This window comes from Cibotium barometz, chromosome 18 (assembly GCF_041138505.1).
Source record: "Cibotium barometz isolate CiBa-2024 chromosome 18, ASM4113850v1, whole genome shotgun sequence".
NCBI lineage: Eukaryota > Viridiplantae > Streptophyta > Polypodiopsida > Cyatheales > Cibotiaceae > Cibotium > Cibotium barometz.
The window spans coordinates 1244708-1388886 of NC_141063.1; the positions used below are offsets into that span (position 1 = coordinate 1244708).

A 144179-nucleotide genomic window follows, 5' to 3' on the forward strand; every position below is an offset into this window, starting at 1 on the left:
CTTTATATAGGTGATGGCTCCTTCATATACATGAAATTCACCTTTTTTGGCAGGTATGAGTCCCAGTCACCATGCACGTCATATTAGATGAGTTAACTCAAGGAAAAAGAGGCTAGTCTAAGGCTTACTATAGCAAGATCCCACCATGCACTAATGCAACTGGAGTTGGAGAGTCTATATGAATTTGACCCATTATTTTACCAGTACTTCTTAAAGGTTTCAAAAAGGAAGACCTAATTTTTAACATATGCTAAAATTCAAGGGGTATATTCTCAGGTAAAATCCCAATCACAAAGTGCTAAGTATTCTCAAATAAAACCTAAGGGTGACTCTTTGTTTAATTATAGGAAAGGTCAATTTATAGCTATGGATATCAAAAGGTCATCTAAAGTTAAAGTACAAGAACTATTACCTAAATACAATTTCTAGTTTTGGAAATTAAAAAACACAGAGAACTGGAAAAATACAAATGTAAGGGTTTATTGGCATCAAGGTTATCTTTCATTTATTGAAGATTATTTTTTTACTATAGTGAAGAGATATATTCAATTTTAGCAATATCTAGGCTAAAGAGTGTATGGGTCTTAATTAAAAAGTCATTTCCCTATGTTTTGATATTCTTAATCAACCAAGGATTTAAATAAATATCAATTCACAAACACAATGATTTAAAACACTAAGAAAGGGGCATGTAGTTTGCTAATTTGAAATATGAGAGGCATACCTATTTGTATAATAGTTTTGGCTTGATGTTGTTTCACTAACGAATGAAGAAAACCACTCCCAAATCCTTCAAAAATCCATAGGTACTTCAAGCATAGAATTCAGTGCCCTACACTCTCCAAAGTTGGCTTAAATATCCTATTTGACTAGCTTACTATACAAGGTGTAAGTGTGTCATATAAGTATTGCTGGGGTATAAAGGAAATATTTCAAAGCAAATGATGAGCTTCCACGAGGCATGTAGAAAAAATGAGGGAGGGGATCCCTTTATATAGGTGATGGCTCCTTCATATACATGAAATTCACCTTTTTTGGCATGTATGAGCCCCAGTCGCCATGCACTTCATATTGGATGAGTTAACTCAAGGAAAAAGGGGCTAGACTAAGGCTTACTATAGCAAGATCCCACCATGCACTAATGCAACTAGAGTTGGAGAGCCTATATGAATTTGACCCATTATTTTACCAGTACTTCTTAATGGTTTCAAAAAGGAAGACCTAATTTTTAACATGTGCTAAACTTCAAGGGGTATATTCTGAGGTAAAATCCCACTCACAAAGTGCTAAGTATTCTCAAATAAAACCTAAGTGTGACTATTTATTTAATTATAGGAAAGGTCAATTTATAGCTATGGATATCAAAAGGTCATCTAAAGTTAGAGTACAAGAACTATTACCTAAATACAATTTCTATTTTTGGAAATTAAAAAAATAGATAACTAGAAAAATACAAATGTAAGGGTTTATTGGCATCAAGGTCATCTTTTATTTATTAAAGATTATTTTTTTACTATAGTGAAGAGATATATTCAAGTTCAGCAATATCTAGGCTAAGGAGTGTATCGGTGTTAATTAAAAATTCATTTCCCTATGTTTTGATATTCTTAGTCAAACAAAGATTTAAATAAATATCAATTCACAGACACAATGATTTAAAACACTAAGAAAGGGGCATGTAGTTTGCTAATTTCAAATATAGGAGGCATACCTATTTGTATAATAGTTTTGGCTTACTGTTGTTTCACTAAAACAAATGAAGAAAACCATTTCCAAATCCTTCAAAAATCCACAGCTACTTCAAGCATAGAATTCAATGCCCTACACTCTCCAAAGTTGGCTTAAATATCCTATTTGACTAGCTTACTATACAAGGTGTAAGTGTGTCATATAAGTATTGCAGGGGTATAAAGGAAATATTTCAAAGCAAATGATGAGCTTCCACTAGGCGTGTAGAAAAAATGAGGGAGGGGATCCCTTTATATAGGTGATGGCTCCTTCATATACATAAAATTCACCTTTTTTGGCATGTATGAGTCCCAGTCACCATGCACTTGATATTAGATGAGTTAACTCAAGGAAAAAGGGGCTAGACTAAGGCTTACTATAGCAAGATCCCACCATGCACTAATGCAACTAGAGTTGGAGAGTCTATATGAATTTGACCATTATTTTACTAGTACTTCTTAAAGGTTTCAAAAAGGAAGACCTAATTTTTAACATATGCTAAACTTCAAGGGGTATATTCTAAGGTAAAATCCCACTCACAAATTGGTAAGTATTCTCAAATAAAACCTAAGGGTGACTATTTATTTAATTATAGGAAAGGTCAATTTATAGCTATGGATATCAAAAGGTCATCTAAAGTTAAAGTACAAGAACTATTACCTAAATGCAATTTCTATTTTTGGAAATTAAAAAAACAGAGAGCTAGAAAAATACAAATGTAAGGGTTTATTGGCATCAAGGTCATCTTTCATTTATTAAAGATTATTTTTTTACTATAGTGAAGAGATATATTCAATTTTAGCAATATCTAGGCTAAAGAGTGTATAGGTCTTAATTAAAAATTCATTTCCCTATGTTTTGATATTCTTAGTCAACCAAAGATTTAAATAAATATCAATTCACAAATACAATGATTTAAAACACTAGGAAAGGGGCATGTAGTTTGCTAATTTGAAATATGAGAGGCATACCTATTTGTATAATAGTTTTGGCTTGATGTTGTTTCACTAACGAATGAAGAAAACCACTCCCAAATCCTTCAAAAATCCACAGGTACTTCAAGCATAGAATTCAGTGCCCTACACTCTCCAAAGTTGGCTTAAATATCCTATTTCACTAGCTCACTATATACAAGGTGTAAGTGTGTCATATAAGTATTGCAGGGGTATAAAGGAAATATTTCAAAGCAAATGATGAGCTTCCACTAGGCGTGTAGAAAAAATGAGGGAGGGGATCCCTTTATATAGGTTATGGCTCCTTTATATACATGAAATTCACCTTTTTTGGCATGTATGAGTCCCAGTCACCATGCACTTCATATTAGATGAGTTTACTCAAGGAAAAAGGGGCTAGACTAAGGCTTACTATAGCAAGATCCCACCATGCACTAATGCAACTAGAGTTGAGGGAGCCCGACACCACTCATACAAGAAACCACTAGCCAACCCATGGTTTACCAAAACCATCTAGAAAAAAACCATGTGCACAATTCCACTTACCACCTCCTTCGTTCCACTCGGTTTCCTCAAACCATGGTATTCATCGAAACCTTAGAACCTTAGATTATTTAATTTATTTTTGCCAAGGATACACACACTTAGGCTAAGCCTATTTAATGTGTTCTCTCTAATGTGCTAATATTATTTTTGTCCATGATCCTAGTCATATGGTAAACCCCACATTCTAGATTAATTAGAGACTTAGATTTTTCAAATTCTTCTAAGTGCTTTCACATAGAGATACACACATGCACACATGTGTCCATATATGCACAAGTGCACCTTCTTTATAATTTTTCTAAGCATATAAGCCTTAGAAATTTTCAAGGTTCCGTCCTAAATTTTAATTTCTCAAGGGCTTTTACTCATCTTTGAGTAATTCTTCCATTCGCACATGCTATTGCATATTTTTTCTTCCTCCAACAATATACCATTTTATTATTTTTAGACCAAATTTTCTTTTATTTAGCATTTTCTCTTTGCACGAGTAGGATAAATCTTACATCTCTTCCACTTAAGCATTGAGATATCCTCATCTCGTGAAATGGGGATAATATTTGGCTAGATCCTTCTCTTTTTCTCAAGTTGCATCTTCAATAGGAAAAAACTTCTTTATATAACCAAGCATTCTCTGGTAATCTTATTTCATAGAGGTTTTTCATGAACATCTAAGATCCCTTCAAGTTCCAACTCCATATGTCCTTGTGTTGGCATGATGACGTGATCATCCTCTAAAATGTGCTCAGGGTCGAATGATACTTCTTCAGTAGGCCTACGCAAAAGACATTCTTGTGAAGCTTAAGATGTGGAGGAAGAAGCAACTCATGAGCTTGATCTCCGATCTTCCTTGAAGGCCCACAATATCTTAGCGACAAATTCTTGTACTTCCCCAAGGATAAAGAACTCCTCTTGGGTCATGACTCAATCTCTTTGGATCTGCATAATGTTTGTGTTTGCCTTGAGCAGCTTTGATATATCTTCTTATCGATTGTATCTAGTTGTCGATTTCATCAAGCATTTGCCTCAGAATATCTACTTAATTAGAAAGGTATAAGGCAATCTTGACCATACAAAGCCCTGAAAGGACTTACAACAATATTTTGATGATAAGAGGAATTATAACCGAATTCAACCAGATGTAGGTAGTTCAACAATCTTTTTAGCTCACATCCACATAGAGCTCTAAGGGTGTCTTCGTCGATAACTTGATTAAACATTTCATTTTGACCATCAAACTCAGGATGATAAGCTATGCTAAGATCAAAAGAAGTCCCAACTGCTTCAAAGAGCAATATCCAGAATCAAGAAGTAAATTTCACGTCTCTATTGCGTATAATCCTACGAGGTAGCCCATGTAAATGGAAGAATATCTTGGCTATATATCTAAGGCAATAAAGGTCTTCTTAATTGGTATAAAGATGTGCAATCTTGATAAGCCTATCAACCACTACGAATATGGAGTCATATCTAGAACCAGAAGGCAACCTGGTGATGAAATCGATACTATTACACTGCCATTTCATTGTTGGAATACCAGAAGGATGCAATTTTCCAGGTAATTTCACTTTTTTGGCTTTAATCTTTTGATAAATAAGGTTTTGAGATGAACAAGATTTAGTACATCCTTTTTCATTCTTGGTCAAAAGAAGCTTTTCTTAATTGATGTACAAGTCTTTACATAACCAACATGTCCTACAATAGGGCTCTCATGATCCTCAACTAGGATTCTATTCTTGAAATTTTCATTGTTTGGAATAAATAAGCGATTATTGAAATACAAGCACCCGTCTTCAAGTTTGTATCCTTGAACCTTGTTCATTTCTTGAACACTTTTGCTTTCTTGTATCAACAAAGTGATAATTGGAATTCTAATCTTCTCCTTAATTTATATAGGGAGGGGATCTGATATATAACCATTATTGCAATCATGGATACTTTCTGACTTAAGGAATCTGTGGTTAAATTTTCTTTTCCATATTTGTACTTGATTTCCTTAATTTTTGCAAGGAGGGAAGTTGATATAACCTTTATTGCAAGCATGCATACTTTCTGACTTAAAGCAGCAGTGTTTTCTTTTCTATATTTATACTTGATTTCAAAATCAAACTCTTACAATATCTGCATCCATCTCCTTTGACACATATTGAGATCACTTTGCGTAAATATCCATTTCAAACTTTTGTTGTCTATTATACCAGAGTAAATCTTTGTCTGAGAAGATAATGCCTCCAATGCATGAGTGACCGCTAAAAGTTTTAAGACATGGACTGTATAATTTCGCTTATGGGGTCTCCTCTTATGTGACTCATAAGCTACTAGCCTTCCTTCTTGCATGAGGATTCTGCCAGCTGCTTATGTGAGTGCTAAAAGTTTGAAGTCATGGACTGTATAATTTTGCTCGTAGGTCCAGGCTACTAGCCTTCCTTCTTTCATAAGGAGTTTGTCAATTGCTACAAAGCCACTTGCATCAGTGATCACCTCAAAAGGCTTGTCAAATTCTTGCAATTTTAGCAAGGGATTGGTCACCAAGGCAATTTTGAGTTTATCAAATGGTGCACTTTGGCACATTGGTGTCTAGTTGAAGGGTAAATCCTTCTTTAGAAGAGCCGTCAAGGGCGAAGCAATCTTGGCATATCTTTGAATAAATATGCAATACCATCCTGTCAACCCGAGAAAGCCTTGAACTTCTTTTATAGTCTTTGGTTCAGGCCACTCTTTCTAACAACCTATACCTTGGCAAGGTTAGCTGAGATACCATCCTTGGACGCAAGTATTCTATGCGATCGGTGAAAAAGGTGCATTTACTCTTCCTAGTAAAGAGTTTATGCCTCCTTAAGATGTATAGAGCTCTTTGAACGTGCTTTTCTTGATCAGCTGCATTCTTGGAGTAAACCAAGATATCGTCAAAGAACACCATAATAAAATCACCTAGATGTCTGTTGCATTAGCCGATTGAAAGTCGCACAGGTGCATTTGTCAACCCAAAAGGCATAACATCAATTTTGATGAACATCTATGCATCGTGCAATCGATCCAAAAGTTCATATGGGTATCGGTTATTTATTCTTACCAATGAACTGATTTAACCCCCTGAAGTCAATACACAACCTTAGAGTCCCATGCTTCTTCCTTTGAAGGAGAACTCATGGGGATACACTAGGGTTGATGAAATTATGTTCCAAGAGTTGATTTAGCTGTTCCTTAAGCTCAATTGTATCAAGTACAATCCTTTTATAAGCCCTTCTTGCAACTAGTTCAGGTTTAGCTTTGGGTACAAGTTCTATACAAATAAAAGAAAAATCATTGGGAACTAAGGAGCCTTCATAGAGTAGGCATTGGGCCACCATGCTAGCGTGCCATAATGCCAGCATTCCATTTTGGGGACTGCAAGATTTGTGAACAAGTTTTCATCTCATAACCCTACTACCAAATATCATTACCAAGATACAAAATAGGACCCCGAAGTGTGTTAAAAAAATGATAAATCAATATATTAGTTGGGTTTCTTTTAAGTACCCTTTGATTATAATGTTTTTAGCAAACCTTGTGAAAAATAAAATGTAATATTAAATCTTTATAGTTGTAACGTTTTGATCGCTCCATCGAATCTCTTTCGCTAACGAATGCAAATCTATCTCATATATCGCAGATGTTTCTCTCTCTTGTGTGCAAACGTCACTTTTCATTTTCGAGAAGAAGACATGGCTTTTCATTTTTTGCGCACACTTCAAAACACGATGAATGGAAAAGATTGCTCCAGTTGTACAGGTTGATGCAAAGGATTTGATATGAAAGCCAGTTTTTCTTTCAACATACGGCCCCCACAAGCTACAAGACTGTAATCTACAATCTCTCTACAGAGCGAATTTTTCAACCATTTATAAAAAATATTTGTGGGGACAGATTTCTCTATTTTGTAATCGCCCGATTTTAAGAGCAAATTAGAGAGGTATTTCGTAGAGTTGAAATTTAATCAGAATATCGTTTTCGATCACACTACCATCAATACATTGAGAGTATCCTTAGAGATGTGTAAGGTTAATCAAAACAATTACACTCTTAACAGATATACTTGAATATGCTCGATCGCCACTAGTACTCACCTATATTCACTCTACTATTTCACTCTACTATTCGGAAAAAATTACAGCTCCATAGAGACAAGGCCTATCAAAATTCTGTCACCACAGATATTTTTTAAATATACCAAAGAAAATTCCTATGGAGTTAGAATTTTCATACTTGGTGTCACACCCACAAACTCTCTAGCAGCCCCATCGTGAGCAAACATTAAATATCAGAATCCCGTAACCTACGTAGTATTACATGCAAATTCAATCTGGGTCAATAAGATCCCCAAGCAAAAAAAAAAAACAGAACCATCAATGTACGCAAAAATTACAAAAACAGAACCCTAATTTTGCTTCAATTTATTGCAATTAGGGTGTTGAAAGCATCATCGCCCCCTCCCACGGTCTTATCACTCGGCATCTGGCCATCGGGCTGCAAACAAAATTACAAAAACAGAAGGATTATGCATCAAGCTAATATAATCAAAACAGCTTACTAAAAATAAATTACCTTAGAGCATTTATCGCTCATTGTGTGCCCCTATTGGGATGGATGCTTTAGAACCTCGGTGAAGGCTTTCTCAGAGTCGAAGAAGGTGATGTGAACATCCTTAGTATTATTATTATTATTATTAATACCGTCATCATGATTATCATTATTGTGACTTAGATCCTCCACAAGCTGTGTCAAGAGCTTGTTATGCAGCTCGCTGAGATTGTTGATCTCTTCCACGCACCCATACTCGTCTTTGCTTGAGTTGGTGAACACCTTCGTGTATATTGGAATGCAGCCCATGGGAAATTCGCCTTGCACCACCAAGCTCTTGGCACCTCTTACTCTGATCGCTCTTCTTAAATTTTAACTCACGTAATCATGATTAATGCATATCAATACTGAACATTTTAGTGGGACTCGAGCACCAATTCAATCTCCCATACTAAGCTTGCGAGAGCGCTTGGGAGGTCATTTCTGATGCCATTTCTAGCAGAATCAGGAGGAGATTAATGGAGCTTTTGCATAGATTGGAGGCTTGAATATTAGTGAATTAATGGAAGTATTGTGCAGGCAGCTTAATTAATACTTACCATCAACCACCAGTGCAGGATGTGCTGCGTTTGCTTGGAGCAGTAGGACGGCGACAAGCCAACTGATAAAACGAATAGCTCTTCAACCACTACACGAATCACATAACTGCCTCCATAGGTATTTTCTGAAAAACACGAAAAAAAATTATATGGAGAAAATTGTGAGTCGCATCTACTGCATCCATCTCTATCACAAGCAAGAAGACCCTGTTCTAATCGTCGAACTCCATTCTCAGAGAGAGAGAGAGAGCGTCAAAAGGATTGCCTGGCATGCTCCGCCCCACAAAATCTCGGAATTGCATTCTTAAAGAGAGAGAGAGAGAGAGAGAGAGAGAGAGAGAGAGAGAGAGAGAGAGAGAGAGAGAGCGAGCGAAGGATCACCTCTGTAATCTTACTTGCGGCGAGCGGTTGCCTTTTTCCTATAGGACGTCTCTACAATCTTACCCACGATATAAATGATGCCTTTTAAATAAATTATTGTTTGACTGAGTATAATGTTTCCTCTCAAGGTTTAAAAAAGCCATCAAAACTAATTAATTGAATTTCTTTTTCCAGTCATTGTAGGCCCCTATTCATATCGATTCCTAACATGCATTCTAAATCCAACTACTAGGACGTATGGGAACTCACATTGCACATTCTTTTTAGAGCGCTCCATAGATGAGATACAAAATAGACTTCACACAATGCGCGCGTGCACGTGTGTGTGTGTGTGTGTGTGTGTGTGTGTGTGTGCGCGCGCATTCTTTTTAGAGCGCTCCATAAATGAGATACAAAATAGACTTCACACAATGTGCGCGTGCACGTGTGTGTGTGTGTGTGAGAGAGAGAGAGAGAGAGAGAGAGAGAGAAGGGGCAGGGAGGGCCATCCACATCTTTCAAAATGTTGGCGTTAAAGAGCCATGCACCAAAGAGGAGACAAGACAGACTCTCATCGTGAACAACTCAATCAATTGCCTCTGGGAAACCCATGGATAGAAATAAGTTCACAAAACTAGAATAATTTGAAAGACCGCATTCACCATTGCCAAAAGAGAATCGACGACATGTTACTTAAACATAGGAAGGGATCGGAACAACTTCTCAGCAAAACGAGTTTCTCAACGCATCATTCAAAGCCCAGAGGAGTCCACAACACAACCCTCACAAAGAAACATTTAGCCGATACTCATTGAGGCCTAGCACCCCACTATATGACAATTAGAGAGTAGGGAAAGGCCATCGGGAGGGTCAACGCTAGCTACAGTCCCATCTTCCTCCTGGGAAAGGCCGACCGATGGCCTTTCCCAACCGTCGTGGCCAGAGGCAGCAGCGGGGGATGGACACATTAGCAACCAGAAATGACGACAACGACAATCTGGCTTTTCATGCAGTTACATGTCAGCATTCCCTTGGAATGCGTTTCTAAGGCTTAGGTGGCATCATCTCGTACAGATTCCCTTGAATCAATGCCTCCTGATTGTATGGTGGAGATGATCTTTCTTGCAACCGGCGGCCATGACATTTTCATCAAATAGCTCTTGGGGATGCAATATGCATCTTCGCTAGTGTATCGCTCTTTGCAGGAGTCCAGTCAAGGGTCCAATGGTTGAAGAGAAAGCTTAACCGGAGAAAATAAATCCAAGCAAGATGTCCGAAGAGAAGGAATCGACACCTTGAGAAACCACATGAGAAATAGCAGTGTGTGCTTCCAGTCCCCTCTGACATTATATTAAAAAACATTCATGCCTGCTACAGGCTTTCTCTGCTACTCGAGTCAGTATACAAAATGTCCTATATACAGAGAGAAGGGAAGAGTGAAAAAGAGGAGAGAGAGAGAGAGGTGACTGTCTGAAGCAATCTGCTACTTTATGTCCATATTGATAAAAGGTCCTGAGAAACTAGGGGTGAACAGTAGCAACAGAGAAGTCCTACAAGCCAGTGTGGCTAAACAATCTGTTCATCAGCACCACTACCCACAATGAGCATGCCTAACCCTGTGATACCCACTTTTCAAAAATCAAAGGTCTCACATCTGTGTCAAAACTCTTTAAAGCTAGGTTGAGAATAAAATACTACCTTTAACAGGATATAGGTCTTTGCTCTTCAACACTGCAACTTCCAGTGGATCTTAAGGTTACTTGTACTGCCATGCAAGGGTTTGCTGACGCACCTATTTCTTCTTGGAACATGCTACATCAACCATGGATAGTTGGATTTCTGTGGTTTTACAATACGGATGTATCACATGGGGAAAAATTTGACAAGTTTCATTCTCCATCTTAGCACTCCTCGTACCCCCAAAAATTGAAAACATAGATATTCAAACCGTGGAAGACATCTACTAAGAGAATTCCGAGACAGAGCTAGTATAATAATGGAAAAGTATTGAGTGCAAGAGAAGGGAAAAAGGCATCATGAAAGGAGCTATGAATGGTCGACCAAAGCTATGTTCACATGTTTGACAAAATCTGAGATACCTGTTGTGCTTCCTCAGCACTACCACATCTCTCGTACATATCGACTAAGGCCTTTCCTACAACTGAATTTAACTGGAGGCCACAATCAGTAATGTAGGCATGAATCTGTTTGCCCAGTTCTAAATCTGTATTACCAGAACATGCTTCTAGCATGCAAACAAATATTTCTTCAGTTGGCTTGATACCCTCCTGAAGCATCTGTTTGAGAAGTATTAAGGCATCGTGGCCAAGTCTCTGCTGAACATATCCGCCAATCATACGATTCCACATCATTAAGGGCTTGCTTGTCCATTTGTCAAACACTCCACGTGCCTCGTTAATTTTGTTTGACTTACAATACACATCAATAAGGGTGCTTCCCACGAGGGGATCCAACTTCACACTCCCCATAACACGGGCATGTATACGTTTGGCCTCGTCTAATGTTGACACGCTACAGCATGCTTTAAGAAGTGGCACAAATGCCTCACTCAGCCCTGCAGCTCCGTGTTGCATTTCTGGAATTAGTTGAACAGCATGCAAACCATACCCAAGTTGTGTGTATCCATTGATAACAGCGTTCCATGTTTCTCCATCTCGATGTTGCAGTTTGTGAAACACTGAACGCATGCCCTCCAGACTTCCACATCTGGTATACATGTCCATGAGTGCCTTCGCAACAACCAAATTGGTGTCATATCGACTTTGGCTTATCTGAGCATGAACCAACTTGCCATGTTCTAGGTCCCCTGTACCAGTACACGCTTTCAAGATAGTTACAAATGTTGCATCATTTGGCTTCAATCTATCCTGCTGGAGCACCTGGACAAGTCTTAACGCCTCCGGAATGCGCTTGAAATGAGCATACGAGGCAATCATCGAATTCCATACCACTAGTTCTCGCTTGGGCAATCTTTCAAACAGCTTGCGAGCTTCCTCAAAGCTCCCACATTTAGTATACATGTCAATTAGGGCACACCCAATATTCACATTAGTGGCAAGCCCATGATCCATGATGCATTTATGTACTCCCTTTCCCTCATCCAGAGATGGAATAGCAGCACATGCTTCAAGAGTAGCTACAAAGATATTTTCTTCTGGTTTCAAAGATGACTGCTGCAACATTTGCTGGTAAACTTTCAAACCATCTTCGCCTTTTCCAAGCTTGGCATGTGCTGCAATCATTGCACTCCATGTGTAGACGCTTGGGTTAGGCACCTTGCCAAAGGCTTCAATTGCTTCTCCCAACAACCCACACGTGGAGTACAGCCGGATCAAAAAGGTCCCCAAAAAGGTATCTGACTCCAGGTTATGATTCCTCGTCAAGCGATGTAATTCCCTTCCTTGTTTCAAGTCTTTCCTCTTGATAGCCTCCTGCAGGAGGCACAGGATAACATTGCTGGTTATTTCCATTCCTTGCCTGTCCATTTTGTCCACTATCTCAACTGCCTCATCAAACCACCCCTCCTCACGGAGTTTAGTCATAACTCCGATATTTCCAGAAGAGCCGCTGTTGTTAATTCTGAACAGTGTCACAGAAATATAAGTTGCTATAAAAATGTGACAAAACAAATGAATGAATAGAAATCTTTGGAATAACCCATACTGGATACACAACTAGGAAAAACACCTGGGACGAGGGGTTCTTCTTGGAGCCACACAATTGATAACATTGAAATCTTGCATCAAAGATGCTGGCTGTGGTGGTTGAGGGTAGGCTCCAGCATGATGCAAAGCAACTAGTTGTTCTCCCATTGAGAATCCATTGCCCCATGAAGCATCCTCCTTTTCTCCACCCTGATTTTTGTAACGAGACTGGATATGGGCATTAAAACTTCGCTATTAAGCTATGGATAGACTAAGTCAATTACACAGTCCGTTGAGTGGACGACATATACAACATCTTGTCTGCATTAAATGTGGTTACAAGGCAAGCCAAAAAAAACTTGTGTAAATGTTCCTTGAGGAGACCATGATATATATTCACAACAGTCCCAACACATGGGATATGCATTCAAATGTCGATTGTGGTGACAAGGCACGCAGAAAAACTCCCCATGATGACACCACGATATATCACACATAGAAACTCGATCAACAGGAGATACAAGAAGAGAGGGCTTACCTTCTGCGACAAGTTGTCCCACCATTGCAGAGGGTTTGTGATGAGCTCCAGCCATGATGATGAGTCTTCACATGCGGAATTCCTTTCGGCTGTATGTAAAATAAAGCTTTTAAACACACACATTCACTCTGTTAGATTCCCTTTAAAATCCACAAGAGAGAACAGAAATGCGCTGACCTTCATCTCTGTTAGAGACGAAGCTGCTGAGCTGCCGGCTCTGCCCGCTCACAACAGCAGAGCCCACATCGTGTTTGTGGGCACAATGAAGGCGTGTTCGAAACCTCGCTCCGCCTCCTGCTGCGTACATGTTGCCTTAGTTGGGGTTTTAGGTTCAAAACACAAACGAAGCTGAGGTTTGAAGCGATACTTAGACCCTTACAAATTACAAAATCAACCCTCATTTTTCCTTAGCATCCCAACACAACATTAGTAAGGGGAATTGGGCGGTGGGGGCTATGATGATTAAGGGCATGGTACATGAAAGATGAAAGAGCAGGTTGTTTCCCCATGTATGCAACATCAGAATTCACATCAAGAAAACTAATGGAGTGTTTTGGACGTGATGAAAATAATAGGATTCTTGAATCTCCAAATAAGATACAACAAGTGTGCAATATCAACACATGTCTGAAGATGTGGAGGTGGCCATCTCTATCAAGATTGTCCATTGTGGGCATCTTATCCACTTACTTCACAACCACAGGTTTCTTAGGGCCATCCACACAACTTAATTTACTAATGCCAAATGTACAGCATAACAACAAGAAGAGGCAAGAATAAAGACGAGAAGGGCCTTGGTTAACCCTTGGCCAAGGACACACCCACCACAAAGTTACAAGGGAAACACAAGGAGAAGAAAAGATGTGGAAGGAAAACAAGCTAATCTCAAGTTGAAGAAACACAAGGAGAAGAAAAGATGTGGGAGGAAAGCAAGGTAATCTCAAGTTGAAGAAACAAGCACATGAATTCACTTAAATGATTCAAAGGGGGCAACAAGCTTGGATTTAAGTGAAGGAGCATACCCCAAGCCAATTATCAAGGACTTGGAGATTCTAGAGAAGGAGGCCATCCTTTTCTTTTTGTAGTACTCCCATTTCTGCTTGTAAACCTGTCGTGTGATGACTGAGTGGCCATCCATGATCTGCTCATTGAGGTTAGAGATGACTTGTTAGAGGCTAGCCAACATAGTCACCCATTCAATTTGCAGATGTAGTGTTGCCTTAAGGAATTTAACCTATATCTCATAATTTTTATAACTAATCTCATAGATGTCCTTGTTGCTTTGCACCAGTAGTAGCTGCACTTCCAATGTGTCCATGTGTGCTTTCAACCTAGCTTCCATGGCCTTGAGCTCTCTATCTTTCTCTTCTAGCCAGTGCTCTATACATTATGATTAATTCATTTAATTATTTGTAGGAAATGATATATCTATTTTATTATAAATTTCAACAAAAAACAAACAAAATTGTAGCCTTGAGCTTTTATTGGGCACCTAGCATTGTTTACTTTTCTTTGTATTGCACCTCTTTAGCTTAACAGTTTGATTGAAAGGGTTTTTTCTCAATACAATAAGGGATGTAGTTTATTTCGGGAAATTTTGATGAATATATTAAAACGAACCCCTTTGAAAAATGGAGTACAGAGAGCTTTTATTGTGCTTTTTTGCAAGCCCAAATCTAGATACCAAAGCAAAGAGGAGAACATGGTAAAAGTAGTTTTAAGGCTCCCTAAAGCAACAACCTAACTAAGGAAGGGGGAAAAAGCTATCTAGAAGAGAAGAAGAGTGTTGGGCCACAAGAACCTTAGAAAATACGAAGAAGGAAGCCACAAGAACCTTCTTGCCACAACACTAAATAAGAATTAAAGGGCTCGATTAAAACAGGTAAATGCCAACACCAAAGGTAAATGAAAAATAGCAAATGCACAAGAATTCATTATAAAAAAAGGAAGGGAACCACAAGAACCTAACACAATATCAATGAACATCCTAATAAATTGGATGTAAGAGGATTTACAATGTTTAAGCCAAGTGCTAGAGAAAGAGAAGTCCAGGTATGATTGGGAACAAACACTCACAACACAATCATCAACCCTCTAAACATAGTCAAAGGTTTTTTCGCGCCATGAGGAGGAACATGCAAAACTTATTCTAATCCCTTCCTTAGCCTCGACATCAACTCTGAATCACAAGCTAACATAAAATAAAGCTGATGGATCTCACAACTGTGAAAAATCAAAAACTCTGGTTTTTTCGCACCTTCAAAGCTAAGAGGACAAAGGTGTTTAGTACATACATCACTAACATGACAAAGGTGTTTAGTACACACATCACTAACAATGACAAAGGTGCTTAGTACACACATCACTAAGATGACGTAAGGTGTTTAGCACACACATCACTAACATGTCATAAACCCTTCATACAAGAATCTTTATTTTTCACGACGTGAAAAGCAACCCTTCATTTTCATGTCTCTATGCATTCTTGTGTTTGACTTGTTTTTTTTTTTTGGCTAAATGCACTTTTTGTGAATCAAATATAAAACCAAGAGGCAAAGAATCAAACAATTTCACAACCGTGAAAATGCACAGTTACTAATACAACTAACATGTGTTAGTGAAGTTCAAAAAGATGGGTGCCTATCATCATCATAAAATCTCCACCCTAATTGTGTCATCATGTCTAAAAGATGGGTGCCTATCATCATCATAAAATCTCCACCCTAATTGTGCCATCATGTCTAAAATAAGAGAGATTTGATTCTTCTTCTCTTTCTTTGCTTCTTGGCTTCCTCTTTTTATTTTTATTTTTATTTTTATTTTTATTGTGGCTATCTTCATTTGCTTTGCTACTTTTGCTGATCTTCATTAAAAGCCCTCATGCTTGAAAGCAGTAAGTTATTTATCATTATTACACACTAGCCAAGGGTCTAAGGTATTTACACTCAATCATCTCCAGCACAACACGTCATGCGATATACATCCAAATAGGATCTTGAAAGCAGTAAGTTATTTATCATTATTACACACTAGCCAAGGGTCTAAGGTATTTACACTTGATCATCTCCAGCACAACACATCATGCAATATACATCCAAATAGGATCTTGGTTCTTGTTACTTTCTTTGTTTTTTGATTTTTATGCAATTATTAGGCCATTTAAATGTGTTCTATTCGCTTCTCTCCTTTGTTTGATTGTCTTTTTCTATATTTCATAACTCAAAAACCCTAAAAAATAAAACATTCATGTTGGAAAAAATGCTAACATGCATTCATGGGATTTGTAGTTTTATGTGTATAATAACTAAGCTAGCCTTGAAATCCATATCAGCCGAAGAAATTAGAAAAAATCACTAACATGCTTTACCATAAAAAAACTAGTAAACTTTTTCACAATTGTGAAAAACTTGACTAGTTTTTCACACCCAGCATTTCTCTCTCAAAATTGTCTAATACACAAATTGATTGCACAATACTCAATTAACCAATCAAAACTAAAAATCTGAACATAAAAAACTCCAAGTTTTTCATGCCCAAGGCATTTCTTTGGTATTTCATGCTAGATCCATTTTGATGAGGTGTAGCGAAAGACATTATTTTTTAGCATATAATATTATATTGACTGCACAATTGAAAAATTCATGTTCACTCTCAACTATGAAAAACCAGTGGTTTTTTACACTGCAGTGAAAAACTTGAGTTTTTTGTGTCCACAACTTACTTTTAAAAACCTAACATTGCTTCATTATATTTATTAACTTTTAACAACCTAACATTGCTTCATTATATTTTCTAATATTAGCTAACCAATTAGCCACCAAAAAATGAAAAAAAATGTAACCATGAAAAATTGGGTAGTTTCTCATGCCAGTGAAAAACATTCTAGTTTTTCACGTTAAGAAAACTTCACCAAAAACAACTTTCACAAAGATGCTTAATACTCCCCACTTGTTATATATATGTATTCAAGGTGAAGAAATACATCATTCAAGGTCTTGAGATATGCTCTTAACACTTTTAGGGTTGTAGTATACTCATCCAACTCTAACTCCTCTAACCTTAAATGTTAATTGAGCCCATTGATTGGCACCCCTCCGTGTGGCTTCATGTTATATGTACATTATGTGTGCTATGTTATATACACATTATGTGTGCATATACTAGGAGGCTAACCCACATTAGGCTTGTGAGCATGGGAGCATGGGAACAAGCTCTAGTGGAGCATGGGTTAGGACTAACCTTAAGGTTTAAGGTTAGGGTCAGGCATCCAAGGGTCACACATGAGGAATGGAAAGTCAAGAGTCACTTGAGGGCCCTCCTATATAATAGGGGCATGGGGCACACTCAAGGGGGCTTGGTGGCTAGGAAGCTTGAGGCTTATGCTATGGTCTCTTGTGTAGAGATCCATATCTACTCATCTACCATTTCACACTTTAGCTACATGCTATTGGATTGTGTTATACCTCTTGATGGTATGGGACATCAAGGTAGAGGTATGATATATTTCATTTATTATTCATGTGTGCATCCCTTGGGCTCGGGGGTGGTTGGGTGGTTGAGTTTATGCCTGATTTATGCATGTTTATGCATAACAATTATCTAGAGAGATCTTAGGGTTTTAACAGTGGTATCAGAGCAATCTCTATTTAATTGTTGATTTTTTTTAGTAAATTTTAATATTTACTAATAAAATGTTATTTTTTGTTGATTTGTGTTGATGAATTGCATGTGGATCATCGATTTGGTGATTGGAACGTGTGTAACTACAATTCAATGGACGAATCGACGTTACGGGGAAATTCCGTGAGTTAATGCTATTTTTCTCTATTTTTTATGGTTAAAATTGAGCATTAATGGAATTTTTTACAAAAATACCATAAAGTTTATGGTGGATATTTTTGTAGAATGAATTCCCTGAATTTCTAGAATTTTTAGAAATTTTTTCCTGATTTTTTAGGAATTTTTTGAGCATTTTTTGATTTAAAATGTATTTTTATACATTTTTTGCGGGTTTTTCCGCGGAAATGCGATCAAATTTCTGTCAATTTCTACTGAAATTCAGTAGGGGACAGCATGTTGATGCATGAGATGCTCTCCCGTGTGCGTGGGACTCTCTCCGCCTCTTAAATCTGATTTTTCTTTCTCTTTTCCGGGTGAAAAATCTCTTTAAAATGATTTTTTAACATTAATCATAATTAATGATAATTATGATTAAGTTATGTTAATTAAAAAGTTAATCAAAAGATTAAGTTAATCTTTGATTAACAGAGAAGGGAGGAGGAAAAAGATTGGAAGGAAGAAGAGGGAGAGGAAAGTAGGGAGAAGGAGGAGAGGAGGGAGTTTCTCTCCCTCCCTCCACGATTCTGCGCACAGGCGGGGGGGGGGGGCTGCGCTGCAGCCGGGCGAAAAAAAACGCCCCCCCCCCCTCTCAAAGATCAAAAAAGCTGATTAACCTTAAAAAGCTTATTTGTATTTTTTTATTTTTTTAAAAAAATGAGTTTATTATTATTTAAAAAAAGCTTTTGAATATATTTCAGAAAAAAGCTTGGAAAAAGCCTGAAAATTACTGAAAAATTTGGGATTTGAGGAAAAAAATCCATGAAAATTCCTCGAAATTTTTTATTGACAAATTTTGGCTTTTCATCTTCCGGAAAACCTTTGGCTTTCCGTTTTCCCGAAACCTTTTGGCTTTCCGAATTCCGGAAAAACTTTTGACCTTCCGTATTCCGGAAACCTTTGACCTTTCACATTCCGATTTTTTTTGTCTTTTCATTTTCCCAAAACTTTTGGCTTTCCGTATTCCGGGAAAACCGTTGGAATTCCGAAATTTTTTGACCGTTCGTATTCTAAATGCGTTCGGGGTAATTTAAAAATTTCAAAAAATTCCTAAAAATTAGTGGAAAATTAGACAAAGGTTATTTTAAATTTTGAGAAAATGTGGGGTTGGTGTTTGGCATGTGGTGTGTCCATTCGGGCGCCCGTGACCATTCAAATTCTTTTAAAATTATATTTTTTGACCCAGAAAATTAAAAAAGCCATTAAAATTAAAAATTTTCATTGGATTTGAGAATTGTCGGGCGAAATTGGAAATTTCGTGAACGATGGGATTCTCAGGGAAAATTAAAAAATTTCTAGAAATTATTTTTAGAAATCTTAAAAATTGGTATTTTTTAAATATCAATGGTATTTTGGTAAATTTAATTGCTAAAAATTTTCTGGAAAAATATAGGTTTGGAATGCCATAGGATAGGTTTGGTGGAATTCAAAATTATTATATTTTGAGGCCCTGTAAAATTTGGAAAAATTAGAAAAAAATCACTTATACACTGTGTGCACACATGTTTCATTTGTGTACGCACGTTTCCATGTTTAATCTACGCATGCACATTCATATCTGCACATGCACGTTCATATCTATATACCCACATTCATATTTACACAAGCATGTTCCACATTTTGCCTATGAATGCACTACGCCATTTTGCATATGCATCTTCCCAAGAATGGTTTGTGAATGTGCATACCCATTTGCAAACATACGTATGCATCTTCCCAATAATGGTATGCAAATTTGCATACCCATTTTGCGTATGCATCTTCCCAAGAATGGTCTACGAATGTGCATACCCATTTGCGAACATACGTCCCCATAAGAAAAAGCTATATAAACAAAAGGCCCCCTCTCATTTCCCAATATTCGCTCTCCAGCTAGCCAAACTCTTGCAAATTTTATCGAGAATCCTCCCAACCTCTTAGCTCTTTGTCTCCCTCACTGTCATTATAGTAGTTATAACAAGGGTATCGAAGACCTCCTCAGACACAGCACTACTCACACCCACCCAAGAAGAAGAAGGCTACAAAGGTCACCAAGCTCTTGGAGTACCAAATATCACTGACTTCTCCCCATTGGGAGTGGATTTGCTTTAAGAAGTCGGAGACCACATGATCCACAATAGAATCTAGTCTGAGAAGAAGGTGGAGCACAAGCTCACCTATCACACACATGAGTGCTATCAAGTTTCCGAAAGATCAAAAGTCATAGAGCACCTGGATAGACTTGGACTTAGCAAGCTAATAGCTCTTCCTACTTGGGAACTAGAGCTCACCACATGCTTCATATTGATTTCCTCTATGACACGCATCTCAATATTGACATAGTCGAGATTCTATAGGAGCCGATTTGACATGGGCCCTCACTCTGGAAAGCCTTGCACCTGCCTAGAGCTATAGAGCCCTATCAGAAACTGAGTGGAGCCTAAGGGATGGTCTAAGACATCATCAGAGGCCCAATCAATAACGATGGGATCAAATGGGAAGATATCTCTCGACCTAACCTGCTCACATCATCACCATGCTAATAGAGAGGTACAGTAGGTACAACCTCATCTCAAATAGGGTCTACTAGTGAACCAAGCTGGCCATTTCCATCATGGTCTCCACAGCATCTATGCAAACTTGAATGGCTAGTTTAGAGCTACACGGTCCTCATGAAGGTTATTTGCTATGCTATGGGGTGGGAAGAGCTCCCCGAACTATACAGTTACCGGGGTTTGGCCACCCCAAGCAAGCTTCAACTCCCTCCTCCTATGAAGACTCTCCTAGACCCAAGAAGAAAAGGCTAGATCAGGAGACTCCACCAAGGTCTTTGAGGAATTTTTGAAGATAAACTTGATGTGGACACACTAGCACGGTAGGTGGCACACATGATTAGCTAGGCCTCCAAAGGCAAGCATAGTTTGGCCCATCCCATAGATTGTTCCCTATGGGGGCTGAGGAAGTGCCAGAAAGTGCTAGCATGCATTCCATTTCAAGGGCAGCACATTCTCTAGTGTACAAGAGGCACATAATATTACTGAGACACATGGGTGGATCTAGGAGGCCATCTCACTTCTGCTGAAAGCTTTGCTTAGGCCATCGTCAACTCTTAAGGCCATCTTTTGGACTTCCGCTCAACCTTTACTTGTATAATCCACAACCTAGCAAGGCACATGATAGAGTTTATGGGCTGGCAAGGTCCTTGGGCATGGTGGTATCTATCTATATGCTACTATGAGTGGCAATGGTAGGGCTACTTCAGGCTACTCCTCCTAGAGATGGCGGGGTGATGATGGCAGATTGTAGAGATTAAGTTAATAGCCTTTTAAAAAGCATCCTTATGTTGCTAATGTTAAAGGGTTTCCTTTAACCCTTAGTCTCATGCTCTCTAAACCAAGAAAAATAACACCCATTTCACCTAAAGAGCCTAGTTTAGGTTTTAATAATAGAAATCCTTTGCCTTTTTTAATCAAAACCCACATATATGCTAATGTTTCGATGAGAAAAGTCCTTCATGCCACATTATTTGTGATGGTGTTCTAAAATGCTTAATCTTTTATAGGTATTTACCCATGGATTATTCCATGTATAGTGGTGCTTCATGTTGGTGGGCATCTTTGCTCTTTTTATCAAAGACTGTGGGCACTCTTATTGGCATTTGGGGAGGTTCTTTTGCCTTCATCTTTCAAAGTGCAAAGTTGTAGATTTTTAAAGTGTTGATGTTGATGATAAAGTTGAATATGGACTGTGTAGTTTGAGTTTGAGTGTGAAGAAGTTTATGGAGGATTTAGGGTGGGTATCAGTTGAGGTGGTCCTCCCAAGAAGGTGAGAAGAAGAGAAGAAATGGAGTGAAGTCATGCAGTTCTTCATCAACATGATTTGGTGATCTTAAAGCAAAGAGTTATCTTCTCAATTCTCACAAGGGCATTCTTAATCTATGTGAAGGAAGAATGATAACCTTTTATTTTGTGCATTTTTAGCACATTTTTATAGTCTTTATGGATAAATTTTGTGCATTTTGGCTAGTAAAAATATTTATTTTATATGCTTTCATTGTGAATATCCTTTGTAATTGGCATGACACATTAGTGGGTATGCATCTATTTAAAGCCATGTTCAATATGTAAGTGTGGGTTCTCAAAATCTGAAAGGGAAAAGGAGTTTGTTCTATTTCCTTAGTCAAAATAAGGCTCAATAACCTTAGGATTTTAAAATATGTAAAAGAAAATTTCAAATTAATAAAATAAATGGTGACTTGAAGAGACATGTGATTTGGGGAAGATGGTTGTAACTATTTGGCAACCTTTTCTTCTTCCCTCTTTGCACATGTTTCTCTCTCTCCAAATTTTTGGCATAACTCTTGTTCTTCCTGCTCTTAATGTTTCTTGTTCATGCAGTATGGAAAAAAAAAGAGTGAGAGTGAGGATGGTGATGATGATGGCATCTTTTGTGTGCCATGGTTCTTTTGAGGATGGGCTTTTTTTTAAGGTTGTAAGGGATCAAGTTACATGTTTCATGGTGATGAGGGGCTAAGCCCTAAGCATATATTTTGTTACCTAATACCTTGGTTGTGTGTAAATTTTGAGTATTGTGGGAGGGTGATCAGTGGTACAATATGGGAATAGATTAAATCTTAAGATAGTGTGTCCTAGATCATGAGAAATGTGAGACCCCTACCCCTCCATATACAAGAATAATATGGTAGTGGAAACTAAACTAAGGGTAGCGTGACGACTCACTTGGGGCCTCATATCATAATGTCCTAATGCTTGGCTTCTATCCTAGCAGATTTCTAATGTCTAACTAAGACATTCCTTATGCAAGGAAATGTGTATGATTCCACTGGGTGTTTGCCTTTATAATTCTCACAAGCAGGCCCCATCATGCAACTCCCTTAGGCTCAACACGATGTCTTGACTCCTCAATTATGAAGACAACTTCTCTATCCTTTTCGTCTAGAGTAATTACTAGCGTTAGGGGAAAAGAGGCTTCAGAGTAGCAAGATTGATGATGTCATCTAGAAGCATCGAAAGCTCTTTGTGGATTGGAACACCAAGTTTAAGATTTTTAATGTGGGTGATGCAACTCTTCCATTCAACTCCATAATGGGTCCATATCTGTGGTGGAATGGACCTTACCAAATTTCTATAAAATTTGGTACCAGTACATTCGAGTTGACATCATTAGATGGTGTGAAGTTACCAAAGCTAGTGAATGGGTTTAGATTGAATCTTTATTTTGGTAAACTCCTAGAGATAGCACCAGCATATACCATTTTTGTGACACCTCCACTTAACAACAATGTGAATCTAAGTGGTGTGCATGCATCGAGTAATGTGCAATATGCCTCATGCATAAATGGTTAATTATGGGATGGGATTCATTTTGATTACTTCATCTACCCTGTCATCTCAACCTATAATCAACACTTAATTAAGGGATGAGATTTGGTTTGATTACTTTAGTTTCTCTATTGTCTTAGTAAGCATATCTCTTAATTTAAGTAATCATAATTTGGCATGTAACCTTTTTGCATGTTACCCTAGTTTTTCTTAGTGTTAATGGTTTTTTCACAACCTCATTTTGCATTCTCATTAGAGCCCGCTGACCCTTGTTCATGATGTGAATGAGAAGATTGTTGAGTTGTACAAGAATGGTGTAGTGAGGATAGCCACATATGGCTCATACATCTTCACTCCAAAATATATAGCAAAAGTATTCCATCTACCTCTTATGGCTCGTCTACAACAAAAGAGGACATGTAATTCTACAACAAAAGAGGACATGTAATTCTATTATGGCTCCAAAGGGTTTGGCGAGGATTATAAGATAAACAACCACAAAGAAACTCACAATCATTTTTATTTTAGATTCATGATTGGGGCTATATTTGTATGCATCTGTACAGGAAATCCTACTGCATCTTATTCTATTAGCATGTAGGGGGAGCTTAAAAGTAGTCATCCCAATTCAAAGATAAATATTGGGTAGTACTTATATCTATTGCATCAAGGCATGCTAAATGTAGTTTTAACACCATTATATCAGCTTTAGCCCTACAACAAAAAAGCTAAAATTTCAAAAGGAATTGAAGAAGACACAAGACAAGGATGAGGTGTCTGACAAAGAGCAAAGTAAGGAAAAGACAAATGAAGGGGATGTTTGAATGAGAGCTTATATGTAACTATGTTTAATGTTTAACTCGTAATCTCGCTTGTATGCAATTATGTTTAATGTTTAACTCGTAATCTCGCTTGTATGCAATTATGTTTAATGTTTAACTCATAATCTCTATGTTGGTTTATTCACCACCAACATCATGATGTATAAGCTTTCCTGGAAGAATAGATATCTATCATGGTGTGAATAATCACTATAAGGAATCCATTATTGGCTTGAAACCTGATCCAAATGTCAAAACAATTCGGATCTTTCTCATATGATTCCTTTACAACTTCAAAGGGTGTTTTCTTCATATATGGACGAGATACGATTATATGGCCAAGATATAATTATATGGCCGAGATATCAATATGGTCGAGATACAATTATATTGTCGAGATATCATTGTGCTAGGTCTTCTACTTTAGAGCAACAATGACTACATTTTTCTTTACCAAGTTGGTATATTGAGTGTAGGCTAAAAACATTGAGTAGAAGATGTCGATTTAATATGCTTTGTTTGAAATCAACGGTTGAGAAAGCAAGTCTTTATGCTTTGTTGATGACCAATCTTTATAAGAAATTTTGATCCCATGAGATAATGTTTCCATGTCCTTAAAGCATGAACCATAACAAGTAATTCCTTGTCATACGGACTCTCTACCCATTTCAACTTATGCCTCTAATGTTATCCTAATATGTGATTGATCATGGTGGTAGAAAAAATATTAAACATAAGATCAAGTGGGTTGAACCAGACCAAGAACTCCATGGCTAGAGAGAGAGAGAGAGAGAGAGAGAGAGAGAGAGAGAGAGTAGCACACTCAACAATAATCTATTGCATATACACGTCCATACAAATGAGGCTCAACTCCATCTCCAAGATTCCAAGCATAGTGCAGAAATTGTGAAGCTTCTCTTCTCCTAAGGCCTTGGTGAAAATGTCAGCCACTTGCTCCTCATGTTGGCATACACGAGATCAACATCTCTTGACAAGACCTTCTCTTTAATGAAGTGTAATAATGGACCTCTATGTGTTTAGGCTATGCATGAAACACTGGGTTCCTAGCAACCTGTATGCTACTAAGGTTATCATAATAGATGATAACCTACCTATCCACATGCAACCCCAAATCCCAAGTAGCTTACGCAGCTAAGCTACCTCACATGCTGCCATTGCAGCACCCCTGTACTCTACTACTGCACTTGACAAGGCAATTGTTTCTTCTTATTGCTCCATGTAACAGCACCACTCCCAAAGGAAAACATAAACCCTCTAGTAGATCTTCTGTCCAAGATGCTACCATCCCAATCTACATCATAGAAGAGACTATAATCCACAGTGGAACTCACATAGCATAGTGTACACCTCACAGTATCTAAACGTGGCTTTTAAGGAGCCTGCATAAACTTGTTCTCCAACCCAACTATGTAGTTCAAGTCTAGTGATTGTCATGTAGAACAAGCTGCCCACTATCTTCCTGTACATAGTGGCATTCTCCAAAATCTCACATGTGTTTGCACTGAGCTTGCTATTCTGATCCAATGGTACAGAAATGGGCTTACAGCCAGCCATATCATATTTGGACAACATGTCCAATGCATACTGTCTTTGTGACAGCTATATGCCCTCAAGGCTCAGGGGTCCTCTTGATGACCTTAATGCCAAGAAAGCTTAGCTCACCTAAATCCTTCATGTTAGACTTCACCTTGAGGAGACTCTTTACATTCTCAACTTTCTCTTCATTGTCACCGCCAACAATCAAGTTATCCACATAGATGGTGATGACCACAATTCCCTTATCATTCTTTCACACATAGAGTAAATGATTAGCATCAGCCATATGAAAGCCAATGGTGATAAGATATTGTGCAATCTTATCATGCCATGCTCTCAGTGCTTGCTTAACCTTCTTCTTAGATTGCCCATAAGCACCTTTCTTCTCTTACAGTGCTTGCAACTTTGCTGCTCTACCGGTTCGTTCTCTTTGATCCTATACTTGAGCATGTTGCCTAAGGTTCATTTGCCTTTGCTTGCTGCCCTCAATATACAGCTGTTCACCATGGTTTTTAGCATGACCAAAATCTTCATTTTCTTGGTACTTTGTCAAGCTCCATATAAAAAAACTTCTTTGACATGAACTTGGCAATGTTGGCTCTTTGCCAGCTCTACACCCAAGCTATCTATTCTACCTTGATATAGACTTTCTTGTGAGGTTTCCAATGATGATGACCATTAACATGGCCATTGAGCTCTTCATGAGCGATGCTATTGTTATGCATACTATTAAGGGTGCTTTTTTGCAAGGTTTCTCTCAAGAATTCTAGGTGCCATATGTTGTGGAAGTTGTTGAGACTTTCATCCAAACTTGCTCACCTTCAATGAGAAAATCCACAAGTGAATCCTCTTCTTAATGAACACACCATAGCGACTCCCAATTGAGCCCACAAACTTGCTTGCTTACTTGTAGCCAAGTAACCTTGCACCTTAACATGTTTCTTTGCCAATGCAAAGAGCCATGAGATCCACAAATCTCATTCCCATAGGAATCCATCATACATTAAGCACTCTCCTATGCCCATATCAAATTTTATGAGGCAAAATCCATAACCAACCAACCTTTTCTTGAGGGAAAAAAATTTATTGGCAGCTCTTTTGTTTTTGAGATTGGCTATGCCAAATTGTTGAGGTTGGAGGTGAGTTGGTCAAATTGGTTGGAGAGATGGTTAGTTCACATATCTAATTTTACATTGAGGAGGGGTGTTGAAATGTGCAATATAAAATAAATCTTGGGTTATTTGGTTGAGTGTGTAAACACACCCTAGAGGTACAAAATACTATCTTATGGTGGAAAGATAAGAATGCCACATGAAATATGGTATAAATGGTGAGAGCCACATAAAAGAATGTGGAAGAGGGATTGCCACATGGCATGATGATGTGTAAAGGAGATTGGGCTAGAGGCTATCTGTATTAGAAACATTTCATTGTATGGTTCATAACATATTAAAAATACAAGGTGTTAAGTGTGTCTATCTTGTTTACCTCTCATTAGTATGCAAGTAGCATTATGGAGTTTCTTGGTGTGGTTCAGCCCTCTTTAATGTTATGCTTAATCTTTTGTCTATCATCATGATCAATCCAGACAACCTTATGGACTCTGGAGTGAGGAGATACCGGCTAGTATTATCTCACCTAGATTATGAGGGTCCCTTGCTCGAGCCTGTGGTGGGTGCTCAAAATGGTTTGTAATGTGGTATGCGATGCATGGGCAATAGTGTGGGTTAGTTCCTTCTCCTAGATACATGGATGTCCAAAAAGCACTTGGGTGGCTCCGCTCGAGCAAAATGTTGCTTATTACGGAATTAGGTATCTAGGTTGGCAAGACACATGCAAACACACTTGTTGAACACTCTAAATTGCATTGACTAAGAGTGTTGAGATTGGCAATGCCAAATTGTTGAGGTTGAGAGGTTAATTGGTCAAATTAGTTGGAGATATGGTTAGTTCATACGTCTACTTTTACATTGAGAAGGGGTGTTGAAATGTGCAATGTAAAATAAGTCTTGAGTTATTTGGTTGAGTGTGTGAATACACCCTAGAGGTGCAAAATATTATCTTAGTGTAGAAAGATAAGAGTGCCACATAAGATGTGTGAATGGCGAGAGCCACATAAAAGAATGTGGAAAGGTAAGAATGCCACATGAGATATTGTGTGAATGGTGAGAGCCACATAAAAGAATGCGGAAAAGGGACTACCACATGGCATCATGATGTGTAAAGGAGATTGGGCTAGAGGCTATCTATATTAGAAGCCTTTCATTGTAAGGTTCATAACATATTGCAAATACAAGAAGGTTTTGAGTGTGCCTATCTTGTCTACCTCTAATTAGTGTGCAATTAGCATTATGGAGTTTCTTGATTACTATGAGCCTCCTTAAGCATATGTTTAGTATGTGCAATTAGCATTATGGATTTTCTTGATTACTATGAGTCTCCTTAAGCATATGTTTAATATGTGATTAGCACTAGGCTTAGGGATGTCCTTCTTACATAAGAAAAATAACTACTCCAATTGCATATCCACGAGCATCAGTTAAAACTATAAAGAATAGCCTAGCAAAATCGAGTAGTTGCAACATTGGTGCACGTGTAAAAGCTTCTTTTAAAGCTTCAAAAGATTTATCTTTTTTATATAGTCTCTTGGTCTAATGAAAATGCATAGAATTCTTTAGAGGTTCTATAAAATGATGTTCTATATACACAAAATTCTTGATAAATTTCCTATAGGAGCTACTTAAACCCAAGAATGATCATAAATGATGAATATCCCAAGGTCTAGGGTAAGTGAAAATGCTCTTAATCTTCTTTGAATATCAACTTGAATGACTTCACAATTGAAACAATGTGGCCTAAGTACTTAATCCTATCTTGGAAGAAGCTGGTTTTCTTAGGGTTAAGACAGAGTTGATTTTCTTTTAATAATGAAAATACTAATTCGATATGTTTCTTATGATCTTCAATGCTCTCACTTAAAAACTAGTGTACCATCAAAGAATACAACCATAAAATCTTGACGCTTGAAAAATATTTGGATCATCATACAACTAAAAGTTGTTGAAGCATTAGTTAGAAGGGCATTATCAATACTCATCATGACTAGATTGAGTTACATAGTCTTATAAACATCCTCTTTATCCATTCTCACTTGATGATAGCTAGATTTAAGTTCAATTTTGCTAAATACCTTGGTCCCTTTCAATTTGTCTAATAGCTCATCAACTTTATGGATAGAATATCTATTTTCTCCTTGAAATTGACCTAGGCTCTGATGCCACTACCAAGATTTCGGACAAGGAGAAAATATCTCACCACATGCATACCATAAAATCACAAATGGAATAGAGTAATCAATTAAATCAACTTGAGAGAAAAAAGCAAGAGAAAAATAACACAAGATAAAAAAGGTTGGGTGCAATCTTCCCCCTTAACATGAATGACGATGGCTCTGACTCCCTCATGTTGGGTATTTTAATCATATTGCAAAATTCAGTCCAAGGAAACAAAAATAGCATATCTTTCCAAAATTGGGCTTTTACATTTTAAAAAAAACCATGTATCCATGTAACTTATTTTTTGCAACAAAATAAATTGCTTAAGCATGTGAGCATGTAAATCAATGCCCCAACTATACAAAATGGGAATAAATAACAAATAACCAAAATCATGGCTCATGACCAATGTAAGTGATACTCCATACAACATCACAAATGTTGGTCACATGATATATGTACAACACCTTAATTGATACCATCATATTGCTCATTACTTATTACTCATGAATGGCAACCACACTAGTTTTAGAATACTTCGTTGGACTCCTCATAGTTAGTCCTAATATGATTATGTTTAATAGGTGTAAACATATGAATCAATAACATTAGCTCACTAGTTAGAATACTTCGTTGGACTCCTCATAGTTAGTCCTAATATGATTATGTTTAATAGGTATAAACATATGAATCAATAACATTAGCTCACTATTTAACACAGAAGATAATATGCAATACCAATAACACTAGCATGGCCCCAAATGCATAAATGAATAACACTAGGTTGTTAATATTAATGGTATCACCCATGATACCAACTACCAGCATGGTATACTGGTGTGCACCATGGTATATCCTTTAACCATCTCCCACCATAGAGTGAAATATCTAACATTTTGGAATGAGTCCAAGGCCTTTTAAAAATCTGTAATCATGGCCCCAACGGTGAAGATGTGATCTAATGTCAAGTAGCTCCTTTTCAAGCCCACCTAGGCTGGTGCACTTTATCTTTATCTCTTTGCTAAGGTGCTTATCTTTGCCTCCACCAATACTAAACCATAGATATTTGCTAAGGTATAGTCAATCATTACAATTTTATAGTTATTTGGGTCCATGGGGTCACCTTCTTTATGGATGGTAACATTGTTGTTTATGGTCCAAGTGGGCCTTGTTGAAGATCTATGCAAGGATAGGGGCCATGCTTGTGGATCCATGTATGAAGTATTTTATGCAAATATCCTTGTGTGAAGTACTTCATGTAGAGATCCTTGTGGTCCTTGGCTCTACCTGTGCACTTTTTCTTTAGGGCTTTGGTGACATTGATTGTGGTCCTTGGCTCTACCTGTGCACTTTTTCTTTAGGGATTTGGTGACATTGATTGTGGTAAATAGGCTCATAAATGTAGGGTGAGGGATGTGAGAGAAGTCATGTGGAGATGTGATTGGGGATGTCATCTATATGGAATGCATAGATCTCCCATGTGTGAGAGGGTCTATGATGTGTCTTTTCCTCCAAGATGTGTCACATGTCCGACTTATATACACTAAAAAAGGTTTGGTATAATTTTAACCCTTGCTTTGCAATGCTCAATTACTTTGGTGGATGAGGTGATGGAATTCTCTCTGCATTTCTCATGTAGATATTTATTTAACATCCTTTTCTTGAAAAACTTAAAGTTGCATGACTCTACACTCATCATCATATCATCTATTTTGAGGTTGTGAACCCTTTAAAGGTTTAGCACTGGAAAACATGATGTGTTGTATAAAGATCACTTGGGTAGATTTATGCATAAAGGATGTGAGAGGTTAACTACGTGATAATGATCAATGTCAACTAAGTTAATGTCATGACAGAAGTGGATGTGGGGGGGTGGGTGGCAAGGAAGATTAAGAAATAATAAAGGTGAGGTATGTATGAACCTCCCTGATGGGTGTGGCAGTGGGGATGGGATGGTGAATTCTTGGATATGTTACATACCCCATTAAGTAATCCATGATTCTCATGCTGCCACTAACATGGGCCATTGGGACATCCCATTATAGATAAGCACCTTATATGTGTGGCCTCCTTGTCCAAAAAACTCTTAAAATAGGTTGTGAGCATCATGTGAAGAAATTTGTAGCTCCAACTCCATAGAGTCTCTCTCCATCCTCATCAGGATATTGCGCCCAAAAAACTCTTGAAATAGCTTGTGATGTGCCTAATATCATGTGTGATGTGAGTTGTAGCTCCAACTCCATAGATTCTCTCTCCATCCTTATCATGATTGATTGTGTGGGGTAGGATTGGCTAGCTCTACATCCTTTATGCGAAGAAGCTTTATTGTGTCATAGAGTATGTGTCATAGAGTAGCACATATTTTGGACACCAAGGTGAGGCCATATGTGGTTAGATGGTTAAGAGATAACTTAGCTAAGCTTGACATCATGCCAAGTAGTATTAAGTGTGAGATAATGTATCCATATTACTCTTTTTCATGTCAAAGAACCTTCTGCACTCATGCAAGGAATCAAGATAAGTGGAAAACCATTTATCTTAGATCATGGTAGGAGAGGTGAAAGAGGCCAAGAGGAGTGCTGATCCGTCTTGTTTGAAATCTTCCTCTACTCTCAATCCTCTATGGTAAAGCTTCCAATGTCAATGGTTAAGCTAACAAGCGTGAACCGCCCTCCACTCTACTCTAGCTCTCCACTCTACTCTAGCTTAATCACTCTCTCATTCAAGCTATTTAGCATGCACACTCAACACACCACAAGCACTCAACACAAGCAAGAAAGAGGGTAATAAAGCTTTACACAAGCAAAAATAGTTATTCTCCCTTCACATTACCAAAAGTTACGTATCTACATGGAAAAATTCCCACTCAAGTGGGTGCCCATAGCCTATTTCTACTAGTACATATAAGGCTTATGTGGCTAGGCATTTGTTACATCACTAGGGCCCATGACCATACATATAGTTTAAATTGTTACTAAGCTAGAGGCAGGGATTTCAAGTGTACAAAAAGTTTAAACAACCCTCCTTGCCTAGTCCTACTTCCATCCTCAGAAGATGTGAGGAATGGTCTGCATCGATCATCTTTATCTTTGTGATGATCTCTACATGTGTGAGGTCAAGGAAATATATTGACCTCTTACATGTGGTTTATACACATCTCATGTAATTGGAATAATTTTGGTCCTACTTAGCGTAGTTAGAGGACCATTTAACATCGTTTAGTTAGTAGGCTCTGTGTGTGTGTGTATTTTACACCACCTTCAAGCATTAAAATGGCTTACCATTGTTATGTAGGTGAAAAAAATATTGTAGTCAAAAAGGATAAAATCAAAGAACTTCTCTTCAAAGGCCTACATCCTATAGGCTTCAAGCATATTCTTTGAAATCTTGGAGGAAGATCTAAATGGTATCTATGAATTTGGTGGAAGCTTGGATTACAATGTTAGGAACCTCTTAAACAGGAGTTGATAAATTGAGTGATCAGCCCACACATCAAATCCTTAGTTGGCATCATGCAAAAGGGCGGTGATTTGAAGTCTAAATAGTCGAGGAGTACTGGGTTGTGTTCTTTTTGGCTTCATACTCGTTCTAATGCATATACTTGCATAAGGGCACATACTGGGTTGTGTTCTTTTTGGCTTCATACTCCTTCTAATGCATACACTTGCATAAGGGCACATACATGGGATTCACCCTCAGATTGTTGATATGGTTCTTGATCTGTCATCAACATGCCTCATGTATCCTCCTCTTTCTTTGATTGGAGTCCACTCTACCACCTTAAAGGGCTTTTCTACGTAGAGCCACATTAATGGGACCTCGAGCCTATGAATGTTGTGGATGGGCTTTGCAAGGTAGGGACTTTACCCAGCTTAAATAATGCGACTCATTTGAAGAGAGTATCGAAGTCACTGCAACTTGAAAATTGGGAATAATAAATTCCATTGGCACTACTATTTCCAGGCCATACACTAATGACCTATTAGCGACCTTGTCAGGTGTCTGGAATGCCCATAATGTTGAATATAACTTGTGATCCCAATCTATCCGATTCTGATTAATAATATATTTCAAGATTTTTTGTAATACTTGATTTGTGGATTCAACCTATCCATTCACCACAACGGATAATAAACTATTGATTTTTTATGGATTATCAAATGATATTCTCTTAGACTTTGGATAACCTCATTTATGAAGTGTATACCTTGATCACTACCTAATTTAATTGGAAAATCACATCTAGTCATTATCATCTCATATAAAATTTTTGCTCTCTTGAGGTAGCCTTGTTATTTCTAAGGGCTTTGTCTTCCACCCACTTTGTGCAATAATCACTAGCCCCACTACTACAAAAGCCCACTAATTGGAAAATCACATCTAGTCATTATCATCTCATATAAAAATTTTGCTCTCTTGAGGCAGCCTTGTTATTTCTAAGGGCTTTGTCTTCCACCCACTTTGTGCAATAATCACTAGCCCCACTACTACAAAAGCCCACTAGCCCCACTACTCTCACTGCAAAGGCATGCTTTTATGGATTCATACGCTCAATTTGGTTTCTTGGCACTTTTCTAGACATAGTGTCAAGTGTTGGAGATGCTTAGAGTGCTTCCTAAACACATTGAAATTAAACATAAAAGATTTCATGAACCATTCTCTGGAAATTAGCCGGATCATTCTTCAATTCGAATGTCTCTTCTCTTTGTCCTAACCACTGAAGCCATCCAAGAATGAATACATTTCATGGCCACTAACTACATCCAAGAGAGAACTTGTGAAAGGTCATGGAAATGGATTTGTAACTGTGGTTGCATTTAATTTTCTATAATCCACACACACTCTCAACTTCCCATTATTCTTGGGGAATATGACAATTAGTGAGACCCAATAAACTCTATCAACTAGGTAGATAAAACCCACTTTTAAAACAACTTGTCAATTTCTTCTTTGACTTATCAAGCATAATTTAGATTTATCCAATACCTCTACCGTCGAAATTGGTATTACATCCTCCTTGAGATCGATCTTGTGTTGATAAAAACTAGGGTCAATGTCCTCCGTATCTGTATAACTCTAAGTGAATATATCCTTATATGCACACAACAATTCTTGCAATTTCTGCTGCCATTCATCTATAAGTTTAGCACTTACCCGAACCATTCGAGGGTTCTGTTCATCCCCCAAGTTCATTTTGGAAAGTTCATCATCTTGAGCTTGATCATTGTTTTGCATGTCCTTCTCATGTATTTCTTCCACACCACAATCAGTGCTTTAATCTCTATTGGAACCTCAAATTCCTCTTTTTCTTAGAGAGCCTACTTAAACATGTCTCCTAAATTTGCCAATGCTACCCGGCTAGGATGAGATTGGTACTTTAATAACTGGCTACACTGAATAACATCCATACCATATTAGAGCACTGTCCGATCAACATTTACATTAAACATGGAAACTATATCCAGATTCTCCCTCATGATACATCTGAGGTAAAATATATATCCCTTTCCTTTCTTGATAAAGCTCTACTCCTGGATGCCATTATCTTTCCACACCATTACCTCCTTGTTTCTTTTGGAAATCAATAGTTTTGTTGAGTTAGAGATCTCTTTATAGCTTTACTGATTCGTATGGCACTTTCTAGCACTGCTTGCACCTTGGGCCTTTTCTTTACAGCTTTACTGATTCGTATGGCACTTTCTAGCACTGCTTGCACCTTGGGCCTTTTCTTTCCCTAGATCTTTACTAACTCTACTACTTGATCTAGGTGTTTCTGGCATTGCTCTACACCTTGGTCTTTTTTGGTTCCTTTTATTTAAGAATAGCAGATGATGTACACATCTTATTGGTTTCCTCTTGTGGTCAGATGGCCTCTAGACTGACTTCTACCACCTTCCTTGGCTGCTAAGGAATTTCTTGAGCATTACAAACCATGCCTTGTGCTTCCTACACCATCTTGGCTACTTGGTCCTGGACATGCCATTGCTCCTCCCAACTTTGGGGTTTTTCCTTTGTTCTTGCTCCATTCGGATGCTCTAGGTAAGCCACTAGGCCTTGCACCATCGCCACCATAAATGCCTTGGTGGCTCTGACACAACTTAATATGGCTCAATTTTCACTAAATTAATTGTTGGAGGCTTGACCAAAATTGTCACCTCTAATTGTATTGTCTGAAGTTCCTATTGATAATGCTGCCATACCGAACACTCCGTCTTATGATAACCAAATTGCTTTGCAATAGTAACACTAAAATGGTACACATGCTGTACCACCATGACCTCGACCATAAAAGGGTACACTTGCTACACCACCATGACCTTGACCATAAGGGTGAGCCAATGATATGCCTATGTTTACATGTCTAACTAGTGCCATCTACTAAACTAGGACTACAGCCTAGGTTTGCTTCATTTGTCACTATGGATGTTAAACTCTGCCATTATTAACGATAAGCCATGTGGCATAGTTGGGTGTGAGCTTACATTCCTCCTTGGTATGACCTTGATTTAAACACTTCATGCGGTGCCAGACATCCGGTCATAGTCCAAATCATCTAACTCCTCTTGAACTTCTACCTTAAAGCTTAGCCCATGTTGCCACCAGTCGTTCTTCAACCATCTCTGGCTTCTAGCTCTTCTTCTTTTAGTTCTTGTGCTTGGATTCTAAATCTAGCTTTGCATCCGAGTCATGGTTTGAAGTGTCTTTCTCTTGCTCATCTTCTGAGGGACCTTCATCCCGCTTTTTCCTCCCCTTCTTGGAAATTAAAGTTTCCCCTAAATTGCACTTCAATCTTCGAACAGCTTTCATCAACCCATCAAATCCACTAATTGTGAGATTAACGTCGGCGGTTAATATTGCAAGATTCATTTTCTTTTGCAAACCAAGGATAAACCAATCTCCCATGAGTGCCTCAATTGGCCTCTCAACCTTTTGAAAGTAGTGTAAAAATGCATGACGTAGGGCTGTATAAGTGAGGAAGTGATTAGAGCCATACTATGCATGCCAATTGGTCACCTACCCATCAAAAGCACCACTAAAATGCATTTCACTTTTAAACTATCAGAATTGTAAGTTGCATGCCATTTTCTAGCCAGATATTCACAAAATTTTCTACATGTTTATCTAGATCCTCCTACTTCTTACTATGACACTTTGGGTACTTGAGGGATACACATTTAGCCATAATTGATAGTTGAGGTAATAACACACCCACAAGATCAACTAGACGTAAAGACCCCGATAGACTAGCTAGCTACTTTTGAGGTAATTAAAGGTGGCTTTGGCTTCAAGTAACCATTGTAATAAGCAATCGTCCGTATGCTTGCTAACTATATCTTTTGGGATGTCAGCTTCTGCAAGCTCATCCTCCTCTTCTTTTGGCTTATAGTCTTCTTTGGCACCTAGATATTCCTTTTCCTTGGGCTCATCCTACCAGAGATTCTTCAAACCTAGCTCTCAACGTGAGTTGTTTTTGCCAGTGTGGAATGATGTCGTCGCTCTTAGTAGGCAAGTTTCATAACAACATTCTCGTTCCACTATAAATAAAGTTTAAAATAGCAGTCGACAGCTTAGTAAGAGTCATTGCTATGCTTTAGCTCTACAAAAGAAGTGAATCAAACACATAAGAATGAGCACTGACTTAAAATGCCATAGCATACCTGCACATGAGTGAGATAATAGGCTTGAACACAGAAAAAGGAAGTTGTTCCAGAAGACCCAAAGAGGAACCACTTCAACTCGATCATCAACAAGACACCACAAATAGGCTAACAAGATAGAAACGTGTAGAATAGGCAAAATGTTACACAAGGAGGATACAAGGATAACACATTGACGATAAAACGATAAATGCCATCAAGGTCCAAATGATAGGAAAGACGAATTGAAGGATGACCTAGGAGACACTAGATAATCTGCCACCATAACTTAACTGGCAAAAGGAAGATGATCCACCCAAGCCATATCCATGTAGAAAATTACATGATGCTTAGAACAATGACCAGAGCATGTTCGAGTGATCGATCACATAGTAGGATTACCAAAAGTGCCAGTGGATAAACCAACATAGAGAGATTATGAGTCAAACATTTAACATAATTACATAAAAGTTATTATTCATACATAAAAGTTATTAAACATAATTACATAAAAGTTATTATTCATACATTCAAGATTAATCAATACACACTTTGCTAGACATCACATCACTCACAAGATTACACATAATTATATATGAATTACACATAACTATATGTTGCTTTCTATGGACATCTGATGATAATTATACTGATAATGACAACAATCTTCAATGCCAAGCACAATACATAATGGCATGAATTGAGGCAAATAGCGTCACCTATGATTCGTCTCATGAATATTCGAGTCCCGTTCCTAAGCTAAGGATAGTACTAAGGGTTATTTCATAAGCTAACACATAAGACTATATAGACAACTAGTGATGGAAGAGATGCATCAACCCTCCATACGTGGGACATAGAGGGGTATCTTTTACTCTTGGCTAGAGAATTTTATTAGCTTATGATAAAAAATGATATCACACTAAATGTATGACATGCCAAAAAATAAAAAGCTATGAAGGTAAGATTCAAGGCCTATTGATGCCTTTCACCATACCAGATGAGCCGTGGGAGTAGATTTTAGTGGACTTCATTTACTAGCTTTTCAAGTACAACGAGTAGTAATGACTATAGTGGATTGCTCTAGTAAGCAAGCCTACTTTACTCCTTGAAAAAAGACATTGACATCTTAGCAAGACACACATCTATTCAAAAAGAAAATCTTTATATATCATGGCTTCCAATAGAGATTCAAAGTTTTGCAGTCATTTTTGGACCGTATTATTTAAGAACTTAAGCATTGAGAACTTTACAACATCATTTCATGTAGAATCAAATGGACAAACTGAGGTTACAAATACTACCATTTTGGATCTTCTTAGAGACTATGTTTCATCTTTTAAGACTTTGGGATAACTATATATACCCTCTTAGACCCTATGTTTCGTCTTTAAGACTTTGGGATAACTACATATACCTTCTAGAATTTGCCTACAACAATACACCTCACTCAGCTACCTCACTCAGCTACTACCAAACAAGCACCATTTATGATTATCTATAAAAGGCCTTACCATTCCTACTATACGCCTTTCTCATAGAATTGAAGCAATTGATGCATTCACAAGAGACTTTGATAATATTTTAAATCAAGTATATCAAGCAGTAGGTCAAGCTCAATCAAAGAACATAAAGAAGCCAAATAAGAAAAGAAAAGATATAGCATTGAAAGAAGGTAAACTATGTTCTTTTGAGGATTGAGAAAAGATGACTAAAGAGTCTAGAGAAACATCTAATTGTGAAGTGGGCACCAAGGTTTTATGGACTCTTCAAGATAATTTAAAAGATTAATAACCTTACTTGTAGACTAGATGTGTCATCACATTGGAAGATACGCAATTCCTTTCACATTAGTATATTGAGACCATTTCGAGGACCACTTCCTAAGCATCCAATTTATGAAGAAGCATCACTCATTGTTGATGAAGAAGAAGTGCTTAAACCTGGCACTATACTACTACAAGAATAATAATGTTTACATAAATTTATGAAGAAACATCACTCATTGTTGATGAAGAAGAAGTGCTTGAACTTGGCACTATACTGCTATAGGAATAAGTAATGTTTACACCAAGTATCTCTTGACCTTTAAGAACCATCCTAGCGAAGATGCTCGTTGGATACCTGAGCAGTTTTTTTGCACTCGTCCAAACCTCATTCGCTCATATAAGCAAGCATGCAACTAAGGTTGGTTGTAAACTCAAGCAAGAGCGATGTTAGATATTTCACTCTATGGTTGATCAGGAATGTCTAAGATACCATCGTGTACCATGCTGGTAGTCGGTATCATGGGTGATACTATTAGTATTGATACTGATGGGTTGGTGTTATTGGTGTATGCATTTGGGCCCATGTTAGTGTTTGATATTGTGGGTGATCTTATGTGTTAAATATTGAGCTAGTGTTATTGGTGTTATGTGTTTGTGCCCAATTAAGGTAATCATATTGGGATTAATTGTGAGAAGTTTAATTAATTATTCTAACTAATGTGATTGACATTTGTGAGTAATAGGTGATGAGTGGTGCAATGGTGTTGTATGGATGGTGGTTCTGTACATAGCATGTGAACATCATTTACAGTGTGGGTGTATCACTTATATTGGCCATGTGCCAAGATTTCGACTATTTATTATTTTCACCCATTTTGTATAGTTGGGGTGTTGATTTACATGTGCACATGCTTGAGCAATTCATTTTATTACAAAACCTTAGTTACATGGACACATGATTATTTTTTAAATGTAAAAGCCCAACTTTGAAAAGGTATGCTATTTTTGGCTTCTTGTGCTAACTTAAATACTCACATGAGGGAATTGGAGCCATTCACATTTGGGTGGTGGGGGGGGGGAGATTTGCACCAAATGTTTTTTGTCTTATGTTATTTCTCTCATGATTTTCGTCTTGAGTTGATTTGATTGCTTAGTCTATTCAAGTCACTCTTGAAGAAAGCAATTTGATTGGCCGTCCAACTCATTTTCGAGCAAATCCATTCATCCATGGCATAGGCGATTGGTGATTAGCAACTCATTTTCAAGCAAATCCCTTCATCCATAGGCAAAGAAAACATGGCAATTGGCGATTATGCCTGGAAAATGTTGGGCATAAGAAGTGTGTAAACAATTAAGGATCGGGCTATCAATCTAGGGTCTCTCCTCATTGAAGGTAAAATGTGAAACCCTCAAAGAACTATTTTGAAAAGCAAGTTTCATAATTTAAAATAGAAAGGATGATAGGTATATCATAGAGCCACCCACCAAACAAAGTAGACTCTTGTAATAAGGAATTCAACTTCCAAGACAATCCCGCATCACATCTAAGAAGCGCTACAAGCAGCACGCAAGCTGCCATCTTTAACAATCTTTCTCCTGCATCTGCATCTCGCACCTAGATCTCCTAAGTGAGAGTGAGATGGGTGCAGAAGGTGGGGGGGGTGGCAGGAGGTCATGGGTGGTGAGCGCCGCAGTTCTGTTTGGAGCCGGCGTTGCAGCCGTAGTGTTTGCCCGCAAGGCCGTCAATCATCGCCCGCGCAGCCGAGTGGTGGGCATCATTCCCGCCCGGTACTGCTCCTCGCGTTTCCAAGGCAAGCCCCTCGCCCTCATCCTCGGCAAGCCCATGATCCAGGTACTGCCCACACAGCTGCATTTCATCTTTGCATCATCTGTATCCTCTTTCATGTAATTACGCACCTGGATGCAAAAGGGAGCTCGGGTGTGGGCGCGCACGATTGCTCGCTAACAAGTAACGAGTGACATGAGCGGAGCAATCAAATGTGTGCCGTTTATCCCATTTTCTTTAAATGGTTTCTTTTCAACTTCCAAGTTATATCTTCTGCCTCTTATTCAACCTTGAAAACATGAGAGTATGAATGCCGGATCCGGTGCACTCTTTAGCCACATATCTCTTGCATACCACCAGTTTTACATCCAGAAAAATCTACCAGTTACACTTATGGCATGGGATATACATACATTCGCATGACCTATCACTATTTTGAGATCAGCTGCCTGCTCATGATTCGGACTCTTGACGTCAAAAAGGTAAAAATATACCAAAAATTAGGCTATGGACCAGAAATTCAGACCATTTCTGCTCAGATCTATCTTCTGAAAGGATTAGAGTGTCAAGCATGGTGTAGGTGCTGGGAACCCATGCATATTTTAGCTGAGCTGGCTGCGTTTCCATGCCGGCTTAACACTTTGCATGTGATGGGGCAAGTACAGATGCAGATTCTCATTGGGTACCCATGAATGACTCAAGAGCTTGCCAAAATGTTTGGCAGCATCACAATGCCTGTCCCAGATCTGTCTCAGGGTTTGAGGCTTGTCTAATCAGGTAGATGTTAAAAAGTTAGTGGATTTGTTGCCAAGAAAAAGGATCAAAATCACATAGAAAAGTGGGCAGGAAGCACACAAGTGATTGGGCTGAGAGAAAAGTACATGAATGATCATGATTGGGTAACACTGGCCTGATGTCCCTCTACATCTAATATGGCCTCTCCCCAATTACTTGTACTTTCAATCAGGAGCCACATGGTTCTAAGGTGGTAGCAACTGAAAAGGCCCACGTGAGCACTAACTTGGGCTGGAGACTGCCGATGCAATTGTTCAGCATACACTCCAAAATGTAATGCCTCAAAATCGACCTCCAACTTAAAAGGTACATATCTTGTAAAACTATTAAAATTGAAAGTAGTTTAAGTAAGAAACATACTTAATCTCTTGCAAAATACAAGTCGCTAGATTAGCAATCAGTATTATGCACAAGTTCAATGCTTTAAGATGAATGCCTAAATGTTCAAGCATTCTCAAAATCAGCATCCAATGCAAGATCTTCAAATAGCTTATTGTGCATGTGCCTAAGGTGAGTACCATCTGTTCCATACACTTGTATCCATCTATATGCTCTCCTATAATGGTAAGAGTGCATAGTCCATCATGCTTATGAAGCATGTCCAATCATACTTCCCCACTTCAGGATGGAAGCATGTCCATTCATGGTTTCTTGGAAAAGAACACATGTCCAATCATAAAGTCTGCCATGCCATGCTAGGTCAGACAACATTTCCAACTTTTATTAACTTCAAAATTCTTGATACAAAATTTCTTGTAAGCTGATTAGGATTTTGGATTGGGGATTTCTCACAAATACAGGCGGGTGACAGACAGTTTGGCAGCAAATGGTCATCGAGTCGGTGAGTTCTGGTTGTCCAGCAGACATTCTCACAGTTTCAATCAAGGAGGGGTGTTGGGGATAATCAACCCTCCTCCAGGGTGACATGTGGCAGTTGTAATATATTTCCCGTGTATGCAAAAGTCAAACCATACAACGATATACATTGAAGAGTGGATCAAGGGTAGAGGTATCCTTTTCCCAGGCATCTGGGACCTCTTCCTTGGGGTGCTAGGTGGCTGGGCTTGGGACTCTCAGCATGTGCCCCCATCCACTTTCCAACACCATTTCCTCTTTCCTTTGCAACCTGCCCAAAATTTCACATTCCTTAACCATATTCTTCTGTTTCCAAGATGTTGGCTTTACGAAATGGCATTTTTCTGTTCCCATGCTTGGAAAACATTGTTTTCTGCAACAATGTATTGCATGTAATTATAGACAACAGGAAAATTGATTCGAGACCTCTTTTCTTTTTCTCTTTTGTTAACATGCCTGCTGATCATATGAGATTCTACTCACAGTTAACTTGTGTTCTAGAATAGCTACAGACATGTGTTAGTAGCTTGTTTAAAACAGGGGGAAGAGATAGTTGAAGGTAACACATAAGAATGAATTTTGTGAATTTTCAGAGAACATGGGAGCAGGCAAAGCTCGCAACCAGTTTAGACGCTGTCAGTAAGTACAAATCTATAATGGGTGTATTATAGACTTCAATGAATGCCTGCCGTCTTCAATTTCTTATCAATTATTTGTGATGATGCCACCAGTTGTGGCGACGGATGATGAGAGAATCGCAGAGTCCTGCAGGAAGTTTGGAGCTGATGTTGTCATGACGTCAGAAGCTTGTGTAAATGGTAATGAAGAACATTTCTTTATAAAATTAACCAACCTAGTCTTGTGCAAGACCTTTATTCAAGATTTGCTGGATTTAGTTTTTATTGAACGTAGTGTGATGATGTAGAAGGAGAAGAGAAGAGATGCCTTAATACTGCCTTGTGCAAATATTGAATGCAAAACGTGTTTGTATGTACAGTCTGCCAGTTACTGTTGCATGGCATATATTGGTCTGCATTTTGGGGGCATTCATTTCTCGAGTGATGACTACAAGATTGTGCATGACTCAGTCAGTCATTGACAGGTACAGAGCGTTGCCAGGAAGCCTTGCAGAAGTTAAAAAAGAAGTATGACCTTGTGGTCAATATTCAAGGGGATGAACCTCTCATTGATCCTGACGTGATTGATGGTGTGGCAAAAGCTTTACAGGTAATACAATTTTTCTCAGTAGAGTACATTAACAGATGACTTTAGGTCGAGTTGTTCTATTTTTATGTAGAGCCTCCTTTAGCTGTGAATCTCAGCCTCGTTCCATTTTTTGACTTCATTGCCAATTTTTGACTTTCTGCTTCATTTCTATTTTTGCAGTACGCTCACTCTGTGCATGCATGTGAATATTAGTTATTGAAGAGTAGTCTAAAAAGCAAGAAATAAGTTAAGGTTGATCTCCTTTTTCTGTGAATCACAATCAGCCTTCGTATCATCTTTTGAAGAGCCTTGTTGGATTGTACACAATTTATTACTTGCATTGCCTTGTTGATGACAACCCATGGCATAAAGCAGGACAAAAAGATCTACCAAGGATATTCTAATGCCGCTTATCCTTTGAACTTAGACACATGTTGTTGCAATCATGGGGGCTTGTAAGCAACAAAAAATTCCATGGTTGAGACATAATGAAGCTAAGTAAAAAGGATTAGTACTAAGCAAATATGATGAGCATAATGACACCATAAGTGTGAAGGAATTGTGTGTATTTCTTCATTAGAGAGTGCCTCTTATATAGGCTGAATACAAGCATTAAAAATACATCATAGATGAAGTCATACACCTCCTCAATCATCTCTTACATTCTTTTCCATGAATCTAAGCCCAAAAAGTCATGCCAACATACTCATTCAATGCTCCTAGCTCTTAGTACAACTTGTGGATTCCTTGGGTGAATCCATGGACCAGTAAAGATGTAAATGCTCAATGTTACAGAATTTTGACCTTAGACCATATGATCCTTACATACATAAATGAGTAGGGATATTTGGTGAGCATTACTAACAAATCCCCTCTCAACAAATATCTTGTTACCTAGTGGTCAGTTACCTAGGTACCACACTATGGGTGTGAATGTAGTCTGTTGCCTCTTAGTATAATCAAAGGCAAAAGAGAGAGCCCATGTTATGGGGTAGTTGAAGATGAGGGTCATGGTCCTAGGCTTCTTTAAAAAGTTCAATCATTAGCAACATAGTTGACCTTATGAGAGGCCTCTTTCTCCTGGTCTTCATCAGCTTCTTCTTCTTCTCCTACAAGGAGAGCTTGAACCTTGTTCTTTAGGAAGCAATTCTCTTCGATGTGATTGTTCTTTCCACATAACCCACAATTCTTCTGGTTTGTGTCAATGGAGCCTTTCTTGGAGTTCTTGTTGGAGAAGCCATTGTTGTTGTTGAAGAACTTCTTCTTTGTGTAGAATGCCTCATCATGATTATGGATTGAGCTTTTCTTCCCTTGCAACCTCTTGTATTCTTCAAGTAGTGCTGTCACCACACCATCTAGCTTAGGTTCTGGCAAGTTCTTCAAAGTAGACACAAGATGTGAATAATCCTCATTGGGCATGCTTTTGAGAAGTGCCACAATGGCATCTTCTTCTTCCACTAGTGTACCTATGGCTGCAAGTTGAGTTTATGTGCTTTGGGAGGCTGTCTGATGACTTCATTTTAAGTTCATAGAATTGATTTTTTAAGCTTGTCTTTGAGTTTTGCTCCAATTATGTCAAGAGCCTCGTGTGCGCTCGTAGCCTCAGTGATGTGATTTATATGTATGTCACTTAAACCTAGGACTATTATTGCAAACAAATGCTTTTTCATTTCTAGTGAGCCATAATGTTTCACTATCCCCTTGTTGTTGGTTTCTTATTCTTTCCATTGGCAAGTCCCTTCTTCATTAACACAAATTTCACCTTGGGTTGCAAGTGTGAAAGACCTTCCATCAAATTTATTAGTATGACCCTTAGAATCCTTTGAGCAAGGTCTTACCTCTTGGCTTATAGCTCAAGTGTAGTGTCTAACGTTTTACAAGAATCTGATTAGGTGCATAATGAGAGATTATCAAGTGGTTAGTTTGAATGTTTCCAAAATAAGATAAATTTGGAATTAGCAAATGAAGCACCAAATCAAAGGGCTTTTGCGATGTGAAGTGATAGCTTGCTGTAGGAGGTCCCAAATGGCATGAGTGAACTCCCAATGGTCCAAAATACCCAAGGTAATTAGCAAATAATCACTAATTAACATAGGTAGTTTGCTGTTAACTGTGCAGAGAATGTGGGAGCTTTGGGTGATAATTTTGAGTAGATTTTGCAATGGCAGAGCAAAAGAACAGCTTGTGGTCTTGAGTCTACTTTTGAGGTTAGACCCCACAAACACTTCATTAGGTCACTTAATCAAGGATTACTCATACTTATGCCAAACTGTCTTCTGTGAAGGGGCCAGACTTGGATGAGGTACAAATTGACGTTTTCAGTCGAATCTGAGGCTACAGATGGATTCACCATGTTGCTAAAACCCCATGGCCAAGAGGATTTTATTGATTTGTAGTGTGATGGGGTGGACATTGCTATTTCTCTCAATTCTGGACATCTGTGTTACAGATCTGCTGCGGCACGATTCCATGACGATTTTGAGCAATCGGAGGTATCTGCACATATGCCTTTGAGTCCTTTTGATGCTCCTCAAGTGGCTTGAGCAATGGATGACTATAGAGAGAGAAATCAAAGCTCCACTACAGGGGTCTGGAGGAGAATGAGGAAAAAGACTAAAAAGGTGATTATGGACTATTTCTTGACCATGCAAGGATTAGTGGAATTAATGAAGATGTAAGAGAGATGAGGGAAGTTTGGATCTATGCTCTGAGAGCAATTGTTGGAATCATGGAGACACATAAGCAACAAGAAATGTCATGGTTGAGACATAATGAAGATGATAATGAAGCTAAGTAAAAAGGACTCATAAGCAACAAGAAATGTCATGGTTGAGATATAACTGTTAAAATCATGGATATCATGTGCATGTGCAAGTGATTAGTACTAATCTTACAGGAGGATGGTGTTTAAACTAATCTAAGGTGGGTGATGTCTAAGCATACTCATAATGACAAACTATTAAATTAATTAAGCGGGAGACTTAAGCACAATTAGGTTACAAGATCGAGACTTGTACTTATATAGAGGCTTAAGAGCTTGCTTCATTTTTCATTGTTTGAAATGGCTCCCTTTTATATGAGGAGGTACGCCCTTAGGCTTGTACATCAATGTGGGATAATTCAGCTTTGCTCATGTGGCTTCTTGCTGGATAATATTTTCTTTGGCTTACTCAACTCACTCTCTATCTCTTTCTTGTGCTCAATGGTACCACATTTCTCTACACCTCCCCTTGATGTCATTTTGTTAGATTGCTGCAAGGTGGTCAGATGCGAGGTTTACAAATACTTACTGCTCCAAGGTGGTCAGATGCAACCTTGGAGAAAATAAAGACTGGCGAAAAAGCTCACGGGAAGGAAGTGAAAGCTTAAAGAAAGGCTTACGGGGGTAGAATGGAAAGGCTCATGTGAGAGTGTCTTGAGAGAGACTTGAGAGAGTGGAAAAAAGCTTTATGCTTTCCTAAAAAGCTACACCTTGCTTTTTATTAAAGGTAATTGTCTGCAAGGCCTTGTGGGACATCTGTTCAGCACATAAGTGACACACATAACTGCCTCCAGCCAAAAAACATGAGGCAAATTCTGGCCTTCAACCATGCAGCGTGAGATCTCCATGAGAGACTTGTTCTTCCTCTCAGCCACATCATTTTGCTGAGGTGTATAAGGCATTGTGCATTCAGTTTTATGCCTCTTTCAGCCATATATACATGAAACTCCTTTGACATATACTCCCCCCCTCGATCTGTAGAAAGGGTGCCAACTTTACATGCAAACATATTTTCAGCCATAGAAACAAAGTGTCTAAAGCATGTAAAAACCTTTGACTTTGCCTTCAATGGGTACACCTAGGTGTGCTTGGAGTAGTCATCAATAAAATTCACCAAGTAGGGATATCCCTTGGTTGATGGTGTCCTCATGGGACCACATACATCACTACATATAAGCTGTAATTTGTGGACAGTCCTAACTGATCCATCTTTTGGGAATGATGCCCGTTGCATATACATCCCTCACATGCATGTTTGACGGGAGCCTCGAGCTTTGGCAACTCTGACATCATCTCTTGCCTTGTAAGGCGCAACAAACTACCAAAATTCGGGTGATCAAAGCGAGCATGCCATGCTCTGTGTCACTCATAGTATGTGTGGTAGTAATTGAACAAGCATTATGTGCCAACCTATCTAACCTGTAAAGCCTATGTCTTGTTACTAGATACCACAATGATGTCTCCATCACTCCGGTCATGAATTCTCCGGTCATGAATTGTGCACCTATTATCAATAAATCTGACCACTAGGCCTGTCATACCAATGGCAGAGACTGACAACAAGCTCTTTTTGATGCCTAGCACAAACAAGACTTCTGAGAGAGTGATTGTCCCACCATTTGTAGCAGTGAGAACAACCTTACCAACTCCTTTTATTGGATATGAGGAGTTATTTAAACATGCAACAGTTTCTCCTTAAGGAGCAAACTCAAGGGCGGAAATTAAATCACGCCAAGAAGTAATGTGGTTGCCAGCACCACTATCAAAGTACTACACATGTTAATCTGTTAGTGACATGCATACATCATCATGTGAGAAGGCAGTACAATGAATGCCCAATCATCCTGTGCATAGTTCGCTGACTCCTTCTTTTTAGCACTTGGTGCTGATGCATCAGCCACATCCATACCTGACTCTTTCTTCTTCTCCTTCTCCAGCCTTTTTCTGCATGCATTGATGTAATGGCCCGACTTTCGACAGTAGTTGCATTTGCCTTTTTTTAAAGGCTTATCATTCTCCTTCTCGGGATTCTTTCCAGAAGACTGGTCTTATTCTGCCTTTATGGTGTACCAATGTCGGATGAACAATCTGGCAACATTTTCGGTAGTAACATTAGACCTGCAAGGAATAAGCAAAATAAACTTACTAAAACGATCAACAATCGTTGGCTTATAGCTGCCATGAGAAAAGGCTTTGCCTTTACCTTTTTGACCCAGTTCGGTTATGCCGAGGTTGCTCTTCTTGCAAGAGCATTGCAACCAACTCATCAAAAGTAAGGACACTAGGGTTACCCTTCATCATGAGCCGAAGTGTACATGCAAAATCCTAATATGAATCCGGTAGAGCTGTGAGAACAAAAGAACTATCCGGACAGGTCTCATCAATACATGTCAGCTGTTCTCTGAGATCTTTAATCCTTGTGAAGAACTCACTCATTAAATCTCTCTCATTCATATACTTGGACTTTAATTGCTTGCTCAAGTAGGCCACTCGCACCTCATTACAGACCTGATAAAGCGCAATAAGCGCATCCTGAGCATGTTTCATAGTTTTACATGAGGGAATACGAGGAATAATGCTTCTTTCATTGAAACTGCCACTAATGCATGTGCCTGTGCATCCCTGTCATCCCACCTGCTTGTTCTATTGTGGGAGGTGTGCGAAGACGGATACCACAGTTACATCAGAACTTGGATCACCATCCAAAGTACCTATACTATGCTGTTGTGTTGGCGAGACAGGGTGTGCCTCAATGCCAAAAACAACATTTCAAAGCCCTTTAGTGACCATTACATGGTACATCATATAGGACCGCAATGGGTAGTTGGTCCCGTGAAGCTTATCCTTAGTGGAAGACATCCCAAATACATCACTGCTACCATTCTGCCTGCAAATAACTAATCTCTGATACAAAATGCAAATATCCCAACTACCTACAGGTACTGTCAATGTCCACTAAATACAATCGAAAGAGTTGCCAGTAGAATACTGATGACGATGGAAACCTGCAAAGTGTATAAAAAATTACAGAGTGTAGAGTGTGGAAATGGTACTTAGTAAGAATGCAGAAATTGATGATAATGTTCATGATATTATTGAAGCTGTTAAAGATGAACTCCAAGCTGTGATGTCGAAGATGACGGTGACATCTTTTTCATGCCAAATGCGGTTGCTGTTGTGTAGAAAATCCAAAATCGAACAAAAATAGTTCGAACTGACACTCTCGGGGTGCTTGCGGAAATCTTAGAGCATGCGAACGAGTCCCAAAACGCTACGAAACTTATAAAAATACTATCAACATAGTTAACATCACACTGTATGCATAGTTTTTCCATACGGCAACCATACGACAAACGCATATGGGTATGGAAGTATGGAAAAAGTACGGTTCACACCCCCAAGAAACTCCATACGTTGGATACCATACGACACCCTAAATTTAAGAAAAAACATGCTACATATTACACAAAAAACCAAAGTTGGGATTAGAAAAAACATAAATGATGTAGAGTCAAAATCCAAACTCCGGACTTTATATTATTGTAACCTGTTTATATCATACATGTATGATCAATGATGTATCATGTAACATGTTACATAAGTAGGGACTAGGGAGTGTGGAGTGGGAAAATGCCAAAACTTGTCACATGTAGGCTGTAGGATGTGCCATGTGGACAAACATGAGGAGGTCCAAGCCTCAAGAAACTAAATAAAACATGAGTGGAAGCGAGCAAAAAGATGGATGATGGAGTGCTCACTGCACAGTGGGCAAGCCGCTAAACCTGTAGACTGACTCCTGAGCAGTGAGGAAAAACATAAGTAGGAAGTGGACAAAACATAAGTAGAGAGTGGAAGAATACTAAGTAACCCTAAGCCTCATCAAAGCTCCCCTCATCCTCAGCATGACCAATGGGCTCCTCATCCTCATCTGCAAATTCCTCCTCCTCCTCCTCCTCCTCCTCATCGAACTCATAAGCCTCGGTAGCAATTGAGCATGATGTCTCAACATGGCTAGAGGATGGCTGGCCATCTGTAGAGGGTGGAGCAATCGAAAGAGGCTCCAAAGCCTTTCTACCTCTGCAATAGCCTCTTGCAAATCTTGCAAGGCAATCAAGCACTCCTCATCTTTTCCTTTGTTAAGCATATCCAATGTGATCTGCATTCTCTCATAGCCGCTTTCTTTGATCTTGGAGATGAGCCTTAAGTTTGTGTGTATGAAAACAAGCTTCTTTGTAGTATGAGAAGGAAGAAGCCTGTTTCTTCTCTTAGTATGAATGAGAGAAAATGTGCTCCAATTCTTTCACATGGGGAGGCACATGTGGCTTGAGAAAGCATCCTAAGTGCAAGAGCTTGTCCACCTAAGAGAATAGCTCAATCTGAGACAATCAAAAGAGCAACTCGAGGAGAAGATGACAAGGGAGCCAAGAGAACCTGCTCTGATACCAACTGTTGGAGTGGAGATCAATGTAGCAACACACACATAGATGCAGCAAGCAAGGAGAGAGAGATGGAAGCACAGTACTCAAAGTAGATTGATGAGAATTAGTGAAGTACAAGTGACATGATAAGGCCACTTATACACTCATAAGAGTGTGTAGTACATATGCTTGGGGAAAAAACCTCCTAAAGAGGGAAAAAGTGTCCCGATCCATTATTAGCTTACGTCCACACATCACTACCATATAAATACTACAAACCTGTGGGGTTTGGTGAAGAGCACTACTAGTGCAACCTCTTCCTCCGATGGTGATACAACCAGGGAAGAAGATCCTAGAACACAACATAATCTATTTAGAGCAGAGAGGGCATATGCCATCATTGCTCTTAGCTTGGGTGATGATTATTTGCATCACATCTTTAATCTAGAATCATTGGTTGAAGCTTGGGAAAGACTTGATTTGCTCTTCGGTGCCGTGCTAAAAACTCAAAGCTTTCTTCTTTGAGTTGCAACTGAAGACAAGAGAGTCTCTTGCTGCACATGTCAACAAAATGAGGAGTTTCATGACTCAACTAGCTGCAGTTCATTCTCTAGTAACTGAAGATGATGCCATGACAATGCTTCTCAAAAGCATGCCTGAGAAGTATGACAGCTTGGTGACCACCTCGAAGAACATTCCTAATCCTACCTTGGAGGGAATCATTAATTCTTTAAAGGAAGAAGAAGCAAAGGTCAACAGAAGCCATCTCACAGAACAAGGTTTTGTCGTAAAGACCAAAGGCTTATACAGAGGGCAAGCAAAGGTAAAGCTTGCAGCATACTTGGAAAAGGATTGTTTTAGCCTAAATCCTTGTGGTATATGTGCAAAAAGTAATTATCTTGAAAAAGATTGCTATCCAAAGAAAAACACCGCTAATATTGCTAATGAGACTTTCATACATGAGACCAACTATTGTACTAATGATTGGGCTTTTTAAGTCCATTGTGTGTGTTGTTTTCTTTTGTGTGACATGATCTCTTGTATGTCCTTACCCTTGGGACCCTACAACGGGCATGTGAAACTAGAGCCATGTGATTTATCCTTGACTAGGAAAAGTGGCATGAAAAACCATGAGCCTAGATTTATCCTCGACACAGTATGAGGAAATCCCTTGAGGGAGGGTTTGTTGGGATCAAGGTATTACTTGTGTGTGTGTGTGAATCACCTCTTAGAGTGCTATCAAATAATATCTAAGCAGTGATGTCCCTAAGGCAACCTTTGTAACATATAAAAGTACATGTACTAAAAGCAAACTATCACATCATTGAGTTGTGTCCTCCAATATCTCTCTAAGAGGTTTGTTCTCTTTCTTCTCTCTCTATCTTTTTGAACACTCACTCCTATGTCATGAAGATCTTTCAACCTTCATAGCTTAGGACATTCAACAAGGATTTGATGCTACTTATCCTATATGTGGATGACATGCTGCTCACCGGCGCTAATTGTCACATGCACCTTGCATTGAGGTGCTATGTGACACACTGGCTCATCATTCAATGTAACATTTGTACAACATTAGTACCCTTTTAGGAACATTTTGTCGTACGCCATGACCCCATCATGAGCCCTAGTCCGGGACATGTGAGGCACGAGCTACGTAGGGCAGTCTTAGCCTTAGGTGTGGTGTCAGGGTTAGTCCCTTAACTCACTTGGAGAAAAAGCATGTAGAGTCATCTAAGGTTAGGGCATGTCTAAAGTCAGTTGATGCATTACACAAGCATATAAGAAGCATGTAGAAGGGGCTCATAGTTACCACGGAACGTCGTTCCGCCTTCCTGGAACGCCGGAACGCCGTTCCCGGAACGTTGGAACGTTCCGCCATTTTTTTTTTTTTGGGGGGGTGTGTTTTGCTTGCAGAAATGTATGTTCATGTCTTGGGGGAGCAAATATTAGGAAGCATATTTGGCTATCCGTATACAAAAAGTTACATTTTTTTGTGTCATATGCTGACATGTCATATGACGTGGCGTTCTGCGACGTTCCCGATCCGTTCCCGTTCCCGCTCCCGTTCTAGCATCCGACGTTCCCGAAACGTTCCCGTTCCGCGGTAACTATGAAGGGGCTAGCCCATTGGGCTCTCAAGGGCATGTATATGCCTTGGCATATGGTGCCAAGCATCATATGGCAGCCCATTTTCTTGTTGACCAGTATCTAGGCTGTGAGCATGTAATGCCAGCCGGCCAACATCTAACGTTGGGCCAACAAATAATGCAACATTTAATTCTAAGTGCTAGCATTTAATGCCTATATTTAGAAAGTCGTGCCACGTGGCATAAAAGCTAGGTCGACAACATCTTATAATAACCAACCGGCACCCTAGTATGCTATATAGGACAATGCCCATAATCTTCCAAAAAATCATCTCAATTCATAGAAGTTCATCAAGTAGAAAGTGAACATGTGTGCCTAAAAGTCATGGGGTTTTTCTAGAGCATACAATCAGCATTGTGCTTCATCCACTAGGTAGAATTAAAGATTCTCTCATCTTCAGCCCGCATATGTGTATGTTCTCAGCAGTTCTGGACTTGCATAATTGGCTTCATAGAATCTTCTACAGTGCTATTGGGTCAGCATATGGTTCAGCGAGTGTTCAGTCTTCCTCGTCCTTGTGTTTGGCTCTCCACAGTCATCATTCACATCATTGTACAAAGTAATACAAGCAAATATTCTTGCTTGCTGGGGGCACCCTGTGGGGGGGGGGTGCGCGACGTTTAGTGGGTAATTGGGACCCAATCTGGTGTTGACTCTCATCTTCTCTCTCAACTCCTCACTTAAGTAAAGTGGATTGCATAAACTCACAGGTTTAGAGGAGGCTTTGTTGCATGGTACAACGGTCAACCTATTGCTTGCTACACTAATGATGATCAGATTTCAGCTTTCAAAGATGAATTACATGCATCATCTGAGATGAGAGATCTTGATCCGTTGCATTATTACTTGAGCATTCAGTTTTTTCAGTGTGACGATGGCATTGTTTTGTTGCAATCCAAGTACTTTCAAGGGTTGCTTAAGAGGTTCAATCTTGAAGACTGCAAGAGGCTCAACCTCCGGATCCAGGTGAGCTATTTGATTCCATGATCTATAGCTAGGTTGTTGGGTACTTGATTTATTTATGCAATATGAGACCATGCATTCAGTATGGAGTCTCCCAGTTGAGCAGATTTATCTATGCAATATGAGACCCCAAACATTTAGTATGGGGTCTCACAGTTGAGCATATTTATGCATAGTGCAAGTACTAAGCATTGGCAAGTTGTTAAGCGTGTTTTCTGCTACTTACAGGCACCCAGTCTCATGGATTGCTTTATGCTAAGGGGGGTGATATTCAACTGCATGCTTTCAGTGATTCTGATTGGGCTAGTTGTGTTATGACACCAGGGTGTCCAAGAGTGGGAGTTGCTTTCTTTTGGGCAATTCATGCATTTCTTGGCTAAGCAAGAAGCAACTAACAGTGGCCACTTCAAGTTGTGAAGTTGAGTACAGGGGAGCATTCATAGCTACAGTTGAGTGTATGGCTCAGCAGAATTTTGGTAGATCTTTGTGTGGGGCAAAAGTTAGTCACACCGATTTTCACTGACAAGCAGAGTGCTATTGGTAGTAGCAGCACGAAATCCATTTTTTCATGCTCATACTAAGCACGTTGAGGTGCATTACCATTATATCAAAGAGAGGCTACTACATGCAAGAAAAGCCTTCTTGGTGTCTCTACATACGACAACATTGCATATCTGTTCAGTAAAGCTCTGTGGACAGAAAAGTTCGAAGCTTTCCGCAAAGCTTTGGGCTTACTACCTTTTGAAGATTGATCTGCAGTTACTCTTTGTACATGTTCACATTATCAGTAGAGGGGGGGAGGGGGATTTGTAAGTTTATAGTAGTGACGTGTGAACTAGGAGTAATAATTCTCCACATGGGGCACTTTTTACCTCTGTATATTAAGGGGTTTTTTCCCTCGTGTGTATGGTGTGTAAGTGACCTTTAAAGGTCATCTTGTATTTTGTACCTTATCGCATTATCTCATTATTGTGTGCAATGGTGCAAGCTGTCTTCACTCTCTTTGTTCGTTTTGCATTCTATGCTTCATTGCTAAACCTAAATCTAATCTTGAAACCAACAAAAGTGTAGACTCATTGATATGTCAATATACATATTATGCCTGCCCCTCACTCGATATACTCATGAAGGCCTGCACTTTGGCATAAATAATACCAATATAAGAACAAAAGCAATGATCTGTTGTGCTGCTCCTCGGAAGCCAATACCAAATGTTATGCAAAGTGGAATCCTAAGATGACGGCCTCGAGGAGAAGGCCCCTCCGTTGATGCTCCCATGGATACCACCAGTCCACTTGAGCTACAAAGTGTATGCTTGTCATTGTCCTAGGGTGTGGGTGCTGCCATGGTCTGCTGAGGGGACAATAAGATGAATGGCTTCATCCCGGTCCTCATATATGAGCTTTAGAAGTGGTTGCAGATTTTCACCTTAAGCCTATGAGATGCCATATTGTATGGATGCACCTCGGAAATTAATCACGATTAAAGAATCCACAATTAGTCAATAGCTTTCGTGTGAGCTAATTACCAGGGTACCTTAGGCCACATGCTTATGTCTTGAAGCTGTGCTCCCAAAGCTATCATTTCACATTTTCCAGATGTTTCTTAATCTTTATATCTATGAATCCATTGATGTATGAGTGCATGTGCATTTATAATGGTCTATTTATCCATTGATCTAGCATTCTTTGGTCTTATATACCCACAAGCACATGGATTCTAGACATGTGTATGTGTCTATTCATTGATCTTTCACTTCCATCCAGTAAATATACATTTATTTGTGTAATAACGTTTCATTTATCAGCCCCAAATTTGGTTAATATGCTTCTATTATTTAAGGTATTGTGCCATGAGAGTAGGGATGTCAAGTCACTGGTAGCTATTCAGTGCTTGATTGTTTGACATTGCAGGCAGCTCCTGATGCAGTATTTAGTACAGCTGTCACAGCATTGCAGCCAGAGGATGCCACAAATCCTAATAGAGTAAAATGTGTGATTGACAAGAAGGGTTATGCCATATACTTCTCCAGAGGCCTCCTTCCTTTCAACAAGTAGGCTTCCATGCTCTGCACAACAGTTCGCCTAAATGCTTTGATCTTGTACTCAGTTATCTTTTTCCTTTTTCAGGAAAGGTCAAGTCAATCCAGATTTTCCATATTTACTTCACCTCGGCATACAGGTAGTCCATTCCTTGACATTAATCCCATACTTCACTATTCTAATTTGATGTTTGCTGTGCATCGTAATGAAAGGGCAATCCCGTTGGCTCTGTTTTGTAGTGTTACGATGCCAAGTTTTTGAATGTATATGCCTGCCTTCCTTCATCACCTCTTCAGCTTGAAGAAGATTTGGAACAACTAAAGGTGTTAGAAAATGGTTATAAAATGAAGGTAAGGTTCTTAACCTTAGCGTCCTATTTTTTTACCACCTCGGTGCAGATAAAGATTTAATTGATTACCTAAGTTACACAAGTTCGAGTGCAACATTTAAGTACCTCAGCGCACATGCTAGATGGTGGACATGGCACGGAATTGAGATTAAGGAGAAAAAGAATAAAGATACACTGCACTAGAGACCAAAGGTGGGCCAGCCTCTCCTTGCAGAGGTAGCATATAGTTTAGAGAGGAAGGCATTTAAAGCTCCACATCAACCTTGCTAGGAAGACAGTAGGCATCAAGTCATGCAACAAGACACCAAACAAAATACACGCAATAGTCCAAAAGAGCATAGTTGCCAGGGGTTTGATGAAATGCCCTTCAAAAACGTTTCAGAAATGTTTCTCCATAATGCTTCGAAAGCATTTTGTACATTTAGGCAAAGTGAAAGTGCGAGAAAAATTCCATAATTGGTTTAGAAACATTTGTAGATGTGTAGAACATGAAAAATTTACCTTAGTGATTTTCCATCCTGAACATCGAATATATTGCATTGTGAAATTTGATTCCTAATTCATGATTCTCATCGAAAATTTGAATAGAGGTACAAATAGAGTGTACTAGAGCCTTAACTTTGTCACAGTGCTGCCAGTGAGGTGGTTTTTCGTTACATGTACTTGCCAAGTACAATGCATGTGCAAAAGGAGAAGCAATGTAAATTCTTTTTGTTTTTGTGTATGAGGCAAGTTGCTATTTGATAGCAACCCCATTAATTTAGAAAAAACAACTTGCGGCTGAGGGGTCCATGGGGGCACCGGGATGGAGGCAGCAAGGATGAGCGAAATTTGAAAGTGTGTGAGCCGAAGGGCAAGACTCGTGCTAATCAGGCCTTGAGATAGGAGATTACATCAAAACAAATAACCATGAACAAAGCTTTGTTAGAATTAATGAGGTCAATCTAATGTGTAATGTGCAAGGGGGACAATAAATGAAGGGAAATAGATGTGTACCACTTGTAAGGTACAAAGAGTGGTTGAATAAATGAGGGTGAACCCAAGGGTCACACCTATGTTGATGTATATCATTTATTTTCAGTTTCTAATGGAAGTTACATTGAACGTGTCTACTCGCCCACCTTCTCTCTCTCTCTCTCAAGTTCCATTTCGAGCTTTCTATTGCGCATGTTTTCATGGTATCAGAGCAGGGAGAGATGAAGAGAGTTGGATAGACGCGTTCCCGTCGCAATTCCGCACGCATTGACGCGAAGAAACTTCAAAGAGGAGAACCCAAAAGTGTGAGATATGGAAGAAAGGATAGTTCAGCCACCTGTTTGGGCAGAGAATGCATTCCCCGGGCAAGATTAGGAAGTGCAATCAGCATTGAAGGAAGGAGCAGCAGCAAACAATCGAATTTCGCCCCAAAAATGGAGGAAATCAGCCAAAACCACCCCCAAAATGAGGCGAATTTGAATCGCCCCTGTTCAGCCCTGTTGTAGAGGTCTCCGACACCAGCATTCAGCAAAAACATTGGAGGAAGTGACAAAAATCTGGTGGAAAATCAGAAATCTTCAAAAACAGTCCCGGAATTAGGGTTTCTGCACAATTTTCAGCCCTAAAAATGATGAATTTTCACTCCCAAATGGTGAAAAATCAGTAAATGGTTATGTACCAAACTGAAATGAAGGTTTTTACCCTGTTTCCAGCCCCAAAGATGGAGAAAATCAGCCCCAAGATGAGGAAGTATGAAGATGCCCTGTTTTCATGAAGAAAACAGCCCCAAAATTGAAGTTTTTGGGAAGCAAAGGCAGTTCCCAACAAAGTGTTTGCATGGATGTGTAAATTCAGTCAATGAACAAAGGAGAATCAGCCCCAAGATTGAAGGGAGCAGAGAATTTGAAGAGCAGCCTGTTTTTTGTGAAGAATGGGATTTTGATGCTATCCAACACCCAAATGCTTGTTGAAGCAAAGGGGTATGAGAGGAGAAAAGATTCCAGCCTGTTTTGAGCCCATGAAGAGGGCAATCGTGGCAGTGAAGACAAAGATTTGTGACCAGCAAATGAATGGTGAAAGCAGCCCCAAGTATGGTAATTAATTTGCCATTTGAATCATGCAAAAGTAAGGAGAATTGAACTGTAATTTTCTGTTTTTGATGTTGTGTGGTTGTTAAGCCACAAACTCACTTCTTTTGGAGATAATTGTGTGTGAAGAGTTTGCTGTCCCAAAACAGAAATGGCAGAGACAAAGATGGATATGCTTATCCTACCAGAGAGTGGGAAACTTGATGGAAAGAACTATCCAATTTGGAAGTTCAAATTGAAGAATATTCGCAAGTTGAAAGACTTATGGGATATCACAGAAGGGAAGGCTGCAAGACCTCAAGTTGATAGAGCAGTTGTACGTCCAGAAATGTCCTCTCAAGAAAGGGCAAGAGAAGAGGAAAGATATGAAGAAGAGGTGAATGAAAGAGATAAGTGGGATAAAAGGGCTCAAAGGGCTCTTGTGTATATCAACTTGAATGTTAGGGACAGCATAATCCCACAAATAAGTAATGCAACAACTCCATTTGAAGCTTGGAATACGTTGCAGGGGCTGTTTGAATTGGTCAATACAACTGGGATGTTGTTTTTGAAGCAAAAGTTGCATGCCTTCAAAAAGGATGCAAGTGAAACAATCACTGCCTACATCACGCGCCTCAAAGACATCACGGATCAATTGCTCTCGGTGGAAGAGTATGTAAGTGATGTGGATATGGTGAGCATTGCAATGAATGGGCTCACTGTCAATGAACCAAATTCACCATGGTCTCAATTGGTGACTTCTCTCATGGTGAGGGAAACTACTCCATCCTTTGAGGAGCTGAGTGCTCTTCTATTGCAAGAGGAGCTAAGAAGGCAAGGCAGCGGCTCAAGACCTTCAAGAGGGAAAGATGAAGCATTTAGTGCAAGAGGGAGACCATGGAGAGGCCGTGGAAGAGGAAGATGGAATCAGAGAAATGACAGATCAAATCAGGGCAGCCAAGATGAAGGCGAAGATTCAAGCTCCTCATCTCAAGGAGGAAGAGGATACACCTCTTGTGGAAGAGGTAATTATAGAGGCAATGCAAGAGGCAGTTATAGAGGCGGCTCAAGAGGCGGTTACAACTCCTTTGGAAGAGGGAGAGGACCCTGTTTTTATTGTGGAAAAGAAGGCCATGTTGAGGCTGAATGTAGAGTCAAGCAACACGCACAAAGCATGAGAGGAAGAGGGAGAGGCTTCTCCAATTATCAAAGAAGCCAAAACAGCAACTATGTGGAAAGAAATGATGCAAATGATGGAAGCCAAAGTAGAGAGGAATTCTTGCTTATGGCTGATTCAACACAGGCCTCTTTTAAGAGTGAATGGTATGTTGATTCCGGTGCTACTTCTCATATGACTTGCTTTAATGATTGGTTTGTTAATTATGTTGATGAAGGCAGCCATTCAAAGGTTATTTTGGGTGATGATAGCACTCAAACAATTAAGGGACATGGAGATGTACAAATTCAGCTTTCAAGCGGTGATCAAGGTACACTCAAAGATGTCTTATTTATTCCTAAATTGGCAAGAAATTTGCTAAGTGTGGGCTGTATAACAGATCAAAAAATGTCTGTGGAGTTTTTTAGTGATCACTTTGTCATAAAGGATCTCAAGAAAGGTGGAGAAGAGATAGCATGCGGTGTAAGAAGCCATGATAGGTTGTACAAGCTCATGACAACGAGCGGCAGCAAGCATTGTTGACAAAGAAGGGTGAATTGACGAAGCTTTGGCACAGAAGGTATGGGCATTTGAATATTGAGGCTTTGAAGTATTTGTTTGATAAAGGATTGGTGATAGGCTTGCTCAAATGGAAGCCATTTCAAGGGTGTGTGAGCCATGTATACTTGGCAAGCACTCAAGGAATCCCTTCCCTCATGCAAGCTCATGGAGAGCTCAAAGATCATTGGAATTGGTGCACAGTGATTTATGGGGACCTGCTCAACGGAAATCAATGGGCGGTTCAAGGTATTTCCTGTCACTTATTGATGATTTTTCAAGAAGATGTTGGCTGTATTTTTTGAAGCACAAATCAGAGGCACTTGAAGTGTTCAAAGAATGGAAGGCACAAGTGGAGAATGAAGCAAATGAAAGGATAAAAAGGTTGAGGACTGATCGTGGTGGTGAGTTTAATTCAGATTTGTTTGATTCCTATTGCATGGAGCATGGGATATTTAAACAACTCACTACAGCTCATACTCCACAACAAAATGGTGTTGCCGAAAGAAAGAATCGAACTCTTGTGGAAGCTGCAAGAAGTATGCTTAAAGATGCGAATTTGGGATCAAAGTTTTGGGCAGAAGCTGTGCATACCGCAGCTTATCTTCAAGATAGAGCACCAACCAAAGCGTTGGATGGTAAGACGCCAATGGGGGTATATACGGGATACAAGCCTAATGTGTCTCATTTAAGAATTTTTGGATGTGATGCTTTTGCATATGTTCATAAAGAAGCAAGACAAAAGTTGGATGACAAATCTAAGAAATGCATATTTGTTGGTTATGCTACTAACTCCAAAGCATACAAGCTTTTTGATCCCGTGAATAGGAAGATCATAATCAGTCGTGATGTGAAGTTTGATGAAGACTCCTTCTCAGCCCATGAGGGAGATTTGCATGAAGTGGATGGAAACCTCATTTTTTATGAGGTAGATGAAGAGGATGGCACCCAAATTGATGAAGACACCCAAAACAGAAATAAAAGACCAGCAAATACAGTTCCTAATGGAGGTGATGTGGCTGTCCCAAACAGTCCAAGAAGAGGTTCAAATGATGGGGGAGGTGAGACTCTACAAAGTGGAGCACCTACTCAAGCAAAAAGACTTCCAAAGTGGTATATAAAGACGATAGAAGAAGGACAAATGCTGCAGCCTGAATCAAGAATGGATGGTGAGAGACGAAGTCAAAGACTGAAAGCAAAGAACAATTCAGCCCGTGTCAATTTAGCACTCATGTCAAAAGTGTTAAGTGAAGAAGAGCCTGTGACATATGAAGAAGCAAAGAATCCAATGTTTCATGCGCGCACCAAGCACATTGAAATTCAGTATCACTTTGTGCGGGAGAAGGTGCAATCAAAGGAAATAGAGTTGATGTATTGCTCTACTGAAGAGCAGGCCGCAGATATTCTCACCAAGGCGTTGGCGAGAGATAAGTTTGAAAAATTCAGAAATATGTTGGGCATAAAAGAAAATAGATTGATCATTAAGGGGGAGTATTAGCATTAATGAGGTCAATCTAATGTGTAATGTGCAAGGGGGACAATAAATGAAGGGAAATAGATGTGTACCACTTTAAGGTACCAAGAGTGGTTGAATAAATGAGGGTGAACCTAAGGGTCACACCTATGTTGATGTATATCTTTTATTTTCAGTTTCTAATGGAAGTCACATTGAACGTGTCTACTCGCCCACCTTCTCTCTCTCTCTCAAGTTCCATTTCCAGCTTTCTATTGCGCATGTTTTCAAGCTTTAATCAACAAAAATACAAGAAGAAGAGAATGACAATCATTGGGTCCAACTCCGGCCTTCTAGTTGGTGGATGCATGATTCCTAACTAGGATATTTAAATCTTTATTGCCAACAATAGATCCATGGAGCCAAACCTTGGTGTTCTAACATAATTGCCAATGCTTCTTTCACACAGGCAGATAGCCAAAATAAAGATCCAGAATTGGCACTTCGTAAACTCTGTGCCTTGTGCAATACCTCAATCGGAGTTTTCACATGGTCTACGTTTCTTATTCGTGCGACACCTTAATCAGTGCCCTCGCATTGTTCCAGACGTCAGTCACATCAGTTGTTAACAATCGATCGAGAATCAGCACATCGATCGATCCCAACAAGATTACGCTTGATACAAAGTGAACAAACACAATAGCAACATCAATATCAACATGGAAATCACCCACAATACGTCAATATTTATATGGGAACACCCATGATATCAACTAAAGGACATGGCACATAGGTTCAAATCAGGCATCCTAGACTAAGAACCAAGTTAACAGTATCCACCGGGGCTGATACCTGATAACATGAATAAACGGAGAATCCTCCACCAATAATGTTGGGCCTCCAACAATCACAAAGGCAATGGTGCTACGACTCTTGGAGGGCGCCATGACGACTGCGTGAAGCTTGACGGCCTGTGATGGCTAGCCATGTGCCCACCAGGCTGCAGTGAAGAGTAGCCAAAAGAAGAGGGTAATCTTCTGAGGCCGAAACATCTCTATAGAGCCAATGCTAGAAGTATGAGAGAATTCAAGGAGAGGCCTTGGGCGTGCTAAAGGGCAGTGGTGGCAACTGGGGTGCCATCTATCTCTTGCAAACAAAATGCACGGCCCAAGCTGGCCAAGTATTGAAAAAATACACTTGGCACCTCTGGCCGAATGCTATGACGTCACTAGTATTCCTCCCTTGGGTACCATTAAAGCCAAGCAATGAGCCAGTTTTCCCAAAGCCATAGGTGCTACAACGGGTTGTTTTCAACCTCAAGAGGGGAGGGGTGGATGTGCCGTCTTTTGATCATGGAAACCAACCATCCTCACCTCTTTGGGAAGGGAAGGATAGTTCTTCTTTGAGAGAGAGAAACTAGAACGCAAAGTGCTAATTTCTAAATAAATTGTAATCCAAGCTATCCAAGATTTTATAATTTCTCAGCATTGAAAACTGTACCTGATACCAATGAACTCCTGAAGAATGGTTGGACTCAAGTAGGTGACTGCTCTCATAGGCAACATGTCCCTCCCGATTGAGAACAACACCTATGCAAACCACACCCGCGTCCATGGTCACCATGAAACTCGTTTCGATGGCTTTGAAACTCGTTTCACGTTTCAGTGTCGGAAACGTTTCATGTGCACATTGAAACCATATTGTTTCATGTGGGGAAAAAGGTTGTGATTTTGTGCGCTTTGTAGCTTTTATAATTCTTTATCTTTCCTTCTTTCATCCTATTTGTTCTTTTCTCTTCTCTTTTGCATCTTATAACTATTGGCCAGCACCTTCACATTTTATGTATATGATCATTTCGGTCCAACGTTTCATTGTCCACCTACCTGGTGTTGAAACGTTTTGTTCCAAAATAAATCGTTTCAGAATCGTTTCGTTTCGATAGTGAAATATTTCGCGGCGGTGACCTTGCCCCCGTCACACTCAACACTGAAAGGCTTATGCGAATCGGGAATAATAAGCACTGGTACTATAATGATTGCATCTAGGTTAACCCGAGGGTTAGATTGCTAACTTGGGGGTTAGGTTGGCTAATCTAACCCCCTTAGATTGCTAACTTGGGGGTTAGGTTGGCTAATCTAACATTGAGCTTTTGAGAAGCTTCCCTTTCACGTGTTGTCATTTGAAAACAACCCTCTTCTTTGTCAAGTCATGCAAGGTAGAGGCAATATGCACAAAATGCATGATAAATCTTCGGTAGTATGAGCACAAGCTAAGAAAGCTTTATACCTCTTGTTCCGACTGGGGCCCTAGTCAAGCTTGAATGGCTTGGATCCTTGCGGGATCCATGTAGACTCCATCCTTTGACACAATATGGCCAAGATAATGAGTCTCTGAAAGAAAGAACTCACTCTTCTTGGCATTGATGTAGAGCTTATGCTTGTGGAACTCTTCAAACACAATGGCTAAATGAGCTCTATGCTCTTCTTCTCGGAAAGCACCAAGCTATTGTCGAGAAAGATGCCTATAAACTTTATATGCGCTTGAAAGATATGATCCATTATCCGATTGAATGTAGCTAGGATAGTGGTGAGACCGAAAGGCACACCAACCCAAAGGTAGTTCGAAAGGCTATCTTATGAATATTCCGAGGCACAACTCTGACTTGATAAGTCAATCGTGTTGAAGGCTATCTTATGCGTATCCCGAGGCACAATTTTGGACCTGATAAGTCAATCTTGCTAAAGCATGTAGAACCATCCAGCTTGTTCAAGTTGTCATTGATTTACGATATGGAAAATCGGTTCTTAACAGTGATCTTACTTAGAGCTCGATAATCCACACACATATGGAATGAACCATCCTTCTTTTGAACCAAAAGAACCGGCGAGCAATAAGGTGATGAGCTTGGCCTCAAGCCTTTTCTCAAGTGGGTCAAGACAAGCATGCCCCGGCATACCAAACAAAGCATCACATTCCTGCGAAGGAGCTAGAAGAAAGCTCTCATGGTCTAAATAACCGTGGGTATGTGTGCAAAGTTTCCCAATGATAAGGGTAACCTTTATCTTTCCCGACAGAAGCTGATTCTATGTGAATCTCTGGACCCGTGTTATCCACAACTTCAAACCCCATGCAGTGGCCATCTCTGTAGAGAGGAAGTTATCCATGGAATAGTTGTCAATCAAGAAAAGAGCAAGTTGATATGTGATTGTTTCCCAAGCCTTGCAAACTTGTCGATCCTGTGGTGCATGACTGGCGTCCCCTGCAGCGGCCATCTTTGTAGAGACAAAGTTATCCATGGAACAATTGTCAAACAAGAAAAGATCAAGTTGATTCGTGATTGTTTCCCAAGCCTTGCAAACCTGTTGATCCTGTGGTGCATGACTGGCGTCCCCTTGTACATCAAGAACCACATTACATGGGGTTGATTCTTGCTAAGATCCTCTTGTGGATTCATTTCCCCAAGGCAAAGCTTGGCTTTGTGGTCCTTGCTATGACATTGGAAACATTTGTCCTCTTGGAAATAGGCACATAACTGGAGTGATTGCCCCTCGGCTTCTTTTTGGAAGCAAGATTTGGCTTCTTCCGAGTCCTTAGAATCCTTCTTTAGTGATTGTCCACTATACTCGTGAGTTTATAGTAGTGACATGTGAACTAGGAGTAATAATTCTCCACACGGGGCACTTTTTACCTTTGTATATCAAAGGGTTTTTTTACCTTGTGTCACATCTTTTACTTTGTACCTAATCTCATTATCTCATTGTTGTTTGTGCAATGTGCAAGCTCACTCTCACTCTCTTTATTCACTTTGCATTCTATGCTTCATTGCTAAACCTAAATCTAACCCTAAATCCAACAGTGGTATCACAACACAAGTTTCAACAACACACACAGATGCAACAACACCCACACAGATGGAGCAAGCAAGTAGATATAGAGAAGCACAACACTCAAAGTAGATTGATGAAAAATGAGTGAAGTACAAGTGAAGTGACATGATAAGGTCACTTACACACACTCATAAGAGTGTACACACGCTCGTGGGAAAATACCTCATTAGCCTATGTCTACACATCACTATCATATAAATGGCTACAAATCCCCCCTATAGCGATGATGTGAACATGCATAGGAATCATGTGGTTGATCAATCCCTAAATGGCAATAAGCCCAAAGCTTTGCGAAAAGCTTTATACTTCTCTTTTGACAGAGCCTTTGTGAACATACTGACACATTGTCGTGTGTAGAGACATAAGCGAGACTAATCTCTCCTGCAATGAGCCTCTCCTTGACGTAATGATAATGCACCTCAATGTGTTTTGTGTGAGCATTAAACATTGGATTCCTCGCAATGGCTATTGTACCCTAGGTGTCAGTGAAGATGGAGGTGGGGCTGCTTTCCAACACCAAGATCTACCAAAAGACGTCTGAGCCATACACACTTCATAGTCGCTATAAAAGCATTAGAGTATCAGATACCATAGTGATGTCTCCATCAGTCTGGTCATGAACTATACACCTGCCATCAACAAATTTGACCACTAGACCTGCCATCGTGATTCTTTTTAAGGCCTAGCACAAACAAGTTTTCTAAGACAGTGATTGTCCCATCATTTACAGCAATGAGCACAATCTTATCAACTCCTTTCACTCGATATGAGGGATTGTTTGCACATGTGACTGTGCCTCCTTTGAGGAGCAGACTCAAGGGAGGAAAACAAATCACAGCCAAGCAGTAATGTGCTTGGTAGCACCACTATCAAAATACCAGACATGCTGATCTATCACTGACATGCATATATCATGGACAAAAGGGTCATACCTACAGTGCACAATGAATGCCTAATCATCCTGTGCATAGTTTGTTTACTTATTCTTTCTATCTTTAGCGGTGCATTTGCCCTATCAACTACTTATTTGTTGTACTAATTCTTTCTATTTGCTACTTCCCTTAGTGCTAGGCTTCATTATGGCTGAGTCTACTCTGCATCTTCGAAGGTTTGACAGAAACTTAGTACGAAGGGCTTTGTGTGAATATATACTCTTATGTGTGTGTGTGTGTGTGGAGTGCGTGTGTCACAGCATATCTTAATACAGAGTTCTACACCCACTATTGGACACTAATGACGTTAGTGGGGATGTCATAGTATCTAGTCCATACTATGCATAATGGAGTTGATAGTTATATAGTCTTGTGGGTTGACTACCATGAGTATATAACATGCTCGTTTCTAAAAGGTGAATTTGGGCATGTTCCTGGATTCATCTAGGTATATAATTCAGTCATATTAGCGGACATGCAGATTTCACATTGTGAAGTTTTCGTCCGAGTTGCGGCCAGTTGAAATTGTGCTTATCCTTTCTATCTTTAGCAGTGCATTTTCCCTATCGACTACTTATTTGTTGTGCTAATTCTTTCTATTTGCTACTTCCCTTAGTGCTAGGCTTCATTATGGCTGAGTTTGTCCTGCATCTCCGGAGGTTTGACAGAAACTCAGTACAAAGGACTTCGTGTGAATATATGCTCTTATGTGTGTGTGTGTGTCTCATAGTCAAAGGGAATGGGCATTTTTAGACTCGGGAATGTCGGGGATAGTAGCTTCTTTCCGTTCCCATTTCTGTTCCATGTCACTCTATAGTCACAGGGAATGGCCATTCTCAATCTTTTCCGTCCCCGTTTCCATTTCGTGTTCCATGTGACTATGGTGTGTGTGTGTGTGTGTGTGTGAGAGCATATCTTGATACAGAGTTCTACACCCACTATTGGGCACTGATACGTTAGTGGGGATGTTGTAGTATCTAGTCCATACTATGCATAATGGAGTTGATAGTTATATAGTCTTGTGGGTTGACTACCATGAGTATATAACATGCACCTTCCTAAAAGGTGAATTTGGGCATGTTCCTGGATTCATCTAGTTTGTTACATAGTTGTCAAATACGAGAAGTTCGATTCAGTATGGTACATTCAAATATGGTCTCGGAATGTACCGCTAAATTTTAAAAATAAAAATACGGTGGAGGTATGGTCCATTTAAAAAATACTTAAAAATATAAATATATATTGTTATACACACATACACATAGATGCAAAACTTAGAAAAGTTACAACTTACCCGAAACATAGAAATTTAGAATGTTGCATAGAAAATGAAAGTAGACAAATGTACATGTCAAAGAGTCATGAATATATATAAAGCTGCAAAAGTCAGCATGGGCAAGTATGCATGTCGTTGTAGGTGATACCATGCCAAGAGCCATGGCATGGTTCTACTTTGGCAATGGCCCTGACCATCCTTTGCCATTGAGGAGTTTTAAGGATACGAAATGCGAGATTACACTCAATGACTGTGTGTGCAATCTCCACATTTGCCTCTTGTTGCTTTGCTCGGACCCAAGAGAGAGAGGTCACATTTTCTCCAATGGTGCCTCCAAGAGTGGCTTGCCTCATGTGGAACCTCAAACTCACTTGGTCTCTTTGATGAGGGGTTGGAGTTGGTCAAGGGGAAGAAGGATGAGGAGGATGTATCCTTTGCTGGCGGGATGACTTTGTCTTGAGCGACGACAACGACGGGGGAGACTCTTCCACTATCACTTGCTTTGCCAAGCAAGGAGTATTTCTTCACAATGTCATCGGCAATGTCTTGAGGGATCATCTTGCAAGGTGCAATTTGCCCCCCCATCTTGGAGAGATGTGCAAGAAGCCTAGTGGCACTACTAGTGTAGACCTTGCTACAATACTTGCAAGTCTACTTCCATGCCCCCGACTTCCCGTTGTTCTTCTCATGGGTAATGGCATGCAAAGTAAAGGCTTCATGCTTTTATCTCATGGTGAAAGAGGAGAGAGGGTCTTGGGAGAAGGAAAGGGAGAGGGAGGGAGAGGCTTGAGGAAGAGGGAGAGGCTTGAAAGTTAAGGAAGAGGGGGAGGCTGTACGAAGACGGAGATGCTTGAGAGAGCCTAGAGGGGAGAGAGGCTTGAGTCTCGAAGAAGAGCTCGAGGGGTGTTGGGTTTTATGTTGTGTATGCACCCAGAGGAGTGCTAGTGATCATCAGTAGGTTACTGGGACACTTTTTACTTCAGTTAGTGGAGGTTTTTCCCCCCCAGTTTAGCTTAGTTTCACTTATAACAGTTTATAAGTGTTTTGGTCCACCCGGCACACTTTATGGCCGGACATGTGAACACATCTTTTGTCAAATCCCCACGGATCTTCCCTCGTGATCGATCTTGGTTCGAAACTCGAATCCTGCAAACAAATGAACAACAAACAAGCAAGGGGGTGCAGGCCTGACTCACCTCCCAACCATGACAGCCGTGGGCAAGCCCACAATCTTGGCTGTCCCCACCGAGCCACGAGCTGAGCTAACTAGGATGACGTACCGACCAATCTCCTCCTCGCGACGTCCCATACCGCCACGAAGCTGCCCTCGCGGGCCTCGAGATTGCTGCCGGCCTCGGCTGCATAAAGCAGGTGCACGTCTGCACTAGATCCAGGCTCCAAGACCATAGAGCTCTCACAAACTCGCGAGACTCTCCATATCAATAACTAACCTTGGCCACCCTTTTATAGGCTCTTGGCCGGTCATCGGGCGTCCACACTTGGGTGCCCGCCCGTCCATACTTGGGTGTCCGCCCGTTAGTATTTCCCTAACTCAGCTCGTCAATCAGCCTGCCTAGTTCCAAGCTTCCCCAAGCCTCGAAACTAGTCTCGCATGCGTATAGCACACGGTAGATACCCATATACCCACCACTGTGCACATGACATACTCCCCTTCCTCTAAGAGCTCACTCCTGAGCTCACTAAAAATCCAGGGTAATCTCTCTGAAGAGAAGTCAATGTCTCCCATGTAACGTCCTCCTCAACACGATCCTTCCACTTGATCTTGTATTCCGTGATAAGCGTATGACGCAATCTTCGTTCACGAAATCCAAGAATCTTTTCAGGTTCGTGCGGAACAAATGTCATGTCCTGGACATCTATAATTTCTTGAGGAGTAACTAACTGATCTGCTCCACCCAGTACTTCCTTAAGTCTACTGACATGAAATACAGGATGAACTTTCACATGAGAAGGCAAATCCAATTCATATGCAACTGAACCAATCCGTCGTGTAACACGAAATGGTCCACAGTATCTAGGGGATAATTTCGGAGATGTACCTGTCCGTAAAGTCTCGCAATCTTTCGGAACTCGCAAATACACCATCGTTCCTTCAGAGAACTCTCTAGGTGAACGATGTCTATTAGAATAAAACCTGTCTCGGTCTTGAGCACTTCTAATAGATTCCTTTGCAACTTGTAACATTTCCTGCATATCTTGCAAAAAATTACGTGCTGCATCATGCTGAAGTCGTGAGAATCCTACTGTAACAGGTGATCTTGGTTGAAAATCATACATAAGCATGAAAGGACTAAACCCTGTACTCGTATGCTTAGTACTGTTATATGCAAATTCTAACATAGGAAGATAATCCTCCCATGAACTTTGTCTTTTGGATACATATGCTCGAAGCATATCCTCCAAAATCTGATTCACTCTTTCAGTCTGGCCATCAGATTGAGGATGATCTGAGGAACTCAAATTCAAAGTTGTTTCCAACTTCTCGAAAACAAGTTTCCAAAAATCACTCGTAAACTTAGAGTCCCTGTCACTGACTATGTCCTGCGGTAACCCGTACAGTCTAAACAATTGCTCGATAAACTGCCGAGCTAATTGCGTAGCTGTAATATTCTTCTGGGTCGGTAAAAATCTAGCCATCTTTGTCAAGCGATCTACCACAACCCAAATAGAATCGTGGCCTTGATGTGTTCTTGGCAATCCGGTAATAAAATCCATGGAAATACTTTCCCATTTATTACCCGGGATTTGCAAAGGATGCAATAACCCAGCCTGTCTAAAGCGTTCAGCTTTATTTGCCTGACAAATCTGACACTTGAGAACATAATCTTCTACATACCCTTTCATCTTCGGCCAATAAAAAGTGTGTTTCACTAATGATAGTGTCCTGTGTACCCCAGGGTGTCCAGCAGAAGGGGCGTCGTGACACTCCCTCAGAATCTTGGACCTAATGTCCGGGATCTGTGGTACACAAATTTTGTCATTACGGAATAGTAAACCATTCCGAATCATCCACTGACCTCCTGCAGCCTGAATGGTAGACTGCTCAGTCACACCGAGTCTTGGTCAATCAATGAGCTCCCGTCCTGGATCTTCTGCCAAAATGGACCAAAATAACTATCAGTCCTGCAAAGCCCTCTTAATGATTGAAATAAGTCAGTAGAAATCTCGGTGAACGACAAAGTATTCACCTCTCTAATCCGACTAAGCGCATCTGCAATATTATTCATGGACCCTTTCCGATAACGGATCTCAAAATCAAAATCTTGCATTAACTCGGCCCAACGAGCTTTCCTGCCTCTCAAATCATCCGCATCACACACATACTTGATTGACTGATGATCAGCCAATACCACAAACTTGGAGCCATATAAATAATGTCTCCAAACCTTGAGAGCATGAATCACAGCATAAAGCTCCTTCTCAAGGGTTGGCCAACGAGATTGAGTGTCGTCTAGCTTTTTACTTTCAAAAGCAACCGGTCTACCATCTTGAAATAAAGCAGCCCCGATAGCATAGTCAATGGCATCAGTTTCAAGAACATAAGGCCGACTAGGATCAGGTAATGCTAAGATAGGTGCTTCCTTGACTTTATCTTTCAAAAGTCTGAAGGCCATATCCAAATCGTTATTCCAAGTGATAGGCTGATTGGACTTACGTCCACGACCTTTCAATAAGTCGGTCATCGGTAGTGTGAGCTGAGAGTACTCCCGTACAGATTTCCGAAGAAAAACTACAAAACCAAGAAAAGAACGAAGTTGTTTCATTGTTCGCGGTATAGGCCAGTCCAAAACCTTCTGAACTCGGTCATAGTCAATGCTCAATCCATCTCTAGTGATCTTGTGTCCCAAGTAAATGATGTCGGTCATAAAGAACTCACATTTACTGAATTTAGCATATAGTCGATTCTGTCTTAAAATAGATAAGACAATCGTGAGGTGTCTGACATGATCCTCAAGAGTACGACTATATATCAAAATATCATCCAGGAACACCACCACAAATTTTCCCAAATGTTCACGAAAAAGATCGTTCATCATTTGTTGGAAAGTGGCTGGAGCATTGGTTAACCCAAAAGGTAATACGAGAAACTCGTAATGGCCATACCTAGTCCGAAAGGCGGTTCTTTCGACATGCCTTTCATGAATACGTATCTGGTGATAGCCAGTACGTAAATCTATCTTCGTGAAATATTTCGCTCCTGCTAACCGGTCAATTAGGTCATCTGATCTAGGGAGAGGATAACGGTTCTTAATTGTCAGCTTGTTCAATCTTTTGTAATCTATACACATTCTCCAAGTATTGTCCTTCTTTCTCCTAAGCAACACAGGTGCACCCCAAGGTGATTTACTTGGACGGATCTGGCCCATCCTCAAATAATCTTCGAGTTGTTTAGCCAACTCATCTTCCTCAGCTTGGCTCATCCTATAAGGTGGAATACTCACAGGATGAGCACCAGGGATCAAGTCAATACGATGATCTACTGCCCGTTCAGGTGGTAAACCCGATGGCAGTTCCTTAGGAAATACATCTTGAAACGAATCAAGTATCTTCTGTAATTCTTTGCTTTCAAACACACTTAATTCATTCACATCCAATGAAGGGATGAGAAAAGAAGAAAGTGGAATCAATACACAATGGAAAGCAGTGTACAAAGAAGAATTCATTATATTTCCAAAATCAATTGTATTTACAAGAGGTCCCTGAAAGGGATGGATACAATCACCTAAAATACTATACTTGGTGTCCCTATGCTGAAAAGAAAAAATATGACTAGACCAATCTATCTGGACATCAAGAGTCTTAAACCACTCAATCCCTAATAACAAGTCTACATTTTCCAGATGCATAACATAGCATTCCAGAGTATCTTTGTAGTCCTGAATCTGGATTGGAAGCATCTCCACCTTGCGATCCCAAACTTGTCTGCCCGCAGGTAGACGTACCTCATAGGTATGGTCGTTGAGTGTCGTGTCAAGACTCAATTTCTGCACAAGTTTGTAGTTAACAAAGTTATGCGAACTGCCAGGGTCTAAAAGAATGTGAATTTTATGGCCATTCACTTCTCCATAAACTCGGAGAAGATCATGCATGCCAAATACTTTAGAATTGAACAGACAATCAGAACAAGTACTAGGGCGAGAAAGTACAGTAATTGACGTACCTGTCAAAGACAACTGGTTAGCTGCCTTTGGCTTGGGTCCTGCGTTTGACTTGGTACCCTTTTTCTTCGGGCACTCATTATGCATGTGTCCTTTTTCTTCACAGATAAAACAACGTCCTTCCTTCTTGAGCTTCAAAGCCCTAAGGAGTCGTTTTTTCTTCGCTGGTGTCGAACTTGTATTCTTCGAAGGTTGGTCCGAAGACTTGCCTTCAGTCGTGTTAGCCATAGGTGCGGAGAACTTTCTTTTATGCTTGTTCCCCTGCTCGGTAACGGGTTTTGACTTGGAAGAGACCATCGTATCATCATAGATACGAGCTGAATGAATGGCCTCGTCCAATGTTTTACATTTGTTATTTTTAACCTGTAATCGGTACGAGTCTGGTAAACCAGCTACGAAAAACCCCAAAAGAGTAGTGGGATCCATCTTTGTAGCCTTCATCTGCAAGTCACGAAACTTCTGGAGGTAGACCTCATAAGTGAGGTGTTGCGAGGTCATGGTCAAAGCTGAAAACCGGGCAACAACATCGTAGGCATCCTCTTTCTTGAGGAATTCTTTCTTGAAAATGTCTTCGAATTGTGCCCAAGTCGTTGGCTTTGGGTTCAGTTCCTTCCACCAAAGCAAAGCTTTGCCGGACAGGAAACCTGCTGCTAACTGTATCTTCTTTCCATCATCATATGGATGAAACTGAAAGTGAACTTGCCACTTGTGTAGCCAAGTGTCCACGATCTCCTTGGTTCTCTGCTTTTGCTCGCCCCCGAACGGTTCCGGAGTAATATTGGGGCCTAAAGCAGAAGCCAAGGTATCCATTCCCGAGAAAGTAGAGAGGGTAGTGGTTAATAGAGCGATGGAGTTCTGCAAAGCTTGCATCTGGGCTGCGATTTGTGACTGACGTTCCGTTGAAGAAGCTTCGAGAGCTACTTTGAACTCTTGGAAATCTGATTTTGACACAAACTCGTCAAAAAGATCGGCATCAGTGCCTTCCGTAGGCGGCAAGCCTTCGCGTTCCACGAGGGGCTCCAACTCTGATTCTTGGGTCGACATCGTGAAGAGGGTACGCGGAGAGAAAATTCGATCTTTGCACAATGAAAGTGCGAACGAACTCGAGAGCTTGAGAGCTTGAAAACTGGAGAACTTGAGAACTCGAGAGAGGTGTGGCAAGAAGCCCACGTGAGGGGATTTATAAAGGTTTCCCAAAAGCCAAAAAATCTCGAAAAGCTATGCTTAGCTTTTGCTTTAGCTTTTGTGTTTTTTTTGGTGAATAAATATATATATATATATATATATATATATATATATATGGATATATATATTCTCTTGACTTAAAAAAAAAATAAAAACTTGGAAACCTTAGAAAAGGGAGGACTTTTAAACCTTTTTTAAAAAAAAATTTAAACTCCCCTAAAAAAACAAAAACGAAAGCACTAAAAAAAAACGTAATGCTTTACTTGCGTTTTTTTTTTTTCGCTTCCCTCCTGGATTAGCCTGACGGCGGTGAGCTGACGTCGCCATGCTGTCGGCTTTTTCCTTTCCGACGTCTCCACGCCTGCCGTCGGCTGCTGACTAGTCGCCATCCTGCGCCTGCCGTCGGCTGCTGCTGACTAGTCGCCATCCTGCTGTGCATGGCTTGGGCGCCGGCTGTGCGTGGCCTGGCCTGGCCGGTGCGCTAGGCTGCGTAGGCCTGGTTGCCTGGCTACGCAGGCCTGGCCGGCCTGGGGTGGCTGCGCAAGCCGCCTGGCTTGGCAGGCTTGGCCGCCCAACTGCCCTACAGGCCTAGTCCGCCAAGTGACGCACCCGCCCGCCTGCAACTTGCCTGCGTGCTGCCACGTCTACAAAACCCCGCCAGCTCTTCTCTCGCTCTCTCTCTCATGCGCTCAACGAAAGCAACGAAAGCAACGTGCTTTTTCTCTCTCTTTTCTTTTTTTTCAATTTCTCTCCCTGCAGGTCATGCGACTGCACACAAGGCCTCTTCTTTGCAAAGCAAGCAACCCTATTAAAACTACCATCTCCCATCATCAACATGGGTTTCTTTGATGAAGAAAAAACACATACAAATTCTGAAAACTGCAGTATGCACAGAAAAAACAGCAAGTTTTTTAACACATACCATACTTCGACCTCATCTTCTCTACCTACCGACTTGCTCGTTCACGAGGTATGCTCTGATACCACTGTCAAATCCCCACGGATCTTCCCTCGTGATCGATCTTGGTTCGAAACTCGAATCCTGCAAACAAACGAACAACAAACAAGCAAGGGGGTGCAGGCCTGACTCACCTCCCAACCATGACAGCCGTGGGCAAGCCCACAATCTTGGCTGTCCCCACCGAGCCACGAGCTCACCTAACTAGGATGACGTACCGACCAATCTCCTCCTCGCGACGTCCCATACCGCCACGAAGCTGCCCTCGCGGGCCTCGAGACTGCTGCCGGCCTCGGCTGCATAAAGCAAGTGCACGTCTGCACTAGATCCAGGCTCCAAGACCATAGAGCTCTCACAAACTCGCTCGAGACTCTCCATATCAATAACTAACCTTGGCCACCCTTTTATAGGCTCTTGGCCGGTCATCGGGCGTCCACACTTGGGTGCCCGCCCGTCCATACTTGGGTGCCCGCCCGTTAGTATTTCCCTAACTCAGCTCGTCAATCAGCCTGCCTAGTTCCAAGCTTCCCCAAGCCTCGAAACTAGTCTTGCATGCGTATAGCACACGGTAGATACCCACTGTGCACATGACATCTTTTAGGTCACTTCATTATGTGGCTATTGTACTTCACTTTATCACAACTGAATACACAAAGAGTCGTGTTCTCTCTCTTTGCTCTCTCGTTTCTCTTTGCAGTACCTCCAAACCCTAACCCTAACTGCTGAAAGCCTTCATTTGGTATCAGAGCCTTCATCCGTACAGGCCATCGCCACCAGCTGCCCTCGCCGTCAACTGTCCGTACACATCTGCGCAGCCAGACAAGTGCTTCCGTACCGTCAGCGACGCCTTCAGCCGTACATTCAGTACGGGCAGAAAGGAAGAATCGGTCACTCATGCAGATGGCCAGATGTATGCTAAAGGCAAAGAAGCTACCACATATCTTTTGGGTGGAAGCTATCATGTGTGCTTGTCATATTTTGAATCGATGTCCCACAAAGGCATTGGTTTCCATTACTCCTTTTGAGTCTTGGCATGGCCGCAAGCCTTCGGTATCACATTTTTGTACTTTTGGGTGTCTTGCATATGCACACATACCCAAAGAGTTGAGGAGGAAGTTGGATGATAAAGCCACAAAATGCATTTTTGTTGGGTATAGCTGTGAGAGCAAGGGCTACCGGTTATATGACCCACTATCCAGGAGGATATTCACTAGTCGGGATGTGATTTTTGATGAAAAATCAGAAATATCCATGGCTGGTTATGATGCAAATCAGGCTGAAAATGATGTGTTTGAAGGTCTACTACCTATGGAGTTTCATTCCACAGTTGGTGATCCAACTCATGAGGGTACAGGACAGCCAGCAAATCATGAAGGTGGTGCAGAAATTCAGCAGCAAATTGAGCCAGAAGCTGAACCAAATATGGGGCAGCAGGCACCACAGGTCAGACATATACCTAGATGGTATTTGAGGACATTACAGGACAGCCATCTAGAGGGTCCTCTTGCTGGTCGTACGCGTAGGGAGACACGGACCAATGAGCATGCACACATCATGGATTTAAATATGGTTATGGCAGCCAGTTTACAGGATGATGATGAGCCTGATTCATTTGTGGAGGATGAGCTTGATTCTATTCAAAGGAATCAAACATGGGATTTGGTTGATCTGCCCAAAGGGAAGAAAGCCATTGGTACTAAGTGGGTCTATAAGTTGAAAAGACATGCAGATGGATCCATTGACAGGTACAAAGCCCGTCTAGTGGCAAAGGGCTATGCACAGAAAAAGGGCATTGATTATGAGGAGACATTTGCTCCTACATTCCGTATGTCGACACTTAGGTGTGTCATTGCATTGGTTGCACATCGTGGTTGGGTTGTTCACTAGTTGGACATTAAGATTGCTTTTCTACATGGGGACCTCGAGGAGGAAGTTTATGTACATCAGCCCATAGGTTTTGCAGAACATGGTCATGAAGGGAAAGTATGCAGGCTGAAAAAGACCTTGTATGGTTTGAAACAAGCTCCACGAGCTTGGTATGCAAAGATAGATGCTTTCCTACTCACTCAAGGATTTGTGAACAGTCCATCAGAAGCCACCTTGTATGTACAGAAAGAAGAGAAAGATCTGCTGGTCATCAGTCTTTATGTAGATGATCTTTTGCTCATGGGATCAAATGATGACAAAATTGCAGCTTTTAAAGAGATACTCCAACAGACATTTGACATGTCTGATTTGGGGCTCGTACACTACTATTTGGGCATACAGTTTGTGCAGGATAACAGAGGCATTGGGTTGTTGCAATCTCGATATGTTGCTAAACTTCTGGAGAAGTTTAAATTTCAGTGATATTATATGGTTTCATGAACGGAAATTGCTCATGCCAATGCTGCATTGCATAGCATCTTTATGTGCTTGCCTGCAATCATGCACAGCCCGCGACTGTCACATTGGCAAGCTGTGAAGCGTGTATTCCGGTATTTGCAGGGTACCTTGTCTCTTGGATTGCTTTATCCTGAGGGGGGTGACATGCAGTTATACGCTTACAGTGATTCAGATTGGGGTGGTGATTTTGATACCAGACATCCCACTAGTGGAAATTGTTTCTTTCTTGGCTCTTCATGCATTTCTTGGCTAAGCAAGAAACAAACCACAGTGGCCACTTCGTCTTGTGAGGCAGAGTACAGAGCAGCCTACACTACTACTGTTGAGTGTGTTTGGTTGCGTCGTCTCATGACTGATATGGATATTTCAGTGGAGGAGCCTACACCTATCTATACTGATAGTCAGAGTGCCATTGCTGTGGCCAGGAATCCTGTGTTTCATGCTCGCACGAAACACATTGAGATTCACTATCATTTTGTTCGGGAGAGACTCCAGGTAGGTGATATCAGTCTGATCTACTGTCCTACAGATCAGAATGTGGCAGACATCTTCACCAAGGCATTACCACATCTGAAATTCGAAGCATTCCGCACTGCTTTGAATTTGTTTCCTTTTGGTGGATGATGTACAATGATCACATATTACTCCAGGGGGGTTTGTTGGGTTTTATGCTGTGTATGCACCCAGAGGAGTGCTAGTGATCATCAGTAGGTTACTGGGGCACTTTTTACTTCAGTTAGTGGAGGTTTTTTCCCCTAGTTTAGCTTAGTTTCACTTATAACAGTTTATAAGTGTTTTGGTCCACCCGGCACACTTTATGGCCGGACTTGTGAACACATCTTTTAGGTCACTTCATTATGTGGCTATTGTACTTCACTTTATCACAACTGAATACACAAAGAGTCGTGTTCTCTCTCTCTGCTCTCTACGTTTCTGTTTGCAGTACCTCCAAACCCTAACCCTAACTGTTGAAAGCCTTCAAGGGGGAGGATTGAGTCGATTGACTCTTGAGCAATGAGCACTTGTGAGGGGAGGGGTTGAGAGTTAAGCAATACTTGTGAGGATGGGGTTGGGGGAGGGGCTATTATATAGGATGCAAGCAAAGGGCCAAAGGCTAAAGCCTAAAAGAGTCTCCAAAATGCCCAAGAAACAGTGAGAAAAATGGTCAAAAAACGGTTAAAAAAAAACGGCCAAAAAATGAAAAAAAAGGCTTTAAAAAACAGTCGATTGGATTCGACCACACTGCCACCGTACCAACCGTACCAGCCTGGGCGGTGTGCGAACTGGGTGCCACTGTGGTTTGTTGACTCCTCTTTTTCAGCACTTGGTGGCTGATGCATCGCCCACAACCATGCTTGAGTCTTTCTTCTTCTTTTTCTTGAACCTTTTTTTGCATTCATTGATATTATGGCTTGGCTTCCGACAATAGTTGCATTTACTTTTCTTCTTAGGCTTATCACTCTCCTTCTCGGCATTCTTGCTATAGAAGGCTCAGTTGATTTTGTGTTTGGCTTGTAGCCACCCTTAGAAAAGGCTTTGCCTTTATCTTTTTGTCTGGCATCCTAAGGGCATTGGAGTTGCCCTTTATCATGAGCCGAAGCATGGATGCAAAACCTTGGTATGAATTGGGTAAAGCTGTGAGAGCAGTGGACACCAATGAATTGTTCGGATAAACCTCATCAACACATGCAAGCTACTCTTTGAGATCACTGATTCTTGTGAGAAACTCATCCATTAAGTCACCCTCATTCATATGCTCGGACTCTTAACTGCTTACGAAAGTAGGCCACTCATGTCTCATCATGCACCTGGTAAAGCGCAACAAGGGCATCCCAAGCTTGTTGCTGGGTGCTTGTCCGCACGTATCAGGGGAAGCTCTGAGCATGGGTCCAATGTAGTCGATCTGAGATAGGTTACTTTTCAGACAGCTTCTCTTGGAGGCTCATACGAGGAGCCTCGTTGGGATACAAGGTAGGAATAGGCTTAGCCTCGACATTGACTCCTTTTCATCCCAATCCCGGAGTGGATTACCCCAATCCCGGACCCCCCTTCTGAGCATGCATTGGCTGGTAGTGTTCACCAGACATGACATACCTTTAGTAGTCCATGGTGCGGAAGAGAGTTCAGGTCTCCTCACTTTTTCTAGTGGACCTCGTGGCAAACTTTTCAGAGGGGAGCCCCTAGCGGATGTATTGTGCAAAGAGTATGGGTGATTGGTTTCCACAAGCATGGCTGGCACATTGACTCTCCCCCGGCCAAGGTGGCAGGAGAGGGATTCTGGCAGCTATGGTTATGGGAGGTTTGCCTGCTCACACGCCTTTAGTGGTACCCAAGAGAGTGGACATTGTAGACTTTAGGGTTAGGGTTACATAGGGCTAAGCTAAGGAGGATGAAAGATGTCCATGGCTGTGGTGTAGATAGAGAGAGAGGGGTAGAGAGAGAAAGAGAACAAAGCTTAAGAGAGAGATTGTATTGCACATACAATGTAAGGCTTAGATTGATATGTTAAAAGTTCACAAAGTGCAGTGCTTTTATAGTCCTAGAGGCTCTCTTGGGTGACATCACTGCTTTTGTCAGGTAGGTATAATATCTAGATATTATCTAAGCCACTCTAAGATTGACTTCACGCACACTCATAGGGAGTGTTCACATAGACACACTCTTATAGGGAGTGTTCACACACATGAACAATCCCCCCTTTGGAGTTAGGTTGGTGTTATGAGGAATAGCCGTTATACTTTTGGTGATTTGGACTCACTGGCACCACGTGATGCAAAAGATCACAGTGGCCACACTTGACGTGATACAATAGATCACAGTCAAGCCTGCAAATGGAGCTTGACCACACAAAAGATTCTTCAGCTTCTAGAACTATTTCCCCTTGACTCAAAACATGGATAACATAGGAATGGAGCTTTTTATAAAATAAGGCGTTACAAACATATAAGAGAGAAAACACACGCATGGATTATTTAATTCGGATTTTGGGGGACAACGCGGGTAGAGGACCCTTGACACAAAACTAGAAAGGATAAATTTTGGAAGTTTTAATAACTCCCTAGGCTAGAATGTCGATGGTGATTTTCCGTTTTACGATGACGTTGCTTGGTAGTTGACACCTTTGCCATCATTTTAGGCCCGGGGGCCAAGGCAGAGGACCCAAAATGGCATAAATTGAGAGCAACAAAGGAAAAATCTCATATCTTCGTTTATGTAGTAGTCCCAATTTGATGGAGGAAGCTCTAATTTGAAAAAGGCCCAAATTTGGGAGGATGCAAGAGATTCAATTTGGTTACAGTCCATCTTCAAGAAAACCCCAAAATTCTGATCACTGTAGCTACGAGCATTAAGTATATGCTATTTCACCCGATTTCTGATAAAGCCCCAATTGGATGTGTGCTTGTTGATGGGAACATATGCCGTAAGCCGGAGCTTTTGTTTTTGAACATGTCCCTTTGCTTTGAAAAGCGGATTGTTTTTGGATGCATGCTCCAGGCACAGCTTCCTGTGCTTGGCTCTTGTTGGTTCACAGTTTAAGAGTTTATCATTTAAACTCCACATAGTTGAACTCTTACATTAGGCTTTATTAAAAAAACCTCAGAAGAAGTCTTGGTAAAAAGCCTTAGATGTACATCACGTAGGGGACAAGTGTAATATGCAATACTATGTATATTGTTGACAGCTCCACATATGCATGAAACTCAAAATTAGGAACCAGCACACATGATTTCACCCACCTCAATATACATGTTGCTTGCATGAACCTGTACTCCTAGCTCTTGACTACTTTGCAATGCCACACAGTAGGGATGCCTGCCCTTGCACATGCAAAAACCTTTAAGCCTCTCTTTTTCCTCTCCATCACATGCGGCACCAAGCTCCCCTTGCCCCCATGGCTGCCATGCGGCCAATACTCTGGACCCCTTTGGGCCTTCATTAACACCTTACTTAATGCATTCCTATTCACATCGATCAGCTCTCTAGATTCATCTGCTCTTAGGGGAATTATGTAATCCTAGGTGATGTGACACATTCCCCAAATCCCCCCCCCTCCCCCCCCCCCTCGTGCGTTTCCGAAGTATTGTTCAGGAGAAGACATACAAAACTTGGCCTGTTATGAAATGTGCTTGCAGATTCTAAGATTAACAATGCTTTTATTGTAGCTAAGAAAGGCTGTTCCATTTTGTTACATGCAGGTCATAAAAGTCAATCATGAAGCTCATGGAGTTGATGCACCAGGAGATGTTGCAAAAATCGAAGCTTTGATGAAAGAGAGAAATCTCAAATAGGTGTGTTTCTACTTTGGGCTGATGCTTGACACCGAGTGTAATGGAATCAAAGCTATTCTTTGGAGCATTTTGTAGAAAAGTGATGGCTATATGGGAGTAAATAGCTATCTGTGAGTGGGGTATTAGAGCTTCAGAATGCCTACAAGATATAAAGTGTTGATGATCGAGAAGGCAGTGAGGTTGTGATCATTTACATGGTGGGTTTATTGTTTCATTTGTTTACTCCCTTGAGGTTGTGGATCATAGTTCAAGTTTAAGGATCAGGATCATGGGAAGATCTCAGTTTAAGGTTGTATGCAGTTGTGTGTCCCTGGCCTTCTATAACAGAGAAGATGCAGACTTTGCTAGATAGGCATTCTAGCATGAATGAACCTCCAAGAGCTCACATATAAACAAGATGCAAGTCATTTTTTAAAGATTTTAACCTTAATCATCAGAGTAAGTGATAAAAACAAAATATTAACAATGCTGTAAAGCTGCTTGTGTTCATGTGTGCTTTCTATGTTTTGCATCATCAACGTGCATTGTTTGACTGTCATTGAGGAAAACTATGTAGTGTGTTGGCTACTTCTGAATGAAGTTCAATTCATGGAGTACCTACTTGCATGCTTTAGGTTGTCACCTCATGTGAAAATGGGTTCACAGTCAAACGAACTCAGGCTTGCCCATTTGAAATCGTGTGTTCTAGTTGCACTAACATGAAGTATAATTGATAATGTCAAGAGGGTAAAAAATTGAGATGCGAATTCATGTGGGACTCTTTCACAGGCTCTCATCCTTAGGAAACGGTGGTATCATAAATCCACCCAAGTCCTATAAACAGAGAGAATCCCTTACCACACCTGTTGTGGCCGATAGCTTGGTTGGTCTGCGTTAGTCTATTGGAAATGATAGTGCTCATCTTAATGAGCCAAAAGTGATGTGCCTCTTCCTCGTGGACTCTTTAGACATAGTAGGCCTTGGTGATTCAAGTGATTGTGAAAAGAAAGAAGGGGGCGGCGGCGGGCAACGGCGGGAATCCCTCCACTATAGCAAATGGCCATATTGGCCACCTTACAAACCCTTAGGATTCTCAAGCCATGCCCCCAGAGTGGATTGCCTTGATCCCCACCCCCCCTCCCCTCGGCAGTGGTTGTGCGTGTTCACCAGACACGACATATCCTTGGTTTTCCATGGCGCTGATGAGAGCTTCGCCCTCCTAACCTTCTCTATTGGACCGCATGGCAGACGCGACAAAGTAGAGTCTCCTTTGGAGGGTTTTAGTGGATGCACCTTGCAGAGGGTGAGGGTGATACATGAGCATTGGCACATTGATCCTCCACCAGCCAAGGTGGCCAGAGAGGGATTCTGGTAGTTGTGGCTATGGGAGAGTCGCTCTCTCACGTGACTTTAATGGGATCGAGGGGAGTGGACATGGCATGATCCCTTTGATATAGAGGAGGCTCCTGGCGCTGATGAGAGCTTCGCCCTCCTAACCTTCTCTATCGGACCGCGTGGCAGACTCGACAAAGTAGAGTCTCCTTTGGAGGGTTTTAGTGGATGCACCTTGCAGAGGGTGAGGGTGATACATGAGCATTGGCACATTGATCCTCCACCAGCCAAGGTGGCCAGAGAGGGATTCTGATAGTTGTGGCTATGGGAGAGTCGCTCTCTCACGTGACTTCAGTGGGATCAAGGGGAGTGGACATGGCACGACCCCTTTGATATAGAGGAGGCTCCCAGCACCCGTCTTTGCATACACTGCATGACTGGGTTGTAGGATTCAGATGCTTGAGATCCAGGGCATTCCATCTAGTGGCGGGGGCAATGCCAGTCTGATCACTCTCTTTCTGTGGCAGTTGGTGCATCAGAGCGTAGTGGTTGGTACTTGACTGGCCATCGGAGGTAGGCCTGCAGTTTGTTTGAGGTGTGGCCATCTTGAGGGGTCCCGACAATATTGCCTCTAGGATTGCCCAAAGGCTCAACATGTTTGGCAGAGGATTCTCCGCATTTTCACTATAGCCCCCCACCCCCCCCCTCCCTCGCGCGTGTGCGCGTGCACACACACACACACACACACACACACACACACACACAATTTACTTGGGACAAAATTGCCTGATCCACTGAAGCTGAGGCTGCCATGGCATATGAGGAGGATGGGGGGGCCTTGCCTTACAGGTCTCTCATCTTTGTAGTCCGAGTTCCAGCTCCCGCTGCTGATCATTGGACTCTCGGTTCCTGCCAGCAATGAGAGATTTGCTGCAGTATTGCTGCGTGGCAGATTTGGAGAGCTCGTTGTAGCAAGGTCATCAAGGGCACCCTCACCCTTTGAGCGGAGTCCATAGCTCGATATCATTCATACCCTCCGTGGAAATGGGGGAAGCTTCAATTGCATGTAGAAGCACCACAAGGTCGTACTGTGGATTTGGTGTCATGGTCCTATTCTCACTGATTGGTGGTGAGCCCACTTGGCATTATAGATCACTTGTGTGGTTCCCTCCACCACGCACACGCCCCCAACCCCCCCCCCCCCCCTCCCCCAGCCCTCAGCCCTCAAAAAAAAAAAAAAACCAAGTGTCTGTGGTAGCCTTCGCCTCCCAGAGCAGCCAACCACGGGAGAAGAGCACCCTTCCCCCCTTTTTTCTCAGTTTTCCTGATTATTGCTCCCCTCCATGGAGTTGAGTTTGTTCTTAGCCAGCATGGCTATTTTAGTGGATGCACCTTGTAGAGGGTGAGGGTGATGGGATTCCATGAGCATAGTTGGCACATTGATCCTCCACCACCCAATGTGACTGAAGAGGGATTATGGCAGTTGTGGCTATGAGAGGGTTACCCTCTCATGCAACTTCAATGGGATCTAGGGGCTCCTTTGATAGGGAGGAGGCTCCTGGTACCCCTTTCTTTGTATACATTGCATGGCTGGGCCGGGGGATTTAGATGCCCGAGATCGAGGGGATTCTAGCAAGCGGGGCAGTGGTAGTCTCGGGGCCTCCCTCCTCAGTTTCTCTCAGATTTTTTGGAAGAGGCTGTGGAACAATTTTTGGCCGTGAAAGATCACTCTCTTTTTGTGGTGATTTGCGCATTGGAGCCCGGAAGTTGGCACTTGGTTGGTCATCGGAGGTAGGCTAACAGTTTATTTGAGGTGTGGCCATCTTAGGAAGTCCCAATGACATGGCTCTGGGATTGCCCGAAGGCTCAGTTGGTTTGGCGGAGGATTCTTTGCATTTTTACTATAGAACCGCGCCGAAACAATTACTCGGGGCACAATTGCTTGGGCCATTGATGCTGAGGCTGCCATGACATTGTGTGTGTGGGGGGGGGGGTGGGGGAGTGGGGGGGTTTGGCCTCACAGGTCTCCCATTGCCGCATCTTTGTAGTCCCGAGTCCAGCTTCCACTTCTGATCATTGGACTCCCGGTTCTTGCCAGAGATGGGAGATCTGTTGTAGTATTGCTGCGTGGCATATTTGGAAAGCTCACTATGGCCCCATCGAGGGCACCCTCACCTTGCCAGTGGAGTCTATACGGAGCATCTGGCTCGATATCATTCATACTCTCCATGGACATTGGGGGAAGCTTCAGGGTGGCTCCAATCGCATGTGGAAGGGGATGAATGATATTGAGCATTTGGCTCAATATCACTCATACCCTCCGTGGACATTGGGGGAATCTTTAGGGTGGCTCCAATCGCATGCAGATTTGGCATCATGGTCCTTTTCTCAGTGACGGTGGTGGTGAGCACCACTTGGCATTATAGACCACTTGTGTGGTGCGCACCCCCCCCCCCCCCCCCCCCCCCCCCCCTTTTTTTTTGGTTTTCTTGATTATCGCTCCCTCCTATTGGCATATATGCTATGAGTAGTGCCACATGTGAACATGGGCTAACCAAGGGCACTTTTCTCCCTTTGGGTTTTTCCCCTTGGATATAAGGTGTGAAAGGACACCACATTTATTGTATTTTGATATTGTGGAGTCAACCCCCAAGCTCCACACATTCTATGCTATCATCTTTGTGTGAGCATCAATCACCATCTCTCTTGAGTGTTCTTTCTGCTGTTCATTCTCTCTGTGTCTCTGTCTATGTGAAGCCCTAACCCTAACAGTGGTATCAGAGCAGGATTGCCCGCTTCTACACGCCTATTCGCGGAGTTCCCGTCGCCCACCGTTCTGTGCGCTTCTGTCCGGTTGCGACTGTGCCTTTCCGTCGCACACCGTTCCGTACGGCGACTGCCCATTTCTGTCGCATGCAAGCTCTGCCATTCAGCCGCCCGTCTCAGCACCCTCCACCCCATCCAGCCTTCGTTTCGGCTGGCACTAGAGCCGAGGGCTCCACCACTGCCCGAGCTCGCAGGTGGTGCTCCCACCATAAGACCCTGGCCTTGGGCGGCGCTCAGCCGCACTTAAGACTTATGTGGCAATCACCGGAATTGTGCAAAAAATAGGGCCTTGTTCTGTCCGGCAGCCTCAACTTCCGTCGCCGTTGTCAACTCCGTCTGGCAGCCGTCATTACGTTAGTCGCCATTCGACTGCTCATGCCGTCGTGGTCAGCTGCTTGCACTGTCGCGGTCGACTGCTGAACTTCGCTGTCCACAGTGCCCACTGCCAACTCCCGCTGTATGCAGCACCTGCAGCTCTAGTGTGCGCCACATTGTCATCGCCGCCTTTCGTCTGTAGTGCCTGCATCTCCCGCCGGTTCCCCCTACTCGTCAAGTCTTCCATTGCTGCTACGTTGCCTCGTCATCTGCTCGTCGGCTCTACATCTTCCTTCCTACAACAAGCTAGCCAGCAACAGCAACACTTGCATCTCTGTAAACCCTGCAAAATCAGGGTTCCCGCCATTCAGGTAATTGGTTTTTTGGTTCAGTTCAAGGGGCTTTTGTGCATTTCTTGCTTCATTGCAAAACTCAGGTGTAGGCAACAGTGCAGTGCATCATTTAGGTGTAGGATTCAAAGAAAATTTGGAGAATTTTCAGAAATTTATACTTCATTGCACAATTGCAGTTAGAGGACATAAATTTGGGGCTTTTATAAAATCAGTGCTTAATCACAAAATTAAAGCTCATTGGTACACATATTTTTTGGGGCTTTTGTGAATTATGTGCAATTGACACATAAATTAGCCCATTGGTGCGTAGAAATTTGGGGATTTTCAGCATTGCAATTATATGCAGCCTTGTATTCAGGGCAAAACATTTGCACAGCAGTCTGTGGTTGCTTGGCATTGCACTCTGGTGCGTTTGGGATTTTGCTTGTAGGTGCTTTTTACAGCATATTTGGTTACATGTGTTTGCATATCTCTTGGTAAAGAGATTTCAGCAAATGGCTGGAGATACGACCGATATATTCGGGGTTGTCCCAAGAGGACAAATTGGACGGTAGTAATTACTCCCTTTGGGGTTTCATGGTCCAAAATCTTCTTGTGGCCAAAGGATTATGGGGTTATGTGTCAGGTGAAGATGTACGCCCTGTTGACATAGCACCTAACACGCCTGGCCGTGGTGCTCAACAAGCTGCAGTATCCACTCCTCCCTCACAGAAGCAGAAGAGATGGGATACTCGCGATGCCCAAGTGATGGCTTTGATTACTTTGTCAATATAGCGATCAATCATATTGCATATTCGGTCTTGCAAGACCTCACAATGAGCTTGGGATGTACTTGAAACCATGTATCAAGCAAAGAATGAGGCTAGGGTTGCATTTCTCAAGAAAGAGCTTGAGAACTTGGACATGAATGATGGTGATAGTATGGCTGATCATCTTGCGAAGATCCAGGATCTTCGGGAGCAACTGCTCAATATTAATGAGGTCATTTTTGAAAATGAGTTGGTTTGCAGGACACTATCATCTTTGCAAGAAATCTACTTGAACTTCCACACATCGCTCACTCTATCTATACGAGGAAACCCGGAACCAATCTTGTTTGAAGAGTTAGTTGGCTTGTTACTACAAGAGGAGCAGAATCAGAAGAACAAATCTTCTAGCATGTATGGTAGTGATGGAGCTTTTGTTGCCCAAGACAAGGGCAAGGGAAAAGCCAAACACAGTTTTCAGCCAAAGGCTGGTTCGGGACAGCCTTCACAAAAGGCTAAAAATGATGGAGGCAAGCCCAAGAAAAAGGGCAAATGTCACTACTGTAAGAAGCGAGGTCATTACTTGAATGAGTGCAGAAAAAGGCTTGCAAAGGAGAAGAAAAAGGAAAGCGGCATAGCTGTAAATTCTTCTTCGTCACTTGTAGGGAAAGATGATGCATCAATAAATCTTGTGTAGGATGAGTGGACTTTCCTTACTTGCAATTATGATGCATCATTGGAGCATATGTCTCTCAGTGTCAATGAAAGACACGACACATGGTACTTTGATAGTGGTGCTTCTAAACACATTATAATCCTCATGGAGGGATTTGTTTAAGAAGCTTATGGCTACCCCTGAAGGCAAGTGGGTAACATGTGTAAACAATTCTTCTTATCCAGTTTAGGGTGTTGGTGAGGTGATCCTCACAATAGCAGATGGTGCAAACTTATGTCTTCCAGATGTATTGTATGTGCCAGGGATTAAGAAGAACTTGCTGTCCGTCTCCTCTTTTGCTAAAAGAGGATGTGCAGTGAACTTTGAGGACGACAGATGCACAGTGAAAGACTGTGAAGGTGGCTATGCATTGGTTACTTCCGGCCATTGTACCATGGGTTATATCAGCTTGACATGTTTGATAGGAGAGCATGATGCTCATGTGGTTACCACTCTTTACACCTGCCATGCACGAGGCAGAAATGCTGGTAAAGGCTACTGTCTCTTTAATCCTTCCACAGGATTTTGGACAGCAGAGATGTTGTGTTTGCTGAAAATTCAGACCAGCCATTGGCTGAATTTTTTGGACAGCCACTTTCAGGCCCACTTAACATGTTTGAAGGACTTGTCCCGTTGGGAATTGATGGCACAATAGATCAGCCATCAACTTTGCCTAATGGACAGCATTTGGGTGCTCAAAATCAGCCCATGAATGAGTTCATCACACCTCAAAATGTGGAGGACGCGGCGCTAAGAGCGGATAGCAACGGAAGAGACTAGAGTTGTGCCTCGTTGGCTGCTCCGTACTTTACTTTACAGGAGAGCAAACTTTCAGCTCCACTTGGTAGCAGAACACGGGCTGGCTCACGTGATGCAAGAGAACACGCAGATGTTGCTTGCAAGAGTACACTTTGTGATGCAGATGAGACAGATTCTTTTGAAAAGCTCATGAGGATGAGCATTGGATGCAAGCCATCCAAAATGAGATGCATACAATTTGTGCAGACATATGTTGGGATTTATGTACACGAATCGAAGTGCATTCAAAAGCTGTTGCACAAATTTGGGTTTCAAGATTGTAAGCCCATCTCTACTCCGATGGAGCCAGGGCTGAAATTGAGCATGTATGATGTTGGAGAGCCTTTGATATGAGTGTTTACAACCAAGCAGTGGGTTGCCTCATATACTTATGCAATACACACCTAGATATTCATTTTGGGGTTTCCCTGTGTAGCAAATTTATGCACAGTCCAGGTACAAAGGGCTATTTTGCTTGGTAACTAAGAGAAGGATCTCTTTCCTAGTGAATACAACAAGAGCGGAAACCCGTTCAAATTCAATCTCATCTCAGTGTTCTCTTGGATGTCCAATGCCATGTTTTACAAATTTGGCACAATAGAATTGCCATTGAGAAAGAGCAAGGAGAACTAGCCCAAGGCAATGTCGCGGACAAGCAGGCTATGGCATGAGAGGTTTGGGCACTTGAGATGTCTGCCAAAATAGTATTTGATTTATGAAACACAAACAAGAAGAGGGTTTCCTACACCATGGATAAATCTCCCAAGTGGTGGGTAGAAGGGAAGCTCGTCATGAGAGAAAGAAGCCTACAACCAATCCTATCCTTGTTAACACCATCAATCTATGCGTGGATTCAACAAAATACAAGAAACCAAGAGCATAGGGAGAGTTCACAAGTATTCTATAGCAAGGTAATGATTTTGTATTGCTTAATGTCAAAATTGATTTACACACAAATGGCTAGTTTTCAAGCTTGGTAACTAATAAAATAAAGACAGTCCAAGGCCACTATTTCTAGGCCTTAAATCAGTATATACACGAAGTATGTGACTTCTCATGGTAAGGCCGCTTCATAGATTCCAATGCCGGTTTACACCCTCACCTATCACTTATACTTCTTTATAATTGAAGTTTGTAAAGGCATTACATATTAACTTGATCTCTCTACCATATCTGATTCTATCCTCCTTTGTTTCTTGCACATATCTCAGCATTATCTTGCTTGCTAATTTATGAGTTGTCTGGAGCGTTTCCATGAATTGAGCAAGTTGATTTATAGCATTTGATTTGTTCTAAGAGAATGGTAAACTCTCAAATTCCACTTTATAAGCTTAGTGCTTGTTTGAGCCCATAAACTCTCCTCTTTAACTTGAAAACAAGATTCTCTCCCTCTGGTTGTTGCATGTACACTCCTTTATTAAAAATACATATGAGATATTATAGTAATAGACATTCTGGTGTGTTCATGCATGCTAAATTATATATATAAACATCGAGAAGAAAAAGTTTATTTCTTGCACAATCCGAAAGGCATAATCTGAACAGCTTTTTGCAGCCATATCCACTAGATTGTAATGCGTACTACTTACTACCATTTTCTTTTTTTGAATTATTAGTGGTGCGACTCGTTTTTCACAAGAGTCTACTAAAGAAAACGCAACATATAGATCACGGATATATTTACGATTTCGGAATTCTTAAATTACATTACAAACGTACCATAGTCTATCATCGAGGTATTTTTCTCACGGCGGTGAACCTTACTAAAGTTTCAAAGAAACCATTTTACCTTCTTGTATAGAAAGCATTAAATCTTGGTACATGTGAAACAAATTAGCTTTGAGAAATGATATATGAAAATTGTTTTGTATTCCATGAGAATATACACGATGGTAACTTAAGTGCTCTCAAACTATCCAAGAAATCATTGCAAAGGAAAAGCACATTGATGTCAAGGATAATTTCCTTTGAAAGAATTGTGTTATAATGTTGTAGATATATCTTTTAAAATCTCTTTGTTGTAAGGATTTATTAGAGAAATAAGCTCAGTAGTCGGCCTTCAGAGTAAAAGCTATTGAATGTGCACATTTGGTCTATTGGGGACCCTCCACTTGGAAAGGACCTCTTTGAAAGCAAACCTACACTATATACTTGATAATGTAGATGGAATGGTAATGTATGGGAGGAGAAATTAATAGTAAATACTACAACTCAAACTGATGCACTAGAAAAAGTTTGTGGTGCTTCTATTTTTTATTTTGTAGGTCATTTTAATCTTGTTAAAAGTTAAGGTAGAAAGAAGAACATGCTTATATAGAAGAATAATCACAAACAATCGATAACAAGAAAATGGTTTATATGAAAGATTGAGTTTAATGATCTAGGCATAATGATTGGTGAAAACAACACTTCATTTTTATGCTAAAATTTTGCACAGTGATTAATGAATCGATTCCACATGGGTTTATAAGTACATTCTAATTACCCACTTCTTCATAGAGTTATCAAGTGCATATATGAATGCCTAACTTTAACATGCTTCACTCATGTGATGAAAAATTGAGATACCTTTTCTGCAAAATTATAGCTCAATATCTAATGCTCCTATCCTCACAAAAGATCATCTCCATTTGATTAGTGGTGGTTGGTGAAATATTACACATGAAAGTTTCCTTGATTGTGTTTTTCATTACAATAAAGCTTCATTCTGTAGTCTTTGTAATCTAAAACGATAAAGTATTAAAAAAGTTAGAGAAGTATGTTAAGAGTGTTTAGAAGGTCTTCGTCTTTAAGATTTAGAGAATCTTCATGGTTCATTATCTAGTTGTTTTTGTCTTGGTTATTGTATATTAGAGTGTTTAGAAGGTCGTCGTCTCAAATTTGTTTTTAAAAAATGAAAATTGATTAATTAGCGAGTGAGATGGAGGATGTTTCTAAGGTTTCATCAAATGTTGTGTGTGGTTTCCACAAATTATTTTGACAGTTACGTGGGGAGGGGGAGGGGTACGGCCCTTCATGAAGACGTGCATGCAGCAGAGGGCCTTTAGCAGAGTGTGGAATATAAGAAATTTTTTACCTTGGGTAGTAGGCTAATAACACCACCCTCGCAGAAAAGCAAGCAGGTGAAGGTACCCAGGTGGCAAGAAGTCATTGGCTCTCTCTATATAAAAGCGCTTCCCTAGAAAAGCGATTCACCCAGAGCGCAAGTGCAGGCGGTGTTGTCTGGGAGACGAACTGCTGCAGATGTGGATCTTACCCCGCCCAGAAGCCCGAGCTCCATCAATGTTCTTTTCACTCATCAATGCTGTACGGTTCACCTGGACATTGATGGATTTGATCCTCTGTCTATTGAGCGCTCCATAATACAAGATCAACAGTTACCCTCCCCTAAGCTTGAAGATCCTAGCCGATACATGGCCAGAGGCTGTGTGTTCGAGAGCCCGCCAATGCGGAGATCGATGGGTTTGGCCATGTCGCAGATAACATTTCTCCTCTAATGGAAAATATGGCGAAATAAAGACTCACTCAGCGTGAAATTCTAAGCAAGACTACAAAGCAATCATGGAGAGAGGCAGGAAAACTTCCACAGCCTGAAATTGGCGAATCATGGCTTGCTTTATGAGAATCATCATGATATCTCTGATCACGGGCTCTATTATGTGGCCCAGAGTTGCCACACTCTCCAAGAGCTGGAGCTCCATTACCGCACTGACGAGTCCTTACATGTCATCTCAGCAGGTAATAATCTGTAGATTGTGAGACTTGTCGGCTCTGTGAGCGAGTTTTACCACTGTCCATTCACGGACATCGGGCCTTTAGAGCACCTTGGGTACTGCATGGCGTTGGAGCACCTGCAACTAGTGCGTAGAGATGCATTTGAGTTTCAAGCGTGAGTATCAAGGGATCTTGAGCTTCAAGATTGTTAGGGATTAGATGATCAAACCTTCGCTGCAGCAACAGCTTGCAGGTAAAAAGCTTTGTTTATTTAAAAGGAAAATTTTGGAAAATTAGGCGTAAATTTTTGCAATTTTTAGATTGTTTTTAACATTTTTACAGCCTAAAATTTTTTAAAATTCATAAAACTAGTAGTTGTAGGGTATAGCTGTAGTTCAAGTACCTCCCTAGCTTTTTCAAAGGGCCCAGAAGTCCTCCCAAAAAGAAAACATTGATAAAGGCACTAATTAGTGGATCATCTTTGTGAACTTTTGGTTTTTTCGTGTATAGATGTTTGAGGTTCTTGCTCAGCTTTGACAACTTCAGGCTTGCAAACGGTGGTATTAGTGTAGAAGGAGTTTCAAGCTCTAAGAGTCGTCTATTGCAACTACATCAAAGACTCTGAGATAAGCCCAGATTTTGCTTTTCAATTTTGTGTACAAAAGGAGCTCAAGTGGTGCCTAGATGCCAAGTCTCTTCTATCCATGCGTCTTCCACAGGGATTGGGCAACAAGATGGCAAGTTTTTCAAAAAAGGAGGGCCAAGTTAAGGAAGATGCGTGCACTGCAAAAGGATTCCGAACGGACTACGAAGAGGGCTTCGGCGAGCCTATAGTTGTGCGCCTTGGGGCCGCAATTGTACAGACCTAAACTAATGCTACTCAAGGCGTCCAAGGCGGCCAAGGACTCAAGTGCGTTGTGAACAAGGTTGGACGTAGTGTCAAGGCCACCCTTGACTAGGTTCATGTGACTTTGCTATTCTATGACTCTACCAAGCTCTAGAAAACTTTGGGATATATTCCCTTGTATGTATTTAAGGTTCTTTTTGTGATTTTTGGTGCTACAGAGAAGAACCATGTCCCCCTCATTCATCTCTTTATCCTTGAGCTAGTCATCAAACCATTTCTTATGCCTAAGTTTTTCCACAAGCATACCATACGCAGTCCTTAGACGTGTTTTGTTGAGTTTCTCAAGCTCAAAGAGTCGGTCACTCTGAACATTGCTAGTGAGTCTTTCATGAACCTCTACACTTAAGCTTGGTAGTGTAGTGTTGATGGCCACTTTGTATGCTTTGCGATAAGCCAAGAGTGCAGCCAGTAACTTTTGTTCCCAGTCATTGCCACTTGCCTCTACAATCTTGGCTAGTGCTTGGCCATTAGCTTGGGGGTAATAGGGTGAAGATTTACGGTGCATGACCAAGAATTGTATTAGCTCATTTATGAAGTGGGTGCCATTTTCAGTGACATTTCAAGAGGACACCCAAAGCGATTGATTACACACTCATAACGGAATTTAGCCATGGACCTTGCACTAGCTTTCCTTGTGGCTCAAGCTTTAACCCATTTTGTACAGTAGACCGTTTGCTGCTATGATATACCGGGCTTGGGTGTGTCGGGTAGTCGGGCTAATGGGATCAACAAAATCAATACCGCATTTCTCAAATGGTTGTAAGGACATGATGGGGTAGAGGGGCATCCTATTCTTATTGTGCAAAATTGCAGTCCATTGGCATTCATCACATCATTTGGCATATTCGGCCTTGTCTCCAAGCAAGGTTGGCCACCATAAGCTTGCCAGGAGCATATTCCAAGAAGTGGTATTGCAAAGTATTCACCTACGACCCTAGAGTGGGCTTGCTCCAAAATAGAGATATATTCATTCTCACAGACACCTCATCTCATTATTCCGTCTTTTCCTTGTTTGTGTAATTGCCCTTGCAATCAATTGTTAGGGGGTGGCTTTCTTAATAAGGTGTCTTGCTCGATCCTTGTTGATCGGCGTTTTGGTGGGTAGGCCATTAGCTAGGAAATGTGTAGCTTCCTCTCCCCATTTAGCAATCAAGCATAGTTGGAACAGGGGACCATCTCACAAGTCATCATCAACTCCCATCGGCGGTTCTTCGTTAGGAATGCGCAACATATGGTCAGCCAGTACATGTTGGGAACCATTGCGTACCATGATAGTCAAATTAAACTCTAGAAGAATTAAGAGCCATCTGGGAATCCTACCCATGATACAAGGTTTGTTCACCAGATAAATAAGAGCTTGATGGTCTATAAAGAAAACGATGAATTTGGTCACCAAAAGGTAATGAAAAAACTTCTTAAATGCATAGACAATGGCCAACCCTTCTTTTTCTATAGTGGTGTAATTTTGTTTTGCTTTGTTCAATTGGCGATCTGGCAAAGCTAATAGGAAAATCCCTATTGTGTTCTTGAGCCAGTACACGACCAATTGCGAAAGTAGAAGCATCTATGTGGACATGAAATATGATTTCTCGATAGGGGGATCTCAAAATGGAAGTGCTCGCCAATGCTTTTTTGAGGATATCATACACTTGTTGTCACTCCTCTATCCATTCAAAAATAACTAGGAGTCCATAAAGGGGATGAGCTATGTCAGTATACATGAAGATAAAAGACCGATTATAACCAACATGCTCCATAAATTGCTTAACTCCCTTAAAGTTGGTAAGGGGTAGTAGCTCAAGAATGAGTTGCATCTTACTATCGTCTATGGAAATGCCATGTTCTAAGACAATGTGTCCCAAGATCACTCCATATCAGACCCAAAACTGGCATTTCAAAGGGTTCAAAGAAATTTTGTAGAGTTGGCATCTCTCTAGCACTTTCCTCAAACACCATAGATGTGCTTTCCATATAGAATTGACACAAAGGTCGTACGTAAATACTTCAAGGAATTTTCGTAGATACTCCTTTTAGGTTATGCACATTAGACATTGGAAGGTTCCCGGGGCATTGGTCACGCCGAACGACATGACATGGTATGCATATGTGCCCCATTTAGTTGGCGAAAGGAGTTTTATGTTGATCTTTTGGGTCTATCAGTACTTAGTTGTAGCCGGAAAACCTGTGAAAGAAGTTGTAGGCCTCCTTTTATGCGACATGCTCCAGCACGTCTTGTGAAGGGCAATGGATAGTGGTCTCGTATCATGGTGGCATTGACCTTTTTGAGGTCCACACACACTCTCACTTTTTTGTTTTTCTTAGTAGGTACTATCATGATGGGCGAGGCCCATTCAGTGTGCTCTATTTCGTAGATGAATCTGTCATCTATGAGTTGATTGATTTCTTCACAAACCATCTTGGGGTTCACAGGATACGCTCTTTGCTTTACTGGCCTTGCCTCTTTCACAATGGGGATGACCACTTTAGGAGGTACACCTTTCATATCAATGTATTTCCAGGCAAAGCAATCTTGGAATTCGATGAGGAGGTCAGTAAGGTCCCTCTCTTCTTCTGTAGAGAGGTCTTCCCTAATATAGATGGGTCTCAGATCTTCTCAGATCTTCCCACCATAGACGTTCTAGGCCTTCCACATAGATTCTTTGGGCCTTTTCATATTGTACAAAGTGTTCTCCCACCTTGTAGGCTTTAAAGTGCTCAAGGACCTATTTAGTCACCTTTACTTTAGCCCTTTTTCTCATCCATTCTTTTTTTGGCCTCCCACGGGGCTTGCGCCAACTTTTTGTTTCATGTTCAAGCCGAGCAACACAGTTTTTGGGGTTCAAACTGGGAATCATATGACTCTTCTTTTTTAGTGGTTACCTTGTGAACCGGAATGGGGAACTCCTCAAGCTCCTTTTACCAGACCTGGCAGAAGTCAGAATGTGCATGAACAGCATCTACATACCTTAGCCATTGTTCTTTCGAAGATGTAAACTTCCTTTCCTTTGAATCCTTTTATTTTAAGGGTCTTACGGGTGGATTTTCCCCATAATGGCCTTACTTCTTTATTGCTTACAAGTTTATGGTTCATAGCATTGGGCATGTACATGATGCTCAGCATGCAGAGGGATGTGATTTCTTTCCCGTCTATCGTAGAAAATCTTATACCCATGCATTTTGGACATATATCTATGGTGGCAAGGATGAGCATCCAATTCTCAGAGTATTCCAGCTCTGGGAAATTCCATGCTATCCCTTTCATCTTCCAACGTTTTGTGGCATGTTTAGCAAAAGTGTACTAATGTGGACCTAGCCATAGTCATTGAATCTTCCACCAACGATCCCCCACCCATTGGATGGATCTTCCAAGTACGTAGGCTCACCTTTAGCGTTTGGACTTTCTTTAAATGTAGATGCGATCCGGGTTCCAATCATGGATCATCCTAGTTTCTCTCATGAAGGGCCATTCTAGGATGCAATCGTAGGAAACAGGGTGGTTGCCAAAGTTCATCACCACAAAGGTATGTCAAATACTTGTTTTGAGAATCTTAATCTTCAAATCCCACAAAAGACCTATGGGCTTCGGAGTGGCTCCATTCGTTTCACAATCAATGCAGTGTCATACATAGGAGATTTTTCCCATTTTTCCCAGCATTGCTTGGTGTAACAATGCTTACTCCTTCCCCAACATCTAGGATGGCAATGACGAAGATTATTAAAAGCTAGGGTCAGTGCTACATTGAGTTTATTACCTTTGAAATATTGCCCTAGCTTGTTTACCCGGACCATAGGTATGCCTGTGATTATGTTTGGTTCTATGGATCCTCTTCATCAGACTCGTAGGAACTTCACAATTCCACTATCATTACACGAGCAAGAGTGAAGATATCTCACCCAAGTGATATAGTCCCAAATGTATTCGCCCTCCTTCTGCTTCACATTATGCAACTATTCAACCGGACTCCATCGAGTTCCATGTCTCTTTAAAGGCTTCAAAGGTAGCCTTGTATTGTGTTTTTAGTAATCGGAAGACTAGTTAAACATCTGTAGATAAGGTATGGGATGTCTTGACCCATCCAACTTATATATGGACCGGTTTATTCCTTTCTGGTCTTGGCCATTACATCGACTGTGTAGGCATTGGTGGTACAGTTCCTAAAGCTACCCCCCTCCCTATTTCCATGGCTATCCTTAACATTTCAGGTGTCAACCCTGCCATAGCTGGAGCTGGTGAATGGTCTAGAGGATAGTATCCCATCTATGCCTTAGTGGTGGGCTAGTGTGCACTTCATAAGTGTCCATATGGTATCCATGACACACCCTGCAAGGTGGGTAGTTACTATACATGGGTGCCATGTGTTGGTTGGAGAGCTTTGGGTGGACTCTTTCCCTTTGGTATGAGGTTTCTGGGCCTTGGTGAGTTGGTTCTTGACCTAGGCTTGGCACTGGTCCAAGTTCTTAAAATGAATCTGCTCACACGGTAGTCGATATAGCTCCTGAGACTATTGGATCAGTTTTAATTAGCATATCTTGGCCCTACCCCACCTCCAATCTCGGGTCTTTTGAGGGTCTCACAGTTATCTCAGGTTGACAATCCATGCATGTTTCCCTAGGGTGAGGCTCTTCTAATTACATGTTTCCCGAGATAAAGTTTCTTAGTCTCTCGAGGCAAGACTCCTCTTTTTATTTCTCTTGAGTCAATGGTCTGTCCATACACTGCGTAGCCGATCCTTCTATCTCTAAGTCAGGGGTGGTACATTCCATGCTTGGGTGTTCTTCGCTGTCACTCGTGCTATCAAAGACTAATACTATTTGACTCCACGCGGTGTTAACCAAAGGGTCACATCTAGCAAGCGATTATGCATAGGAGGATTCAATATCGTCAAATAAGGGGTTATTTCGCACCAATTTTCCTGAGTATAGGTACATGAATGTGATGAGAAAAGGTTTAGAATCACACTCTAGAATAGGGAGATTTTTTGCCCTCTGAAAGTTAGGAATGACCATTCGTTCACAAAGGAATGGGCGTTCTCTTGATGTGAGTACGGGCATGGCTTAGTTGGAGCAGCGATTGTTTGTTATCTTAGGTACAATAACGAGAGTTCCCTTGTGGAGGAGCGGACATTCGTGCGTCAGAAAGGTGAAGACGTGGCTAGCGAGAAGAACGAGCGTTCTTTCGTAGAGAAACGGTCATTCAATTTCAAGGAGGTGTAGCCGCAACTCGTGTTAGGAAAAGGATGTTCGCTAGTGGAGGGAACGGTTATGGGCTTATAAGGGTACGACTGTTCTCATGGAGGAATGCATGTTTCTCTATGAAGGTACAAACGTTCACTCACAAACTGACAGTAGGCAAGTGTCTTAACTCCACCGAAATGGTGTATTTCTGATAGTTGCCTCTAAATATTCTTCTAACAGAGTCAATTACACAACATATTTACTCTTTTAATGTCCATTACTCTCATTCATGAAATACATTTGGAGAGATTCTCCAATTGGAAGTGAACGAGTGTGGCTAAAGAAGGTACGGCCATACTTCTGTGAAGTGAATGGCCATTCACTTCTCAAAAATGCAACCCGAGAATGAGTTGTGCCCAGTTTTCTCTTCCTTTTCAATGATTTCTTTCCCTTAGTGATGATTTTTTGAGGTTTTCTTTTTATGTATAGCTTAGGCTAGTCCTAAGCTACTAAAGATGTTCACCTGAATGAGCATTCTCCTTGCATGAGAGAGAAAGAAGAGAAAAGAGAAGATCCAAGGGTCAGTTTGGGAACATGCACTTAGCCACCCAACCCTAAATAGGTTAACGCCTCGATGTGAAGCCATGAGGGGCTCACTCCACCACCACTTGTGTCACCCAAGTGAAGCTTTCCTTGAGCTAGCTAGGCTTCAAATGACTCTTTCAGCTGCTTTACCTCCTCTCTCAACATGCTCACTTATTTCTACAATGGGGCTAACTCCACCACCTGAGATTGTAAATCAAAATTATGTTGCTTGAAAGTAGCCACCAAGGCCTTCGGCTGCTCTAATTTTTGTTGAACTTGCCGTCTTGGCAATAGATCTACCTTCTCAAAATACTTGGCCAAATATTTGGCACATTGACGAGCCATCATTGGACTGAACTCATTTACTAGAAGGAATCGGTGGTAACGGTAAAGAAACTAATGTGGAAATTTCCATCGCGTCATTAAAAGATGTCGGACAATGTATCCGTCTTCACTATTTCTAGCACAATTGGCAAGGGGAGAACCACTCGCTGCTCAATTGTTTTCTACTTTTTCTCCCCCACAGTTTGTAACAAAGAAAGCTTGCTTTCTTTTAAATAGACTTGCCGTTGAAGAAGCACCAGAAGCCAAGACTGATTCTGCAGATTTGTCCTCGGACTTCTCCGTTACCGTATCCTTAGAGGTATCCTCAAAGGGCTCCGTAGATTGCTTGGGTACCCTTAGCCACTTGATTGCTTACACTTGTGCATTGTCAACCTGCTTTAAAAGAATGTGTGTCCTTCTATTTACTTATAAACATTTTGAAGCGCTCGAATGAACATGAATTTGAAAGCATACCTGGAAGCGATGTTAGAGCGACGTCTGAATTGATGGAGCGTCGAGCCTATGCTTATATTCGACGAAGATCTTGAAGTACATCGCAAGGTAGATAATTACAAATTCATTAGTATATTTGAATCTGAGTACACATCGTTCATCAAGTCATAGGTCTTTTGGACTTGTTTGTGTGAGTGAATTTAAAAAAAAAATCCATACATAAAGTATGGCGAGGAGTTGGTACAACCCTTCCTAATGATTAAAATAACCCCATAGGGTGATGTATGCATTGAAACACTCAATGGTGTCCAGATGGTAGGTTATTTCAATGGTAGCAAATTGTGCTGCTCTACTACGGACCGCTCATGCAAAATGCCTTGAGGGCAATTTGTCTTAAAAAGGAGGAAAAAAAGAAAAGAGGGTTGAAAAAGGTAGCACAAAGAGAAGCCAAGGAAAGGCAAGCAAAACTTAGAGGCAAGCGAATCTCTGTAAACATGGCTTAGGTAGTGGACCTCAAAGAAGAGGAATGGGAAATCAAACCTGCCCGTTTGTGGTTAGGAATAACCACACCAACAAGTTTCACCCAAAGGTTAGCACTTGTAGACATGGGTGATAATCATAATTTAATGTCCTATGACATGTGGGACTCTCTCGGTCCACCAACTTTAATCCAGACCCTGGCTACTATCACTAATGTTGCTTTAAATTGTGCTAAGTGCTTAGGTGTTGTTACAATTCTATTTCACATCGAGAATAACCCCCTGGAAGTAAAGTTCTATATCATGCCTATAGGGACAATGCAAGAAGAAATCCTCCTTGAAAGAGGATGGATAGGCCACAATCGGTGTTCACATTGATTGGGACGCATGATGGATGAAGAACTGTGGCCGTGGATCCCACCTCAACAAGGTATACAATCCTCTTCACCAACCGAACCCCCTTGATCATTGAAAGAGATAGAACTGTATCGCCAAAAAGAGGCCTATCCTTTACCAAGATCCACCATCCAACAAAGCCTCCACAGCACGTCAAGCCTCACCAATGATGCCTGCTAAGCCAGCTAACACTGTTAACACTGTTAACTATAGCAGGTACCGCCTCAAACATTTCCCACCCAGGGACGCCCCGACCAAAGTTCTCCACCCGACCCACCAATACTCACTCGTGTGGGTACCCAAGAAGGTCCTCGTCGCACAAGGTTACCATGAGGGTGGTACTACCATGTGGATTCCCAAGAGATCCCAACTTCCCTTTCAAACCTCAGTGACACCAAAGGTTCTAACACATAGATACACTACCACAACCTCACACCGGCCTCTATAGTCAATCGCAAACCCACAAGGTTAGTGCAAACATCCAAAGAAAGCCACCACCAAAGCAAAGACATGGAAAAATCTCACTTCATTCTCAAGCCACAACCCCTCAAACGTGGGTACCTAAGGATCTCCTGATAGCCCAAAAGTTCTATGAAGGTAATAGGCAGGTATGGCTACCTAAGCTATCAACACGTAGGGTCTTTCCCCACAAGCCCCCCACACTGCAACACTCCCAATGGTGGCCAAATATGGGCACAACTGGTACCACTAGTACTTTGCCAAATAAGTGCAAAGGGAAAGTACAAGAGGGAGCCATGGACGCGCCTACTACAACAATAGATTTCATCAGTGATATACCCTCAACCTTGGCAATCCCACCTTCCTTCATCACGTGACTCTCAGGCTTCACCCCTACTCAACCTCTCATCCCCCCAATCCCTAATTGTTAAACAACACACTACCAATGGTGGCCAAAGATGGGCACAACTGCTACCACTAGTACTCTGCCTTCATCATGTGCCTCTCAGGCTTCACCCCTAAACCTCTCATCCCCCCAACCCCTAATTATTAAACAACACACTACCACTGGTGGCCAAAGATGGACACAACTGCTACCACTAGTACTCTTGCCCCCCACAAGCCCATCGCACCACCGCAACGCTCCCAATGGTATGGCCAAAGATAGGCACATCTCCTACCACTAGTACTTTGCCAAATAAGTGCAAAGGGAAAGTACAAGAGGGAGCCATGGACACACCTACTACAACAACGGATTTCATCAATGATATACCCTCAACCACAACAACCCCACTTGCCTTCATCACGTGACTCTCAGGTTTCACCCCTACTCAACCTCTCATCCCCCAACCCCTAATCGTTAAACAACACACTACCAAGTAGCAACATGGCTCAAAGAAGAGTTGCCAACCTTGCCCAAACCCAATTCGACCCGACTTGTACCATTGCAAATTGGGTAAGGAGTCAGAACAAAATCCGTGGGGTGTCATAGTCCAAGGGCACAAAAACTGTCAGTAGGGTGCCCAAAAATTTTTTATCTAAGAGAGAAAGAACGATTGTTCACTCCCTAAAGTTGCGCATCCATTCATCTACAAAACCATGGCCATTCATCTACCAAGCCATGGCCATTCCTCAGCAAAGCCATGGCTGTACCCCTACAAAACCACGACCATACCTCCCTTGGAAATCTATATAAGGGCCCACCACATTTCATTTTTTTCACTTTTCTTCTTGCTCCCTAGCCAAACTCTTGCCCTTTTTTTTTTCTAATTTTTAGTAGCCTCCTGCTCTCTTTTGCCACCCCACCTATCAAATGGCCAGTGTCCACAACAAGCACTTTGACTCCTCTCTTGAGGTTGTCGCGCACACTCTCCAAAAGAAGAGACAGCACACGGGCCATTGATTTGAGGAATATGGCAACCAACCTACCCAACTACCTCATCTGGGCAAGGAACTTATGAAGCGGGTCGATGGCCACACCATTCACAACCTCATGAAGAGCATGCACAAAGTGGAGCATAAGCTACTCTACTACACCAAGCCATGCTACCATGCCATCGCAGAGCCTACAGTGGTCGCACGCTTGAAGAAAATTGGGCTTGACGGTTTACCCATAATGGAGCCATGGGGACCTGACCTCCTTAACTGCCTCTATTTCATTGAGACTTACAATGCCATCCAGGCTACCAGGTAGGTGCTAGACTTAGAAGGCACTCCCCTCACAATGCACCTCAGTCTCAATTTAGTCAAAGAGATGCACTCTAACTCCCCAAACTCGAGTAGCCCTATGTGTGCCATAGCCATGTCACGAGGCATGTGCGTAACACCTTCCAGGGAACCACGACCAAGAATGGCGTGGAATGGCACAACAACACTCTCGCTAAGATTTGGTAATGCCAACAAGAGCCCTCTCCTTCCTCCTCACCATGCGTTGGGTGGATCGTTTCAACCACTGCAACCTCTCCACCCTTGCCAGAGTCCATCAGGGTGTGCCCATGAATTGGGCCAAATACTTGCACAAAGAGCTCCATGCCGTATGCTTGAACCCATAAGGAAAGCTGGCAACCTTCTTCCTGCTCATCAAAGTCTTATACCATGCTACAGGTTAGGAGGAGTTACAAAAGCCTGTCTGTATACAGGGAGACAACAGGGAGACCCTACTATCCCTCCCCCCATCCATGAGCCCCAATCTTCCTCCGTGACTCCCCCATCCAAGCACCAACATTTTGACACTCAAGAGGAAGAGGCATGCCGCAAAGTAGCCAAAGAGGAGGAGCTTTGCAAGACCTCCCAATTCTTGGAGGTCTTGCAAACTATTCGACCCGTGAATTGGGCCAAATACTTGCACAAACATCTCCATGCCATATGCTTGAACAATAAGGAAAGATGGCAACCTTGTTCCGACTCATCAAAGTCTTATACCATGCTGCAGGTTAGGAGGAGTTACAAAAGCCTGTCTGTATATAGGGAGACACTACTATCCCTCCCCTATCCCTGATCCCCAACCTTCCCCTACCACTCCCCCATCCAAGCACCAACATTTTGACACTTAACAGGAAGAGGTGTGTTATGTACACATTATTTGTGCATATACTAGGAGGCTAACCCACATTAGGCTTGTGAGCATGGGAGCATGGGAACAAGCTCTAGTGGAGCATGGGTTAGGTCTAACCTTAAGGGTTAAGGTTAGGGTCAGGCATCCAAGGGTCACACATGGGAAATGGAGAGTCAAGAGTCACTTGAGGGCCCTCCTATATAATAGGGGCATGGGGCACACTCAAGGGAGGTTCTCTTGTGTAGAGGATTGTATCTACATTCTTGCCATTTCACTATAGAGCTGAGTGCTGCTGTATTGGAGTTATACCTCTTGGTGGTATGGGACACTAAGGTGAAGGTATGTGGTACTCCATTATATTTCATGTGTGCAACCCTTGGGCTCAGGGGTGGTTGGGTGGTAGAGTTTATGCCTGATTTATGCATGTTTATGCATGTTAATTATCTAGAGAGATCTTAGGGTTTTAACAGTGGTATCAGAGCAATCTCTAGTTAATTGTTGTTGTTTCTACTTTCTTATTCTAATTTTTGGCATTTTTTTAAAGTAAATTTTTATATTTACTAAATAAAATGTTATTTTATTGGTTTGTTTTGGTGATTTTGCTCGTGGATCGTCGATATGGCGATTGGAACACGTGTTACTTCTACTCAATGGAAGAATCGACGTTGCGGGGAAATTTCGTGAGTTTAATGCTATTTCTTACCTATTTTTAATGGTTAAAATAAGCATTAATGGAAATTCTTACCAAAATTCACATATTTTATTGTGAATATTGTTGGTAGAATGGATTCCCTAAATTTCTAAAATTTTTAGAAAATTTTTCCTAATTTTTTAGAGATTTTTTGAGCATTTTTTTTGGTAAAAAATGTATTTTTAATGCATTTTGCGGGTTTTCCGCGGGCATGTTTTCAATTTTCTGCCAATTTTTCTTGCTGAAAAGCAATGTGGGCAAGTCAATTGATGCGTGAGTTCTCTACCGTGTGTGAAAAGTTCTTCTCTTCCTCAAAATCTGAATTTTTTTACCTCCATTTCTCTCTCATATGTGGGAATTTATTTTAAATAAGATAATTTAATTAAATATTAATCATAATTAAACACTAATTATGATTAATAAGTAATTAAGCATCTCTTTAATCTCTAAACAGAGGAGAGGAGTAGAGAAGAGAAGGGTGGGTATGAAAGGGATAGAGAGAAGAGAAGAGAGAGGAGAGGATTGCTCCCTCCTCCTCTGGCATTTCCACGCACAGGCGCAGGGCGGGGGGCTGCGCAGCAGCCAGCGGGCAAAAATCGCCCCCCCCCCCTTATAAATTTTTTTAAAAAGCTTTTTATTAAAAGCTTATAAGTTTTTTTTTTGGAGAAAAAAAATCTTTTTTTTAAGAAAAAGGTATATTTTTTCAAGATACCTTCATTTGGAAAAGCTTAGAAAAAGAAAAAAATCCTAAAAAATACATTATTTCTTTGAAAATTGTATTCTTTATTCTGGATTTTTTTTTCTCTTCATTGAACCTTTTGGCTTTCCGCATTATCGGGAAACCTTTTGGATTTCCGAATTCCGGAAAAACTTTTGACCTTCCGTATTCCGAAAACTTTTGACCTTTCACATTCCGATTTTTTTTGTCTTTTCATTTTCCCAAAACTTTTGGATTTCCGTATTTCGGAAAAACCATTGGAATTCCAAAATTTTTTGACCGTTCGTATTCTAATGCGTTCGGGGTTGATTAAAAATTTTAATTTTTTTTTAAAAATTAGTGGAAAATGAGAGAAAGGTTATTTTAAATTTCGAAAAAATGTGGGATTGGTGTTTGGCATGTGGTGTGTCCTTTTGGGCGCCTGTGACCATTCAAATTCCTTTAAAAATATATTTTTGACCCAGAAAATTAGAAAATCCATTAAAATTATAAATTTTCATTGGATTTGAGAATTGTCGGGCGGAATTGGAAATTTCGTGAACGATGGGATTCTCAGGAAAAATTAGGAAATTTCTAGAAATTATTTTTAGAAATCCTAGCAATTGGTATTTTTTTTTAAAAAAATATCAATGGTATTTTGGCAAATTTACTTGCTAAAAATTTTCTAGAAAATTATAGGTTTGGAATGCCATAAGATGGGTTTTGGTGGTTTTCAAAATTAACATATTTTGAGGCCCTATGAAATTAGGGAAAATTAGGAAAAAATCATGGTAATTCTTTTCTCTCGAGAATGTTTATTTTCGAGGGATATTTTGTGTTATAGTACGTTAATGCGGGTTATTTGCATTTTATTAATACGAGCATGTCTTGTATTAATATTTTAGTCGTTTAGATTGATTCTAGACGATGTTTTCATGATTTTTTAGCCAATGTCTAGCCACCAAATGCTAATTAAAGCATTTTTCTTATGTGCAGTTATCTCTAGTGAATTAATTTGCTAGAACTTTTGGTCAAGAGGGGTCAAGAAAAACGTGAAGAAAAGTTTAACCCAGATTCAAAGAGAACTCATTTACCATGGCTCATATTGACTTCTCAGTCAATGATAATGTCGATGACATGAGTGATCATCCCAACCTTAGAAGGGAAGATCATAAGTTCCATGAAGAAGAAGAGGAGGCAGTAGCAAAGAGCGAATTTTTGGAGGTGACACAACGTCTCGAGGCTACTGTAACAAAGTGCCATGATGAGATGGAATCACTTAAGGTGCAGATTTTAACTCTGCAGAAAGCTCTTCTGGCCACCTCACCTATAGCTACCAAAGCAGTTGCTCCGTCTTTTGCACCAAAGGTGTATGGCGGAGAGAAGAAAGAAAAGACACAAGAATGTGTGGATGCTTGGCTTAACAGGTGGAATACACACTTTGCTTTTCACCCTTTCACTGATGGCAAAAATTGCAAATGGCACAGGGTTTATTAAAGGGGAAAGCTTTGACTTGGTGGAAGGATCTAAAAGAGGATTCTATTCCCACTACTTGGCTAGATTTTGAAGTTGCATTCAAAAAAGAATTTGTCCAACCAGAGGATGAATTCGAAGTTATTGCTAAGTTGGTTAAAAATAGCACGGCTAATCAGTCTTTTGATAACTATGTGCAAAAGTTTAGAGAGTTGGCTGCTAAAGCCAAGTCTGATGATCATACTTTGTGTGGTATTTTCATCAATGGATTATCTCGTGATTATCAATACGAGGTAAAGAAGTGCAAAGTTAAAACGGCTGAAGATGCTATTCAGGCTGCTCAGGTTTTTCATAAGACAATGGTTGGCGCCAATTCATCAAAACCAGCGTCAAATGAAAAGAAACCCACGTTCACTTATTCAAACAGTGGACAAAAAAGGAAATTGGTTTTCACACCAAAACCCAAAAATGGTGACAATGCCAGCAAAAAATCGAAGTTTGTGAGTAGGGAAAAACTCACATGCTTTAAATGCAAAGAGAAAGGGCATACAAAGAAATTTTGTCCTTTGAATGAAGCTACAACAACTTCGGCGCCTGTTCAAAAGGCAGCACCGAAAAAGTTTATTCCAAGGAAATCTGTTCACATTACAGAACTTCAAGGTAAATTCTCTGAAGTTAATGTTTCACATCTTGAAGGAACCCAATGTTCAGATTGTACTTTCAATAAAGACGTTTATGGTCTAAACGAATTATTTCGTGTTTATGGATCAGTAAAAGGATATTAGGTTCATATCTTGTTTGATCCTGGTAGTACTCATAATTTTATTGACAATATTGTGGTACAGAAGATGAAGCTGGAAACCATGCAGAATGATCACATGTACAAGGTCAGGATGGCTGGAGGACAAGTCCAATTTTGGGACAAGAAGGTGTCAAATTTACCATTGGACATCCAATTGTACTCAGATAGGCTTGATTTCCATGTCATGAGCTTGGGTCATATTGATATAATTTTGGGAATGGAATGGTTTCATAGCAAAAATAAGAATTTTTCTATTGATTGGGTCAAACATTTGATGTCTTTTCATCACAATGGAAGCCTTGTAACTCTTAAAGGAAACATTGTTGTACCCAAGGAAACTTTTATCAATGAGCTGGAATTAATGGAAGATATTTTTAACTATGAACTTTTCCAGTTGGTTATGGATCCAGTGTCTTCGTATATTCATTTTAATGCAAACACTGTTTCTTTAGATATTTGGGAAAGTAAAGTGTTAAGTTCCATTAAAAGCGAATTTCAGGATGTATTTCCTGATGAATTGCCTCATGGATTACCTCCTAAACGAGAGGTGGACCATAAAATAGAGCTAGTACCAGGGGCAGAACCTGTTAGTATTCCTCCGTATATCGGCTTAGCCAATCTGAGGAGGATGAGGTAGCCAAACAACTAGCTAAATATTTGAGGATGGGTCAAATTAGACCAAGTAAGTCTCCTTGGGGTGCACCAGTTCTCCTGGTTAAGAAAAAGGATCAAGGTACCTGGAGGATGTGTATTGATTATAAACGTCTTAACAAGGTTACAATTAAAAATAGATACCCATTGCCTAGATCAGATGATCTTATTGATAGGTTGCATGGAGATAAGTATTTTACGAAGCTTGACTTGCGAATAGGTTATCATCAGATCCGTATAGCAAAGGAAGATGTTCCTAAAACTGCTTTTAGGACAAGATATGGCCATTATGAATTTTTAGTGTTACCCTTTGGTCTCACTAATGCACCAACAACTTTCCAACAGATGATGAATGGTATATTTCGAGATCTGTTAGGAAAATGTGTGGTGGTTTTCTTAGATGATATTTTGATATACAGCAAAACTTTGGATGAGCATGAGAGTCATCTTAAAGAGGTGCTAGGAAGGCTCAGGAAGAAAAAGTTGTATTGTAAATTATCTAAGTGTGATTTCTTTCAAAAGGAATTGTTATATTTAGGTCATAAGATCTCTCGAGATGGCTTAAGTATAGACTTGGATCGGATCCAAAAGGTTTTGGAATGGCCAGTTCCGCGTACGGTCAAACAGCTAAGATCTTTCTCAGGTTTTGTGGTATTTCTTCGAAAATCTGTTAAAGATTATTCGAAGTTGACTGTACCTTTTACCAATCTTCTTAAAGGTAAAAATAAAAAGTCGAATTCTCCAATTTGTTGGAATGATAAGCTACAGGAGGCTTTTGAAATTTTGAAAAATAAAGTTCGAGATGCTCCTGTGTTAGCTTTGCCAGATCCTAGCAGACCTTACATTGTTGAGACTGATGCTAGTGATTTTGCGGTAGGCGCAGCTTTGTTCCAGGATGGGAAGCCTGTGGCCTTCGAGAGTAAGAAACTCAATGATGCACAGACTAGGTACCCAGTTCAGGAGAAAGAGTTGTATGCAATCATTTATGCTTTAAAGGCATGGAGACAGTATCTTTACGGGTCTCAGTTTATGGTCTTAACAGATCATCAATCTTTACAGTATATTTGTGATCAAACGGACTTGAAGGGTAGAAAAGCAAGATGGGCTGAGTTGATGCAAGATTTCGATTTTATGATTAAATACAGAAAGGGTAGCTTAAATCGCATTGCTGATGCATTGAGTCGAATCGGTGAAGTTAATGAGCTTTGCTTCACTGAGATTACTTCTAACTTGTACGATTCACTCAGGGAAAAATGCAGCACAGATATTTTCTTTGGAAAATATTGGAATTTGGCAAAATCACGGTCCAACTCTGAAGTAGATCAAAACCTGGTGAAAGGTTTTAAAAGCCAACCAATTTTTTCTTCGGAATGGTCTTTTATTCCGAAATGATAAGGTTTGCGTGCCGGATGTGCCGGAAATTAAGTCAAGGATCCTATTTGAGTGCCATGACGCACCATCGGCAGGACATCCTTGCATACAGCGTACCTTGGCTTTAGTTAGAAGGACATTTTATTGGCCAAAAATGAAAGATTTTATTCAGAGTTATGTGGTCCAATGTCATCAATGTCAAATAAACAAGGCTGAACGCCTTAAATCTGCTGGGTTATTACATCCTTTGGATATTCCGTCTAGAAAGTGGGAAAGTATTTCCATGGATTTCATTACGGGACTTCCACATACCAGCAGGGGTCACGATGCCATTTGGGTAGTCGTGGATAGATTGACAAAGATGGCTAGGTTTTTACCCACAAAAACAACAGTTAAAGCTTCGGAATTGGCGTACCAATTTGTCGAACAACTGTTTAGACTATATGGTCTACCTTCTGATATTGTGAGCGATCGGGACTCTAAGTTCACGGCTAATTTTTGGCAGGAAGTTTTCAAGAAATTGGAAACAACTTTAAGTATGAGTTCCTCTGATCATCCGCAGTCTGATGGGCAAACAGAGCGGGTGAATCAGGTTTTAGAGGATATGCTTCGTGCATATGTCTCTGGAAAACCATCAAATTGGGAAAAGTATCTTCCACTGATGGAATTTGCCTATAACAGTTCTAAACATACGGCTACAGGTTTTAGTCCGTTTATGCTTATGTATGGATATCAACCCAGAGCACCTATTCATGTTGGTCTTAAGGACATCGAGCTTGATGCATCGAGGGATTTCTTGCGTGATATGCAGGAAATGCTGATCGAAGCTCGGGATTCTATCAAGAGTGCTCAGGATAGAGCACGGTTTTATTCTGATAGAGGACGCTCATCTCGGTCTTTTGAACCAGGAGCATTGGTTTATTTAAAAGTTCCTAAAGACTCTCAAACTTTATCAACGGGAAAATGCTCAAAATTATCTCCTAGATATTGTGGTCCATTTCGAGTTATTCGTCGAATTGGCACGATTGCGTATGAGTTAAAACTGCCTCCACATGTTAGAGTTCATCCAGTCTTTCATGTCAGTAGATTGAAAGAGAAGCTGGGAGGTGAGGATAACATAGTTACTCCTCAAGAACTCGTTGAGGTCGAAGATTTGTCTTATGTTCCACATGAACCTGAAAGGGTACTTGAATTCAGGGAAAGGAAACTTCGTAGTCGACTAATTCCTGAAGTTAAAATTTTGTGGAAAGATAGGGAAATAGAGGATTCGACTTGGGAGTCAGTTGAGAATATTCAGCGCAAATTTCCTTCTTTTCATTGCAAGAGTGCAATGTTTTGAGAGAGGGGAAGTATGTTGTGTACACATTATTTGTGCATATACTAGGAGGCTAACCCACATTAGGCTTGTGAGCATGGGAGCATGGGAACAAGCTCTAGTGGAGCATGGGTTAGGTCTAACCTTAAGGGTTAAGGTTAGGGTCAGGCATCCAAGGGTCACACATGGGAAATGGAGAGTCAAGAGTCACTTGAGGGCCCTCCTATATAATAGGGGCATGGGGCACACTCAAGGGAGGTTCTCTTGTGTAGAGGATTGTATCTACACTCTTGCCATTTCACTATAGAGCTGAGTGTTGCTGTATTGGAGTTATACCTCTTGGTGGTATGGGACACTAAGGTGAAGGTATGTGGTACTCCATTATATTTCATGTGTGCAACCCTTGGGCTCGGGGGTGGTTGGGTGGTAGAGTTTATGCCTGATTTATGCATGTTTATGCATGTTAATTATCTAGAGAGATCTTAGGGTTTTAACAAGGTGCACCGCAAAGTAGCCAAAGAGAAGGAGCTTTGCAAGACCTCCTAGTTCTTAGAGGAAACCCTACTCCACTCCACATCCACCACCCCCAGTGCCCAAACCCTCCCCCTCACCCTCACCAGCTCACCACGACAAAGGCCCCTCTGCCTCATCCTCACCATCTCAATGCCATACCATGGATACATTCCGTTGGTGCATGCTGAATGTTGGTGCTCGGTCACAACAAGCCTTCTTCGAGGGTATCCGCTCCTCCCATGAAACTCTCCCAAATTTTGTGGAAGGCTTCTACAACCTTGCTAGGGAGTTCCTCACATTCATGACAGATTACATGTGGCATCAACACAAGCAGGACACGGTCGTTCGCTATCGAGCTATGCTCTTGGCTAGTGCTGATTTGATCCAAAGCCAGGAGGACCTCCAGGCTGCTCTCCATGCCAATACCCAACTGCAAGCCTCACTGGCGGAGTGAGAGTGAAGCCTTACCAATACCTTGAGTACAAACAAGCCACCGATACTGATGCCTCCATCGAGCTCATTGTACCCCCTAGCCTTTGTCCGTGCCCATATGCTTCTTCCAAATCTGTTATCACCCTCGCCTACTTGGAAGGACAAGGCTAGACAGATGTTTACATAGCCTACAAAGCCCTTCTTTGCACTGCCATCAAACCATACTCCCCCCATGGCCTTCTTGTACTATACAGAAGGATCTACCATCAACTGGAGATCATTGCCACCACCGCCATACTCCAATTTACAACAACTTACATGTGGCTTTCCCCCAAGATTTCACTCTCAAAGATGCTCGATAGGACAAAGCCTTCTTCTTCTATAAATGACCTATTCCAGCCCTTGTGGGAGATCATGACTATGATAGTGAGGATAATGACGATGACAGTAATGATCCCCCCACACGGGGAGACCTCCCTGTCCCATAATCTCACCCCTAGCACCCTCCTCACATTCCTCGCTCACACTCATTAGGCTCGTACTCACTTTGAGGTGGGCTAGGACTTGCTAATGTGTAAGGTATGTATGTATCCTTCCCTAGGAGATGGTGCCTCTTCTACCAATGGGGGTAATTATCACTCTGTTGGGTTAATCCTTGTAGGCATGATCGAATCCACACTTATAGCACGTGTGCGCATAAGGAATTATATCAGGGTTATGCACAAGATTTAGAGTGCTAGGAGCACTCGAATTTGGTACAGGGTCTTTGTGAGGTCACTCCACAATATGGTGTGGATTGTTGCATCGATAACATTGCATACATGTCCTGCATACAATATTGTTGAGGTCTCTTGCTCTTTGTTACACCAATGGGGCCTAGGCACTTGGGCTTAGGGTCATTTACATGTGTAATTTTAGGGGGGCCCTATCTAAGGCATAGGGCTCATAGACATTGTACTCTTTTTTATCATTATACTTTCATGATTGAGTACTCTTACTCTTTGGAGCTCTAAGCTCTCATGGTGGACTTCTCCCTCTTAAGAAGCTATGTGTGTACTCCATTATGAGTGCAATAAGTGCTACTTGCTATGATGAGTGGGACATGTGTGTACTCCATTGCTAATGAGTGCAATCTTTAGGTTTCTTTCATTGCATTGGTATCAGAGCTCTTAGCTTAGATCTTTGCTTAGGGAGTGATTAGTGTTAATTATTTTTAAAATTAGATTTACTAATTTCTTGTTTAACAAGATTAGCAAAGAAATTTTTGTTAATCATTTTTAAATTTGTATTAAACATTGTTTTTAAAATCTTAATCCACTTTACTATTTAATTTCTTGAACTTCTTGATCTTCTTGATCTTGATTTTCAAAATAAGATTTACAGAGATTTTAGCAACCAATATTGAGAGATTTTCTTGCATTATCTTGTTTAGAGAACTTACACTTCCAATTCTTAATCCATTAAGCCTCTATTTCTATCTTATTTTTCAAAATCTTGAAGTTCTTGAAGCAGATTTACAAGAAGTTTGGTTGCTAAAGTAGTTTTGCAGAGATTTCATTACATTTTTCAAAGACTAGTGCAAACTGTGCAGAATATTCAGATTGCAAAGTTTATGCAGAGTACAGTTTGCTGTGCAGAAATTAAGATTGCTGTGCAAAAATTTGATACAAAGTGTGTAAAATCTTGGTGCAAATTTGAAGATTATGTGCAATTGATACAGATTTTTAAGGATTGGTGCAAATCTAGAGTGCGGAACAGAGCAATTTACAAATTATGCAAAGTTTAATCTACTGAAATCAAATCTTGACACAAAAAAAATAGAACAGTAAGTGATTCTTGATCAAATCTTTCTGATCTTGATACTTTCTTGTAAAGAAGATAGGCAGAGATTACAAATCTGTTGGAGTAGCACAATCTACACAGATACCATAAATCTTGATGTATTAGAAGTAAAGGAAGCAAGAAAAAGTGTTGAGAAAACATTGTTTACAACATTTTAGCACATTGCCATAAAAAAGATGTACAACATGTTGTTCTATTACAGATCTGAGCATTAGTATTATGCAAAAAGCATACTGATAACTAGTTAATGCAAAAGTATACAAGTGTTACAATTTTGAGTGCAAAAATACAAAAAGTTTGTTGATTAACAATGTGTTTGCAAGAATGGCATTGCTGGGAATTGAACCCAGTCTACTGGTATGAGCCAATGTGCCCCATACACCACAAGGTTCTCCTAACTTGGATACAAAGTTCCTTGAGTGAGAGAAGATCTCTTACAGATTCTGTAAAGAACCAATTCTGTGAGAGGAAAGGCTGTCAAGAAATAGAGCATAGTAAAGAACTTCTATGCAAACAGTGTGCAGAGTTTAAATCTTTTGCAAAAGTTAAAACTCACACAGTTCTTAGTGCACTTTTGGAACAGCTTCATTGCCTTGGTGTTGGTTCAAAGCTTAGCATTGTAGTACTTATTTCAAATTCTTTTCTGGAGTTGAGAGACCCTAGCATGAGAATTGCATTCAAATGAGTGCTTGAAAGAGAGACTATGGTATGAGCATTTTGCCACATCAACACAAGAGTCCCTAGTTTTCTCGACCAGCTCAAAAGGGTAGCTAACAAAAGTTCCTAATTACAAAATAGGCATTCAGCTTTGAGAAGATTCACATGCAAGAAGGAAAGCATACAAGATTAAGGGATGTCACATCCAAGGTGAAATCAGTGACAAACATGTTTTAAAAAAAACATGTTAAGGGGATTGAAAACCGGCTACAAAACAGCCTCACAGCCTTGGTCTGCAAGGCTCAGCTAAGCAAGCACTAGTGTGGGTAGTTGATCTTCTAGTGTAGGGACCCCCCATTGCCTTGCCGCCACAAAGGAAGATTGGAGGAGCAGTGCACCAGCAGGTGTATACTCAGGAGCAGCACCACGCTCTTCATCCTCTTGCTCTTTACCTTCCGCAAAAGATAAAAAATAAAAAAAATCATGCCATCTGTTGTGAGGTTTAACCAGAGATTGTCTATTTTATCACACTTGGCACATTTCCAGCCAGTGGGTGGCACCTACAGCCCATTCTGAAGTTGCTGGAGATTGCAGGCAAAAGCACTGATTGGCTTTTTCTCGGCAGTCCAAGCTGCAACTTGCTCCTTCCATTCAGCTCCTACTGCAGCTAACACACCCAAGTCTTGACTTTTTCTGGCAGTCTTGGTTGGCTTAGCTGAGAGAGTGACGCTCCACAGTGGATCGCTAGTGGCTCCATGCACAGAAGCAGGCAGTTTACATTTTTTTTAAAAAACAGAGAGAAAACAAAATAAACAAGCAAGGAAATGGCTTCATCGCCTCTGTGAGGCTCGGCGCATTAGATGCTCCACTATAAAATAAAAATAAAAAATAAAAGAAATAAAAAAAAACCAAAATAAGCGCAAGTTCTCTTTAAACGCTCTCTGCAGTTTGCGCTCTACTAGTAGTGTAAGGCTTGCGTGTTTGCATCACTATTCCAGCACGCGTAGCAAAGCGCGAACTGGTGAGCCACACAGTGAAGAAGCCAAAAGTAGATTCAGGGAGTGTGCACAACCCAACTTCACAAAACAAAGCTTCTTTTTTTTAAAATTATTACAAGAAAAAAGAGAGGCTTTTACTTCCCAACTTAGGGTTTAACCCTTTTTCACATTTCGAGCTCCACACTTTGGCCAAGCCCATTCCATTTTGACCAAGCCAGACCTTTGGCCATCTCTTATGCCCATTCATTTTTTTGCCCAACCCAGTGCTTTTGATCACTTATCCTTACCCATATTCCATACTCTTTCTCACCCTTGAACATTTTAAGATTTTTTTTATATACATTGTGAGAGATTTTTGGTGTATGTTGGATAATTTTTGGGTATTCTTGAGTGTGTTAGTTGGCCGCTCGCACGGTGTTCACATGCTTTGAGCCTTTAGGAGATGTGTTCACACACGTATCTTGGCCTTTGTTAGTGTATTTTTTGTTGTTTTTCACACCTCACCCCTAGTCATTGGGCGTTCATGCGCACACTTTTGGCCATTTGGTGTATTTTGGGCGCTCACATGCGCATCTTGGTCCTTGTTCATGCATGGGTGACCATTTTTGAGCATATTGGTGCCTTTTCCACACGCGATGTGTGACTCTTGAGCACATTTAGGTGTGTCCACACTTTTGGGCTGTTAGATCACCGTAGCGCTACTACGGGTGCTACCACAGGAGGGGACGGCCTTTGGCTCACCACCCAGCCACAGAGGAAGAATGAGGATTGCCCCTCATCTCCCAGGCTATATAGTGTGTGGCCTGCCCTCCACACTAGCCTGGTCGCCCATGACTCCGCATGGGCGTCCTCTCCCACTGAACCCCGGATGGCCACGTCCTCGGCCATCCGGTCTGCCGCCGTTGGTCACAGGCGTTACAGCTTACGTGACATTACTCCCCCCTTAAGAAGAGTTTTCGTCCTCGAAAACAAACTGGGGAAACCTCTTGGAAATTGCATTACGGCGTTCCCAAGTAGCTGCCTCCTCATCCCTATCTGTCCATTTAACAAGTATCTCCCGGTACACTTTATGTCAGGTTTGTTTGTCACGATACCCTAGAATCTTTTCAAGTTCATGTGGTATCTTTGGTGGCTCTATCAAGTCCACCAAAATCTCTGGAGAAACTGCGTTCTCTAACCCGTGAACTGATTTCTTCAGTTTACTGACATGGAAGATAGGATGGGCTTGAGAACTATCCGATAACTCAAGTTTATATGCTACGTTCCCAATCTTCTTAAGGATTTTAAAAGGACCACAATATCTCAGAGAAAGTTTATCACACTTTCCCGTTTTCATGGTTTCTGACCTCGCAGCAGGAACCTTGAGGAATACAAAGTCACCTTCTGCAAAGGTCACCTTTCTACGTCCTTTATCCGCATAAGTTTTAGTGCGATCCTGAGCGCTACGAATTCTCTCACGTGTGCAGCTCTGAGCATATCATTCATATCTTCAAGGAAATCCTTGACAGATTGAATCTTCTCCTTTTCTAGGCCTACAGCCATCGGAGATCTCAGCTGGAATCCATACATTAACATGAATGGTGTAAATCCAGTCGTTGAGTGTTTGGAGCTGTTATAGGCAAACTCCAATAAGGGCAAGTACTCTTCCCAATTAGATTGCTTCTTACTAACATAAGAACGCAACATATCCTCTAGAATTTGGTTAACTCTTTCAGTTTGACCATCAGACTCTGGATGATCTGTCGTACTCATACTCAGAGTAGTATCCAACTTTTTCAAGACTTCCCTCCAAAAATGACTGTTGAACTTTCTATCTTTATCCGACACTATATCTGCGAGCAGGCCATATAGCTTGCAGAGATGTTCAATAAAGAGTTTTGCCAACTCTGGCATTTTAACAGTTTTCTTTGTGGCGATAAACTTTGCCATTTTAGTTAACCTATCCACTACCACCCACACACCGAGTCATTCCCTCAACTCGTCTTGGGTAAACCGGTAATGAAATCCATGGAAATGCTTTCCCGTTTCCCCTGAGGAATCTCCAGCAGATGGAGTAGTCCTCCAACCTTAAGACATTCATGTTTATTGACTTGGCACTTATTGCATTTCAGCACATAAGTATGGACGTCCTTAAACAAACTAGGCCAATAAAATTGTCTTTTTACTACTGCATAGGTCTTCTGAATCTCGGGATGACCCGCGCTTGGACTATCATGACTTTCTTTAAGAATTTGGGCCCGAAAGTCACCAATAGTTGGTACACATACTGTACCCTTGTAGAGTAAGTACCCGTCTCGTCAATGGAGTAATTAGCATATTTCTCCTCCCGATGAAGTTTATCACTCCCCTTTGAAGCCGTGGCAGTCAAAGGTGATGAAGAGCCTACGTCAGAGCTCTCCGGCTCCAAACTATACCCAGAAGACACGGCTAGTCTCTCCGGACTAACTCTCGCTTCCCTTCCCGTTGCACCTTCGGCCAGTCTCTCCGGACTAGCAATCCGTGCCAACAAGGGAGGTGGTCGCATCTGTGAAGAAGTGCGTACGCGTATAGCGTGCCGCCAGACCTCTGTAAAAGATGGATCGTGCTCACATAAACCACGTAGTGACTCCAAGAAATCATTCTTGAAGACTGTGAAACTAAGTTCATTAATCTGTGGCATGTGACTAAGTGCATCTGCCACCACGTTATACTTACCTTTCTGGTAACGTATCTGAAAGTCAAACTCCTGTAGAATCTCCGCCCACCGAGCTTTTCTACCCTTCAGTTCACTTTGACTTGAAAGCCATTTTAGACTTTCATGGTCCGCCGTCCGGACCTCAAAAGGAGCACCATATAAATAGTGTCTCCACTTTTTCAGTGCATGAACTATCGCTAGTAACTCTCGCTCGTAAACCGAGTAGTTACGCTGCACACGATCTAACTTTTTACTCTCAAATGTAATTGGGCATCCCCTTTGCATAAGTACGGCCCCAATGGCCTCACTACTAGCGTCTGTTTCCAAGACAAACAACTCATTTGGATCGACAATAGTCAAAACAGGTGCAGCTGCTACGATCACCTCGACCTTATCAAAGCTCTTCTGTTGGGCTTCCCCCCAACTAATGTTTTTAGTTTTTGACCGTAACTGGTCAGTCATTCGCGTAGTCCTTCACATATTGTTTGTAGAACCCCGACATGCCAAGAAAAATCTGCAGTTCCTCAAGATTCTTTGGCATTGGCCATTTAAGAATAGCCTCTACTTTTTCTGGCTCCATCCGCGTACCATCGGCGGATATAATATGGCCAAGAACAGCCTCTACTTTTTCTGACTCCATCCACGTGCGGATATAATATGGCCAAGGTGGTGAATTTCTATTTCAAAAAATTCACATTTGCTCTTCTTCGCAACAAATAGTTTGTGCTCTCGCAACAACTCGAACACTAGATGCAAATGCTCTATGTGTTCTTTCTGTGTCTTGTTGTACACAAGAATATCATCTAGGAAAACTACTACGAATTTTTCCAGATATGGACGTAAAATGCTGTCCATCAGTGTCATAAATGTCGTTGGAGCATTGGTTAGCCCAAATGGCATAACCAAAAATTCAAAATGCCCGAAACGGGTCCCAAATGCTGTCTTCGCAACATCTTCTGCTTTAATTTTAACATGATGATACCCTGATCTCAGGTCTACTTTTGTAAAGTATCTCGATCCATAGAGTTGATCAAACAACTCATCCATGCGTGGCATCGGATACTTGTTCTTAATCGTTATTTGATTAAGAGCCCTATAGTCTATGCACATCCGCATAGATCCGTCTTTCTTCTTTACCAGAAGAATAGGCGATGCCCACGAACTTGAACTAGGCCGAATAAAGCCTTTGTTTAAATATTCCGTCAATTGTTTTTCCACCTCTTGTGCCTCGGAGTGGCTTAATCTATAAGCAGGTTTGCTTGAAGGTTTTGATCCTGGCATAACTTCGTGATGCCATGGTCTACTTCTTTAGATGGTGGTAAGCCATCTGGCAAATCATCAAGAAAAACACCCCGAAATTCCTCTAATAAATTTATAAAGTATCTATGTACTTTTTCTTTAATGTCTCTTTCGCCTTGGATTTTTTCTTGTTTGAATCGCATACATGCGAAACACGGTTTTCAAACAGTGGGTCTCGTCCAAGGCTATTTTGTTTTCCTTGTTTGTCTATGCAAACATCATCTACAGTTTCATCTACGGAAACAGAATTTAAAAGAGGGTAACAAGCATATACCTCTGCTATGTGGCCTCTGCGGACTACTATGCACAGCTCCATGGAGGAAATAAGTGGTATGGCGGGGACAGTATGGTTGCCCTGTAGGGTAATGACTCTACCTCCATGCTCAAAACGTAGCGTATTATGTAGGTAACTCCGAGCTAGACTAGGTCCCAAGCCATACAGCCACTCCCTACCTAGATATACGTTTGCTTTGGCTAAGTGCATGACCTGAAAGTCAAGCGGAGCCTCGTAGTCCTGCATAGATAATGGGACCCCCAATACTACGGTATTCCATACCGTTTTGTCATACCCGTTGGCTAGGCCAACAGTATACTCATGATCGCTCTGGGTCTCAGTCAACCCTAACTTCTTGACTAACGAGTAGTTCAAGAAGTTGTGGCTAGCTCCATCATCGATAAAAATTGTGACTCTACGGCCACCTATGGTGCCATACATGCGCACCATGTCATGCGGACCTACAATAGGCTCTGCCACATCGCTGGTGTCACCGAACAAGCGTGATGCTCATCTCACAATGACACACTGTCACCTCTCTGAGCTCTACGAAACTGAGAGGGAGTCTCTGCACTGTATGCAACTGCCTAGAGGATTTACCATCTCTTTTGGGCTCGTTGCCGCTCGTGCTGGCTTTAAGCTTTGGACACTCAGCCTTCGTGTGCCCTACATCGTTGCAATTAAAGCAACGATTTTCCTTTCACGCTTTAATATACTCCTCTTTTTTTTGGACTTCGCTGTCTCTTTTCTGCTTGGATGGTCACGATTTTTTAGACCAATGACCACCCTGTCCTCCCTGGTCCATCCTATCCCCCTGCTTATCACTGCGGAACCCTTTTCTTTTAAGGCCTGACCTCCTCTTCTCATTACCCTCGGCCATGCTCAAACCACCACGTGCACTACGGCGTTTGATGTCATCAAATATCTGCGCATACTTAATTGCCTCTGCTAAGTCTTTAGGCTGTAAGGGCTCTACATACTCAAGGTAATCATCTTTGAGGCCTCTTTTAAAGCCTCGCAATGTCTGGAATGCATTGATCCCCTTTAGCTTGAGTACTATCTCCCTATAGTCTGAGATGTACTAAGTCAGGGATTTGTTCTCCATCGAGCACTTGTCCCATAACTCCCAGCTTCTCTCGGCCTCATTAACAAGCAAAAACTCTTTTTGAAACATCGTTTCAAACTCCGTCCAAGTGGCAGGACGAGTTGTCAAACTCATCCACCACTTGTACGCTTTGCCAGTTAATGAGAGGCTAGCCTCTACGGGCTGCACCCGGCTAGCTGCTGTCTCGCAGCGTGTGCAAGTCTGACCACTTCGCTAGAAACATGTTGACCGAGTCCTTGTTTCTCTCCTTCTCCTCGCCACCAAAACTAGGTGGCTTCAAGTCTTTCATAATCGTCGTCGTCATATTCCAAGAGGTCCTCCTCGGTCCCCTCGATGACGTCGGTGTTCATGTCATCTGGCTTATCGGCCAGAAAGGGGTCATCTGCTCTACTGCGGTTGCTGTAAGCTCGCTGGGTCCTAAGGCGGGGTCAACAGACAAGGAGGGCGCTGGCAGATCACGTGTGATCAACGAGCGGTCGGGCGTATACGGCCTGACAATTCGGTCGGGGTTAAACCCGCGACCAAGGACAAGAGACCTGAAAACCCTAGAGAAATAGAAGGCGGTGGGGACACACTACACCTAGCAAACATATTTTAAACAAATAAAAATGCGAGAACTCGAAAATTACAAAAAAAACGCTAATAAAATGAGCAGTGGAGAGAGAATAGTCACCCCCCTTATGGTCGCCTGCAAGACTGTATTCGACTGTCGATTTGTGTTGCACTGCGAGCCTCTTCAAGCGTCGCTACTCCGGGATGCTCTGATCCGAGAGAAAGGTGCCTGAAGATGAATCTACATTCACATTCCAGTCTGCATTAGAAACTTGAGAGACCTGAGCACGAGCAGCCTAGCCGTGTCTTTTGTTGATATGCCAATGCACCTTCTGCTTTCTAGAAGATAGACCACCTCGGGTGCAAGCCAAAACATTCCAAATGTGCGGCCAAGCAAGCCGCCCTTACAAGGTTCCCTCCACACAGTCGACCTCTTCAGATTCCCACACACACAGTCGACTTCTTCTCCCGTTGTGAATGCACAGTCGACCTCTTCTCCCACAGACAAGCTCCAAAGCAAAAAAAACACAAAAATTGCTTACCTACAATGGAGAGCTTGGGTGTGTGCAAGGGGGAGGGGGAGAGAGAGAGAGAGAGAGAGAGAGAGAGAGAGAGAGAGAGAGAGAGAGGAAACCCTTCCTTCCAACTATGGCCAACTTCTTCTATCCACGACTTCTTGCTGTAGAAGATGATGAAGACCTTTGGGATAAGGTTATCCCCCCAATTTTGATTAAGAGCCAATCATTAAACGGCTGGGCCCGTTTTGCACGCCACTCGTGATCCCGACGCCAAGCTCTGATACCAATGTTAGATCACTGTAGCGCCACTACGGGTGCTACCACAGGAGGGGACGGCCTTTGGCTCACCACCCAGCCACAGAGGAAGAATGAGGATTGCCCCTCATCCCCCAGGCTATATAGTGTGTGGCCTGCTGTCCACACTAGCCTGGCCGCCCATGACTTCGCATGGGCGTCCTCTCCCACTGAACCCTGTATGGCCGCGTCCAAGGCCATCCGGTGTGCCGTCGGTTTTCACAGGCGTTACAGCCTACGTGACATGGGCTTTGGCTGGACAACATGGGTATCCATTACTACCTCTACCCCGCCTACAATCACCATGCTACCCACCATCATCATCATCGACATCACTATGTCTCCATCCCAGACAATGATCGTGCATCATCTGCTCATACCCTATCACTCTGGCTTTATGCCCATCATCTTGATTTTCCATTTTAGGTCAGGAGTTGCATATCATTTGCCGAGTTCACACATACATTTGGCACATCGCGGCTTCGACCTCTAGATCCTTCTTCACCGCCGATATCATGTTATGAGATGACACATCATATTCATGTCACATATGGATGTTTGAGCTTCAGATGTTATTACCTAGCAAGGTTAGACACTTATTTGATGAGGAGGATGTATGTGCTAGATGGTTTAGACATTCTACACATGGTGATTTTGTGGAGGATCTATGTGGTTATCTTTACACATGGATGGTTCGGCTTGCATGGGATGATGTATGTGGGGATTTGATTGAGTGCCCTACATTTGTGAGCAGAGATGACTATATACCTAAGGATGGGTATCATTATGACATGCATTCAAGATAATGATGTGGATAGTGATGATGATCATCATGTTAATGATGATATTGATGTTTACACATGTACACATGGTGATGGTCATACACACACGTGATGACATTGATGTATCACACCCACATACCTATGATGATGTATCGTGCGCACACACACATGATGATATTGATGTATCGCACACACATACACATGATGATAGTGATACACGTGCACATGATGCCACTGACATATGCACATCATGATGATGTATGTGATAGTGATGGTGAGAGTGGTGTGTGAGTTAGATCATGTGGACATGATCTCGAGGGCAGGGATGGCAACGAGCACATCGAGCATTACGAGCATCATAGAGCTACCTATCTCTATTCTTAGTGATCATAGGGATACATTAGTAGGGATACATTAGATGACCATAGTGATGCATTCCATGATCTTGATGAGCATTTAACTAGTCATGATCATTCGGCTAGTCATACATCCCTAGTTACACATGAGATGGACACTTCACATATCGTTGAGCACATCATAGACCATGAGGAGCATAGACCCGAGGTTCTAGTATTAGATGGGTTGGGCTACTCCTCTAGATTTGTTACATGTGAAGAGATTTCGAATACGACCACTACTCCTAGTTTTCATAGCATTCTTGGTAGCATTTGAGTGGATCGAGTTGTTGTGATTGAGCAGTCAGGGATAGTGCATGAGAGTAGTGATAAGTTCATAAAGATGAGACATCGTAGGAGTATGCATATCTATCATATTTTTAGCATATCCTATGACGTTGACTTCGAGAGCTTTACAATTGATCTAGGTATTTCCTTAGATCCAGAGCTATGGGAGATTGATCTATCATGGGATTTAGGTCATATAGGGACACCAGTGATGGAGTTTGTCTATACCTTTGGGGATGACCTTAGTGGCCTTGGAGATTCCATTGATAGTGAGTTGACTGATACCACTTATATCTCTTGTGTAAACACTTTGTCAGTGCTTAGTGATGATGATCTTTATGATGATCCAACTTCTATTTTAAAGGGACACACACATATAGAGTGTCTTGCACATAGAGATATTGTGCATGGCTCGGATCACACTCATACATACATAGATATGGTGGATCATGCCCTCGACATTTTGAGTGGTGCTACATGTGACGGTGGCATGAGTTCACATTTGACTCTACATGAGGCCAACCTTGAGCTATGTTCATTTAGCTTCTACGGATGACACATGATCCTATGTTCTTTGGAAGAGTCTGGACATTTTTCTTTGGATGCATTCTTTGCCATTTGAGGAGCAGAGTTTTTGAATATGTGGCTCGACATTCAAGTGCATCTATAACATATTCCAGTCTTGGCCTACATGATGATTCTTTTGTGCCAGGACCACTTGACATTCTGGCCAAGAGTTTCGAGCTTCTTTGGCGGATACCTTTCATGCCAGATTCACAGTGTGGTCATGAGGATGGACAAATGAGTTTTCCTTTCGACCCTGGGGCTACTATCTCTTTGGAGTCGAGCTTTTCTTTTGATCCATGAGCTACTACCATTCAAGCTTCGATGGTTCGGGATATATACCATACCTATCCCTTTGATCCTAGAAGATACTCGACTAGATTCGTCATCGAAAACAGTGGTTCCTTATCTTCTCCACTTGCACCAGATTATCATGGGACCATTGCCTTGGATTTCCCTTTGATCTAGGAGGTTGCATAGATAGCCTCATCATCGAGCGATGGGAGCCCTCTATACTTTCCGTTTGACCCAGGGACTCATATGATTCCTACACGGGTCTTCCGCTACATTCAGCCCCACCATGGATGAGATTTTTGGCTTTTGTACATATCCACTTGTATATGTCTTTTCTTTTGGCATGACCACCCTTTGATTTCGAGGACGAAATGATTGTAGGAGGGGATGGTTTGTAAAATGAAGTAGGTTTGGGTGCACATGCACATGGGGAATGGGGCCTAGGCACTTGGGCTTAGGGACATTTACATGTGTACTTTTAGGGGACCCCTATATAAGGCATAGGGCTCATGGACATTGTACCCTTTTTTATCATTATACTTCATGAGTGCTCTTACTCTTTGGAGCTCTAAGCTTTCATTGTGGACTTCTCCCTCTTGAGAAGCTATGTGTGTACTCCATTATGAGTGCAATAGGTGCTACTCCCTATGATGAGTGGGACATGTGTGTACTCCATGCTAATGAGTGCAATCTTTAGGTTTCCTTCATTGCACAAACAGAGAGGTGTAATTTATGGGTAAGCCCTAGTCATGATACCCATAGGGATCATACTGTTGCTGCTGGGTCTTGTTGGTCATAAGACTCATAGCCCTCTTGTTCTTGGGTTTCTATCTTTGTAGTAGGCAGGGTCACCAAGTACTATTGTACTGGTTGGAGGAACTAGCTCTGGGGTTGTAGTACCAAAGTTGGATATGGCGATTCGGGTGGTCTATACATACCTTGTGGAAACTAGTACTATTGTACTGGTTGGAGGAACCAACTCTGGGGTGGTAGTATCAAAGGTGGATATGGCAATTTGGGCGGTCTATACATACCTTGTGGGTAAAGGGTTTTGATATGTATGCACTGGAGCTTGTGCTTACTGTGAGGAGTTATTAATGGGGCTAGCAAGGCCAATGGTTAACTTAGCATGGGGAGCATCGTGGTGCCACTGTTGCTAGGATTCCTTAGTACTAACAATGAGCCGTGTCATGGTTTCTATGGTGTTGGTAATGAGTGTAATGTTGTTGTTGACTAGGCCTTACCATTGGACACTCTATGCTTGTATGGTTTTGATGACATATTATGATAGACTATGCACCAATTCTTATCTCTCCGTGGTGGGAATAAATGTGGGTGTCTTGCCTAATGTGTGTCATGGTTTCTGTGGTGTTGAGCACAATATTGTTGTTGACTACACGTTAGCATTGGGCATTCTGTGTTTGTATGTTTTTGGGGACAGATTGCACACTAAACCATATCTCTTTGTGGGAATAGATGTGGGTGTCCTACTTAAGGTGTTGGGGTTGGCCTTGAGTTTTACCCTTGGGGCTAGCCCTGCCCCACAATTGCTAGCCTAATTAGTTTAGCATATTTAGTACCAACTTGTCAATGCTCATGTCCTTGACTAGGACTCTAGCTAGTGGGGTTGGTCGCCGATTAGGCTTTGGATGAAGCATCCCCTATATCTTGGTTTGAGTGAACAACTTCTACATCCTTATCTTATAGATTATCTTCAAGGTCTATTGCTTCGCAGGTAACACTCATCAAAGATATAGTGCATAGACCTATAGAGATGGTCATGAAGCCTCTTGCCCTTTAGACCAATCATAAATCGATAAGTGACAAGTCATCTAGTCTTTGTCGTAGGTGTTGCATCTCTTGTGGATAACATATTCCTATATAGTTTCTACCTCCTCTCACTTGAGGTTATATATATGTCTAACAGGGCTCCATCTATCTCCACTGGGTGAGAATCCCACTATTAAAGAAAGTGTGTCTCAAGACCTCATAATAGTAGCTAGCCTTTTTGAGCTAGTTTGGTGACCTAAACCACTAGCCTGCTTTGTCTTTAAGGTAAAGTTAAAATGAGAAGATCTTAGTGGGATCATCAATTCATCCCATGGCCTCACAACTTCTCTAGGTATTGAATGAGGTCTCCAATTCCATCAAATTTGGTCATCATTCTTGAGATGTGGATTGGCTTGGTTTTGCCCACCTCTAAGTATCTAGGTGTTAGGCTGGTTGCTATCCCCTTCCCATTTTGAATGTCGTCCTAAGTATGTCTTTTACACATTCACATGGTGGTGGAACATAAGGAGGTGGTTGTGCGAGACCCTCTATTTCAAGGTACAAGGTCTCTTGCCCTATGGAGTTTGGCTGCATAGTTTCCAATGTACTTGGCATGGCTTTAAGGTTGCAGGCTCACTACCTACGGCTAAGGACACGTTCTATGAATGCCCTTGCAATTTCCTTTCTGTGAGGAGGTAGTCCTTGATATTGGCTCTTTACCCTTGCTTGTATTCCCTATTCCTTGCCCTTGCAATTTCCTTTCTGTGAGGAGGTAGTCCCCCTGATATTGGCTCTTTACTCTTGCTTGTGTTCCCTACTCCTTGCCCTTGCAATTTCCTTTCTGTGAGGAGGTATTGGCTCTTTACCCTTGCTTGGTTAATGGTTTTTCATAGCCTAGTGACATGAAAAACATGATGAACTTGAGAGCTCTCTAGCAACTCAAGTTTGCACGCTAATCCACCAAACTTCTTAAGGATTTTAAAGGGACTGTAGTATCTAGGTGAAAGTTTTTCACACTTTCCCATCTTGAAAGTCGCAGGGACTTTCAAATATACGACGTCACTGGCTACTTCTCTATGATCTTGTTTGCATACATCTTTGCCCGATCTTGTGTGCTATGTATGCGATCTTTTGCTACCTACACCATAGCTTGCGTGTCTTCAAGGAACTTCTTAAAAGACTGCAACTTCTCCTTCTCTAGCCCTACGGCTATAGGATATGTCAGATGGAAGCCATACATAAACATGAATGAACTAAACCCAATCGTGCAGAATATTTTGAACTATTCCAAATGTGCAGGTACTCCTCCCAATTGGATTGCTTTTTATTGACATACGCATGAATCATGTCTTCTAACACTTGGTTAACTCTTCCTGTCTGACCATCAGCAGACTATAGCCGGATGATCAAGCATACTCATACTCAGAGTAGTGTCTAACTTCTGGAAGACTTCCCTCCAAAAGTGACTAATCGAACTTCCTATCTCTATCAGAGACTATGTACGAGCAGGCCATATAGTTTGCAGAGATGTTCTATGAAAACTTAGCTAACTCAGGTGTTTTCACCATCTTTTTAGTAGGTATAAACTTGACCATCTTGGTCAATCGGTCAACCACTACCTAAACCGAATCATTCCCTTGATTTGTTATAGGCGGACTAGTGATGAAATCCATGAAAATACTTTCCCATTTCCCTTTGGGAATATCCAATGGATGCAGTAAACCTCCAACTTTGAGGTGCTCATGTTTATTGACCTGAGACTTCTTGCATTTCAGCACGAAGTCCTGGATGTCCTTAAACAAACTATGCCAATAAAATTATCTTTTGACTAATGTATAGGTCTTTTGTATCCTGGGATGTCCAGCACTCGAACTACCATGACTTTCTATAAGAAGTTGGGCCCGAAAATCACCAATAGCTAGTACGCAAACTCTACCTTTGTAGAGTCGGCACTCATCATCATTGGAATAGTGTCTATACTTTTCCCTTGACGAAGTTTATCACCCCCCAAGTGAACTAGTGTCAAATGGTTGTGAAGAGTTAACCCCTGAGCTCTCCGTCTTGGTACATAATACAAGAGACTTGTCTAGCCACTCTGGACTAGCACTCGCTCCTCTTTCCGTAGAAACCTTGACTAATCTCTCCGTACTAGTACTCCTTTCTGACAAGGGAGGTGGCTATTGTTGTATATAAGTGCGGCCATGTACAGCGTGTTATGCCTCTGAAAAAGATGAATCATGCTCACATAAACCATGTCGTGCCTCTAAGAGTTCACTCTTGAAGGATGTGAAACTAAACTTGTGCACCTTTGGCATGTGGCTTAGCGTATCTGCTACTATGTTAAATTTACCTCTCTGGTAACGAAGTGTAAGATCAAATTCCCATAGGATCTCCACCCACCGAGCTTTTCTATCCTTTAACTCACTCTGACATGAAAGCCATTTGAGACTTTCATGATCCGTTCAGACCTCAAGCGTAGCACCATACAAATAATGTTGCCACTTTTTTAGAGCATGAATAATAACAAGTAGCTCTCGCTCATCGTAAGCCGAGTAGTTATGATGGGCATTATCAAACTTCTTGCTTTCAAATGCAACATGGCATCCCCTTTGCAATAAAACCACCCCAATGGCCTCCCCACTAGTGTTTGTCTCCAAAAAAAATGGCTCATTAGAGTGCACAATGCTGAATAATGGTGCGGTTTTGCGATGGCCACCTTAACTTCTTTGTTGAGGATCCCCCCAACGAATAGTTTTACCCCTTGTCCTCAACTCATCAGTTAAGGGGACTGTGATCTTCATGCAGTCCTTTACATATTGTCGATAGAACCTCGACATACCTAGAAAAATTTATAGTTCTTCGAGATTTCTAGGTTCAGCCATCTGACCATGGGACATCCACCTTGTCATCATCCATACGTGTACCGTAATATGGCCTAAATAGTGGATCTCCTGAGCAAAAAAAAAGGATTTGGATTCCTTCCCAAATAGTGTATTTTTCTTAAGGAGTTTGAACAATGAGCGTAAATGCTGTAAGTGTTCTTCTTTCAACTTACTATACATAAGTATGTCATCAAGGAAAACTACTATGAATTTTTTCAAATATAGACATTAAACCTTGTCCATAAGCATCATAAATGTCAGTACAGCATTCGTCAATCTGAACAGCATGACTTGGAACTCATAATGTCCAAAAAATGAGTCCTAAATGTGATCTTGGAAGGTGATACCTCGATCTAGATCAATCTTAGAAAAGTATTTCGCACCATTAAGTTAGTCAAACAACTCGTCAATGCGTGGCATTGGGTATTTGTTCTTAATCGTGATTTGATTAAGAGCACGGTATCGTTGAGGACTAAGAAGAAACCAGCTGAAGATCGTAAGCTGAAAGAGAGACACAAGTCTATGTCACAATGCTTGTCGAAGACGAGTTGCAATAAGTGTTGCTAGTCTTGAACAAGGTAGCAGGAAACTTTAGAAGTTCAGAAGAAGCAACGATTTGCGGAGCAAAAAGGAAGCACAGTGAGGCGTTTTGACGCCACCGGTGGCAGGGGCAGATTTACGACGAGCAGCTTTGGTAGCGAGCTGCTTACGGGGAGCTTTATCACCAGTGGATTTTTAGGTAGTTTGTTTGGTGTGAGCCATGGATGCAGCAAGGAAGAATTGTTAGCTTTGGCGATGGGCGGAAGCCCAGAGAAGCTTTTGGCTATGGCGATGATAGGGCAGATGATACAAAGAAGGAAGAGCTTGAGGTTGGCCAAATTGTTGCTTGCACAACAATGGACAAATCGACAAAAACCTGCTGTCTGCTAGAGTGAAGCTCGAATGTGGCGGCCAATCTTTCTGTGGAGAAGAAGAAGTTATCTTCATTGTGATGAAAACCTAAGGGTTTTAAAAAACCCTATTATTTGTGGATGGAAAATCCCTATGAATATATGGTGCATATGAAAACCCCTATCATACATGAAAAAATGGCACAATATTGGCTTGTGTGGTAAACTGTGGATGTATTTGATTGTGATCAACATTTGCGGGTACCCTGCCCTTGCATTGACATAAAATGGATGTAATTTTCTTTCACCCATGTTTATGAGGGTCCTCTACCCGAGCCCACGGGTGCTCATATCAAAAAGATATTTAATTCTGGTGTGCAGGAGTAGTGTACATTGTCAAGGTCTCTTGTATGCCATGGAGAAACCAATCTATGGAGAGAGGTGATCAAATGCATCCCGCCCGTCCCCCCCACCCTTCTTTTTTCCCTCTATCCCCTCCTTAAATTTAAGTTCAATATAGGAAATTAAGAGGGGTCTACGTCTAATGTATATGCTTAAGTGTCCCCTTCCAAAAACCCCCCTCCCTTACACTCATGTGATACCATACAACATCTATAGTGAACCCCCCGGGAGTAATCACCTCTAGCCACCAATGATGTAAGCTAAGTGATGTATGTATGTGTCTCTATTAAAGGGGGACAAATGTCATGTCTATGTATGTCACATTACCTTCTTGGGATGAGACCCATTTGGGCACCAAGGGGGGTGTTGAAATATGGTGCTACGTGCTTGTCATGTCATATATGGGGTACATGTATGTGAAAGCAAGGTAGATAAAGCCTAGAATGATATAAAATAGGAATGGATGAAGGCTAAGGTTATTTGGGTATGTGAATAAATGAGTGTAAAATAGAGTCAATGGTTAAAAAGTAGGTAGGCACATGGAACGTGCAAGGGTGCACAAGGCATGTGAGCATTTACGAACACATGGATGTCACAAGGGTGCATGGAGAATATGGATGAGAGCTATATAAGCACTCACTACTATAAGCATATATTTGGATCAAGCTAATGCAATAAGATTATGTGATTTGAGAACTTGCTTTGAGTACTTGTTCCTTGACTAGCATCCTTATTAGTGTTTACTCCTTGTTAATTATCTAATCATGGAGATGACTAAGTTTGACCTTCCGTAGCCTTGGTACTAGATCCATTAATTTTATTAAAAGAAACTGTGTACTTTATTTTTATTGTCTCGGTTTTAGCCTTAGTATTTACATTTTGTTCACAAGAAGACAAAGGTTTTGGAAAACAACGGTCTCGACCAAGGCCATTTAAGTTATCACAACTTAAATTAGTTTCAATTATAGAAATTTTATCAATCACATTTGTTTCATCTACGAAAATAAATTAATGCAAAAGAGTAAAAATATATATCTGCTATATATCGTCGACATTAATGGCATGGCACATTTCTAGGCACAAAATCATGGGTGCAGTTGGAACATCCTCTTCACCCTATAGCCTCACTACTCTCTCCTCATGCACAAACTCTAGGTTGTTATCCTATAGCTAAGACACTCAGGGTAGAGGTTAAATAACCACTCCCTATCTAGATAAATATCGGCTCTTGCCAAGTGCATGACCTAAAAATCCAAATAGGCCTCATAGCCCTACATAGCTAAAGGTACCCCCAAGACCACTAAGCCCCAAACAGTCTTATCATGACCATTAGCAGTAGCCAATGATATAGTGTACTTATGGTCACTCTTGGTCTCTGGCAATGATATAGTGAACTTATGGTCGCTCTTGGTCTTTGGCAATCGTAACTTCTTAACTAATGTGTAGTTAAGGAACTTGTGAGTGACTCCATCATCATCAATCATTTGACGGTGACTCTACGGCCACCTAACCTACCATACAAACGGATCAAATCATGTGGTCCCACACTAATGGCTGCCACATTGCCTGGGTAACGCAACAAACGTGGGTACTATCCATATGCCTAACAATTACCTCTTTGAACTCTATGGAACTAAGAGGTAACCGCTGGATAGTATGCAACTCATGAGAGGATTTGCCATCTTTCTTGACCTCATTGAAACTACCTCTAGCTCGGACATGCTACTTTGTTATGTCCAACCTTAAAACAATTAAAGCATAGATTTTCCTTTCTAGCTTTCTCGTACTTTTTCTTCTTAGTGGATTTAGATTGGTTTCTCTAAAAAATGGTGTAGTTTCTTCGCCTAGCACCCACTTTTTCCTCTTTACTGCTCACTCTAGCCCCCTTTCCCCCCCCTCCCGTCGCCTCAAAAGAATTTCCTCTTAAAGATGGAGCTCTCTTTACCCTCAGTTGTCTTGCTAAGCCTTGATTTAGAGCAACGTGAAATGTCATCATAAATCTACGTATACTTTATGGCCTCACCAATGTGGTTGCTTAGGCTCTACAAAAGCCTCATAGTCTGGGTGTTAGCCTCTCATGAATCCACATAAATTCTGGAGTTCAGCAATTTCCTTCAATTTCAACACATTCTCGTGGCGTGATAGTTGGAGATATACTATGTGAGGGGGATGCCCTGCATCGAGCTTTTATCCCAATCATGCTAAGACCTATGCAACTCATTCATATAGGAAAAATCTCTTTCCGAAACATCGTTTTGAACTCTATCCAAGTCCTCGGAAGTCTAGCACTCTAGCCAAACTCATCCACCATTTATATGCCTTCCCTGTCATAACCATAGGCTGCTGGCCTCTATGGGCCTCACATCCTGTGGCGCGTACCTGAGGTTGTGGATATCTGACCACTTCTGTAGAAAGATGTTTACCGAGTCCTTGTTGCGTTCTTTCTTCTCTCCCCAAAAGCTTAGCAGCTTGAGGTTCTTGAGAAGACTAGCGACCGCTCTGTGGACTTCTTCGCAGGCACTCCGGCTTGCGATGCTACTCGAGGTACTATGTCCTCCTCCTCCGTAGGAGAAAAATGCATCGTCCTGTGTGCAGATCTTGGTAAACAACACTCCCTGTAGGAGTAGCAGGACTAGCATCCAAATGGGTATGAATACTCCTAAGCATGGACAAAATCTAAGTTTGATTTCTCTCTAATGCGTTGGTCCTTGCACAAACAACTGGGCTATGAACCCCTCGAGATATCCATCTCGTCCTCTAACTCCACATCCGTGGATCGAGTATCATCTCCATATGCATCCTCATAATCGAGAAGATTGTCCTTGGAGTAATTCTTGTTAGCCTACAAGGACTGCTCATCCACTGCTATCTGCCATCACTGCTGTGACCGGACCTACGGGGTCATCTAAGGATAGGGAAACAACAGGAGCTACATCATTGGGGACATCCCCAGTCCCTTGTTAGCTCGAAGGAGGTCACATCATGTCGGTTTGGCGAGCGGTCACTGCTTGACGGAATATGGTCAAGCTCGACTTGAGAGACAAAGCCGGACATGGAGGACAATGTATGAGAAAACCCCCCTAATCCACCTAACGACGGTGAACCACCCCCGCTAGTAGCCATGTTGAAAAAGTCTCCTTCTTTTTATTTATTTTACAGATAAATAACAAAATATGATAAAATAAATAAATGATAGGGTGAGAATTGGAACTAGTTACCCAAGTCCCATAGAGCGTGCCAGCCCCACTAGAGACGTAGCCTCATCGATGTCGGTACCCAAGTCCCATAGAGCGTGCCAGCCCCACTAGAGACGTAGCCTCATCGATGTCGGTGTCGATGTGCCAGTGGGTTGATCCAGTGTGAAGTCGAGGCAATCTCCTACGCACTACGACGAGGCTACTCAAAGGGATGACCAGCACGCTACGGTGTGGTTGCTACAATGTTGAGGGAGAGAGAGAAAGAGAACTCGCTCATGCGCGCTTCTTCCTCTAGCTGCACATACGAAGAGAGAGAGAGAGAGAGAGAGAGAGAGAGAGAGATTGTGGCCACTAAAGAACGTGTGGTTGCTTTGCTTCTCACTTTGTTGGACGGCTCCTCATGCTTCCCTCCTCCTTCCCCCACACACAGTCATTTGTGTGCCTCTCGAGTTTGTTGCTTTTGATATAGGTCGTTGGCTCACGCAAGAGGGAGAGAGAGAAATGGTAGAGCTCCTTGCTTGCTTCAGAGTCTCCAGCTAATCCAGAAGCGTGATGACTTGTTGTTTTGCAAACATTGGAGACTTACTGTTGGTATATGGCCGACTTGATAGAGATAAGAATCTTTGATGTGAACAGTGGAGAGAGAGAGGTGTCGCTCCTTCCCTGGCTCCTACCCATGCTTCTCCCTCTGTTGCAAACGTTAGACAGAGAGAGGTGTTTCTCCTTCCCTTGCTACTATCCATCTGCTGTAAACGTTGGAGAGATCCGAAGCTTGCTGTGAACGTCGGAGAGAGAGAGGTGTCGCTCCTTCCTCGGCTGTAGCTTGGTATCACTCGCTCCTCCCCCCGGCTGCTGTCAAAGCGACAGAGTTGTCCTCCACACACAATGTGCTGTTGAAATTGATAAGGTTACCCCCATTTTTAGCTTTTTTGCTGATGTAGGTGGCTGCCCATGCAAGTGAGAGAGAGAGAGAGAGAGAGAAAGCTTCTCCACCAAATGATGAAGAGGGTTGCTCACCTTCTGCCACACCAGCGTTTTTCTGTTTGCAGCTATGGCAGCTCCTATCCACACAGTTGAGCCTTGCTGGCCTATAGATGAGATGATTTTGATGGTCCTCAATTGAGTGGTTGCTAGCCTTTGAGTGGGCCCAGCCCCAATTCACATGTACGGAACACACGAGCTCTGGTACCAATGTTATAACACGGTCACTACGGACCCAAAGACGTGTGGAGGATGCAAGATCTAGGTCACCACCTCGCCGTAGAGGGAATGAGGATAGGCCGGACATATATAGTGGTTTTCCTACCCACACATGTCCGATCGCCCGTGGGACTACGCCCAAGCGCCCTCTCCCTTGGACCCAGCTCACTCACTACTCATGCTCTGGTGAACGGTCTCGGAGGCCAGTCAAACTCCTCGTAGCTACTACGAGCTACATAATAGGAGCACTTTGCTGAGTACTAGTCGTTTGTTGGGACCTAAAGGCTTAGTAGGTTTGAGAAGGTGTAGTTTGATGTATTGTAATTGAGTGTATTATTCTTAATCCATATCAGGTTCGCATCAAAGGTCTCAGGTGATTCTGGTTTAGTTTTGCAAATGGTTTGAGATAAGTTGTCTTTTTTTTATAAAGTTAATATTTTATTAGGTTGTTGTTAGGCTCACATGTCCAGTTCATGCCTCTAGATTCATGTCTCTAGTCTTATGTCTATAGGCTCATGTCTACAAGTTTATGTGTTTGGGCTCGCATATGTAGGTTCATGTCTTTAGGGTCACGTGTCCAAGTTCACATCTCTAGACTCATGTCTATTCACCTAAATGAACATTCTCCTTGCATGAGAGAAGAAGAAGAGAAGAGAAGAGAAGAAAGACGATGCAAGGGCCGGTTCGGGAACATGCACTTAGCCAACCCTTAGAGGCTTAACTCCTCAATGTAAAGCCGCTAGCGGCTCACTTCACCACCACTTATGTCACCCAAGTGGAGATTTCTATAATCTAGGTAGAGAACAATGAGAGAAGAACTATGGAAAGCTCAACTCTTATCTCAATGCCTTCATTTGTGCAAGGAGGGAGGGAGTAGAGAAGAGGAGGATGGAGAAAAGATAGAGAGCATCACCTATAAGCACACACTCACAAGTAAGCAAGCAAGCATGCATCACACACAAGCTCACCCCATGACCACCACCATAAGAGAGCAAGAGAGAAGAAGAAGAAGACTCAAATGTGATAATGGGTTGTATCCTTTTTACATTTCATTAAGTGACGTGTATACATGAGCTCCTTTTTTATAATGGTCGGTTGCCCATTCATAATTGGGGGCCCAAAACTGGTTCTCTAGCTCTATGTACACCTAGGCTTTGTAGCTTATGGCCGGCATTACACATGTTGTAAGCTTGGTCACCCCATATCTTTTTACAATAAACACTTAGTGTGGTATGATATGAAAATGAATTACATGAAGTGTAACCATGCTTTGATAAAAAATGGTTGGAATAATCTTAACCATTTTGGTTAACATACCCCCTCCCTAATTTAGGTTCGTTCTCAAAACTGGCAAGAAAACTCAGTGGCGGCAGTAGAGGGAGTAGGTGTAGACAAAATCGTACTCCGATTTGGGGTATTGGGAGGTGCAATGGAAAGCTTTGTAGCTTGTCCAAAAGACAGTCTCTATCATGTCTTTAAAAGTTTGGAGGTGCCATGTAGACATCCACTATATGAGCTCGTAGTACCCGAAAGTTGCTTGAGTGTAGGGCCTTTGTTGATGTCAAAGGCGAGGCCTTTGTTAATGTTGAAGGCGAGGCCTTGGGCTCCTTTGTGATAGTGGTATCATGTAGGAAATTCTACTAAGAGGGTGATGATCCGGTTAAAGAAGCGGATGGTGGTGAATGATTGCTAGGTCTTGCACCTGTTCATACTTGGCAGGTGACACTTTCATCCCAACGATCATGCTTTCTGCAATGTATGCACTATCAGAAGTGGGCGGACTGAACCAAAAGAAGTTAAACTGGATTTTTGGGTTCTTCTTTTGTTCATTCCAGAACAGATCCCATGCCCATTGGTGGATGGGGAGATATGCGAGGTTGATGATGCTGCAGAGGTAGCATGGGGCTTTGCAATACTCTGCCCACATGAGAGGCTTTAGGAGGAAGGGGTGCCGCCATACATGTTGTTTACCCATAAGATCAAAAGTGATGGGTCGGGCATTTGGGTTAGGCCTCATGTATCCTCTATGCTAGCCATACAGGTGCTGTCGTTTCTAGGCATCCTGCTTGGCGTCGATGTAAAGTCTGAGGACATGGATATCCATGCAATCAGTGACTTTCGTCAAATGCATTTGTTGGAGTTGGCGACACGGCCAAGTAGGATTGGGATTGCATGTTCGAATTCTGTGTAGTCTAGGGAGTTGTGCCAATTGAGGGGATTGAGTGGAGGATATACCTCGTCCTTTTCTTGTGGGGTTGGGGGGGTTTTGCCTTCCTCTAGGGGAATAGGGGTAGGGACTGCAGAGGGTTAGGGTTTCTGGATGTAGAGGGTGTGGTGCTGAGCTAGACATCGAGGGTGGGTGGGTGGGCTAACGAAGAAGGTTGGTCATAGGGGAGCATCGATGGGCCCAATCCAATATAAAGGGAGGAGGGTGATGTCGAAGAAGGGGGTGGCAAGGGTAAGTGAGGTGGATTGGCATGTGGTGAGGGAAAGAGGGTAAGCTTGTGCCAGAGAGGAGTTTGGCTTGGAGGGTGGGGGGGTCGAGGGGATGTTGGTGGGTGCCAGTGGTTGTGGGCAGTGGGTTTGGCGGGGGTTGAGAGGGGAAGCATTGTGGTCGTGTGAGAGAGGAGAGTGATGAGGGCATTGGGGGCAAGGTTCTTGGGAACGTGGGTCACCAAACGGGTGGGGGAATCGTTGCTCTCATAATCATCATCATCTCATCGCCACCCACCATGGGAGAAACGATAAGATTTTTGGAGAAGAAGAAGGCCTTGGCTTGTCGAGCCTCTTTGATGGTGAAGTCTTGGATCAAAGCCACATGTGAGTCATCAAACTATATTATGACAGTGGCAGCAATGCTCTCCAATTGATGGTAGCCCCTGGTGTACAATACAAGGAGGCCTTGGGGGGAGTAGGGTTCGATGGCACGGTGATGAAGAGGTTTGTAGGCCATGTAGATGTCGGGCCAACCTTGGGGGGGTAGGGTTCGATGGCATGATGATAAAGAGATTTGTAGGCCATGGAGATGTCTGGCTATCCTTTCCATTCCCTATAGGCAAGGGCAGCAAGTGATTTGGGGGAAGCGTATGGGTATGGATAGAGGCTAGGGGGCACTATGGCTCGATGGATGCAACAGTGTTGGTGGCTTGTATATGCTCTAGGAGGTGGGCCCAAGTGAAGAGGTTGGTGATAAGAGGATGTATGGGGAGGGTGAAGAGGATTGTAGGGTTTTCAAAGGAGATTTGGCTCTGGAGGAAGAGGGGCACAAGCAGGTTAATGGAGTCGGGAGGGATTTTGGTCATGACATAGAAGAGGGTGGAGGCACTGAATGAGCTTCTAAAAGAAGATATGTTGGAGATGATTGAGCTGTAGGGCTTAAAAATTAAGCTCAAGAATGTTGGCAGGGTTTTGGGGTGGGTAGGAGAGGGTGGGAAGCTTGATGGCAGCATCCATCAAGGTGTCGACCTTGCGTTCAGTTTAATGGATACCTACCTCGGAGCTATTGGCTATGCTTGGTGTGAGCATGCTCCTCAGTTTCTTGTAGCTACGCATTCTTTTGCACCATTGTCTTTTAACATCGAGTCATAAAAAATTAGCATGAGCCGTGAGTTGTCATTTGTAGGGCTCATCCAAAATTTCACAACTTAGAAAATGGCCACTTTTTCGAACATGTAAACCCATTTGTAATAAAGAGTTGCAATAGTGTTTTAAAAAGGCTAATTTTTTAAAGTAAAATCTTATAGCATTACTTGTGGTTTTTTTGTCTTGACAAACAAGCTATTTTTCTAACAAAAAGACAACATAGACACCACCTACAAAGCTCTGTTTCCAAAACTTAGCAAAAAATGAGCCTTTTCAATAAAATTTGTGACTCGCACAATAACTTTCATGGTTTTGATGTTTTTGTAGCTAGACATTCAATGAATACACCAAAAAACTTGGAGATATTAAGATATTAGGCCTACATGCATGCAATCTCCAAAGAAGCTTGATGAATTTATAACCCATGAATAAAACTTCATCACATGCCAATTAAAATTTAAAACGTGCCAAACTTCAGCAAAACAATTTGAACTACAAATCAAAACAAGTATCATCATCGCAAACAAAATGACAAGTTTTTTTATACTAAAAGTATGTGTCAAAATGAGATCTAAAAAAGTCATGACAACTATGCTTGAATGGGAAGCTCGTCTTCCTCCTCATTCCTCACCTCCTCTCCCATTGAAGTGATTGCAAGAGTAGTGTTAGTAACTTGTTCCTCAGCCTCTCGGCCATTTGGCTCATCATCCACAAGGTCAAATATCTCCCCAACCTGCTCACTACTAATCGGAGGCTTTGGCTCTCCAGATGCATTAATAAAATGAGGATCAAATACCATGCTTTTCATTCCCACCTCTTGGAACTCATTTGTGGTAACTCCTTGAGAGCTATCACTCTTTGCTCAATAAATTTTACCTGGAGTGGATCACATTCCACTGCAACCACATTTCTACCTCTTTTCAATGCACTGATAGTTGTGCTACCAGTCCTTGCAAAAAAGAGATCCATCAACCACTCTCCTTTCATAGAAAGTAAATCAATTAAATCCATCATCAAAAGCTAAGGCTTTTGATATGAATTTATGACTCCTTGTAGACCCACACTGGTGTACTTGAACTTTTGCAAACTCGTAGTCATTCAAAAACATTTGTGTGATTTGGTTTCATAGCAAAATTGTATCATGGGCATGAAAAAATACTAGTGCCTAAGAGTCACGAGTAGTGACCTTGCTAAAAGCCTATATGATTTTTTGTAGGCAGATACTCCATACTTCACATCATTCATTAAGACTGAGTTTGAAGCACAAAAACCGTAAGGAGCATATGCGCAATGGCCAAAGTGTAAGGACGTGCTGTACAAAAGTGGTCATGTCTTCAACTCTACCTTCATGAACACACCAAATGAGTTGGAGACTTGTTTACATTATCAGGAATGAAAATTTTGAGACTAGGAGTGATTTCAATGCTTTGGGGCTATTGGCTCCTCCTCCTCTCTAGACGACAATGGGAAAGAAATTGATCAAAGTCAAGAGGGATTTGCTTGATGGAAACCTGTGGATCTTTGTTCTAAAAAAACCGAGCAAGATGTGGGACATGAAAAAAAAGGTTAGTTAAACAAAGATAAAAGCTTAAGCACAGTTAGATCTCAAAAGGTACGGTATCAGTGGATTCTAGAATCCAAAGCAAAAACAAAAAAGAAGTGCTAGAAACCAAGTCAATATTTGGTTATTAAAATCCTAATCCTTCAAAAAAGGGGGGTCATTTTAAAGATTCTATAAATTAAATCCATAAATAAAACATCCCTTGGGATTCTAGAAACCAAAGCCACATGCAAACAATAAAAAAACGTTGTCTTGGGATTCTACAACCTAAAGACATAACCCAAAAGACATCAAAAGTCATTTTTCCTCAAAGACCATGGCGGATGCACTTGAATTTTAAACATGCTACTAGAAAGAGAAGCCCCTTAGCGCACTGGCTTACCTTGTGAGTGGATGTACCCAGCCCATACGCTCCTCTGCAGTGCTGTCTTGTGTGCTTCCCGCTGTCTGTGGGGCTGTGTGCCCCTTGCCCATGCACAAGCCTTTGCTGCTTGGCTTCTTGCTAGCCTGCACATCTTGTAGCACTGCCCTTGGCTGGCTAGCCCTAGATTGGCTCAGTCGGCCCCTTATGGGCATGGTCTTTGGGCCATAGCCCTAACCGCCTCACATTCGCTCGAGTATGTGACATGTGGATGATGATGAAGATCATGATGTAGGTGGTGGCTCAACAGGCAATAGATGCGTCAAGTACATGGTCCCAAGAAGACCATGGTTGTCGCAAGCACGCAACTGTAGGGGGCATTATCGGCTCAACATAAAAGCTTCAATGCATCAACAAAAAAGCTTCAACAGCTGTGGGGGGCATTGCGCGTAGCTGTGTGTGGTTATGGGCATCAAAGCACAACACAAAAGTGCTTTAGCGCATCAATGCAAAAGCGAAAGAGAGCTCTGGTATCCAGCGCATCAACGAATCAACACAAGGGAAAAAAAAACAGGCCAACGGTGTGTAATAAAGTAGGAACTTTATTCAATAGGGTTAATAATGGGACAAGTCCATGTATAAAAGAGGGGACTTGGACCATGGTTGTAACTTTTGATGATCATTTTTAGAAATGGAAATTTATGTTTCTTGGAGCTCATGGCTTCTCTCTTGGCTTGTAGAAGGCTATTTCCATTCTCTTGGTGAGAGACTAAACACACTTAGGCATCATGTTTACATGGTGATTACTCATATTTTTCATGCATTACATCCCTTCATTCCAATTGGTATCAGAGCTCTTGATTTTGATCATGGGCATGCATGGGTTGTTGGGAAAATTTGCTTGAAAATTTGAGTTTCTTTCATTTTTTTTCTCATTTTCTTGTAATCCTTGAGTGATTCTTGACAAATCTTCTCTAATCTTGCTTAATCTCATGGAGATGGTGAGCATTTCATGGAAATTGCTTGAATTTTGAGTGATTTTGGCCAATTTTGCCATTTTTGGACCAAATTTTGGGCCTTTGGACCAAAAATTTGGGGCAGTAGGGCCAAAACTTAGGGCAAGTGACTAATTGCAATTAACTTTTCTGCTAATCACGTTTAGTAATCATCTTCTTCTTCCTCAAGCTTTCCATAGCCATGGGATGCTCTTCCTCTACCCATTTTGATGCCAAACCTTAGGGCTTTTGTAGAGCTTCTTGAGATCTTTCATTTGAGCCTCTTTCTTGCAAATTTTTTCTCAAGATTTGGGAGCTTGTGAACCTTTCTCCATGGCTGAAAGTTGAGCTTTCATTGCCAAGTTCTACTCAACATAGATGGCTGCAAGCATCATATTATGGTGATTTCTTCTCTCAATGAGCATGGAGACTAGCAATGGGGCTGATTTTTCACTTCCACGCTGAATTTCGTGGCTGAATTTCGCTGATTTCGTCGCCTCTTCCATGCCTCCTCCAAGCTATGAAGCTTAGCCATTGTTTGAAGCTTATTTCAAGCCATCTTCTTTGCACATGGGAGGTCTTTAATGGCTGCAAATCAGGGAGCAAAAAGGGGCCACGTTTTTCTTCAACAAGAGGCTTCTTCAACATTTTCTACCATTGAAGCTTTTCGGATGACATTGGTGAGTGGTTTGATCAATCCCTTGCAAGTTTGAAGCATTTGGTGGAGCTTGGGAATGGATTAGGGTTGGACACATTCAAACTCCCCTAATTTTCAGAAATTAACCATTAAAGCTTGACCATTCACATGCCAATATTGCTTCTCCATGCATTATTGATGGCAATGGTGAAAGGAATTGATTCCACATGAGCTTGGCCAATTCATAGATCACATTTTGGGGTATTTTCTTCATTATGTCTCATTTGGCATGCCATTGATGGAATAGCAAGTTTATGCAATGTTTTTGGAGTCCCTCATGCTCATCTTGATGCCATATGGACACTATGGATGCTATACATAGCCATGCCAATGCTATGTTTTACACATGGGCATAAGAGAGCATAAGTTTTGGAAGCATGCATTTGTCAATATGATGTGAAAGGGATTGTTGGAATGCAATTGCAAATGCCTTGATTGTGGTTAACAAATGCTTATGCAAATGCCATGGTGAGGGCATTGTGAATTGTTAGTTTGTGTTGGAGCTTTTGGATGATGGATTGAGGCATGAGTCCATGCTTTATTGATGAGTTCTAAATTGTAAAAGGGCATGAGTCATGCTCAATACTTGTAAGCCAACAAACTTATTCTATCATTTGATATTATCCACATCATTTTGTACCTACACTCACCATTGCTACCACTTCAAGTTTCTATAGAATCTAGCAATGTGTGAGGGTACCTTGGCATTGGTTGGAGAGGCCAAGGGGAGAATGGCTTGAACTCTTTGTGCCGTGATTGCTTGGTAAAGCGGTACAAAGGGGGATTAGGTACACCGGTGTGAAGAAATGGCCTCAACCTTCACCTTGGAGGAAAAATCGGTGAAGGGGTGAGAAGAGCTTGGCCGGGAGATCGGCAAGCTTCAACGCGTCCTCAACAATCCTCACCATCGACTTTGTGGATGCATTTGGGCAATGGGGCCCCTTTTCCGTCATATTGTGTGGATATTGCAAATGCTTTGATGGACAAAGAGTGCATATGATCTTTCATGACATTGTGGGATACAAAGAGTATTGCATTGTGATTTGAGAAGTTGCATTTTCATTTGAGATTTGGTTCCAATTACAAAGGAGACTCTGGCGGAATTTTTCCAACAAGGGAGCCAAACAAGCTTATTGATTGGAGATTTACCCCATGGATACACTTGAAGAGTTATTCACAACTACCAAGGGGAGAAACACCAATCATTTGTAGCCGGATTGAGCTTTGGGACCGAATTTTGGGAATTTCTGGGATTTTACAAAACCCTAATTCAGTCCTAGGGTTTTTGGGATTAGGTCCGAGTGATTACACGACTCTATTCTACTCCTTGAGAGTTTTCAAATGAGCCATAGAACCCCTTAATCGGATATCACAATCTCGGTCAAAGTAGTCATGTTGACTTTCTGGTCAAAGTCAAATAGAATATACTTCCACTTTGACTGAATCAAAATGCTTTTAGGGGTAGGTTCTATCTTCCGTTAGCTTTCTATAGAGCCGTCAAAATCCTAATTCCGACATATATTTTGCGTTTTAGAGCCAAATTACTACTTTCAGTTGTCCCGCACAAACCCTAAAACAGAGAGTACTTGCCCACACCTAATTCTTACTGTGTTTATTTGGGAGGATAGTAGACACCATTACCTACCCATAGAACCTTCTTTTGTCCAATTCCGACATCATTTGGGCATTCTACCAACATCTTGCATTTCTTCACTATGCCGAAGGGAAGACCACGCAAGGGTGGGGATGTTGTGCAAGAAATGATCATTGGTGATGAGGGCATGGAAGGTAATATGGATGCAAGGGATGCATTCATCAATGAAGACAATGGGGGCAATGTACATAATCAAATTTCTCAAGGGACACAAGCGGCGGTTAACCATGACACCCTCATGCACATGCTTGTACAACGGTTGGAGACCTTAGACTCCAAGCTTGATTCTCATTTTGAAACATTATCCTCACGGATTGGTGTGATGGAGGACAAGTTTGGGAAGTCTCAAGCACAAGAAAAGCATGGGAATTATGGTGACTATGAGCAAAGAAAAGGCAAGGGCATCTTGAATGAGGATTCCATGAAGGCCGTACAAGAGGATCCATTGGGAGCATCCACTCGGGGATTCATGGCGGATGCACGGAGACCTCTTGTCAAGGACATGTTTCCTCCTTCTTTTCATTCGGGTTTGTCTCACCTCAATGCATCAAAGGGTCCTACCTTTTCTAGGGCAATGCATTCAAGGGAAGAGGATGAGGTGTTTGTGAATGATGAGGAGATTGCACTCGATTGGAATCAAATGTCCTTTGCCCAAAGACAAAGGGATGCTCACGAGAAGTGGATGGAATTGTCGAATATCATCAAGAGGGATTACAAAGACTTTGCACAATTTATGGAGTCATACTCGAAGATGCAAAGATTCAAGCCCTCTACCCAACATGATAACCCATCCCACATATCTTCCAAGGATGTCAAAGACAAAATCTCACTATCAAAGTTCAAAGGTGACGGGTCATCTCCGCAAGAGTTGGAGGAGTGGGCTACCAAGCTTGACACCTATTTCCAACTTTACCCAAAAAGTGAGCGTGATATGGTACAATTTTCCTCCTTACATCTTGAAGATTATGCTCATCAATGGTGGAGGCACTTGGTCAAACAAGGGAACACGCCATCAACTTGGGAAGGATTGAAGCGGGAGATGAACTTGGCCTTCATTTCACCCTTAGTGCTCGACCGATACCATGAAGAATGGTATGAGCTTTCTCAAAAGGGGATGATGGTGAGAGGTTACATCAAGAGATTTTTGAAGCTTTCAATGTACATGGAAGGCTTGAGTGAAGACATGAAGATGAAAAAGTTTGTGCATGGGCTTGAACACTTCATCAAGGCGGATGTGTCGGCTCAAAGGCCTAGCTCTCTCAAAGAAGCTATGAGGTTAGCCGAACTCTATGAGCCAAAGTACAAGAGGTGTCAGCCCATGACCTTCACCAAAGACACACTCAAACCAACCACTACTTCTTACAATTTTGGGAAAGGTCCTACCTCTACATTACCATCCTCTAATCCAAGAACTCCTACATCATTTGGGGGTGGACAGCCAAAGAATGGGATACATCAATTTGATGCCAAAAAGAGTAGTGACTTCATGAAGAAGAAGCCCTTTCAACCCTTCAAGAAGACTCAAAGAATGGATGATCCAAAGATTGAGGAGTTGAGAAGCAAAGGGCTATGTTTCAAGTGCAAAGAGAGGTGGTCACCCGGGCATGT

At 41.5% G+C, this 144179-nt stretch overlaps 2 protein-coding genes and 1 long non-coding RNA gene across 6 annotated transcripts; 2 read left to right on the plus strand and 1 right to left on the minus strand.

Moving 5' to 3' along the window:
- Positions 1–10779: 10779 nt before the first annotated feature.
- On the minus strand, positions 10780–13510 carry LOC147628810 (pentatricopeptide repeat-containing protein At1g11290, chloroplastic-like). 3 transcript variants are annotated; one of them, XM_086811966.1, is made up of 4 exons: positions 13124–13510; positions 12947–13035; positions 12452–12636; positions 10780–12343 (listed from the first exon to the last, which is right to left on the minus strand). In XM_086811966.1, the coding sequence occupies exons 1-4, from the start codon at positions 13251–13253 to the stop codon at positions 10816–10818; spliced, it is 1932 nt and encodes a 643-aa protein (XP_086668092.1). In that variant the 5' UTR covers positions 13254–13510; the 3' UTR covers positions 10780–10815. The 3 variants fall into 3 exon arrangements, with proteins under 3 accessions (XP_086668092.1, XP_086668093.1, XP_086668094.1); XM_086811967.1 differs by having other exon boundaries at positions 12452–12618; positions 13124–13443; XM_086811968.1 differs by lacking the exon at positions 12452–12636 and having other exon boundaries at positions 13124–13442.
- Positions 13511–39651: 26141 nt separating this feature from the next.
- CKS (Nucleotide-diphospho-sugar transferases superfamily protein) lies at positions 39652–81225 on the plus strand. Of its 2 annotated transcripts, none has more exons than XM_086811970.1 (8): positions 39652–40014; positions 42192–42237; positions 42330–42416; positions 42707–42825; positions 55011–55150; positions 55227–55278; positions 55379–55489; positions 80697–81225. In XM_086811970.1, exons 1-8 carry the CDS (start codon positions 39802–39804, stop codon positions 80787–80789), a joined length of 861 nt encoding a protein of 286 aa, XP_086668096.1. In that variant the 5' UTR covers positions 39652–39801; the 3' UTR covers positions 80790–81225. The 2 variants fall into 2 exon arrangements, with proteins under 2 accessions (XP_086668096.1, XP_086668095.1); XM_086811969.1 differs by having other exon boundaries at positions 39653–40014; positions 42701–42825.
- LOC147628812 (uncharacterized) lies at positions 44084–45419 on the plus strand. The gene is made up of 3 exons (XR_015267819.1): positions 44084–45011; positions 45089–45106; positions 45254–45419. It is a non-coding gene; the product is annotated as an uncharacterized LOC147628812 (long non-coding RNA).
- Positions 81226–144179: the final 62954 nt, after the last annotated feature.

Coding starts and splice junctions, on each gene's coding strand:
- LOC147628810 (XM_086811966.1), bottom strand. CDS start 13,253: ATGTACGCAGCAGGAGGCGGAGCGAGGTTTCGAACACGCCTTCATTGT. Junction 13,036..13,123: donor CGTCTCTAACAGAGATGAAG/GTCAGCGCATTT, acceptor TTTTACATACAG/CCGAAAGGAATTCCGCATGT. Junction 12,637..12,946: donor GGGACAACTTGTCGCAGAAG/GTAAGCCCTCTC, acceptor GCCCATATCCAG/TCTCGTTACAAAAATCAGGG.
- CKS (XM_086811969.1), top strand. CDS start 39,802: ATGGGTGCAGAAGGTGGGGGGGGTGGCAGGAGGTCATGGGTGGTGAGC. Junction 42,417..42,700: donor GTCAGAAGCTTGTGTAAATG/GTAATGAAGAAC, acceptor AGTCATTGACAG/GTACAGAGCGTTGCCAGGAA. Junction 55,490..80,696: donor AAAATGGTTATAAAATGAAG/GTAAGGTTCTTA, acceptor TGTTACATGCAG/GTCATAAAAGTCAATCATGA.